This window comes from Tachypleus tridentatus, chromosome 10, assembly GCF_004210375.1.
Source record: "Tachypleus tridentatus isolate NWPU-2018 chromosome 10, ASM421037v1, whole genome shotgun sequence".
In the NCBI taxonomy this organism is placed as follows: domain Eukaryota; kingdom Metazoa; phylum Arthropoda; class Merostomata; order Xiphosura; family Limulidae; genus Tachypleus; species Tachypleus tridentatus.
Genome location: NC_134834.1, coordinates 54,693,723 through 54,815,618, shown reverse-complemented (window position 1 = coordinate 54,815,618; position 121,896 = coordinate 54,693,723). Strand labels below are relative to the sequence as shown.

At 33.0% G+C, this 121,896-nt stretch overlaps 1 protein-coding gene and 1 long non-coding RNA gene across 2 annotated transcripts; both read right to left on the bottom strand.

The window, feature by feature from the left end:
* Positions 1-443: 443 nt before the first annotated feature.
* Positions 444-20,769, bottom strand: LOC143228072 (uncharacterized). The gene is made up of 3 exons (XR_013015172.1): positions 20,632-20,769; positions 6,398-6,495; positions 444-846 (listed from the first exon to the last, which is right to left on the bottom strand). It is a non-coding gene; the product is annotated as an uncharacterized LOC143228072 (long non-coding RNA).
* A 1,768-nt stretch (positions 20,770-22,537) lies between these two features.
* On the bottom strand, positions 22,538-102,009 carry LOC143229305 (serine/threonine-protein kinase 32B-like). Its single transcript, XM_076461444.1, has 12 exons — positions 101,070-102,009; positions 94,475-94,530; positions 75,049-75,213; positions 66,924-67,084; positions 45,461-45,498; positions 45,058-45,147; positions 36,146-36,249; positions 34,497-34,613; positions 33,244-33,369; positions 32,184-32,321; positions 30,821-30,888; positions 22,538-23,796 (listed from the first exon to the last, which is right to left on the bottom strand). Exons 1-12 carry the CDS (start codon positions 101,137-101,139, stop codon positions 23,724-23,726), a joined length of 1,206 nt encoding a protein of 401 aa, XP_076317559.1. The 5' UTR covers positions 101,140-102,009; the 3' UTR covers positions 22,538-23,723.
* Between the last annotated feature and the right edge of the window lie 19,887 nt (positions 102,010-121,896).

Here is a 121,896-nt window from a genome sequence, read left to right as displayed (position 1 = left end):
AGGTGATAATTTCAAATGGAGTATCCACTTGTAAATATTATTAATAACTAGAAGTAATTATTTAAAAAAATACTTCAAGCGTTAACAATGTTATCATCACCCCTTGTAATTAACTTTCTTACAGAAACATGATATTCCTTTAAAATGCTTAAGTAAAAGGTGAAATAGGAATTATCAATCAGTAATAAATAAACAAAAAATATTACAGTTGAAACCTCATTGTACTTATAACTTGCTTTTTTTTCATCAATTCTAATTCATTTGAATGAGTTTAGAATTAATGTAATCATTTTATTTATCCTTTAGGTTACTTCTCTAGCAACTGTTTAAGATGTGGAATCTGCTTAAAACATCATGAGTGAAATCTGAAATAAAAATTAGAATTGTGTCCCTGTCATTTCATTATCATCAGGAATAAGCGCCCTCCATTATCATTTTTGAAAGATACTTTATGCTATATTAAATACAACACCCCAAATACCTAGGCCATCTATGGATAATTTTCCAGTCAGCATTCAAGTCTCATGACATCACAATAAAACAATATATACAAAAGCATGTTGTGCACTGTTTATAAAAATTGCAAGATAGTTTTTTTTTAATCTAAGTATTTTTAAATAACAAATCGTGCAGTATTATAAATACTTATCATGCTGTAAAAACTGTTCTGGAAATCACGTTAGAAAATTAGTCAATATTCACTTACTCACAATCTACTGAAGAAATCTACTAAGGTTTTTTTTAATTGTTGAAATACATTTTAACAGCAGGTACTAGTGGTAAATCCTATAACTCAGTTAATACAGCATCATCTGGTGTGAAAAGGGCCTCAAGTTCAAATCTGAGCTGAATGAAAGAAATAAGAAAAACAGTTCAGATTACCATCCTATAATCTCTTATTAAGTACAAAGCTTACTACTTTTTTGTTTTTACAATATGATCCCAAGTTTAAAAACAAACAAACTAATCTTTATGATATTTTCACCATGATTAATAAAGATACATTTTGTAAATGCTGGTTCAAAATTATATTTTCCTTCAAAACTTGTAAATACAGGATTATAGATATAAAAAGATAATAACTGGATTTACTGTTTATATCATTTTACAGTCAATTTTCATAGGATGGCATAAAAGTGAAGATCAGTTTAAAAACTTCAAATTAAACGTTAATAATTTCCATTTTTCATTTTTTTTTCAGAGTGATAAAACTTGCCCAAGATAGAAGAATATGTCTTCAAAGATTTATTTGAATAAAAATGAATTAATAATCAGTGATCATGAGAAAACCCACTTGTAGAGAAAAATATATATGTAAAAATGGCTGGTTTGGGTTGAGAAAATTTTTTTATGTAGAGGAGCGAACAACGTTTTGCCCTTCTTAGGTCATCATCAGGTTCACAAAGAAAGAAAGAGGTAACTGACCGATAGCTGACCACATGTTTGAAGGGGTTGTGTAACTAAGTGTAGGAATGTAGAAGGCGTGCTTAGATGCTTGATTATATTTATTAATATAGGTATAAGGGTGTTCCTTTGTATTGGTTTATTTTGGGCTTGAGTTGTTATATAAGTAAGGCTTCTTTAATTTTGCATTTGTTTATTTAGTATTTGGGTGTTTTTATGGTTATGTTGTGTTTATTTGATTTGCAGTGTTCGAAAACATGTGAAGGTAACTTTTGTGTTCTGTGAATCTGGTTTCCATTTTTCTACTTGTTTCTCCAATATAGAAGTTGTGGCAGTTATCACGTTGTATTTTATAAATAATGTTGGTGTGGTGTTTGTCAGTGTAGTTTTTACACAGTATAGACCTTAATTTTGTGCCTGGGTTTTGAATAAATTTGGTATTAACTGGAATGTCATATTTTGTTACTAGTTTTTGCCAAATTTTGGTTATTTTTCTGCTGATGTTGGGAATATATGGTATGCAGCAGTATATGGTTTTGTGATTTTTTATTTCATGGGATATATTTACTTTTGTTAGTTGATTTTGCTTTTTGTCTAGGTGTGTGTGTATAATGTTTTCTAGGGTTTGTGGAGGAAACTTATTGATGATGATGAAAAAATAAATTAATAAATGTGCAAGTTTTGGCTATTTTAATCTTGAACATTTTGTTTGATATACTCAATTGTATGATATATTTGAGTTACTTTTCTCTTTGATGGAATGTGTTATGGAAGTATTAAATGATAAATAGTTCACTCACACCCACCCACATATATATACGAGTTATTTAATTTTGTTTTATGTAAATCTGCACAACACTGAGGAATGAACCCTATATCCTAGCACTATAGGCTCTCAAGCATATTATTCATCCTATGGAAGACACACTACTGGTAAATCATCTTCAGAATTTTAACTGATATACACTGTTATAGAATTGCCACTATCAGTGGTATGTCAAATTTAGATACCATATCTGATGTAAATTTTTGTGAAAATGTACAAACTATTGGTAAACCAATTTTCTTTGTTTTCTTTGATACATATATTATTACAGAAATAGCTGAACCACTGATATGTCAGTCATCAGTTGTCTTATTCAATATACATATAGTATAGAATTTGGATGTTTGTAACATGCATTATTCAAATTTCTGTCAAATTTGTTGCACTCTCAGAGAGAAATAGGCCTCACTAAACATTCAAAAGTTTCAGTATTGTCACTATTTAGCTAAATGATTCACAGGGAAAATAGATAAACAGTTGTTGTGTATGATTAAGTCTTGTGACATACTAAAATAGTGTTAAAACTGAATGTACAAGATGTTAATAAAATGTTCAAATGGAGGTTACATTTCATGGACTTTAATTAAATACAAATCTTAATAACATCAAGGGAACTGTTGGCCCACCTAGGCCATCTCATCCACTAAAATAAAATATTATATATTAAAATTTAAAAACTCAAAGCCATAGCTTATCAAATAACATAATCATATTAATTCTGAGATTTGTAGTAAAATTTGGGAATTTTGAAAAATAAGGCTGCAGGACCAGATAATATTTACCCAAGGGTTTTGAAAGATTTTAAGGATTGCATATGTGATCCCTTACTAGTATTACTTGGAAGTCCTTGAATAATGGGCAAATGCCAGTTTGTTTTTTTGTTTGTTTTTGAATTTCGCACAAAGCTACTCGAGGGCTATCTGTGCTAGCCATCCCTAATTTAGCAGTGTAAGACTAGAGGGAAGGCAGCTAGCCATCACCTACCACGGCCAACTTTTGGACTGCTCTTTTACCAACGAATAGTGGGATTGACCGTCACATTATACGCCCCCACGGCTGGGAGGGCGAGCATGTTTAGCGCGACGCGGGCGCAAACCCGCGACCCTCTTATTACGAGTCGCACGCCTTACACGCTTGGCCATGCAGGCAAATGCCAGAAGATTGGAAATTGGTTGTTAATCTTTTTTTTTTATTTTCAAATTATAATTATCCAGATAATTATAAGATTATTAGTCTTAACTTTGCCAGTGGTGGAAGAGATTTAGAAAGTCTGATAAGAAATGCATTGTAAAATCATTTAACAAAGTTTGTTTGTTTTTTTATACTCAGCATGGTTTAACTAATTCACTGTGACTGGAACATGTATTCCCTCAGTGCTCCCACTCACTCACACTGTGATTGGAACATGTATTCCCTCAGTGATCCCACTCACTCACACTGTGACTGACACAAATATTTCTAATTGCTGAAGTTGTTTACGCCTTCCTTTGCTGCATCCAGGTTCATCATCTTGATTATCATTGCCAGATGGGAAGTTAGCATTTTTTTGTCTCATTGCCTCTCAAACATCATTTGAATACCACTTGAATCACTTCACAACCTTTTAAGTTGTCTGGGTTAAGCACATCAAGCATACTTACATAATAATTAGGGTTACTATTTGCAGCTCTAGCAGTGTGGGCATGATCGGCACACAGTTATTGTATATTCTATTTAGGCATCTTGTTGATTACTGAAAGGCTGAGTGTAAAACATTGAGGGAAACTATATGCAAACTTTAAGTGGGAAGCCAATAAATATTTTCCAACTCACTTTACTTCTACATATAATGTGTGACAATTTTGAATGACAAGGGGAACATTTGTTCCAGATGCAGTATGAGGGGGTGAGAGCACTGGAACATATATATATCCCAGCCACAGTGAAAGGGTTATCTAGAGGAAAACATTACATTACTGATGTTCTGACATTTTTTGTAGAGGTAACATTTTATTTGTAAGTGCTGCTGTGTTTCACTACAGTTTATGAGGCATTGAATGTTAATTTCAAAAACTGGTGTTCTGCAACTAGGATAAAAGTACCCTAATCAATATTAACACATTTGCTTCCACCTAATAAATTGAATATAAATAAAATTAAACTTCAAGAGGTGCCAAAGAGTAGTTAGTGTCCCAACTCATATGCCACAAAGAAATTTGACTTTGAAATATAACTGTCTGTGACCCATAGGTGTGCCATGTGACAGTCTCATTAAAAGTCAATTGTCATCCACCAATGGAGCACATGGCAGTGAACATGCTAAAAAGCTCTCTAACCTGCAGAAATGAGACCTCTCTGGTCATTGACAAAATATCACACATTCAAAAACAGTATCAAAGCAAACAATGTAAAAATTGATGTTATTTACTATTTGGTAATAATCTAGATTTCATTAACATGAAGATATCAGTATTGTAATATATTCAAACCAAAATTAACACTATTAAAGTAAAGTTGCTGTATTACTTTGCTTCATATCTTAAACACACATGTTGATGATCTTTTTGTTTCATATATTCTTTGCAATTAAATAAGACCACAATATGGAGTAATGAACAGGGCAAGAATTTTGTTTCATTAAAGTCAATATATATGTATGACAGTATAAGCCGTTATGTAACATTATCTTTGGCTACAGGTCATATTACAGATCATGTATAAAAAGGAATAATTGATAACCTACACAAGTATTAGGAATACTAATAATGACTGACAGCTCAATGAATTGCTTTGTTCTTAATTATATTTTATAACCATTGAATGAATGCAAAGAATAATGGCTTGGAATTTCACTCACTACTCAACATTGTATGCTGTACAGCACTGAACTTTCATGCACTTAGCATGCTAAGAAAGCACTTTGTCTTTTCATTTATATGGTAGAATAAATGTCTTTACCAAAATGAAAAAAGGCAGTGATATAAATGTATTGAAGTTTTATAAAATCTGCTAAAACATAAAAAAAGAAAAGAGAGAGATCTTGATGTTCTTAAACATTAGCAACTCAGTTCATGCTACATTGTATTTTTTTCAGTCTGCATATATATATTTTCTTACTCTTTTACCGAGTTTGACTTGAACATAAAAGTAAATCTCAGTGGACATATTACAAACTTTACTGAAAAAACAATCACAATGAATAAAATAGTATACAATGTATTAATAAATGTTATCACTGCTAAATTAATAAAGTTATTTTATTATGTAGCACCTGATTTCATTTTATGCATATTGGGGCATATTTACATCACCATCAGATACAAGTTCAATAAGTAAATCAAATACTTCGAACCTTGTGAGAAAAAAAAAAGTAACGTTTATTTATACTTTTAAAAATATAAACAACACTAGTGGGGATTTTTTCCTTAGAGGAAAGGTTATTAAAGAAATATACATTGTTAGAATTAACAATTAAATCTACTTACAATACTACTATTTTTAATGCTCTATGATCTAAATGTTATGTCAGTAATACTTAAACTTCTGATTTTCTTCCTTTTTTTAAGGCAGTCAAAATGTTAAATCTTTATGATGAAGGCTTATAAAATTAATTATAATTGTAATTTTGTTTAAAAAATAGCATATTCAAAAAGTAATTAAATAGTTGATAAAATGCAAAGAAAAATCATTTTCCCAAATTGTGAAAATAACTGTAGACTGTATATCCCAAACAGATTTGTAATTTTTTTTAAACAGTTTAACTACAAATTATTTTACATTTTCACTATTTCACCCATCTGTTGCTGTTTATATGTATTATCTAAAAACAGCTCATCAAAAAACACAAATGTATTACTGCATTAAAAGTATGTACAACCAAAGAGTTAATATGTTAATCTCATTGAATATTTAAATGATTGGAAAATTGTAACATTGGGTAAGATCTATTTGAGATAAATATAGTCATATGGTAATATCACATTATATTATAAAGTTGATGAAAAGACAAAACTAGTAGGTGATGACAACACCATTTGTCATAGATATTAGTTACTTTCATGCTTATACATAAAGATTAAGTAAAAGGTTTGCTGATTTTCACCTTAAAAATTAAACAATTGCATCAATGTTACTAGCAGCAATCACAGGACTCAAAGATATACATAACTAACAAAATTGGAGGTTTACCTCTCACAGATGTTTTGTACAGTTTCTTGGTGTACTTCCTGATATTTTATTAATTTCTTCTAAACACTTACTCCCCCCTAAAGTTTGCTGTTCCAATGCTATGAATAAATAAAATCAGATCAAAGCTAAGTTAGTTTCAAAGTACAAAAAACTTAGTCTCTGAACCAATTATCAAGACAAACACCTCAATAATGTAAATAAAACTTCTTAATTTTTTTTTGGCACAATGTTAGCAAAGTTCAATTTATCATATACTAGCCCAATGTCCAAAGCAGGAAAAACATATGAAATGGGACAAAAAACACACCAAAAGAAACTAAATGAACTAGTAGTATCAATACTATGCAATTTAAAGTGAGAAATATATCTTTCATATCATTATACAATAAGACTGTTAGAATTCTATAAACATAGAATTATTTTATAGATTATAATTAAAACATTACTCTGTGTGTTTGTGTGTGTTTTCTTACAGCAAAGTCACATCAGGCTATCTGCTGAGCCCACCAACAGGTATTGAAACCCTGATTTTAGCGTTGTAAATCCGTAGACATACCGCTGTACTAGCGGGGGACAACATTACTCTAAGAGATTCATTAAATAAAAATTAGTAGATGATTTAATGTATTCAAACTGGTTTAATATGGTATTGAAATAAATGACCCATATTTTACATTAATTTAATTATGTTAAGTTTATTACAATTCAATTAAAATAAACTGTTAAAAAACTGCAATATCTAAAAATAAATAAACATTCATTTTATTTTAATTGATCCAAAATATTAACTTAGGAACATTTTAATTTTACGTTCCACAAATAATAACAAACCAAACAAACATGGTTTTGAACTCCATGAATTATATACATCTTATTCACTAATATATTTTTACAGATGGTTTTGTATTCTAGAAAAGACAGATTCAAAATGCTACAAGGTATTTTTTTTATTAACATGAATCAAATCAAAGTGCTTTTCAGACTTATCCTTCACAGTTTCCTGTTCATTACACTCACACCTGCATTTATAGAAACAATGTATTTAATGTCTTTCTTTAAAATTTATCCTTTTGATACTTTTTTTTTAAACTTCTAATTTCTATACAGGAGATTGTTCTTTTCTGCAAATTTGACTGGTAGATCACAAATATATTAGGATATTTCAAAGAAGTTTAACAAAAATAAAATAAACATTCCCCATGTAATATTAATATTGTTAATTAGTGTGTAAGAATTTCTCACCAAACAAAAAAAAAAAAAACACATGAAAGAATGAATATGAAATATAAGCAAACAAAGGTTTTTAACATTTATGTACAAGACATAAAATTTCACAGATAAACAAAACGTTAATGCACTGATTTATCACTTTTAATATTTACATCTGTAAAAAGTTTCATTTGTTTGAGATTAATTTTAACTGTTTCACAATTTTTTGTTTATATCAAGCAAATGTAAAGAAATAACTTACAGTTTTAAGTTGTCTTTGTAAAATGGAGCTATAAAAACACAAATAAAGTATAATTATCTACAATGCATTGAAGGATGGATATTTTTTCTACTATTCAGAAATACAAATGTATATCTTACCTTGTCTATAGTACAAGTTTTATATTTTATCTTGTCAGAAATATAAAATAACATACAAGTTGGAATTATGAACATTGTACATTAACAATTAATCTGCAACTACCTTGTGAATAGTATATATTAACAGTGAATCTAGGACTATCTTGTAAATAGTGTAGATAAACAGTGAATTGGGTTTATAAACAGTGTAGTTATGACTATCTTGGGAATAGTGTACACAAACAATGATTTTGTGACAATTTTGTGAAAAACATAACAAACAGTGAATCTGACTATTGTATGAATAGGGTACATAAACAGAGAATTTGTGAATTTATGATGAGAGAGAAAAACTTTTTAATAAAACTGATTGCATATTTTATTATTAGCATAGTGTTGAGAAAGTTATGTATGTTACCATGTAGACAACATAAGAGAAATTAGTGATTGTCTTCTATCTACTTTTGACAAACAGATAAGACAAGTATGTTAACTTAAGTAATTTTTAGAAAGACAAAATGCTTATAATGTTCAGACTACTGTATATAATATTGAAAGTAATTAAAAAAAAGATTTGTTACTCTACATTTATACCTTAAGTTTCTCTTTAGAAGCTGATTTTTGTGGGTTTTATTACAGGAGGTGCTGCTTGTGCCATCATTTCTTTTACGTTTTCTAATAATATTGACTCACTTAAAATATTTATAATATAATACAATCAATAAATTTCTTTATGCTCTGTATTACAACTTTTATGTAGTTTCTAAAATGGTAAATAATATATAGGAATTTCATATGTACATATGTTGAAGTATTTTACTACACAGTTCCTATAAAATACAATACATAGAATGATGTTAAAAATCTGGTTACAAAAAAGCCAGATATTATAAAATTGACATACAGTATAATTTAAATTTTAGAAAGAATCTATTTTTCAAAGAAACTACGTCACATACCATCCAAAAATGTATATGGATAATAATATTTCTGGAAATACAATTGAATGTACAGACTGCATAAGCTGCTATATTGTTAACATTAGCCAGTAACTGTGGTACATTTAAAATTTCCATCTAATGTTTTGGAATACATGTGTAAAAAACATTTTGATTATTTTCAACAGAGAAGACAACATTAACAGAATAAAAATAAAGAAAGCCCTATTAAAAACACATCAACATAACCCTATTCTTAACAAATGCAAAAATACTCATAGATTACTGTTGGCATAGATTATCATGTGATCCTTTCTTCTGTTAAATTTTGTTAGCCTCAGTTCTTGTATCCCACCTGACGATGCCATGAGAACTTGGTGGAATTAGAGAAATATTTCATGATGTATACTTTTTAGGGTAGTTCTTACTTTTTGATGTAGAATATAGTTTTTATTGTAGCAAAATTTAAAATTAATTTAATTCAATAATGCACCAATTTCAAACAACATAACTCCTAATGAAATAGGTTGCTTTAAACAAGAACTGATACAACTACTTTACCATTTCTGTCAAGTTTCTTGACTCAATTTCTACATAGCATTGATCCACTTCCTATCTGCTACTAAAACTTTTCAGATATTTTGCTCATTTTTAGTAATTTGTGTGTTTTACAAGTTTTTCCAATAAGAAAAAAAAGTTTATTTTCAGTGATAATATTTCTTTCTTACTATCTTCTGTGTGATGCTTGTTTCAAAGCCCTCCTTGCCTTCATCTTTTGTGATATAGCCAAATATTTCCTTAAAATAACCTACAAGAGATAAGACATTTAATGTGCATTACTTGCAGCCTGCAAAACATTAAACATTTGCAGTAGTTTTCATCCCATTCACTTTAATAATTTAATTATTATATCATTTCTATACATGAAATTTAAAGTTGCAGGCATTTTGTGTTAAATTAATAAATCTTGGTCTATTTGAAAACATTTTACACAGTCAGATATATATGTAACTTTAACGAATAAAACTTCACATAAACAATAAATTATAGTAATGGTATAACAGAGTGCAGAGTATGAAACAGTTATGAGAATTTGGAGTAGGACATGGTTTTATAAATTAAAACAAAAGAAAAAACAGAAAAAAAACTGTAGTAAATAAAAAGAAGCTAAGAGGTATTTACAGCAGTCTATGAAATAAATCAAAGCTAATTTATTGCAAAGTAATTTAGTGCAAAGTAAATAGCTAAGTATGCAGAAACACCTGAATGAGTTTTTACAAAGTAAGAAACAGATTTGAAGAAGTTGTGCATGCATATTTTAGACGTAAAAGTTAATAAAACCAATAGCGGTTGTAGTTAGTCTAGTTTTTTTTTTAGGAAATTATATTCTGGTTAAGTGTTGTTTGTGCAGAATATTTTGCAAATAAAAAAACTACAGTTAAAATCAAACCAGTCATCATATGATGGCACAGACATGCAACATCATGTAGTATACTTGTTGCATTAAAAAGTGGAACTAAAAAAAAAAAAAGAACTGGTATGGTGATTATGTATGGAAAAGCCAATATTCAATTTAGACTTCTTACAAGTAGGGCTTACTAAGGATATTTGATATCTAGTGTTTGGTTGAGAAATTTGCAAGAATAGTTTCAGAAAGATAATTGCAAGTGTATTATTTACATACAGATTACAAGGGCTTCTAAAAGAGAGCCTGTTATAGACTTAGAGCTCACTTTTACTTATGGAGTTTCATTGGATCTGTCAAGCTTTCACCAGAGGCAAAGCTGGATATGCAATTTGATTTGCAAACAATCAGTCAAACTGCATAGAAAATTTATAAACTTCATCTTGAGAAAGAAGTAGGAAGTGATCTTTAGAAGTTTAAAAGATAATTTTTTTTTGGGTGGGGGATCAATAGAATAAAGCCATTTGAGCTATATTTAGAAGATAATAATAAAACATAGACTAATCTCCAGTTAAAGCAGTTTTATTTTGTTTAACAGTAGTGGAAGCCAGAAATTTACAAGAGGTTAAAAGAAGATTTCACAATTTTCCAAAAATTGGTGGATGTGCAAGAACAGTCTCTACTAAACAAATGACATCTAGATGTCTAAAGATTATGTTTACTGCAGTAATTGATTGAAAAAAATATTTTTTGACCCATTTTGTTGTTTGCTCTTCCTTCAGCAAAAAAGTTCCAACGTTAGGTTGTAGAGTAATATTCTAAGATCATTCGCTGATGGTATTAATTATGGAAAAGGTTAACCTGACTACCAAAAGTAAAAAAAAAGGACACAAGTAACTTATACACTGTCAGGTTTAGTATAAAATAAAACATTTTTCAAAGAGTAGACTGTTAGTAATTATAAACAAAATCAAGCATGTAAATATACTTTTTTTTTTTCTATTTTACGATAATTTCTGGCCAGCATATATATAAATATATTTGTATGTATATGTGTGTGCGTTTTCTCACAGCAAAGCTACATCGGGCTCTCTGTTGTGTTCACTGAGAGGAATCGAACCCCTTACAAGCTGATTAATTTAAAGGCGAAAGACTAAGTATTGCAAGTTACCAAATAAAGTATTTACACTTAACCATTTCTTTTACAGAAATTGTATAACTATATAGTTTCATTTTAAGCAATTTAGAAACAGTTTACTAATGACATTATAAATCGGAGCGATTCAGACAAAGACTGGAATAATAATTAACTGATAAAAACAATCATAGATATTTTTTTTCGTTTGATATGTTATTGCAATAACCGAACATCCGAAATCAAGTCACACCAAAGCAGTACATTCTTATAATAAATTATAATGTGCCGAAAACCATCGACTCAATATATCAAAACTGACTAAGAAAATTTAATTTAACCTTCAATTAATAAAAAAAGTTATTTTACATATAAAGAAACCTAAACCAGTTAGTTAAATTCAGTAATCCAATACCTATGTAAAATAACCAAAAAAGTTTAATTTTAAGTTTTAAATTACCGCAAATAGTAGCAAGTCCGTAGTAAGTCACATTAACGTATATTTATTTATATCGAAGTATGATATTAATTTGTTTAATGGGATAAATAGAGGGTGCTAATATTCAAAATCTTATTACAGTGGACCAATGATATATCTATTTACTTATCTATAATGACCGAAATACTAAATTTAATAGTGCTTATTTATGTCAGAAGTGTTGATCGAGGCTAATGAAACGTGGCGCCATCAAGTGTGTAACACCACAAACAAAAACTATTAAAATATAAATTTTTCACATTTTGTGCATTCAGGATACAGATAATTAGAAAAATAACTGTGGTGTGTACCACAATCGTTTATTTGTAACAAAACACAAAGTTAACTAAAAGCACTCTCCTTACAATAGGAACATGACCTTCACTAGAACAGTATATGAGCGTTTGATATTATCTTCATTGGTGTAATTTTTAACAAGGCTCTCACAACCTTGCCAGTTGGTTGAGTTACTCTACTAATAATCCGAGGGTCGTGGGTTCGAATCTACGTCGCACCAAACAGGCTTGCCCTTTAAGCCGTGGGGACGCTATAATGTGACGATTTATCCTACTATTCGTTGGTAAAAAGGGTAGTCCAAGAATTGGCAGTGAGTGGTGATTACTAGCTGCCTTCCCTCTAGTCTTACACTGCTAATTTAGGGACGGCTACAGTAGATAGCCCTCGAGTAGCTTGGCGCAAAATTCAAAACAAACCCTCACAGTCAGTTGGGGATATTTTTGTTAAAAACAAAACAATCCGATTTTTCTCAATTTGAACTGAAATTGTTTATGGACATTTTTACTGGCTGAAAAGAAAGCATTTCCCACATTCTTTTAGTGTTGGGCCTGTGAAAAGCAATTTTGTGGGGAGGTGACTTAAATTCAGCGCTTCACGAGTTTAACGATCAAGTACAAGATGCATGGAAGCCTTTACATTACACGTTTAGAACCATTTTCATAGATATTTAGCAGCAAACCTAATACAATATTAGGCCTGTAGTTGCTTTCAAAGTGTTCCTGTCTGCTCATCCTGCTGCTTACTATCGTGATACTTCAATCTTCCCTACTGAATTGTAGGTGAAATATTTCGTGTCTCAGTTCAAAATTAAGCATAAAAAGTTATTAGTTATTTAACTAATAATACTGAGAGTGTGATTTTACTGATATATGCTGAATTTACTCCCAGCGGAGATACCTTAGTACCAGCTGATATGGAGATTTGGGGATGTTGTATTTCAATTACAAATTTATCAATTAATAAACGAAAACATGCCTCGAATTTTTTCAGTAAGATACATCCAAAACTACATTATTTGGGAGTTTCCAGATTGAACTTAGTTTTAATCTTCAGCAAATTGTAGTGTAGAGACATCCTTGGCCCCTGAAGGATGTGTTAATTTAGTTCTAAAAATACAAGAAGGAAGTTAAGAAAAAGCTATTATTGTTTCAATAAAGGGTAACACTTTCGATGTACAAAAATATTAAAGTTTATATCAATAATATTTATTAAATTTTGACACAACTAGTTGCGTATAAATAAAGAGCACAATCAGAATACTGTTCTTGTGCAGCACTTCTCAGAAAAAAAGAAAAAAATATTTGTTTAAAGAAAATTATCATATTTTTACTATTTATTACAATGAGGTATGAATAGTACGATTACTAATTACTAGTATAAAGAGCCACACGTTAGGCGACGTTTCTGAAGTAAGCTCTAGGAGAATGTCACAGATCAACTGATAAATCAATTAAATAAGATACTTAAAAATTGTTAATTTATATAGAGGAATAGAGTTTGTTTGAAGTTATGCATGAAGCTATAAAATGAACTGCCTATGACGGGGATAGAAACAGGCTTCTGGCGTTGCAAGTCCGTAAATATGCCGCTGTGCCACTGGGGAAAAGGCAAAAATGGTCTTCCAGGTTTAGTAATACCATCATCTTTGACACGAGTTCAAAAATTAAAGAGCCCACAATAAATTGATCTCGTTTTACCTGTTTAAAATTAATTAATTTTATTGAATATAATGTAATCTTTTCATGACTTAAAACTCGCCGTGTTGCTGGTAAAACATACTTAAATCACTATGGGAGAATGAAACTGCAGGAAATCTTTCGCTGCCTATAAACAGTGCTCGTTTAATAAACTATCGCATTCACAGAGAAGCACAATACTTGTTATTTTTTATTCCAAGAAAAAAGAAACGAACAATGTTTACAAAGTAATTAAACATATTGGTACAGAATTACTGAAACCAGTTTCACTAATACACATGGTTGTACACTAATTATCTTTCCTTATGTACAACTATCTACATACAACTCTTTTTGCTTTAACAGATGTTTCAGACACGTCAGAAAGGTTGAAAAGTGCTATCTGTGTTACCATGTATCAATGTCAAACCCAAATGTTCTGGTTATGCGTTAATCTGTGTCCGAGAAAATACTAATTACTTTATCAGCAGGTTTTTGTTTTTAAGTTTATCATTTAGGTAGTTTGTGTTAAGGCATTTTCAATGTCTAAAATAAGATATTAAAATTTATTTATTTGTTTTAGAAAACGAATATATGAAAGACATGAGAGTTCACAAATGTTTTTCAAGTGCAAAATGTAAAATTAACTGGCGAGTTAAAAACTGAAGGTTTTCTGGTATATACGTTATCATCAGTTAACTGTTTTGTATAATTAATTCCGACGAGCCTCCGATTTACTGCTACGTACGTTACATATTACTATTTCAAATACCCTGAACTTTTTATTTGAATTTAGAAATTAATTGAATGTCAATATGTATCAAATTTGCGATATTTGGCAACAAGATTGATACACACAGTTTTCCAACAATATTTGTTTTACGAGAACGCAATAGAATATTGTTGAAATATCCAAAAACTCGCGTGATTCCAATAACAAGCAACTAAGGAGAGAGACAGAAAGTTATTATTATTCATTAGCTACAGTTAATGAGCTATAGGCCTAGGAAGCTATAATTGCGATTTCCTACTTTACAGAAAAGTACAGAATTTGAATAGAACGATTACAGATTTTGAACATTAGAAACCGTTTAACTTCAGTGAATTACTTCAGACGTTATTATTTCTACGAGGGCATTAAATATCGTCAGTTATAAGAAATGAACTTGTAAGCAATGTGAGACCAACGGAGCTAGCTAGCTTTAGACAGACGCAACAATATCAACTATGAATTAATCTGCTTATCGTGCATCTGGATCGTTGATAAATTATTCAGTTCTGGACCGGATACAAGAATCATTATTGTATGTAAGTTTGTAAAACTATTTGTTGCTTTATCATAAATTGTATTGTTTGTATATAAGTATATAAAGAAATATATATCCTACAACAGAAAATTGTGTGTACCAATCTTGTTGGCAAATACCATAAATTTGATAAAGATTAACAATTAACTTCTAAATTTAAATTTCCGGTTATTTGAAATAGTAATACATTAACTTAGGTAACATAATAAATCGGATACTGTCCGAAATAAATTATAATATGCAATACACTGAGGAGCAGTCGGGTGTAATAAGGAATTTTGTTTATATAGGCAGTCCACTCTATAGAGACCCATCAGCTCACAATAAAAGCGTACGTTGTTTCTTACTATTTTCAGAGTGATGTGTAAATAAAAGCATAATCGGCATATTATGCGACACAAACATCATAGACGGATCAAGAAAATTCTACCTATTCACGGGTGTCAAGTGAGGTTGTATTACACTGACCACGACATATCAGTGGCTATTAGCTCTTGGCAAAACAGGAAATCAGTACAGTGGTACCTCGGTTCTCGAACTTAATCTGTTCCAGAAAGCTGTTTGAAAACCGAATAAATTTTTCCCATAAGAATTACTGTAAATTAAATTAATCCGTTACAGACCTCCAAAAATTACGCATTATGAAGCATTTTAAGTAAAAATATTGCTTATTTATACCTGTATAATACTTACATGCATAAAGTCAACCACAAAAACTATAAACACACTAAAAAAACAATAAATGAAAATTTAACTGCACTTTACCTGTGCTGAGGAGAGCTGATGGCGTAAGTGAAAGGTGGTGAGGAACGTGGAGAGTAGGAAGGTCATTATTGTTTGTAAGGGGAGTCACCTTCCATAAAAACGTCAGGTAACTCTCCTTCTGGGGTTCTTTCTCTTTTCTGTCTCTTTGCACCGCTACAACCTGCTGGAGACTCACTGGACCTATTTCTCATTAAAAACTTGTCTAATGAGATTTGTTTCTGCTTGCATTTTAAAATGTTTCTGAAGTAAGACACGGCATTGTCATTGAAAAGGTTTATGCTGCGGTTTGCTACAACTTTGTCAAGGTGACATTTTTCCACAAAACTTTGTAACTCTCCCGATTTTCCACACATTTCCTTGATTAGTGGTGAACTAGGAACATTCTCCCTTCCCTCCTCCTCATCTGAAGACACTTCCTCAGTTGCCTTCTGTTGCTGCTCCTTCTGAAGGTCTTGGAGTTCTTCCGTGGTGAGCTCAGTGTTGTGGTCTTCTTCCACCAACTCCTCCACATCATCACAACTCACATTCAAGCCCATACACTTGCCAAGTGAGACAATATCCTCGACAACAGCCTTCAAAAGTCTCTATCTGCTACTGAGTCTGGCCACAATTTCTTCCAGGCTGAGTTCATGGTCCTCAAAGACACTTCCCTCCAGGCTTTGTCTATGATCCTCAAGCAATGGAGGATATTAAAGTGTTTTTTTCCAGAATTCTCTGAGGTTAACTCTGTGTCAGAGGTCACTTCAAAGCACCTTTGAAACAGTGCTTTGATGTAGAGTTTCTTAAAGTTCGATATGACCTGCTGGTCCATGGGCTGAATAAGAGGAGTCGTGTTAGGGGCAAGAGCTTCGCCCTAATGAAACTGTACTCCTCCACCAACCCGTCCTCCAAGCCTGGTTGGTGAGCAGGTGCATTGTCCATTACAAGAAGGGCCTTGAGTGGCAACTGTTTTCCCGTGAGGTAATTCCTTACACTTGGAGCAAACACTTCATGGACCCACTCCATAAAATTTCCTGGTTATCCATGCTTTACTATTAGCCCTCCACATGACATTTAGTTTACTTTTCAGGACATTATTTTTCTTAAAACCCCTCGGGTTCTCAGAATGGTACACAAGCAAAGGCTTAAGTTTTAAGTCCCCACTTGCATTACTACATAACAATAGAGTTAGCCTGACCTTCATTGGCTTGTGTCCTACCAGTGACTTCTCCTCCTTGGTGATGTAGGTCCTCTTTGGCATTTTCTTCCAAAAGAGGCCTGTCTCATCACAGTTGAACACCTGTTGGGGAATAAAACCCTCAGCTTCTACATAGTCCTTAAATTCCTTAACAAATTTATCAGCAGCGTCTTTGTTAGAACTAGCACCCTTCCCATGTCTCACCACACTATGTATGCTACTTCTCTTCCTAAATTTTTCAAACAACCCCTACTAGCCTTAAAGGCATCACTTGTATCAGCACTCGTTCCAGGGGTGTTTTCAGGAGGTCAGCATGCAACTGCTTTGCTTTCTCACAAATGATGGTCTCAGAAATGCTATCACCAGTTAACTGTTTTTCGTTTACCCAAATCAACAACAGTTTTTCTACCTCTTCCATTGTTTGTGATCTTTGTTTCGTAAGCACTGTCACTCCTTTTGCAACATCAGCTCCTTTGATGACCTCTTTATTTTTCATTATGGTGCAGATTGTAGACTTCGCCATACCAAACTGTGTAGCAAGGTCAGACACGCGAACACCACTCTCATACTTCGCTTTGAGACCTTTTTCACCTCTATTGTGGCTCTAACAACTTTTCTTTTTGGTTTGCTGCTTTCATTATCCTTCTTTGACACCATGGTGGCTTATTTAAATCAGAATATCTAGAAAAACAAAAAACGAAAACGTTCACAGCAGATTTTAGTGGGGCTTGGACTGAGCGACAGGTGCGGGTAAAATGTTTTGGGCAAGTTTTGCGTGGGCCGAAAATGGTCGAAGGGTCGTTCGGGTCATCAGTCGGGTTATTTCGGGGGTTCGGGCCACGACAGCTTGGTTCTGGAACCGAGTTTATGTTCGACAACCGAGACATTTTTTTCTCAAACAATATGCTCGAAAACCGAATTATTCGAGAAGGGAGTCATTCGAGAACCGAGGCACTACTGTATAATGTAGGCAATATAGAGGAAGCAGTAGCTATGATACAATCACATCAGTCACCATTGCGGGTGTTTCCTTTATTTCAAGCTGCAAATCTATCAGTTTCGAGTCTATTTATAAGAGGCACTACCAGAAACAGTGTGAAAATGTTTCTCAGATCCACTTGATGATGAATCACCTCACTTCGTTGCCTCTCAATGAACTTATCTATGAAAATTATTCAAGAAATGCAGATGCCATAGTGTGATGTCTTTTCCTGTAGATGTAAATTATACACATAAATGATGAAGCTATGCGTGGGATAATTCTTTCGAGCTTTCAATAGATAAAACTCAGTTCTCTATCAGGTTGACATGAGTGATCAGTGAAGAGTCAGTCAATCCAAAAACTTAACGCCTGTCCTTGAATACAGTCATTCTATGCAGTTCTTTTTTAATATTTCAAGTACCATGTTCACGTGTTCGTTAACTGTACTCTTAAAAGTATGTTACAAAATCTTGATCTCGCTCCAAATACTTGCAGTGACAGCACCTGTATTTCTCCCATGCAGTTTGGACTAAAATTTGAATGATACATCGTAAATGTTAAAGGTACATTGTAATAGGCGTGCTAAGAGACGATTCATTATAATCTTTCTTTCTGGGCAACAAAACAATAAGTTACTATTGTAAGTATTATCAACAGGATCTGCACCATCCCACGTTTCTCCATGACTCATGGTCGCACATACGTGCATTTCGTCACAAGCAGGATTATAACTTCCCTATGATTCACTATACACAATTTTGTGTTCATTGTTTCACTTGTTGCCAAAATATCATGGGCTGGCAGGTGACTCTCTTATCAATGCTTTCATGTCTCTTTCAGTTGGTTTTGGGTGGCAATGACTAGAGGTGGAGGGACAAGGCTTGTTAACAAATGCGTAAAAGTCCTGTAGAGAACATCCCATGTAATCTCAGACTGACTAGACCCCACGTAACCGAGATGACCATCTAACTCTTGTGTAACGTGAATGATCCCTGAGGGGAAAGTTGATCAGTAGTTCTAGGTGCATCAACTTCTAACATTTCTTTTACCCAATCTAGAGCAACAATGGACATTATTAGTAAATGTCTATGGTCCAGAAGAGGACTTATAGGATCTCTAACTACTCTTTGAAACTCCCATTTCTACCCAGTAATGGCGTTTTTCTCTTGGTTTTAAATCTTTCTAAATTTGAAAGTATTTTTAATAAAATAAAGTAAAGTAAAGATTTATCTATAAATATATTGAGTATTTGTTTTGAATAGTCCATGTGCAAAGTACTTTTCATGTTAAATTTTAAAATAATTTTTCCTTATCTCAAAAATATCAAACCTCATTTGTGTAATTACTAAAATCTCTTAAATACAATTCAAACATTTTATTTCACTAAATGTGATAATTTATGTTATTTTATCTTACCAAACTCAAAACGCGATTGGTAAATCTGACCGACACCAAAAAATAAATCGGTGTAGACTACCCTTTTTCTTTGTATAATGACTTCATATTATAATATGAAACCACATTCGTTTATACTAATTAGCTCCAAGTTTGTGTGGAATTTCGAGCATAACTACTCAAGGGCTATCTGCACTAGCCGTCCCTAGTTTAACAGTGTAAGACTAGAGGAAAGGCAGCTAGTCATCACCAGACACCGCCAACTCTTAGACTACTCTTTTACCAACAAATAGTAGGATTGACCGTAACATTATAACGCCCCCACTGCTGAAAGGACGAGCATGTTTTGTGTGACGGGGATTCGAATCCACAACCTTCAGAATACGACTCTAGTGCCCTTTGAACGTTGACTAACTACTATTCGCACTTTGTAAATCACTCTGAGAACTTGCAGTTCAAGTAACGCTGTCGAATTATATTTATTACCCAAGAGTTTCCACAACTAGTACAACCAGCTGTGTGCGTACCTCATGAAATATTTTTATTTAATTATTATTTATTTTACTTAATATAATTTTAATTAACCTAAAATATCATTATATTTACATTTTAGTTGCTTTTATAATTAGATATAAAGAATAAACATGAAAAACAAGAAAATAAAAATCTCACCAATTCTTCTTTTTTCTTGCTTTCGGTTATAGAAGAGAGGGCCCGGCATGGCCAGGTGGGTTAAGGCGTGCGACTCGTAATATGAGGGTCGCTGGTTTGCATCCCGGTCGCACCAAACATGCTCGCCCTTTCAGCCGTGTGGGCGTTATAATGGTACGATCAATCCCACTATTTGTTGGTAAAAGAGTAGCCCAAGAGTTGGCAGTGGGTGGTGATGACTAACTGCCTTCCCTCTAGTCTTACACTGCTAACTTAGGGACGACTAGCGCAGATGGCCCTCGAGTAGCTTTGCGCGAAATTCAAAAACAGCTATAGAAGAGAGTTAACCCTAATTTTTTATGATACGCATGGTATGGCAATTAATAATTTTTATTTAACTAAATAATGCTTCAAACAATATAAATTAATAACATGCATAAAGTAGACAAATTCCCTTACCTCAAAAACATTCTTCTGACTTTCTAATTATACGATAACAATCGTTACCAATTCATCCAAATAGTCTTAAACCTTCGCACACGAACAACATATACGGTTGAGTGAAACTGGCATGTAACAATTCGGTACAGAACGTTATACAACACATCATTTAATAGCTGAAAACGTTGAGTTTCTATTGGTTATAAGCAATATATAATTAAACGTAAGAGTGAACTATTAACAAAAGAGAGGATGTGACAGGTGGGTCTGATTTTCTATTCGATATCTCTGTAACCAAACAAAGTTCAACATTATAATAAATGTAGTTTATCTGTTTGTTTTGAATCTCGCGCAAAGCTATTCGAGGGCTATCGGCGCTACCCGTCCCTGATTTCGCACTGTAAGACTGGAGGGAAGGCAGCTAGTCATCACTACCCACCGCTAACTCTTGGGCTACTCTTTTACCAAGGGATAGGAGATTGACCGTCACTTATAATGCCTCCACGGCTGAAAGGGCGAGCACGTTTGGTGGTTTATCTGGACAATAACGATTTTATGGAGTGTAATTTACATTTAAATTCGTACTTTTCTAAGGGGTGGTGGGTTAAATAGGGATGATGATATGCTAAGAGAAGATGTTTCGCGTGTGTCACACGAGGTGAAATTGAGGTTGTTTTTCTTAATATTGACTTGTATAAACTTAAAAGCTTATAATTATTAAACTATGCATTTTTTAGCTAAGATTTTATGTTATTCGAATTGGTATGACATAAACAAAAAGAAGTTTAATAAAATTTGAATGTAAGACACTAAAACTTTGTGTCGTGCGCAGGAAAAAATATCCGTGTAGAAAGAGAAATCCTGTGACCACAAAACATAAATTTTCCCTTAATACGTACAGTAGTAATATGTGGTATTTGCTGGTTTAGTGATTTGCTTATAATGTGGCAGCCACAAATAATACTACGAAAGCTCAGGGAATGTGACATGCAGTTGAATCTGAAAATCCCGAGTATCTGTGAGTTTGAGAAATGGAGGACAAACACGATATAAAGGGAAAGTGAAAAGTAATGTTAATGATAAAACGCTTAAAGTAGGTTAATGTACTGGATCGCACTTTTACTGGAACCAGAATAGCACTTTTTATGGACTAACATTTGTTTTGAAGAGCTTGTTAAACCATGTTACACACTAAGAGAGCATAAAATTATATCAACTTTGTTTATAATATCATCCTTCTCAGTATATATATATATATATATACTAGACCGAAGAAACTGATGGTCATTTCAATGACAAAATAAAAAGAGTACATATATATATCTTCAAGGTATTACCCAGCCCACCAGTGGAAAAGTCAATGTCCATCTTTAGATGTGTTCTACTTTATATCAATTTTCTCCACGAGAAAGAGAATGTGACATCAAAAGGAACCGACGCAGGAATATCAATAACCAATAAAGACAGAAATTTATCCAAGTTCTATTTTTAGAATTACGTTGTGTATATTATTATTTTTTAATTTAGCTGAGTATTAAATCTTCACGTAATTAATTAACTAAAATGAAAAATACTTAATAAGCTTTAGCTTACCATAAATATATTGATAATCCTTTATATTAACAAGCAGAGGACAAGAGATAGAATAAAAGATGGAGACGATCTCATTTATCTGTAGTCTGTTTGGTATATTTTTAATCTCAGTTATAAATTATAAAATTCGAAAAGAAGTGTAGAAAGCATTATATCAAAAATTATCTTGGTTAATTGTAAAAATATATTATAACTAATAATCACGTAAAGAAAGGTTTCATTTTATATTAATTAAGAAATAACAACAATTTAATTATTTTGATATTACCAAGAATAATTTATTTTCTCAAAATTTTGAATAAACATGAATAAAAGGTAAAACTGAATCACTAGGACAGATACTGTGAATATGTAATAAGGTACTTTCCATTTAAAGAAAAGGAGATATTTAATGAAATCCGCTTAAAGAGTTATTTGTCTGTGTAACAAAGCAAAAAACAATAAAATATTTGGTTGTTTGCTTATAGGAGAAACGTTAAAATATACATATTATAAATGTTTGATTGTATAATAAATGACTTTTTCTCAAAAGTTTACTGCATAAAGATCAGTAATTTGGTTTTCAAAAAGAAATTGTATAATTAATTACTAATAATTACAACAGTAAAATTAGAATTTGGCATTCTACTGTATGAATCGAAATTTGTAGTAATTTCTTATAGTTCCCTAAGGATAACTACTGAATACGGCACTAAGGCTTCTGAGGAAGTTTAACGACAACGATAGTTGACCAAGGCTTAGGGTTCGCATGCTAGGTTTTGGAGTTTATTTCAAGCACATTATAGTCATGAGGCTTTTTTGGTGAATAAGTGAGCATGTTTCAGTTTTCATTTGTTATTATTAACTTGGTTTGTTAAACACAGTAATGAACATTAGTGTAGATAACAATGTCTTTGGTAATCTGGCTATTTTGGTTTTATACAACCGATATTGTGCGTGTCTCAAATTATGTTAGAGAACATTCAACAACGACAAAAGTTGATTTTTTTCAATCTACACACTTGTTCATTTAAAGTTTCTTTAACTATGGCAAAGAAATAAAGACAAATACAACTATATAAATTGTGCAGATAGAAATTCAGTGATGCTATCGTATATATATAATATAAATCATCCTAAACATTAAAATCAAATTTTACATATTTTGTATGACATGCATAACAAATGTATTTCACAAAACACAAACTTGCTCTCACAGCCGTTTCTTTTTACTTGTTTATATATTACCATAACTATAAGATTTAACAAATATTACTCAGTTTTATTGTGACTAATTTAACACCTACGGTCTTTCAATCTCATGTTTTTTTTCTATATTTATTGAAATGATTGAACTGTTTCATTATTTCCAATAACGATTTAGAAAATAAGTAGGAAGTACTTCATTAAGTATGTACACACACACACACACACACACACACACACATATATATATATATATGTTGCTTTTTTTGACACAGCGATTCAACTGCCATCTTTTTGGACGTGCTTTTTGTTAATTACAGCTTCACAATGAGTCAACTCATGGCCTTTTGAAGTTCGGCTTCCCATTCTACTTCACGCTGTTTAAACATCTGTTTTTCGAGTTCTCTGCCACAAACAGAAAAAGAAGTAACCAATCATAATTTAGCAAATATTCCATTAGTAGAAAGTATGCATTTATTTTACGAAACACTAAACAAGAGGAATGTCTAATAAAACTTATAAAGATCTAATATTTTGAATTCTTAACCAGCCAAAACTTTAAATATATTATTTAAATAACTAATTAATTAAATAAAATATTATTTAATTATTCTGCATTTTTCAACCACACATTTAACACTGCGTATGCTAAATACAATACCTGTGTAAATCAGAATACTGAAATAAAAATTACTGTTTGTTTGTTTTTGGAATTTCGCGCAAAGCTACTCGAGGGCCATCTGCGCTAGTCGTCCCTAAGTTAGCAGTGTAAGACTAGAGGGAAGGCAGCTAGTCATCACCACCAACTCTTGGGCTACTCTTTTACCAACGAATAATGGGATTGACCGTCACATTATAACGCCCCCACGGCTGGGAGGGCGAGCATGTTTGGCGCGACGCGGGCACGAACCCGCGACCCTCGGATTATGAGTCGCACGCCTTACGCGCTAGGCCATACCAGGCCGTAAAAAATACTACCTTCCCGAAATGATAGAAATATAAAAATCTTAGTAGGTTTTTCTTTAACTCTATAATTTGTTTCTTATGGGAATAATTACAAATGCAGTAAATAGAAGATTGACTCAAACTAAATCAAGTATTTTTAAATCTTCAAAAACGTTTGAAAGATAAATTCATGCTCTACTATCATTTAACTGGATATAACAAGGCTCACATACTCACTATAGAATCCAAAAATTGAAAAAAAAGCAAATGATAGAAAATCTTTTAGCTTATTACTTATTCAAATAGAAAAGATATTTGCCGTTGATTTTTTCAGAGAAGATTGCACCATTATTCACAACCACCACAACAAAATCAGTATTAAGAATTCCATTCTGTGAACAGAAAAATTTAAGAAGATATTGCAGATACGTCCTAGTAGCTTAGCAGTTCGGTTTGTAGGCTTAAAAAATTATAATACACAACCCTATCTCTGCTCACCAGGGATATTAAAAACCCAGTGTTTAGCGTCGTAAGCCTACAGATCTAACTGCTGAATTATTTGTAATACTGCAAGATATTCTTGTATTTCTTTACGTTAAGTAACAAATTGGAAACTCGTGCAGGATAGATTGTAATACGTAACGCAATAATAGTTAGTCCATTGCGTAACTTTTCGCTTAACAACAACTAACCAACCAGTTCTACATATATTTTTAGTGATTTTAATTGAATACAGCTTGTTTGTTTGTTTTTGGAATTTCGCACAAAGCTACTCGAGGGCTATCTGTGCTAGCACAAAGTCCGAGGGCTAATTTAGCAGTGTAAGACTAGAGGGAAGGCAGCTAGTCATCACCACCCACCGCCAACTCTTGGGCTACTCTTTTACCAACGAAAAGTGGGATTGACCGTCACATTATAACGCCCCCACGGCTGAAAGGGAGAGCATGTTTGGCGCGACGGGGATGCGAACCCGCGACCCTCGGATTACGAGTCGCACGCCTTAACGCGCTAGGCCATGCCAGGCCCTATAACTCTTGGGCCACTTACTCTTTTACCAACGATTAGTGGGAATGATGCAGTTGAAAGAGTGAGCATATTTGGTGAGACGGGAATTCGAACCCACGACCCTAAGATTACGAGTCCAGTGCCCTAACCACCTGGCCTATATTGCATTAGTTACGCCAAAAAATAAGTAGTATTTTAAAATGAATTTATCTTATTGTACTTGATAATGCTTTCCTTCCGTTGAGCCACCAGTTACTCAGTAATAAAAATTTGGTTTTGATACTTTTGGTGAGCATAGTACAGACAACCCATCGTGCAGCTTTGTGCTTGATAAGAAATAAACAATGACTTCGTATTGACACAAAAATGACCTCAGAAAACTTAGTTTGTTGCACTCGGTAATGGCACCGTATTTTCTTTTTCCAGCCTAGTAATAATGAAATAAATATTAGGCGCTCTATAATGTTTTAGTTGATGATGGTGTTATTTGTGTTGGGTCAGACGATTAGCAAAAGCAACGTTTGAAGAAGTTTTCTCTTAGTTGTCGCTGAGGGTGTTTTTTTTTTTTTTTGTTATTTCAGCGTCGTTATTACAATAATGTTTTCAGAACGTCATATTATTGAAGATGTTCATAGTGAAGTATGGAATCTAATGTAACTTTATTAAATTTAACTTTGTTAAAGTTTATTATGATGGTATCATTTTTTACTAGAGAAACACACACGAGTTGTATTCAATGTATTGTTCATGAAGTTATATTTTGTTTTCATAAGCTAAGTTTTATTCTCTGATACGTTTAATAAAAATGTATTTAATACATATTGTTGTGATCATTTTTATTATTAAGGGGCTCTTTGGGACTGTTAGCTGAATAGAATAATGAAATGTTAAGTCCACTTGATGCTAACAAAAACGCCTCATATCCTCAATTCAAATTACAAGGTTAGTGTAAATAACGTTCACTAGTAGGCCTAACTTCACAATGGATGCTGAACATGGTTACTTCCTTAAATCATTTACTTTCATTTTCCTGCTCATTCTGTCGTATCTCTATTTCTTTATGAAACCACAAACTTATTCGTAACACTGAACTAAATAATTGATTAACTGGCTGACAGGAACAAATAAATTAACTAAATCATGTAGTAATTAGTCAACTGAGTAACAGACTCATTAATTCAGTAAGTCATTCTAACAGACTCATGAACTAATCGCTTTTTAAATATATAGCTTAAATTAGTTTTCAAGCTTTGGAGAATGTTTCAGACATTAATTCCACGTCTATCACAATACCTCATACGTCTTTCCAACTAAATAACAACAACAGATTCTAGAACAGGTCTAGATTTAAAATAAAAGCTAAAATATTGCTTTCTCTCTTCGTATTACAAAGTTCCCTGAACAGTCACATTACATTAGATAAACAAGGACGCATTAACTTCAATTTCAATAATTATCAACAAAGTTACTTTTTAAAATCAATAACATTAATATTTATAAATATAAGGATTACAATAATTAAATCATTAATTAAGCATGTGAAACAGGCACAATCATAATTTTTATTCATGAAATATATTCTTTTTTCACTCATTTATTATTCATAAACTGTCTGCTCACCAAACTTTTTGGTGGTTTTCTTTTTTAGGGATTATTATAAAATATAGAATGACTTATTGTTCATTATATTTTCTTGTTACTGGGGTACATTTCTTCAGGTAGATTGTCAATGGAATGTACTGGTGATACATGGAAAACAATCACGATAGAAGTCTCTGGTTCTTCAACAGATTGAATTTCTTTGGGAAAAATCTTCTCTAAAGCCAACCAGTTAAGCCATTCTTCCACTGATATACTTTCTAAAACAACCACGGTAGATGAAATATGATTTGGACCAAATGTCTTTCTGGCGTGTACTCTATTGCACTTTAGGTTGGTTGTTTTTTTTGTGTGTTTCTTTGTTGTCACTGGTGAAGTAATTATTATGCATTACATGGTGACGAACTGTGTATACATTTGAGACAAGTCTAACTTCACATAAGTGCTTCTGTTTGATACCTGTTATCAGTAAGCACTATTCCTGAATATAAATCACCCACTCATCATTTGTGTGGAGAATTTTCCCCACAGTGAGGTAACTCTGAATTTTATTTTAGCTGGAGCTTTATGACCATTTGTTATTTACATCAACTGATACCCGTGTCTATCATTATCGGAAGCAATTTTCCAGTTTTCGTTGTCAGATCAGGTAAAACATTTGGAGCTGTAGAATCAGTGTCAATCAATATTTTTATGTGGCTCCCTCTTAAAGAATTTGTAAATCAGTTGACTAGTTTATTTTAAAATGCGCTCCTTATATCAGTTGTGGGAGATGCAGATGAAATATTATTTATTCTCTTACAGGTACAATCTCCTTTTTTTTTTTTTATAAACGACTGGTTCATCACAGTCTTGGACGTGACGTCCATGTTTCCCACATGTATAGCAGTATCCTCCTTCTGTCACTCTTTTGGACCATATTCTATTTCCTATAGCTTTCGTTGGCAATTTCTGGCAATATGTCATTTTGCATTGATATTCAAACATCTTCTGTCCTATTGTTTACTTCTTCCATCCTAAGTTAATAATTTTATAATTACAGTGGTGAAAAACTTTATAGCATCATTCCATTTTTTACACTTTTCTTTAGAATCATCGTTTGTTTAAGGCTCTAATACATATAAGTGAAATGTGTTTCATGGATGATGCAGTACTGTCTTATTATTGCATAAGAAAATCGCGTCAGCCGTTTCGTTGCGATAGATATAGGTTCTTATTGAGAGTCAGTTTAGAAGACGTTATGCATCAGCCATTTTGTGGCTACAAATAAAAGTTCTCGCTGAGAGTCAGTTTAGAAGCCTTTAAGCTGCTATGTATGTATGTGTGTGTTGCTAACACGGTCAAGAGTTGCGAGTTTACTCCATGAAAACAATTAGTCATTGTTCCTTTGAGCAGGAACTTTTAATTTGTAAATTGCTAGAAGAACTAAATATAATCAGTCTACTGTGAGGCTGATGCAAAGATATAGAGAGTCTGACTGCGTGGAGCAGCGAAGGAAAGGGGTAGAAAGAACACTGACACAGCAGCTGACAATCGTGTTTTGAAAAGCATGAGTCTGCAAAATCGTCAACTGTCGTCATGGCAGGAAACATCAGGAGTGACAGTCACCATGTACACTGTTTGGTCTCACTTATATTTAACTGGACTCCAAGAAAGATCGCAAAAAAAGAAACCTTTCCTTACCAACAAGATGAGGCTTAACTTGGCTAAAGAACATGCGGACACGACTGAAGCAACATGGAACAAAGTGGTCTTCTTAAACAAACCAAAGCTCAACCTGAATGAGTCTGAAGGAAGCACTATGTTGGACGTTGATGTGAAGAAGATTTTCATCCAGTTTGTTAAAATGTAGCCATGAAACACCTGCAGAGTCAGGTGATGTGGGGATGTATCTTTGGCAAGGGTGTAAGGCGCTTGCAGTTTGTGAAGGACACTGTAAATGATCCTCAAGTCTTAGTTAAAGCTGACAACTAGGGATCATTTCAGTAAAGGATGGATCTGCTTCATGGCACAGGACTAGAAAGTTTAGTAATATTCACACAATCTATGCAGCAAACGTGAAATAGAAAAACATTCATTTTACGTGTATTGAAAAGGCATTTTAGATTTCAGTTCTTTAACTCAAGTAAAGGACTCTTTGAAGGGAGAGGATTAAGACATTACGCTGGCTGAGTAACAGTCCAGGTCTCAGCTTTATTGAAAACTGTTGGAAGGTATTGGGTAATATAGTGCAAGAGAAGAATCGGAAAAGCATCTTGGAACTGGAAGGAGCCCTAATCCTCACGTGGCATCATTAACTTATCACTGTCTATATTCACTCTCTCGTGTACTCTATGCCACGACTATGTCAAACAGTTATCAAGATCAGAGAGGGTACAGCCAAATATTAAAACATGTAACAGAGTCTATGACCACTTTTTCTCAATTATATTAGTGACGTTGTTTTTAAATTTAGATTTTCTTACTGAGAAAATTTTGCGAAGTATTTGTTGATCATCTGCTATAATACAATTATTAGGGTTGGTTTGTTGCTTAACATGCATAAATATGTTTGGATGACTGAAATATGAGTCAGCTTACACAATTCGATGTCCATAACTATTATAGACTAGTTATGACACTTTCACAAATCACAGTATTGTGAAAAAATTATAAGAACCAAGAAAATGTGGGAAATATTGGGTAATGCAATCATTTGTTTACCCCTCTGTAATTGTCTGAACTTTTCTAGATCTCTGTCAGAGTGAGTATATATTTATATGCCATTTTATTTGAAAACCCACAGCTCCAGAATTATACTTTTAGTTGTTCATTTACGACTTTAGTTGAATGTAGTTCTACTGTCAACTGAAGAGCTACCCATAAAGATCGATGTGTTCTATTTGATCTGATTTACATATAATCATCAACAAATCATTTATCCCTTTACATGAATCACCTGAATAAGATAACAGGGTAAACCTTTTCTCATCTTTAGAAGGCAGCTAGTCAGCACCATCCATTATAAATCCTTGAGCTACTTATTAAGTAACGAATAGAGGGATGGACCATAACATTATAATACCCTCACGGTTGAAAGGGCAAGGATATTTGGGGAAGGGCATTCGAGCCCGCGACCTGCAGGTTGATAAAGTTAGTGGCCTAACTACTAGTCTACTAGTCTTTGGAAATGATGTATGGTTATTTAGTTTTATAAAGATAATCACCTGTTTGGAAGCTACTCATGATACAGGCTCGCGATTAGACGTGCGAATCTAGGTCACAACAAATTTCATATGCAAATATAAGCCTTGAATTTAAAGTTTTATGTATTGTTTAACCTCCATTCCCAAAATCCTAGATTCAAAGTTGTTGCAGGTAAGAGAGTTTGACACATCTGGATCACATTTAAGAGCACTGGAATATAAAAATTATTATCTGGGTAGCGTGAAATGAAGCCAGTAATAAAACTGAATACTAATTTCAGAGTAATTAAACAATTCAATCTTGATATTAAGAAAAACATAAGTACAGTACTGTTTTAAAGTATTAAAATCTATTGAAATAGATATGTATTTAAATGTATTTCCGCTTCATTTAGTCGATAAAAAGTTCAAAACTTTTAAGACAACTCTATATGAACACAACATGTACATAAAGGTATCATTAATATCACTTCAAGATAAAAGCGATTTAAAAGTTAGCAGGTCAGTGTAAAAACTATACCATTACACTATTCTTTATATTCCTCATATAAATATAAACGTAACAAAGGACTGTTATAAACTTGATAACAGTTCAAGAAAATTATACGTAATAAGAGAAAGGTTTATTAACAAAAAGGCTTTTTAAATTAAAAATGACTCAAATATAATTAGGCGTAAGAAAACTAAAATCTTACTTTTCTCTGTTGTACACAATAAACTGGTCTTGGATAGAAGAAAGAGAGACACGAAACGGACCAGCTTCCTAAAGAAATAAAACATTGGAAATAAACATATTTTATAGATATTTTGATTTCTTGTACCTTTGTTAGAAACATATAGGAATTTTATGGCGAAAACTGTTTTTTGTTCTAACATGAAGAATGGGTTCTCGTCTACTCAAATTTCTATATGCAAGGAACATAAGATGAGATAATTAAACTCGTTGTTGGTTTACGTTAGTCCCAGTAAACGCAAAAGATCAAAGATCAAGTTGAATAACATTAATTAGCAGACTGTTTCGGTAGTGTAATTATAGGTCGAAGTACAATATCAGATGTTTTTGTTATATGTATATTTTTAGCTCAGAAAAAAAAAGAAATACATCAAACTCCATGCAATCAGAATTTAATAATACAATAACTATGCTAGAATATGTGGTCGCAAACTCATTATAAAATAATTGTCTTTATCGTTTCTATAATATTAAGTATACGTATCAAATTGGAGTTTCCATAGTATTTTCTAGAAGAAAAAATACTTTTACTTCGTATTTAGAAATTTTATTAAACTACATACCGAGTTACAGGAAACAAACCGCCCACTTATTGAAAATCACCTCAGTTACTTTAGTACTACACAAAATGTTTTTAACTTGCCTTTTGAAAGAGTTTAACTTCTGTGACCATCACTGAGCTGAATTTTCATCAGCATTTCATTTTCAGTTCGACCTTTCAGTGGTAGAACGGAATGTCTGCGGACTTACAATGCTAGAATATGGATTTCGATACCCGTGATTGGCAGGGCACAAATGGCGCATTGTGTAGCTTTGTGCTTAATTACAAACAAACAAATGTTCAGTTCGTGAAAAATTAACGTTTAAGGCGTATCAAAATCGTTTTCTTTTCATTACCTAGTAGATGAACAGCGTAGCACTGATAACGTTCCTATATTCCATATAAGTTACACCAGTACTTGCCTTGCTCTTGTTGTGAGATTTGATTGCAACTCTCTATTCACTATTCACTCTTTTTTATAAAACGTAGAAAGTAAGAAAATGTGCATTTTTAATGTGATAATTCTACTTAAAATATTGGATCGTAACTTCATGTTCTCGAGATTATTAAAACCACGTGTAAATTTTAAGCAAATTAACCTAACAATGACCTTCCTCTTCTCTTATGATCTATAACGATTTTGTTTACTGATTCAGCATTCTTAATAAATTCTTTATTAGCAAAGATTTTGAGAAAGCATTTGATCTGTTTTTCCTTAGTTATATAACGTTAACAACGTTACGTAGTTTAAAACATTAAGCTGCTTACTATTTCACTGCTTTACCTCATCACTGAACGAACTACCCTCCGGATCTCTCCGTGAGCTCCGCTTAGAAAGACGTTTCTTTTTCTTATGAAGAGGTTTCGATTCGATAATCATCTCTTCTAGTTCAAACGTGGGGTCGCAGTTCAGTTGATCTTTCTTATAGAAAATATGATCAAGCATTAAATTTTTTTTTCTAAATTCAGCATCGTTTCAAATACATTTAACAGAATTCTTCACAATGAAATATAAAGTTCTTCGTGCTTTATGCTTTGTATGTTTGTTAGAGATTTATCTCACTATTGACTGTAATTTAATTAAGACTTACTATAATACTAAATCTACAGCTATTTATTAATTATTTTTAGTGGCAGTCTCCTCCTCTTCCCGCAAAGACTTTTTCAGTTACATTTCACTTAAAAGTTTACAATTCGTAAAGAACAAGTAAAATTAGTTCATAAATACATTCCAATTATAAACGCATTTACAAATCATTAATGTTATTTTGGGTTGTTAAGTCCATGAAGTGACTCCCGGTGAGTCAGTGGTTGGCTATAGAGATTGTAACATTGTGTTTCAGGACTTGATTTCTGCAGTGGGCAAAGTGCATATAACCCATTGTGTACCTTATATTTACACAAAATAAATAAATAATCCACAATAGATGCTTCAATTAAAAATCGTTAATTATTACTTATAAACTTAAAAACTTAATATTATCCACGGTTACTACTTTCTTTCATTGTATCAGTTTTTTTTACTCTTGGTTTTTATCATTGGTACAAATAAACATCCAATAAAAAAGGAGGCCCCCTTATAATTCAAAAAATTGAGTTTGGATACCACGTTGCGCTTACTAACACTATTGTTACTACTAATAATAATATTATGCCACTCTTTCGGAGAACTGAGTATTTTAAGTAACAAGAACAGTTTTAAGTAACAAAATATCATGCAAATTTTATTTTTAAGGATTAATTCTAAGTATTATTGTTCAGTTCCCTTTTATCTACTTCTTTTCTAACTTGGAGAAAACAATCATTAGAAAATTTGGAACTTCGACAAAAGTATCAATACTTACTGAAGGTATAAATGTAGGTGTAACTTTCTTTTCATAGATAGCACTAAAATCGACTGCAGCTAGATAACTGTGTTTTTTAATATGTTCTAACGTATTAATTCGGTTGAAGTTATCCACAGTCAAAAGCTAAAAACAAAAAAATAACATGAAATAAATTTTCATTTAAGTTCATTGAGATAAACAAGTAAGGAAAAACACAAAATTATTAGTTGTGAAACATCTTCATAGCAACATTTTTTATCATTTTAGAATTTAATGGAAATGCCCCAAGCTTCAACACTTTTTAAAGGTGGTTTCCAGGTTTTATTTCACTACCACTTTTCCAGTGAGAAGCCACTCACTGAAACACATAAAACTCATTTTACCCGTCAATAGTTTGTACTATTTATTGCTATGATAATCAAAGTAATCATGGTTGGAATCATTAGATTTTCTCTTTGTCATTTGCAATGTTTTGTCATTGTTGTAATCAGTTTTATTTTCAGGTAATTGGGTTTGGTTAAAATAATAAACTCGTTATTCACTTTGTCAAATCTGCTATTATAATCTATCTTTCTTTAAGCACTATTGTCGTTATATTCCACAATTATATAAAATTCCTCACTATTTTTGCTATATATCACATTAACTTTTACACCTTAATTATAAGTATTGTAGACATTCTCCTGTATACATTATGTTGTGCAACGCCATATACAAATGGTATTATATTTAAAACTTTGTAAGTATTTATATAATCTGTTAATGAATTTTATCGCCCCACATTTCAGTGATAACATAACTTTAGCCTAGACTTTGTTAAAGTGGTTTATAAAACAGGTGTCTTAACTTATAAATAGATATGTACATCGTCTTCAGTCACAAATACCTAACATAAATGTCTCAAAAACTATCTATTACATATTCGCGGATCATAATGTACATATAAGTATTTACTAAGATTTTTTTAGTTCGCGTCAGTTATTAATCGCATTAAGCCAATGTCCTCCTACCCAACTACCACTAAGTTTGAAAATATTTGATTAAATTTTCAGATTTTTAATCGCTGGCCTAGCATATTTGAAAACCCTTTTCATTAGCAACAACGCCATCCAATATATCGTTTCACACGAGAATATATTTTCGTATGCTTGGACTGATATTGCTTACAGTTCCATTGACTGTGGTTTTACAAGACAGTAGGTAGGTATTTGTGGCTAAAAAAGTATTTTATTTCTTGTTTATTTCACTGAATGGTTAAAAGTGTAACCTGCCTTTCTTATCAGGTCTTCCATTCCTTCACTGACTGGACAAGGAAACTGAAGTTCCATGAAGAGGAACAAACTGTGGATCTGCTCCAGAGATGTATTAGAGTGAATATCGTATGGTCGCTAAGGAACAGCAACAAAGATACGTTAGGCTGTGGTATCAGTAATTCTTTGTACAGTTAAGATGTTCAACTCTTTTTTTTTTTCGTATCCCATAAATAAGCACGTGCGGTAATAAGTTTAAGTAATTTAAAATAGATTTTCGGAAGATATACAGGAATACATCAAAGTTTTAAAATTCACGATGTTAAAAAACACAAGAAATCATTTCAGTACGATATTTTATAACACCAGCTCTTTCGAAAAAGGGATCTTTCTTCTTTAGGGCAAACTGTTTGCCCTTGGAAAGAAATTTCCACTTTTCGAAAGAGCTTGGGTTATGGAATATCATATTTTTTGAGTTTTACAATGCTTTATTGAAGAAAGCAATATTCACTTTATTATATTACTTTATATTGTTACTGATAAATAGGTGTTGATATAGAAATATTCTAACAATGAGTTTTCCACAAAAAACAACAACTTCTCTACCACTAATTTCAACGAGATAGTTTGACATATCGATTTGTATTAAATATTATTCCTTGTTCTTGTGGTAAGATACCATTTATAATATGGGATTAATTAATATTAATTATATATTCCCTAATGAAAGCTAACTTAAAACAAGACATTCCTGAAAGAGGAATTTCTTCAATTAATCAGAATAAAGTGGACATTTCGATTAAAATATAGTTTGTTATGGACTTTAGTAAGAATGAAAAGGATCTCTATACTTTATAATTTAGCTGTGAATTTATTTATAGAATAGTCTTTATCTAGTGGTATGTAAAAAAGATTGTGTGTTCTGAATATTTTTAATACTTATCACTTCTTGCTATTCTATTTCAAGTGATGTTTATTATATATATATATGTATATATACTGTATGTAAAGTATCTAATTTTTAAAATATAATTACAAGTACATGGAGTACTTAACTTAAATTAAAAGCAGTTTATTAGATTGCAAAAAATATTTTTTCTTGCTCGGTTTTCTTGTAACTTATTGATATTTTATTATTCAACTGCAGAAAGCTTTATTGTCGTGCAATGAACGTTTTTATTGTTTTTTACATCTTATTAACAGACATACCTGTCCAACGAACTGTTATTCAGCACTTTAAGGGAGGTACGAAAAGTAGGCTTGGCAGAAATGAGACAAGTAAAAAAATAATGTTTGAATATTTATTACTTTCATCCTTAATATTTAACCCTAAATGTACATTATATAAGTTTAAGGGACCATGTTTACTATTTTGGTCGATTTTTGCGATGAACGAATCACAATTGTAGAAGGAACAAGTATGTTAGCAGATAAAATAGCGTGCATTATAATAATTTTACTTGGTTTTTCTGCCTTTCTGTGTTCAGCTCTAACTGCACAATATTTTACCTCTCTATCTTATATTCCAAGGTTGTCTTACGTACGCTCTTTCTAGCTATCTTCAAAGCAGTTTTATAGTGTTTCTTGCTATATTTTTCCTACATATGTTTATGAGTCTTTTCTTACTTCAACACGAATCAAGAGAATGTAATCTTCAGAATAGCACTTACCGTTCCATATAACATCTCGTAACAACATACTCCCAGTGACCACCAATCTGCTGGAAATGTGTAGCCCGGGCACTTGTCTAATGCACAATCGAATACTTCGGGCGCTGCAAGACATGATGGAAACATGTAACTCAACTTGTTGGTTGTTCAAGTTGTTAATAAATTAACGAGTTGTGCCAGCGCATTGTTCTTCCAACATAACATTTTTCCAATTAATTAAAGCATTCTTTTGCCATTTGATTCAGAATGTCAACCACACACAAAAACGGTCTGCCAAGTTTTTAAGGCTTGGCAGCTCTGTAAACATTATCAAAATTGCACATGAAAAAAAAACTGTTGCTCAGTGATAAAATATTATGATTATTCCTTTAACAACTTTTTCCGGATAGCTGTTTATTTAAATGAAGATTTCAGAAACTCTTTATATTTGTTAAAACACGTCGATGATGTTTTCTGTGATTTCAACTCTGAAAAACTTATTAAAACCACAATAACGGCATACATCCCAACATTCACTTTACAACTGAGAATGAAAAACATTCTCTATGAACTTTTTAATCGTTTACACCATAAGAAAACAATCAGAATTTGATACCCAAGTCCATTAAAGGTAATAAACTCAGAATATTACCTTAAATGGAAATATTCTCATTCCATATAACAGAAATTATGAGCTTTGAAATATAGTATTCAAACAGTATTTAATATACGCTCTGCAATCAATTTAGACGATAAACTACAAAAATCGTCTGGCATCTCTCGTGATGAAAAAAATATAACTGGGGGAGAAGAATAATGGAAACAGCCAAACAAGAAAATCAAAATACACGAAACAAATCTAAAAGTTGAATACAATTCAGCTTTATCACCGCTACAATTACTTTAAACTAACAGCTTACAAGAAAACCTAAATAGATTTTATAAACTACTCATGAAAAACACAATATCGAAATAAGTACATTAATCTTATGACGAATAGGAATTAAAATAAAACACTTTATGACTAACAATTACCAAACTGAAATTAAAAATAACCGAGTCGAGTACAAAACCAAACACAAATCTTGCAAACACTTGTATATCGGAGAATCTGGGAAAGGAATAAGCAAAAGACTTAACGGACATCTTCAAGGACCCTCACACGTTTTCGAAGACCTCAAATGAGCCAAACACATGATCGTTAACAAAGAATGAAAACTGAAGCGTTATATATTAATAAAGTCATCAAAGTTAAATAAATATCCTGAAATTTACCTTTATCAGTATTAATATTTAATCCACCTTACTTTACTAAAAATCTAATGTAACGTCACTCACAAACTTTTTCTTCATCATCACTTATTTGTAACTTCTCTCAAGTTTGTTTGTTTTGAAATTTGCACAAAGCTAAACGAGGGCTATCTGCGCTAGCCGTCCCTAATTCAGCAGTGTAAGACTAAGGGGAAGGCAGGTAGTCATCACCACCCACCGCTAACTGTTGGGCAACTCTTTTACCAACCTATAGTGAGATTAACCGTCACCTTATAACGCTCCTACGGCTGAAAGGACGAACAAGTTTGGCGTGACGGGGATTTGAATCCACGCCCCTCGGATTACGAGTGTGGTGCCTTAACCACTTGGCCATGCTCTGAAGTTTGAACTGTTCTATTGAACGTTACTGTTATCCGATGATGATTGTATATTATGTGTGGAAACATTATAATCATTAAAATAAGAATGCCTCAGGTATAAATAGTTCTGTTATTCTATGTTTTAATTGATCGATTAATTAATAGGTTCCTCCTAAATAGTATTTACTTGTGTTGTATTGATCGTTTTCATAACCTGTGCTTTTTTTTTTTTCTAATAACACTGCACAACAAAGATTTTGCTTCTTGAACACTGTTGGGTGTTCCTTATAGTTTTTGGCTGCTGATCACGAAAATCACATCCAAGTTTGCCTATCACGTACCGTTTCATCGAAATCTTCAGTTTCACTAGGACATTGCAACAATGGAAAAACGATATCATGGCAATTGGAATCCGTCAATGCTTGCTGACTACTGTTGGACACTGCAACGTGATGCACCGGACATTGAATACAAATGTAAATCAGGAGCAAAACACTTTTATGTTGAACTTAATAGCGTATTAGAAACATAAACGTAATTAAATACGTTATTGTCGGTAAACAGTTAACTGTCTATTTCTCAGAGTTCCTACGTGATGAAGCAAAACCAAAACTATATTTGTGCATACCCAACAGGTACCTGTCACAATCAGCAAAAACTTTTCAGGAAGCAAAACATTTCGAAAAAATTGTTGTGCAGTGTAATCCGTGCAATGAGATTACTAAGCACATCAGAGTACGCAACACAGCGAGGAAACTCATTATTTATCGTCGTTTTTTAAATGTAAGAAAGTGACCAAAAGTTCTTTATACTTATTTAAATTACATCTGTCTGGAAAGAAATTTTTTTCCATCGCCTTTCACTAACAAATGATGTTCTCACATGAGGTAATAAATAAGATTAACTTGATTGTGGATCCTCTTACGTCAGTTTGTACGTTTAAAAACTGATATCAAGTATTTTGGTAAAAAAATCTGTATTTATTTATTTTTTATTTTCGTACCAGTTAGTTTTATTATCAGAGTCACCGACAGCAAAGGAAGGTTTAAATAGCATTAATGTCTTTTGAATTTCCATTGTAAGTAAAGCATGTTTAACATAAAGACGACGTTTCGTTTGTGCGAGTAAGCGCAGAATCACAAGATGTGTACAAGTAGTAATTTGTACAATCTAAAGCCTACAACCTAACTTGGCTCAGTAGTTAGTGTGAAGGCTGTAAAACTGATGGTACATGGTTAACGTCCCATTGCCAGAAAAACGCGCTCAGCCCTTCGGGGCCATGGGTGCCCTATAAGACTGACGGTAAATTCTGACTATACAGTCAAACAAGAATAGTCTAAGAGTTGGCGGTGGGTGTATTGACTAGATGCGCTCCCTTTAATCTGTCAGTCAAACAAAAGAAGCGGATTGCCAGATAGTCTTTGTGTAGCTTTGCTCGACAATTCAAAAATGAAATCTCATTTTACTTTCACTGGAGAATAAAAAGATATACTTGTAGAGACATTTTGTCATTAGTGTGATAACTAGCGCATGTCTTATCTCTAGTTGTACGATTGCGTGATGTTATATAGTAATTGGAAGCGTACTACAAAGAGGTTATGGTTGAAAAGCTATTACAGAATCGTTTAACTGGCACCACACATTGATCCAGCAGAGAATGATGCAATTTACGTTGTATCCGTTTTATTATGTAAGAACACCATACGAGTATTACCATCACGCGTAATGCTCCGTCTGCTGGTGTATTTTCTTTCTCTGGGTTATTTTGCCTATTAAATACATCAAGAATAAAACGTAGATATTAAAAGGAATACAGAAAAAGCAACATCAGTGGCAAAAGGCAGGATAATTCAAGCTGTACAGTACAGTACGACAACGATGTTCACGCACACGTTCACTTGTCGTGACAACCTCAAGTGTAGATAGAGTAAGTTCTGAATGTGCAGAATTAGAAGTATACAACTGACGGTGAATACTTGCTCTATGGTGAAATTAACCTTAAGAAAAATCTTGTTACGGTACACGTATCATAAAGAAAGAAACCGGGGACAATATGGATTGCTGAACATTGGATTCTTGAAGGATATTAATGCAAAAACGGGTTTGTTGATGATTTCTTCAGATAAATGTGGTATTAGTTTGAATGATGTTGAAATTATAAAATACAGCGATGTTAAAGAAGACAAAGAAAGAAGATTCTGTGAAACATGTTCTGCTTGACGAAAGCTTGGATTTATCAATAGATGTTCAAGTAGAAGGTTGGGGTAACAATAGATGATAAAGAAGTTTTACCTTTGGTGAACTCTGTTTTGATGACCCTCCCCCCAGCTGTATGTTTGTGGACTTTCAACGCCAGAAGCCGGATTTCGATACTCGTAGTAATCAGAGTACAGATAGCCCATTGTGTAACTTTGTGCTTAACTACAAAGAAATAAACCGTTGTGCTATTGTACAAGCTTGGAGAAAGGTGTAGAGTGTTTAACAGAGGGGGGATGACAAGAGTAAGATGTAAGATAAGAGCTGAATAAGTGAAGCTTATAGTTTATAGGATTAAGAGAGCTGTTCCAAAATTAGGAAATTAATCAAAATTAAGAAGGATAAAAGTTGGAGACGTAGAGTATAAAGCCTTCACATTGATATTTTACAAAAGGAAATACCAGTGATGTTATGAATGAGTCATTTAACTAAGTTAGAAAGTCTACCATAAAACAAGGGAAAATTTTGTATTTCATGAAGCCATTATATACAAATGCACATACCAACAATACATTTCAGTCCTATCTTGACTCCACTTAGAAAATATGTTTATAATTATGATCATTCACATTAAGCTATAAAAATTAACCCAGTTAGTTTAAGTAATGTTTATGGCTAGGTAAACTTTAAAATCTTTGGTCAAAGAAAGGGTTATAATATTTTAGCCCTTCTTGTAAGCGATTATAGTTACTAATCCAGGCAATAAAGACATATCAATTTCTTTACTGGATAAAGGGAAATTTTAAATATTTGGATTGCGTATGAAAAATATTCAGTAAGAGTGATCAGTGTAAGTACAACTTGGAATGGAATACTACTAAGAAAGATAAGTTCAATAGGATTTCTGTTTTCTAGCCATGGTTCCATAGTTTCACTTATCTTCTTACTCGTAGTTCCTCCAAACGTTCTTTATACAGCTTTTGATTTTTTCATTTGGTGGTTCATCCCCAAGTAATTCCATACATAACTCTATGAAATCATGCAGCTGGCTTTATCTGGAAACACTTGCCAGAGTGATGACAGTGACCACGACCATCTCATTTAGAACTGTATAAATAGGCATAATTCGTTCAGGTGTTTTCATCTGGTGACACTCCTCAGTGCGATGTGGTTACAGGCACTTGTTACTGTCTACAGCTCTGATTACGACGTCACTACCATTGCTGTGGAAGAACATCTGAAGGATAAAGAAAATATTTTTTTATCTCAATCTCTGGTGATGCTAATGATAGCAGCATCATTGCTAATGAATCTATGTTGAGCTCCCTCTCAGTTGTTATATTGATTGTGCAATTTTAGACTCTTCTTGTTCCCCATCTTTATCTTCTCTAAATTGTGCAATCTTATTTTATCATCCTTGTCAATGTTATGAATTGACCCACAGAACAAGGTACTTGTCTGATAGTTTGAATAAAAGTGAGTAAAGTCAAAATAAATAGTTCTTTCTTCGATAAGGAAATGGAGAGGTAGCAATAGGTATTTAAATATGGCATAAGTTTCAAGTTCAGTATTCAGCATGTGACAAACATATGTGATTGAATATTACAGTAGGGGCTCTGAAACCACTCAGTACTCGAGACAGTCACACTGTATACCAAAATAAGAAACAAATAACAAAAAAGTACAGTACTCATTCTCCACAATAACAAATAAACTAACTAGCATGAATGAAGAGAGAAGGATATTATAACAGTGGGTAAAACACATAAAATGATTCAACTAACAATGGGCAAGATGCATGCATATATATATAAACACAATATAATAGTTATCCAGCATCATATTATAATAGTTATCCAATGTGTTTCGTAGTACTACTGTGGTCATTCTTCTGAAGAATCTAATTTTTCGGCTTTTTTTCATCGATTTTTTTCATATCAACTAAGCAAGTGTTTGCAACATTTTCCTCTACATTATCTGAAGTTGCTTTTATGTACATCCTCAAGCAGAGAGATCCTCGACTTCTGCTTATAAACTGTTCATGCACTTTCACACTTAATGGAATTCACTTCGACAGCTACCAAGGCAAAAAGATATAGTTCAATATAACTATACTTGAAAAGCCTTTAAAATGTAGACATATATTAAGATACAATCCCTCACTCACTACACTGAAGCTGTAGTGATATTTGTAGTGACAAAAGATATTTTTCATAACGTATTTTGTGTTGTAAAGCAGCTTTTGACAGTTCTTGCGATATAACATAGTACATGATAACAATCGTGGTTCATAACCATTCACAGTATTCACGTGAGTATTCGGGAGTGTACACAGTAGGAGATGATTCTCACTAAATTCCAGCCAAACGTCAACAAGCTCTGAGAGCAGCCGATGAATTGTCAGCTGACTGACCACCAGTCATAAGCTTAAATCTTACAAACTTTACAACTATTTAGTTTAAATTTTGCCCATTCAAACAAATTATTGAACTGAAAATAACACGGTAAAGTAGGTGTTTTCACTGCTACTAGTATACGACACAAAAATGTATCTTTCATCCTTCGATCTATTTCTATATATTTCTTTTGGAGCTCCAAAGCAATACATACATTGCTCATCTAATTTGTAAGCCACAGAGAACGAGTACGTATCAGCAAATGGGCACGCTTCAACCTACTTGACAAAATAATCAGAAGAGACTCGCGACCCTCGGATTATGAGTCGAGTGCCTTAACCCATTGGCTATGCCAGGCCTAGGAAACGAAAGAAGTGATTAGTATTATTTAGCCTTCTAGATGAAAAAGTACTATACATTTAGATTATACTTTAATGTTTTACTTGGTGTGTATAATATTGTTCAGAATGAAATCGTTAATAAAGTTAAATCATTGTCTTTATCGAATCTAATCAACTGAAGTGTACATTTACACAAACTATCGATAAACCTTTAATAACTGTATTTTTACTGTAGCTTAAAGGGACTTTTACGATCTTTCAGAGGAGAGTTCTGCATGTATGGGTTTGTTCTACTGTGGTTAAATAATTATAAAAGTATAAATGTGTTTGAATACCTTGATGTTTGTTTGTTTTTCACGCAAAGCTACACGAGGGCTATCTGCGCTAGCCGTCCCTAATTTAGCAGTGTAAGACTAGAAGGAAGGCAGCTAGTCATCATCACCCACCGCCAACTCTTGGGCTACTCTTTTACCACCAAATAGTGGGATTGACCAAAACATTATAACGCCCCCACGGCAGAAACGGAGAGCATGTCTGGTACGATGGGGATTCGAATCCGCGACCCTCAGATTACGAGTCGAACACTTTAACCCACCTGGCCAAGTCGGTCGAATGCCTTGAATGCAATAATTTAAAGTTGACTGTCTTTAGAGAAAATGTTGTATTTACTTTTTTGTGCGTAAAAATAATTAGGTATCTATAAACGTGGTTTATTACATTTAGTTTGAACATTTATTTTACATTCTAATAAATCACTGGTAACTTTCTGACATACTTTGCGACTTTATTGGCCTTGTCAGCTTATCAATAATATTTTCTACAGTTTAGTAGTAAAGTGTGTGCGATATTATTTGATAAAAAAGCTTACCTAATTTAAAATCCATCATTCTTTAACAGCCTAAAATGGGTTTTCAGTAAGAATAAGAAGGTAACAGTAATTATTTTGTAGCTTGTTCGTTAAATTCCTTTTGGTCAATACCAGAACTTACCAGACCCTCTTAAGCCAATAAAGAAATAAATTGTTTAATTCTTTAGTATAGATATATATAACCAAACACTTGAAGAACACACTTCTTTTATAAGATTTAAAATTGTCCTTAATATACCTCTAGTACTTTGTTACTGCAACAATATTGTATATACTGGTTGACGTTTAACACTTCAAAGCTTTCATTGTTGCAATAACAAGGTACTGGTGATAGACTGAGAACAATTTTGGATTTCAGAGGTGTGTTTTTCAGATGTTTAGTAAAATAATGAACACTTAGTAAATTGTATTACAACTTTCCAAATAATTTATATAGATGGCAAAAAATCATTAATCAAAAGTCTTGACATTATATAGGTCAAATATACTATTTGGTTTTGAAATACTTTTAAGTTAAACGAACCATTTAATTTATTATTTGTTTCTAAAAATTAGACGCCATGTCTGGCATTACAAGATTCAAGACTGGCTGAAATGGCCTTGTTTAAGGCACGTAACCGCGTTGCTCTAGTTAACAAGGGAAATTATTAACTTTACAAACAAGCCAGAGTCAAGACCTTTTATTTTAAGGCACTGCACGTAATGAGCCGATAAATGGACTGGGAAGAGTTGTCCCCGTTCTAGTGAAGATATAAGCATTCATGCTTGTTAGACTGTGGATGCTATAAAATCGAACACAAAAATGTTGGTTTTGTTGCTCTCTGAGCTGCTGTGTATTTCGCCATCATACTTTTTATTTTGAACCCAAGTTTAATAAACAGATACACACACAGATATATATACTTCTATAAACAGAAAATACTTTATAGCTGTACATATACTACGTATATAAAATATAATGCTGAATGGAAGATCACAAGTGCCTTTGATATTATAACATAAATGTGTTTAACTGGAGAGAAAAACCAGAAACCTGCAAGGTGATATTTCTGATAGCTGTCATATATTTTACCTTTCTAATTAATAATATCGTTCTTTAAGACAGTATCATCTGTTACTTGAACAAAAACAGTATATTAATAACATTAGCTATATTAATTACTGGTTTGACTTTTAGTTCTGAACTTTATTCAGAAGTTCATATTAATAATGATGCTTTAGTACTCAAAAATACATATCGTTATTTTCCAATGCTCAGTAGATTTCTTAATACCTGTTAATTCCTGTCAAGACAGTCATAATCAGTTTATATGTACACACACATGAATTATTGACGCATCACTGACATAAGCGCTTGCTAGTTACTGTAGCATCTTATCACAGTTAACCTTCTCTCTCAGAAATGTTGTTTTACATTCCAATCAAATCATGTAATATCTAAATCCACAAGTCTATTCGTTTTAAGTTTCGTAATCTTCAAATGTTAGAAGTTTGGGCTTACCCATGTAAGGTTTTGTTCCTGACATTGAAGTTGCCAATTCTCCATCCTTTAAGATTGTAGCAATATTGAAATCAGTTATGTGTACGTGCCCTACGGGAAAAAAAATGCCTTTAAAGTATTATTTATCGTATCTAACACTGTCAAAAGAAGAACGTTACATTTAGTTATAATGATAACTAAAAATATATTTTCGATATTACTGAAGTTAAAAGGACGTCATCTTCCCCTGGATCCCCTATTAATTTAAATATTTATTAACTAATAAATATTCCTCAAAATTACCGCCTTTCTATTCGGTTTCTTTAATTTCCTAGACGACTGTCCTTTTCTAGTTTCATTACGAGGTGGTTGGTTAGCTTCAGAAAACAACAACGACAATAAAAATTGAAAAAAAATCACTCACCCGTTTCATCCAGTAAAATATTGTCGGGCTTGATATCCCTAAAAATAAGTGTTAGGATAAGATATAAATAGAACACGACAGCAATAATATTGTTCCATTGTATATTTTATCATTTACCAAGTGAAGACGAAATATTTCGTTTCGCTACTAGATCTAACATTCTGGTAAATATATTCACAGCTTAATTGCTTCTATTTTGCTATTTCTCTTATTAATACTTAATGATATAAAATATCTAAAGTGGTCACATATTAAAGTTGTTTTTTCTTTGCTTAGAAAAATTTGTACCAAATCTTTTGACTTACTACCGGTGCTTAGCAGGCAACCTACAGAAAGTTGTGGCATTTCCGCGAAAAATAACATTAACTTAAGCTTTTTTTTTTTTCCTTAACAAATTTCATTGACTACTTGTATATGTTATTGCTCTTTAAGAGCTGAAGAAGTTTCATGTCCTTAGATGTACTTTCTTAAATATTTTGCTCGAACATTCGTTCCAAAACATCTTATATTTTCTCAATAAATTTTATAACATATGCGTGCAAGTAAAAAGAAAGGCCATTTCTCATTTCAATCCATGTTATAAAAAATCCACATTGTTGATGCACAGATATTTTATTTCCACACAAATTTTTCATGAGAAAAAGTTCATGTGAAACAGATGTGATTTATGAAATAATTTCAATTGAATGAATTATATTATATCAGGCATCTGTACTTTCCATGCTATGCATCTACATTTATACGCTACTTTAACTCAAGAAATTCATTTTCTCCTTTGATAACCTACCCTCGTGAAAACGGAAAAGAATAGAATGCCCTTATTCCCATCTTCCCTCATCAACTTTATGAATTTCTTATGTGTTATACTGCTGTTTCTCGAGGCACAAGTAAGTCATGGATAAGACCCTAGGGAAGACTGCCGTAAAGGTAACGGAGGGAAGCGATTTTTTTCCTTTTCGTAATAACCTCTTAGCTTCACGAGCAATATATTGTGGCAGAACAGGAAGTTGACTTTTGCTGTTATTGTCTTTCTCAGTAACGTTATCATCAAAAGAATTCGACTATCGATGGCGACTGAACTGTGAGAGAAGTATCACAGTTCATTGATACTTTTATTGCAACTCCGTCAGTTTTCAACGTAAACGTACAAAATCTTAAGAAGTAATGACGAGTCAGTTAATACAAACGTTATAAATTCACCAACATGTTCTAAAAGAAAGGTTGAAGTCACTGAATATGAACGTAAGCATGATAGAAACGTGTTTTTTGTTTGTTTTTTCGAGAAATCTTAATCCATTTTTGTAACTTTTTATCAGGAAATATATTTTATAGGAAAAACTGTCCAGAGGCTCTGGTATTAATATAGAAATATAGAGGTTATATCTGAATAATTAAGTTAAACATCACAAGTTTGAATCTACTTTGAATCTACAAACAAGGTTAAATTATTCACAACAATCCCGGTATAGTTTACTAGTAAAACGTGCAGGTGTTTTAAAAATAATCTAAATCACACAGTCGATTATTTCACTAAATTAACATAATTCGTTATATTTCAATTTTCCCCACACATACAGTGGTACAGCGGTACGTCTGCAAACTTACAACGCGGGAAAGGGGTTACGATACTCGTGGTAGGCAGAGCCTCTTGTGTAGCTTTGTGCTTAACTACAAACTAATTCACGGTTGTAGTCCACCGTCATCGAGTCGATGCTGTTTCTATTTGGTCCATACTCAAATTGTGCCCGGCATGATCACGTGGTTAGGGCTCTTAAATCCTCGTTGAACCAAACATGTTCGTCATTTCAGCTTTGAGAGAGGCGTCATTATATGTCAGTCAATCCCACTATTCATTGGTAATAGAGTAGCCAAAGAGCAGTGCGTGGTGATGACTTGCTACCTTCTTTCTAATCTTACACTACTAAATTAGGGACGGCTAGCGCAGATAGCCCTCTTGTAGCTTTGCACGAAATAGAATAAAAAGAAATAAGTTTTTCTCAAAAAATGAAAACTGTAGACGTTTCTCCACATTTCTTTTCGGATTCAAAATCAGAGTCGTGTAAAATAACATTTCTGATTAATCCATTGTCTTCCACAAGTCACTGCTGTAAAACATATGCGGTTTACCAAATTTTTTAATCACAAATCTTAGGACTGCTGGTTTTATTGCTTCGTTGGGTTTCTGTATAGAAACCATAACTTTTAAGTTTTTTTTCTTTTTTTTAATGGTTGTACGAAAGTTTGATTAACTTCCCTAATCAAGCTTTATGACGTTTGTAGCTTCACAAATAAAGTTATCTGACACAGAATGTAATTTGAAACTGTTGGAGTTTGTGTTGGTTCCAGTGAGATTTCGTTTTAGACGTGGCTTTTCTGAAAATATTTAAGTTTATTTTTTCTCCCTGGACCATTGTCTGTTTCACAATCATGAAATTCTTGACGATTACTTTCTCAACCAATGTTACTCTTTCTTTTGTAATCACATTTTTATTTACATTAAGACTTTTTTCAACATTCACCGAACTGTAAGATAATAACAAAGCTAGTATTGGCAAGTAGTCCAGCGAACTAATACTTTTCTTATCTATTTTCTTAAAGCTTCAACACACTGTTCAAATAATGATTTACTCGCTTCCAAATGGCATAATTAGCTTCTTTTTTTCTGCAAGCAACTCTTATTTTACGCTGCTAGTCACAGTAGATTTAGTCTTTTCTAATCATGCAGCGTCATCCAATCTGCCAGTGGAGACAGTATTTCTAGTAAAAATTTCAACTCTTTTGTATAAACTTTGCACTTATTGAATAATAGGATTTCCAAGTAAAAAATGTTTTTTCCTGTTTTCTCAAAAACAATAACAGAATAAAACGAGCACACATTAGAATTGAAATGAACTTTTTTTTTCTCTTTTAAATCGTCAATTTCATAACCAAGTTTTAATTTATATTCAACAGTTCTGGGTTTTAAATGTAAGTTCTGTGTATACTAAAGAAGATTCTCATCGGCACCAATGACATTTGGTTTAAAAAATAATGTAGTTTACACTAAGCTCTGAATATGTATCATGGCTTCTAATTTAAATAACCTCTGAAATATTTCAGTAAGGGTTCAGGGCAAAAAAGTTGGGTTTTGCTTCATATACATGAAAGTGTTACCACATCTACAATAAACAACAACAGAGTGACCAAACTTTCGTTGCCCGCAACGTTTCATTTTAATGATAAATGTATTCTGGAAACCTGCATTATATTGAATGCAGACTCCACTACGGTTACCAACACTGAAATTAAACTGCCTTTTAGATACTACATACAGTCTTGGTACGATGTTTCATATTGCATGCTATAATAAAAAATACAGAAGTAAAAATGCATTATGAGAAGTTACACAGAATAAATAACTAGGAAACGCAAGAGTAATGAAAGGCTGAAATCGTGATAGTTAAAAAACATAAAAAAACACAAAATTAAAAACTGAACTGTAGAATAAAAGTTGAAATATTCATCAACTGATAGGAAATATTTAAACTGAGTTAAAACAATGTTATTTTAACAGCAATCATATATTTCAAAGTAAGAATTCGAAGTTTAATTAAATCTCAAAATTTTAAGCTTAAAACAAAGCTTTCTCATAAACAGCATTTATAGTTTGTTTTCTATGTACCAACAAATAAAGATTTTGAGGTGATCACACCCTTGAACACCCTACATCTCATAGACAATGAGAAAACATCACTGTTTGAGAAACAATCCAGAAACCTTCATACTTTGTTCTTGAATTTCTTCAGATTGTTCAAATTGTCTTATGCGTCAACCTGTCAAGATTGTTTGAAATTGACTCATTACGCTGATATTAACTAGTAAACAGGCTTTACAAATCAGAAAGGCTCGCCATGGTCAGGTGGTGAAGGCACTCGACTTAAACATGCTCGCCTTTTCAGCTGAGGGGCCTTATAATGTGACGGTCAATCCAACTATTCGTTGGTAAAAAATAGACAGAGTTGGCGGTGGTAGTGATGACTAGCTGCTTTCCTTCTAGTCTTACGCTGCTAAATAGGGGACAGCTATCGCAGATAGCCCTCAAGTAGCTTTGTGCGAAATTTAAAAAACAAAACAGAAAAATAAGGTTTAAGTCAGTTTTGACCTCCGACATTCCCTATATTTCATAGTATTTACGTACAAATTTTGAATGAGACTGGCCCAACAGGCAGGGTCAGAGGAGTTACGGTGCAAACAAACACACTTTTCGTCTTTGTATATATATAGGTAAACTACATCCAGTACACATACATGTAGATATCACATTGAATTCGATCGTTAAACTTTCAAGATGCTCAAAATGCCACACATCCGTATAAGTATTGTTTTATAACAGGCTATTGATTGATATTGTTAATTAAGTTTGAAGGGTCTCATGAACTAAACCATTTCGCTATTGTAAAGTGCTTGATAAAGATTCGTATAAATTCCACAAAAAAATTGCCCAGTGATGGTAATAATCCTGCCCCTAATGCCAAAGTATTCAATATGACTCTTGTTAGTCATGATTAACATTACATTTACAGAAAACCCATTTACTGCAGCTAACAGAGTAACAATTAATTACCCCCCGATCGACTCCCGCATAAGAAATAATCATAGCGCTTAAACTCAGATTGAATAAGGAGCTATTTTATTCAAACAAACTGTCAATGCAGGTCGAGACATCTGAATAAACGAACACTAACCCGTTTGGCTTTTTCAAAGAATATAATATAGAATATCTTGGTTTCTGTTTGACTCACTCGACTGCAGTATTGTCGAGTATCAAAATTGTGAGTGTAGTTTGTCCGATTTATAATAAATTAAATGTTGTTTTTATTATTCTCTCATTAAATAACAGTTTGTTTGTTACCTAAGAACGATTGACAAACAGCTAAGTAAACATAAATACCAACAGAAGAGAAAAATGAAAGATGAAAATGACTTACTCAGGTAGACAAATCTTATTTTCTCCTAATAAATATTATAATACTTACTATTTTGTGCTATTTAATTATTTTCAGTTAGTACGCACTAGCTAGATAACTTAAAATCAATGACCATAATTGAGAAGAAATTCTTTATAACTTAAGAGACAGATAAAAAAAGAATTAAAGTAGAAGAAAATCTGCTTCGAACAGCGAACTATCATAGTTTAACATCTTGTTCTTGATAGCTCTGATTTACAGGCACTGCAGAATGAGCGCTGAGGAATTGTCTTTTGATTCTATTCATTTCTAATTTTGTATGAAAAAAAACCGATAAAAACGACTGAGTACTAGTGATAGAGCCGGTACCCGTCATATGGTCGTATTTGATAAATTTTTTCACCATCACTGCCGAGGAGGTTTCCTGACTACTTCCTAGAGTGAAGAACGATCAATCGGCAATTATTTAATGTTTATTTTTTAAGCTAGAACAATATATTATTAAGCTGAGTAGAAACGAAATCCTGCTATCAGTCTTGCCGTTTCCCCTATTGCGATGCGAGGTAAATATTAAATGTATTAGTTTCTACAAATGACTAAGTTTTTTTAAATCCAAGGTTTGCAGGAAACCTGTTTAAACTACAGAAAAGATAGGACAGAAGAAAAAACTACAACGATAAAATTGTATTAGAGACATAACTTCACGATAACGTTAACATGTGGAAACGGAGTTTATAAATTGGTTGTTGTCAAGAGGCATGAGTTTACATAACCAAACTTCCCATTCTCAAGTTTCCGGTGGACCAATGTTAAGTATAAGGGTTTATAACGTTTAAAACTTGGTTTTGATACCTGCAGTGAGCACAGTATAGATAGCTCATTGTGTAGGTTTGTGCTTAATAACCTATTCTCCAAAATGTTTTTCTCTTGAGATGTCGAGAAGTACATACATGGAATGTTTACCATTTACACACGGTCGATGAAGAAGCTAACTCAAGAATAGATAAATATACATATATATTTGTTAAAATAGAAATGCATTCACGTTTAGACATGCTCCCAAGTGGCTCAGTAATAAATCTGAGAGCTTACAACGTTAAATAAAAGTCCACTATGTAACTTTGCGTTTAACGACAAACAAACATATAAATATAGGGGTTATATTTTAAAGAAGAAACAAACTCGTAATATATGAAGGTAAAGTCTCTCTATAAACTTCATATCAATATCTAAGCTGTTGTCCAATGTAGATTTCTGTTTATATTTTATATGCAGAGCAATCAACAGAAATAACAAATGTTAAGACACTCCAACAAATTGTATACCATAATGAAAAAAATGTTACCTTATGAGCTCAAATCTGTTTCAAGAGTTCAATGAACTGTTATTCACTGCTGACCGCCAGTTTCATGATGTGTCATTTTTAGGTACATATTATGACATTCATACCTTTTAGCTTTACGTTTGTTGATAGTTTACAGTTCCCTTGATGAATATTGCCTGGGGCCCTGGCATGGCCTAGCGCGTAAAGGCGTGCGACTCGTAACCCGGGGTCGCGGGTTCGCGCCAGCGTCGTGCCAAACAGGCTCGCCCTCCCAGCCGTGGGGCGTTATAATGTGACGGTCAATCCCACTATTCGTTGGTAAAGGAGTAGCCCAAGAATTGGCGGTGGGTGATGATGACTAGCTGCCTTCCCTCTAGTCTTACACTGCTAAATTAGGGACGGCTAGCACAGATAGCCCTCGAGTAGCTTTGTGCGAAATTCAAAAACAACAAACAAACAATATTCCCTGACAGTCGTCAGAGACCAAAGAATTCAATAAAAAATAAAATATAAAAACACGCCACTTGTTAAAATGGGGACCTCTGGCGTCTTGAATTTTACTCATTCTAATAGTGGCAGATGAAAGAATAATGTGGAACTGACTTAAATTCTTTCATACACACAAAAAAAACAACAAGTTTTTTAGCCTTGTTGAAAAATTGGTTGCAACGTCGCTTGAGATAAAATATAATAATCTTCACGCTGGTTTTACTGCTTTTTTCTTTTCTGGTACCAATGTGATAATTTAAAAAATAAATCTTCATAATTCCAACTATCTTGTTGTCAACTGCACTTTTGTACAATTTTATCTGAACAATTTTTGTATCTATTTTAAGGTTTGTAAAACCAATCACATAAATTTTAAAACTAAACGAAAAACTGAAGACAATTTCATGCTGAAAAAATGCTAGAACAAAGTACTGTTTTCAGTTTTACTTTTTACTTATTTTTAATTGTTCCTGCACACTACTAACGTTCTAGCTGAAAATTTATATAAAAAAAGTTAATCTACGTAAGCGAACGCTTGAAGTCCTCTTTGATTAAAAGTACGGCAACCATACAAGTACACTACGGAATTTGCCGATTCACTAATATGTGGAGAGAATGAAAGATAAGGTTTAGATTAACACCAGACTGTGTGTGTTAAAAGGATACAATGTATTTTCAATTAGAGACACGTTATTGAAACGAATATACAGTGGAAAGAATTATTATTCATATATATAAAGTTAGCAAAACGAAATGCTTGTTTCGTACCTCAATTCGGGAAAACAACGTAAAATCCGTTTCTGCAATTAAATTCGAATTATTTTTTTCCATAAAAAAAGAGAATACGGTTTTAGAATTTCGCGCAAAGCTACACGAGGGCTATCTGTGCTAGCCGTCCCTAACTTAGCAGTGTAAGAGTAGAGGGAAGGCAGCTAGTCATCACCAATCACCACCAACTCTTAGACTACTCTTTTACCATCGAATAGTGGGATTGACCGTCACATTATAACACCCCCACGGCTGAAAGGGTGAGTATGTTTGGTGCGACGGGGATGCGAACCCGCGACCCTCAGATTACGAGTCGCACGCCTTAAACTACCTGGCCATGCCGGGCCTAAAGAAAATACAATCTTCTAAATGATCAACGATTGAACAGTTTCGTTGTGACATCTGAGAAATCGTGGTAATTACCTCTATCAACCCATAACTACGGGCACAGGAAAACTCTACTCTGGCGAATTACTAGACTACAAAAATAACGTCTTATTTAATCGTCACTATAGATTAAGAACAGAAGCATATCATTCGTCAAATTCACTAGAAAAGACATAATCATAGTAAGAGAGCAGTAATGTTAAAGTATTAGTTTGTAAGGACATTTATGATTTTCATTTACAAATATAAATATATGCATGAATGTAATATATGCAGTTAAAAATATTAGAAAAACTAGACTGATTTATAAGCTGAAACAGATAGATCATCCATAATGGAAATGTCTGATGGTAGGAACCAGTTTGTGGTTTTATTTACAATTGCTATAAAAGTAGTACCTTAAAGATAGTTGATACAGAGTGAATTTTTAGTTAGAGTAATTGTAAAATTGTATAAGACAATAAACTGTGGAATGTGTTTTTATTGTTATAGCAAAGCCACGTCGGACTATCTCCTGTGTCCACCGATGAGAATCGACCCCTGATTTTCGCGTTGTAAATCCGAAGACTTACCACTGTCCACAGAGGGGTGTAAATTTGGAACACGAAAAGCTTAAAGTCCTACTAAGTAAAGTTTTTATGTAAGCAGTTCTAAGATATTATATTTTAAAATCTACGATAACTTTGAGTAACTTTGGAAATTTCAGAAGCGAGAAGGGAAGGAGAATCGCATCCAAAGGATGTTGCCTCACACTCATTGGCTGCCTCAGGAGAGAGAGGAGGATAGTGGGTGATGTCATTAAAGATGACGAAGTCATAGTTACAATTTTTGTAACCAGCTGACGTCTTACTAGGCTGTTGTGACAAGCAGCCATTATGTCATAGTTTAACTAAGTGTCACCAAAGGGCGCAACTATGAAGGGCTGAAATTAAAGTTCAATACTAGAGAGGCAACTATAATAGACGATTACATAAGAGTACTACAAAGTAAAAAAACATATTTCTAGGCCGTCTTGACTCATACAATACATCCCTAGTCATGCCGATAATTAAATATTAATTAATTAGTTAAATCATCCTTAAAATAATGTATAAGACTAATTCATTAAATAGTTTATAATCAATTCAATTACATCCTTTATAATTAAATCACTCTAAAAAGGGTGCTTAACACTAATTAATTTGTTAATCCTAAAAGGACAGTGAATGTTAATTCATTTGTTAATTAATTAATAATTAAATCACCCTACCACAAGGTATAGAACATGTTTCTAGTCAACCATGACTCATGCAATACATTCACTGTTTCAAAAACATTACATTTGCTATGACAAGCACCTAGGAACAGAGAAGTGTTGAAGTTTGGCTTAAATGTTACTGAACACAAACAAAACTTTAAATTTGATGCCTATTTAGTGGCTTTAAATAACAAAGAATGATAGCTGCAAATATTTATAAGTTTTATTTGTATGATGTAAAGCGAATAGCCAATAGAATGTGCTAAGTTTTCCTATTTTATGTATTAATTGTTTAAAGAAGAATATGTGACGACCCCCTAGGTTAGTGACAGACTCTTCTTTCTCGCTCTTGATGACATTTTGAGATAATTAGTTTATCATCATGTGCTCACAGTATAAATGACCACATGATCATCTTTGACACAAGTACAAGATCATACATGTTAGTATTTCATTATTAAATGTATTGTAAAAGTGGATATTAATTATTACAGTAACCGATGTTTTTTGTTACAAACACTGAACTGTTATCAAATCACTTGGTGCTTGGATTAGCTAGCCAGTTATTGCAAAATAGACTTTGTCATTCCTACCCTACAGTTTTCTATTTGTGTACATTTTCTTAACCAGGATAGTCTGTAACCTTGAATATCAAACAGTTTGGACTGTCATGCTTTACTTAGATTTCTTCACACTATGCTCTAATTTTATATTGCAAAACAATACTTACTTCGCAAATCACATAGTGTTGCTCAACTCAGGACTGACCTTTCTGAAATATCTCACGGCCCTACACTGTAAATGTGACCACATGACACCCTCCAAACAATCTTGTCTTGACGTCAGTGCCAACACTGTTTATATGTGACCTTTACAGTTTTTAAATTTCTGTTTACAGATTGTATGCTTGGGATTTGTTGTTAGTGTCTTAATTTAGACAGTCTCAAAGTTCTGTCATTGTAAATTATAGTAATCAGTAATAACTATCTCATTCGCCAATCAGTGGCGCAGCGGTATGCTTGCGGACTCAGATCGCTAGAACCAGGTTTCAGTACCTATAATGGGTACAGACAGATAGTCCCTTGTGTAGTTTTGTGGTTAATTCCAAACAACAACCCAACAAACAAACTGTCTCATTCATATAATATTTATAATTTATGAAATATAGAAAGAAGGTTTGTAATACATACTTTAAATATCAGATAAAAATTATTCAAATTGTAAGACAGATGATACCGGCATTTCTTTACGTGCGTAAAAGATTGCAAGTAAAAGTAACAGACAAATACCAAGATAACAGAAGTTTCCTCTTTTATAGACCTACAAACAATCTAAACACACGATAATGTTCTTAAGAAACTGGTGTTTCTTTACACGGTCAAGGCCCGGCATGGCCTGGCGTAAGGCGTGTGACTCGTAATCCGAGGGTCGCGGGTTCGCGCCCGCGTCGCGCTAAACATGCTCGCCCTCCCAGCCGTGGGGGTGTATAATGTGACGGTCAATCCCACTATTCGTTGGTAAAGAGTAGCCCAAGAGTTGGCGGTGGGTGGTGATGACTAGCTGCCTTCCCTCTAGTCTTACACTGCTAAATTAGGGACGGCTAGCACAGATAGCCCTCGAGTAGCTTTGTGCGAAATTCCCAAACAAAACTTTACACGGTCAAATGATTACACCTTCAAGATATTATGAATATATAGCTGCCTTTGTGTTTTATATTTAAACAACAAATATAGGAGTTCTAGATCGAAACTTAGTACAATGGACAGTTTATTTGGATTTTAAACATACTGTATTTATGAAACGTAAAAGAAAAAGTATGTATTATTTTTTATCATAAACAACTTGAAAGATACTGAAATAGGATTTCGGGGATGCTTATTCATTTGAGCGCGTAAGGCGTGCGACTCGTAATCCGAGGGTCGCGGGTTCGCGCCCGCGCCGCGCTAAACATGCTCGCCCTCCCAGCCGTGGGGGCGTTATAAAGTTACGGTCAATCCCACTATTCGTTGATACAAGAGTAGCCCAAGAGTTGGCGGTGGGTGGTGATGACTAGCTGCCTTCCCTCTAGTCTTACACTGCTAAATTAGGGACGGCTAGCACAGATAGCCCTCGAGTAGCTTTGTGCGAAATTCCAAAACAAACAAACAAGGCTTATTCATTTTATTTAAAATATCAAAATACTTGTTATTTTTGTGCCGTTCCCTGTCTACAAACAGATTTGTTTTACTCACACCATCGTATGAGTAAATATTTAAACGTTCCATAATATTTGAGTATATGTGTAGCACTGTACAAGTCTTCGTTTACATATTGTAGGTCAATTTTAAACTGTAAATAAAGCATATGGTTGATTTACTTTTAAATGTTTTGTATAATTTCTAAAATAAAGACAACTTGGATTAATTACAGTTTATTATTATGGTAACCCATATTTTTGTTACAAACATTGAATTGTCATCAAAAGTGTAATCACTTTGTCGTTAAACTAGCCAACTCTGTAATATTTCAAAATATATTTGTTCGTTCTAGACATATGGATATGGATGTATACCCTCCATCCCCCCTTCATTTTAGGTGGGGGGTATGGTGCATACAATCATCCCCCCTTACAGTTTGGTCTGTTCAATTGTTTTATTGCATCACAAGCCTACAAATTGTGTGTTTGTTCTTGTGATTCTCGTGTTCTTACCAATCGAATTACATAAATAGGCCAAGATGTAGGCATTTTCAGTAGCCGAAATGTACATCTTTAATATAGGCGTGCTTCTAAGCTTTTCGATCTAAGAGATAGTTCGTAAGTATGAATGAGTAGGCCTAAGTACACATGCAAGTATCGTGGCAACAAGATTACTCTGTGACTGCAAGTTTACAGCTTTCAGGTCCACGTAATCGGAGATTACCAATTTGCAAATTGAACAGTCCACATAAGTGGTTGCAAAAATCATCCCTCCCATCGGGTGTAAAAATCTACGCCCCTGTTATTTAAATATATTACACTAAATAATACTTTTGACAATTTATTACATCATTGAAAATTTTAAACACTTGGTTGATTATTAAAAAGAGTTCCTTTTAATTAACATTTTGTCATTTTATAACAGGAAATTTAAATAACCGATGAATTAGCGTTACGCCTCCTTTTTATGACGATTTAATTATAAATTAATCAATGAATTAATTATAAATGTTTTAATTAATTAGTGTTAAGCATTCTTTTTAGGACGAATTAATTAAATAATAAAATAGTCTTAAGCGTCCTTTTTATGACGATTTAATTATATATGATTTAAATAATTGTCGAATTAGCGTTTAATTACATTCTTGTTGAGACGCGTATTGTACGAGTCTTAGCTGGATAGAAACGTTTTCTCTACTTGTGGTACTATTAAGTAATCATCCATTTCGGCCGCCTGTCAGTTCACCATAAGGTTAGTTTTGCTTTTTTGGTAACGTACACTTGAACTATGACATAAAGGCCACCTGTCACGATGACCTAGCACTATGTTTCTAGTGGAAGAATGGTTTCGTCATCTTTGATGACATCACCTTCTCCTGAGGCAGCCAATCGACGTGAAGCATCAATCTTTAGATTCCATACTCCCTCCCTCCCTACATACCTTCATATTGTTATATAACAAGGGGCTATTTTTTCAACGCGCTTATTTTAAACCATGACAATAATTTTCTGTAATGTACTATGTTACAGATAAAGTAATTTGAACTCTTTATCTCAAACTATTGACGTTTCGTATTCGTAACAAGAATTTTTCTGTTCTAAGTTTTTTTTTGTGTGTAAAATTTTCTGAACGGTATCAAATTCATACATGGACTGAAAGCTGGAATGTCAGAGATGCTTAGAGTAAAAGAATAGCTATTTATAATTTTAAAATACCGACAAAGAACAAAAAAAAACAAACAGTTGTCATCATTTTCCATGAGAAAGATGTCGTCTACTCTTTAAACTATATAGTAGGAGTGATGGTCAATTTTATAACACACCCACAGCTGAAAATGCAGTGTGTTTCTTGTGACATCAAGTATGAGGAACCCTGGAACTCCGATTCACATGCCAATAAGATAACCTCTTCGATCGCGCCCAGTCCATTTTCCACAAGAATACAACTCACCAAATTCCAACCATATTTATAATAAGACAAAGTTTCTGACTATTTTTTTACAATAACAGTGCTCTTCCTGCTTTATTATATTTAAATAAACAAATATATATATACATATATATACACATATTATTTTATTGCTGTCCTTTCCTCATCCACAAGTAAAGACAACATATTTTATTGTAATCAAAAGGCAAGGTTTATTCGATATGATGAATGGATGATTTTGGTTTGTTTCAAAATTTTCGCTCAAGGTTACTAAGGGCTATCTGCAAATAACCTTCCATAGTGACGAGTTAGAGGGAAGACAACTAGTCAACAGCATTCATCGTCAACTCTTATTTAAGCTACCCTTATCTGATTGAATAATTGTAGTTCCTCGTCAGTTATACTTCGCGTCCACAGCCTTGAAGTGTGGAGAATGTTTTTATTGTAACAGGACGCGAAGTTGGAATTCTCAGTTAGCGCACAAACTAACAATGCCTGAAACCTCATTCTAATGCCATGTTTTAATTTGATCACTGCATTATTTTTTGAATGAAACAGATAAACGGTTTAGTTAAACAGCAACAACAAACTTCAACATTTTCTGTAACAAAATGAAACACCTCAAAATATTTGATTAAATGGTTGTGTTTTTAAACGCATTAAATTTTTGTAAAGAACGCAAGTTCACATCAACGCCTTGGGTAATCTGTTTTGTTTTTAACAAAAAGTATTTTATCGAGAAACGATTCACCAAGAACCCAATTAACTCTGTTATCTTTTTCAATTATTTGATACTTTTCTTAAAATAGGACTAAAGACTAAATAGCCAATTCCAATTAAGTTTGGGATGCTGAATCTGAGATTATCCAATCATTATGCATCACGTATTACTTTTAAAATGTTAATCACCAATAACTGTTCAAGTGGTTCATTGTATAAATAGTTACTTTAATTATTTATTTGTTGGAAGTTCTTCCGTTTGAGCGAAAAGAGAGGGAGTAATCGTTCCTTATTAAGCTGGTAAAAAACAAAACAAAAACGCGTTATATCAAGACCTGAAACGTCTGTAATAAGAATAAAAGTTAAATTTTCTTTGAGAAATATTATACAGAGAATTCACTATTATTTAAAGATTGGTCTGCAAATGAACAGCAAACATCAATGTTAACGAAGACTTTCATAGTATCATTCGCCTGATTGTTTTTGAATTTCGCGCAAAGCTATACGAGAGCTTTCTGCGTCTGTATGTTTTCTTATACCAAAGTCACATTAGGCTACCTGCTAAGCCCACCGAGGGGAATCAAATATCTGATTTTAGCATTGTAAATCCGTAGACTTACCGCTGTACTAACGGGGGGCCACGAGGGTTATCTGTGCTAGCCGTCCCTAATATTGCAGTATAAGACTAGAGGGAAGGCAGCTAGTCATTATCACCCACCGCCAAATCTTGGGCTACTCTTTTATCAACGAATAGTGGAATGACCGTCAAATTATAACGCCCCCACGGCTGAAAGAGCGAGCATGTTTGGCGTGGCGACTATTCGAACCTTAGATTACGAGTCGAGCATTCGTCTCATACGTTACTGAAGAAAAAGTAAATTAAAAAAAAATGCGTTCTTTTAAGGTATTCTGTTGTTCTGAGATTTCATTGGCTAGTTCTTTTCAGATCTCAGATAATGCATAAGCGACACCAGTTTGTCACTGTCTGTTTACTACTTACCTTTAATTTTCTTCCAAATTTCACAACTAAATTCTCTTTCAAAAGGCATATTGTAATTTCTTATTTAATATGTTCAAACACTAAAATTTTCTTACACAGCTTACTTACATTTACTTTACATGATTTACAAAAATCATCCCTCCCATCGGGTGTAAAAATCTACGCCCCTGTTATTCAAATATATTACACTAAATAATACTTTTGACAATTTATTACATCATTGAAAATTTTAAACACTTGGTTGATTATTAAAAAGAGTTCCTTTTAATTAACATTTTGTCATTTTAAAACAGGAAATTTAAATAACCGATGAATTAGCGTTACGCCTCCTTTTTATGACGATTTAATTATAAATTAATCAATAAATTAATTATAAATGTTTTAATTAATTAGTGTTAAGCATTCTTTTTAGGACGAATTAATTAAATAATAAAATAGTCTTAAGCGTCCTTTTTATGACGATTTAATTATATATGATTTAAGTAATTGTCGAATTAGTGTTTAATTACATTCTTGTTGAGACGCGTATTGTACGAGTCTTAGCTGGATAGAAACGTTTTCTCTACTTGTGGTACTATTAAGTAATCATCCATTTCGGCCGCCTGTCAGTTCACCATAAGGTTAGTTTTGCTTTTTTGGTAACGTACACTTGAACTATGACATAAAGGCCACCTGTCACGATGACCTAGCACTATGTTTCTAGTGGAAGAATGGTTTCGTCATCTTTGATGACATCACCTTCTCCTGAGGCAACCAATCGACGTGAAGCATCAATCTTTAGATTCCATACTCCCTCCCTCCCTACATACCTTCATATTGTTATATAACAAGGGGCTATTTTTTCAACGCGCTTATTTTAAACCATGACAATAATTTTCTGTAATGTACTATGTTACAGATAAAGTAATTTGAACTCTTTATCTCAAACTATTGAAGTTTCGTATTCGTAAGAAGAATTTTTCTGTTCTAAGTTTTTTTTGTGTGTAAAATTTTCTGAACGGTATCAAATTCATACATGGACTGAAAGCTGGAACGTCAGAGATGCTTAGAGTAAAAGAATAGCTATTTATAATTTTAAAATACTGACAAAGAACAAAAAAAAACAGTTGTCATCATTTTCCATGAGAAAGATGTCGTCTACTCTTTAAACTATATAGTAGGAGTGATGGTCAATTTTATAACACACCCACAGCTGAAAATGCAGTGTGTTTCTTGTGACATCAAGTATGTGGAACCCTGGAACTCCGATTCACATGCCAATAAGATAACCTCTTCGATCGCGCCCAGTCCATTTTCCACAAGAATACAACTCACCAAATTCCAACCATATTTATAATAAGACAAAGTTTCTGACTATTTTCTTACAATAACAGTGCTCTTCCTGCTTTATTATATTTAAATAAACAAATATATATATACATATATATACACATATTATTTTATTGCTGTCCTTCCCTCATCCACAAGTAAAGACAACATATTTTATTGTAATCAAAAGACAAGGTTTATTCGATATGATGAATGGATGATTTTGGTTTGTTTCAAAATTTTCGCTCAAGGTTACTAAGGACTATCTGCAAATAACCTTCCATAGTGACGAGTTAGAGGGAAGACAACTAGTCAACAGCATTCATCGTCAACTCTTATTTAAGCTACCCTTATCTGATTGAATAATTGTAGTTCCTCGTCAGTTATACTTCGCGTCCACAGCCTTGAAGTGTGGAGAATGTTTTTACTATAACAGAACGCGAAGTTGGAATTCTCAGTTAGCGCACAAACTAACAATGCCTAAAACCTCATTCTAATACCATGTTTTAATTTGATCACTGCATTATTTTTTGAATGAAACAGATAAACGGTTTAGTTAAACAGCAACAACAAACTTCAACATTTTCTGTAACAAAATGAAACACCTCAAAATATTTGATTAAATGGTTGTGTTTTTAAACGCATTAAATTCTTGTAAAGAACGCAAGTTCACATCAACGCCTTGGGTAATCTGTTTTGTTTTTAACAAAAAGTATTTTATCGAGAAACGATTCACCAAGAACCCAATTAACTCTGTTATCTTTTTCAATTATTTGATACTTTTCTTAAAATAGGACTAAAGACTAAATAGCCAATTCCAATTAAGTTTGGGATGCTGAATCTGAGATTATCCAATCATTATGCATCACGTATTACTTTTAAAATGTTAATCACCAATAACTGTTCAAGTGGTTCATTGTATAAATAGTTACTTTAATTATTTATTTGTTGGAAGTTCTTCCGTTTGAGCGAAAAGAGAGGGAGTAATCGTTCCTTATTAAGCTGGTAAAAAACAAAACAAAAACGCGTTATATCAAGACCTGAAACGTCTGTAATAAGAATAAAAGTTAAATTTTCTTTGAGAAATATTATACAGAGAATTCACTATTATTTAAAGATTGGTCTGCAAATGAACAGCAAACATCAATGTTAACGAAGACTTTCATAGTATCATTCGCCTGATTGTTTTTGAATTTCGCGCAAAGCTATACGAGAGCTTTCTGCGTCTGTATGTTTTCTTATACCAAAGTCACATTAGGCTACCTGCTAAGCCCACCGAGGGGAATCAAATATCTGATTTTAGCATTGTAAATCCGTAGACTTACCGCTGTACTAACGGGGGGCCACGAGGGTTATCTGTGCTAGCCGTCCCTAATATTGCAGTATAAGACTAGAGGGAAGGCAGCTAGTCATTATCACCCACCGCCAAATCTTGGGCTACTCTTTTATCAACGAATAGTGGAATGACCGTCAAATTATAACGCCCCCACGGCTGAAAGAGCGAGCATGTTTGGCGTGGCGACTATTCGAACCTTAGATTACGAGTCGAGCATTCGTCTCATACGTTACTGAAGAAAAAGTAAATTAAAAAAAAATGCGTTCTTTTAAGGTATTCTGTTGTTCTGAGATTTCATTGGCTAGTTCTTTTCAGATCTCAGATAATGCATAAGCGACACCAGTTTGTCACTGTCTGTTTACTACTTACCTTTAATTTTCTTCCAAATTTCACAACTAAATTCTCTTTCAAAAGGCATATTGTAATTTCTTATTTAATATGCTCAAACACTAAAATTTTCTTACACAGCTTACTTACATTTACTTCAAAAACGGGCCCGGCATTGCTAAGTGTGTCAAGGCGTTCGACTCCTAATTCGAGGGTCGCGGGTTTGAATCTCAGTCGCACCAAACATGCTCGCCCTTTAAGCCGTGGGGGCGTTATAATTTTCGGTCAATCCCACTATTCGTTGGTAAAAGAGAAGCCCAAGAGTTGGCAGTGGGTGGCGATGACTATCTGCCTTCCCTCTAGTCTTACACTGCTAAATTAGGGACGGCTAGCGCAGGTAGCCCTCGAGTAGTTTTGGGCAAAATTCAAAACAAAAAAACACTTCAAAAACGTCATGTTTTTAAATCACGCTCACACCTACGCCTTATTTTGTTTTTAGCATTATTCCGTTGTTACAACTGTCAGTTGAATAACGATGTTTATAATACGAACGAAATATTTCGTTTGACATATTTTTAGGAATACTTACTAGCATGAACTGACATGGCTTAGTAGTTAGCGTGACAGTAAGTGAAGCCGAGTAAAAATAGTTGGCGTCCTCTTTTGGAGTCGTGAAAATAGAAGGGACAGGAAAATCCTGTTATTTGATTGCAATAGCCCGAGAGTTACTGATTGGTGTTACTGACCCGTAGGCCTATATCTAAACTATCTCTTCAAACTCAGTTCAAAAGTAGACATTTCGCAGCTTTGAGTTATTATCCAAATAAAACCAAGCCTAACCAAGAGGTAGTGTTCAAATAACGTGCCTCGTTATCTATTATTGAAATTACTGAAAATTGTCAATAATTGCATCAAAATAATTATAGGAATATAATTATTAACGTTGTCTTAGGTTAAAATCTTCTCGACTCGTCACGCTTTAGGTATATTACAATTGTCGTGTTTTAACACATTTCGGTAGCATCAAAATCAGTATTACAGCATTTGGATATGGAGAAGTGCGAACAACGCGCACGTTGAATCACGTATTGAGAAGATTATTAAAATTGTTAATTTAAAAAAAGGAAATGCGATCTCCAATAAATAACAGAAACCAGGTAGGTAGCTTAAAGTGAAAATGTAATCGCAAAAAGTAAACAGGCTTAAGGCTTGAGACATAGTGTTGACATTATTTATTCAAGTTACAAATCCCTATATTGACTTTCCTCAGTTTTACACTTGTTAGACAAGGAACCAAAATTAGATATGTGCACAAATAAGCAATTTAAATATTTCTTACAGAGCAAATATGAACACAATTTTCGTTGTTCTCAATTTAAAGCGTAAACATTTTTACGGAATATTTCATAATATTTCGTTTGGATATAATTCTCGTGTCCCTACGTGTTATGTGTGTAGATAACCACTGACTGCCGCAAATACACACACACACACACATATATACATATATATAAACAAACAGGAAAATGTTAAAACTGTTTATAAATTCTATAAAATTTGTGAAGTACACAAGTGTGTAACTTAGGTTAAATTTTCAATGCACAATAATTTGTCATTTTACACATTAAAGCTATCGCTTCTTACGCTTTCTATAGTACTCAACTATTAATAATCCCAGCTGCCTCATTTCCTACATAGCAACATTTTAAAGTTTTTTAATTTTAAATTTTATTTGTTACTGTTTTAAATTTATATTATGGAATAATCTTGTGAAGACTTAGAGCGTCTACTATTAAAGCAGGTGATAACGGCCAAAAGTGAGCACTGTAAAAACTGAATGAACACGTATATATATGTAATATTAATACCCAACAGTCAAACAAAATAAAACAAAATCAAAAGGAAGGACTGCGATAAAAACAGCAAATCCAAACCTGTGACTAATGGTAGTTTGTTATGAACAAAAACAAACCCAAATAAAAATCAAAAACGCTGACCGATCGAAAGGATATACATGTAAATTAAGGCAATCACACTTAAGGATCCCCAGGGTACAAGCTATAATGTGATTGGTTGCTGGCTATGTCGCACTTTTCTATTACATTATTCAATCTTTATGCAGATAAGTGTGATTGCCTTAACTTATATACATATCCTTTCGATTGGTGCAGCGTTTTTGATTTTTGTCTGGACTTGTTTTAGTTTATAATAAATTGTATATATTTATTCACTATTTAAAGTTCTTTCTAAGGCAGAAAATGAACAATTAGCAACCAAAGCATTAACTTAAGATTGAATTGACGTTTGAAGTTCAATAATAATTTCTTTGCTGAAATTTAGTGAAAAGGAATTGGGATTCGTGTATATAAATACTGAATCTATCATTTGAAAGTTTTATAGAAGAAAGGGTAAATTGTAGGCAGGTTGATTGCTTTGTTTCTTTCATCTGATCTAATCCATTTACAAAAGCTCCTCTTCCACTGATAAGAAGGAAAGCTATTAAGTCTGAAAATATGTCTTTATAAACATCAGTTTTCCGTAGCATGTTTAAATAACAGGGTTACATTATCTCTACTAAACTCAAAAGTTATAACAGTTACGATAAAGTCTATAAGTCAATATTTCTTAATGTTTTCTGCCTTCAATCTCGAAGAAACGCAGTTTAAAACTTACATTTCAAAAGTATGGTTTGTTAATAGATCAGCAATGAGAAACAAAACTATAAACTGCTAATAAACGTTTGAACCTACATAGGCAATAGCTATTTACAAAATAACTTTTTAGAAATGTTGTTATTTTAGGAATGACACATTACAATGAAATAAGCATTAAAAACAGTTTTAATAAAATGACAAGTGGAGAACACTCGTACCGTTTTTGGTCGGTATCTGTGAACAAGTTGTGAACTTTCAACGAATTAACAGCGAAAGTATGTGGCTGTTGTTTGTTTCTTTTCATTTAATTTAATTAATACCTCCTATATCCCCAGGTGGAACAGCGGTGAGTCTATGGACTTACAACATAAAATCTTAGGTTCGATTACCATCAGTGGATACAGTATATATCATAACGTGGTTTTACTCTAAAAAACAAACAAGTATCTCCTAGTGATATACTACAGAAATTAGAACACTTCGTAAATCTTTTAAAATGTACCTTTTACTTAAGTTTTTCAGCATTGTAATTAATAAGTGACGTCGTGTAAGTTTATAATTTCGGGTAATTCAAATTTCTTGTGTTCTATTTAAAAACTTAAAACTATTCACATATGTCAGAAGATGCTACATCATATGGATATCCTTATTTTAATGAATAATTATTTAAAGCTTTTAATGAATATCCTTTTAAACGTTCATTTGTGAATAAAACTGTCGATTACTGGTTTGTTGAAAATAAATTCTACTTTTTCTCCATGTTACAGGTATATGAATATTTTCATACAGGAGTGTTAAGCCAATGAAGAAATAAGTAACTCATGGGTATAAAGCATTATTTAAAAATTTGTAACTACTAACCTGTGAAGAATATACTTAGACTGCAAATAGTCTAACGCCATGGCCACCTCACATAGATACAAACATACTCTGGCTTCATCAAAGTTGCCTTCCTGATGTATATGGTAGCGCAGGTCACCTCCTAACAAAAGATCTACCACCATGAACATGTCCTCTTCGTCCTAGAACCAACAAAAGATAGGTACATTGTACGTAAATTAAATAATAAGTAGACCAGAACGAGAGGCGCATACTGAAAAAGTGAAACACTTTCTTAAAAAAAAACAACAACACGATTTCGGCCTTTACTTAAAAAAAATAACAGTTTTAGCTATAATTTATCAAGAACTTCCTCTAAGGTCAGAAAAAATCTGCTTAAAACAGTAAGTAAAAATTCACGAAACATTCAGCTGATTGTTAAATACTATATATTTATAAAAATATTCTGACTATGCTTATAGATAATGACCTATTATCGCATCTATTCGAATAAATATCATACGTTTCATAGACTCAAGGACAATATTAATGAACACTTTACCCTGATGTCGCTGATAGATAAATATTAGCCTCCTACTTTTTCCTAATTCTGATTTTCAAATTAATTTGAAAAGGAAAACTAGTTTCTAAGTACGGGGATAAATAAAACAAATAAAACGAGTGGCAAATGTTTAAGCTTTCTATCGCAAAACATTTAATTTGTTTTTATATAGAATATATATATTTATTCTGAGAAAAATTTCCTCTTAAGGCATTATACATTTGTTTTAGAGTATAATCCCCACTTGAGAATGAAACAGGAAATACAGATATTTGTCTTTTTTTCTCAATCTCTCAGGATGCATAAAACACTTCTTCTCATAATGTGAGTTATTTTAGTTCAGGAAGCTTATTAAAACATTCAGAAATACTACACTTCCTATCTTTACTAATAATATAATATAACATAATTTAACATTCATACTTCAGAGTAATAAGAAATATACTAGATCACTGAATGAAAAACAAAACCGGCTACTATAATCTTTCATCACCAGTTCAGATGTGTCAGTGATAAAAATCTACGAATTTATCAGTTTTGAAAACCTAAAATCGATAAACATCCAATAACTTCATACATGCAATAAAAATATATAATGCAGATGTATTATTAAATTAAACTTTCTTCACAAAAGCCAATAGTACAACCATTAAAAAAATTATCATGTTTTACGTGTTCGTACGAGTGTGATAATATAACATTCCAGTAAAGTAGTATAAACATTGAGCCAGTAATTCAATACTTTAAGACACAGAGAAGAAGTAAGCAGATAAGCTGTTATTTGAGCTCATCTTAATTTTTACTTTAATCGTTGGTAAAAGGATGTTAAGATTCTTTTCCAAAATTTGAAATTAGACTGTTTTTATTTAACCGTTAATTTTATAATGTGTCTACGTATTTACTTTCTTACTGTTTTAATTTCATTATAGTTGATGAATGACGTTTCACAAATAAAACACACTGAAATGTTGAAGAGAACCACGTTAGTGCAGTGTTTTAAAGTAGCACTTAACATTAACAATAAAGGAAGTTCAATAAGATATACATAAAGAGAGTTAATACACACCAATGTTTCGTAAATTCAAACGTTTTATTAATTGTAAATGATAAAACATGACGAGAATGGAGCAAGACATAGATTGGTCTTGAGAGGTTTTATTTCTCAGATTGGTTGATTGGAGACTTATATATCTTTTTCACTACAGAAACTGTAGGTGTTCCTGAGAGTTCTCCCCTTTGCTCCGAGCTAAACTTTATAATATCTGAATTAACTCTCGAAAATTCCTCTTTTTTTACCTACAATGTCTTTACTAATTCTCTGTTCTATCCTTTCTATTGTCACCTTTATATTCAGTCCACTTAATACTTTGTTTATAGTATTTTATTGTGATGAAAGCAAAACAGGTATAGAGACCCATTCCTCATTTCAAATTAACAGTTTAATGTATGAACTCATTATAGTATATAGTTCTATATAGTTCACAATAAGGTAAATATAAAACTGTAAAACAATTGAGCCATTCAAGCGTAAACTACAAAAAAATAGGAACACACACACACGTATATATATATATATTGCTATGAAGTTTGTGAAATTTCGCACTTGAAGTTCTGCTGAATTGGTTTGTTTTGTTTTGTTATGAATCTCGCGCAAAGCTACACGAGAGCTATCTGCGCTAGCCGTCCCTAATTTAGCAGTGCAAGGCTAGGGGAAAGCATCTAGTCATCACAACCAACCGCCAAATCTTGGGCTACTCTTTTACTAACGAATAGTGGGATTGACCGTCACAAATAACGCTTTCATTGCTGAAAGGACGAGCATGTTTGGTGTGACGGGGATTCGAACCCGCGACCCTAGGAAAAAAGTCGAGTGCCTTAACCACTTGGTTATGCCGGGCCTACTCTGATGATTAGTTCATGATGGGTAGGTTAGTCTCCAAAGCAGCTGATGCCTTTTACTTTCAGGAAATGTTTTTCTCGTGATACTTTTAGCTTTAATTAGATCCTTTTTCATTCTTGCAAGCTTTGATCAGGTCTGGTGAAGCTCTCATGATTGGTCTATTTCACTGGGACCTTATGTCAGTGTAGTTGTAAGTAAATAGAAATGTTTAAACTTGCAAGAGTTGAGCTTCGTCAATTTTGTAGGATATGCAGTAGCTGTTGTACTTTTCTGTAAGATCTTCTGGATATTTTATGTCATACCAATGTAGCACGTTATTTTTTTAACATCATTTTGCATTGCACCCTTTAATAAAAACTGCAATTTTTATTTTCTCTCAGATTGTAAGTAGAGTACCTTAAACCCCAGGCTATGCTGGGCCTCGTAAGTTAATAAACAACAATTTACATATGATCTCTTTATTGTCTAATATGTGTATCTACACATTCCTCAGATAATACTACAAAACAAGTTGATATATGACATAAAATTTACGAATTTTGCCACAAAGATTCACAGACGATAGCACCACGTTTTTCATTTATTTTTTATGCTTTTAAAGGTGGCAAACAAACCATTAGAGCAGCCATAGCATTGTTATGGAGTCCCAGAGGGCACGAGTCTCAAAAAAAAGAAGAAAAACATTTTTATTTATTCCTGGCCCCCTTAGCTCATTACACAGCCTTGTACACACATGTATAGGTACGTAATTTAGTAAGCCGGGTATGGCCAGAAGTTAATGGCGTTCTACTTGTGATCTGAGGGTCGCGGGTTTGAATCCCTGATACATTCAACATGCTCGCTCTTTCAGCGGTGGGGGCGTTATAATGTGACGTCAGTCTCACCATTCGTTGGTAAAAGAGAAGTTCAAGAGTTGGCGGTGGGTGGTGATGACTAGTTGCCTTTTTTCTAGTCTTACACTGCTAAATTAGTGACGGCTAGCGCAGATAGCCCTCCTGTAGCTTTGTTCGCATTTAAACAAACAAACAAACGTGTACAAATGAAAAAGACAAGACAGTAGAACTTAAATTCTGATCATAGAATCAAACTATTCTTAACAACTCAGTCCTTTCAAATTTTAAGGTAACACAACACTCAAAGCTTTTAACACGTATAAGCTTTTAAAAATCAATAACAGAAAGTTCGAATTTTTTTATTAGAATTTTAACCAAGATTTGCTCAACCACATAAAAAATGAAGACTACATTCAAGTTTTCATTAAATAAAAACAATTTACAGCTTTCAGTAACATTATTAGGCTAAAATAAAAGACTGTTCTATACAGTTTTCTTCTTATGTACATCACTTATTATGTTGTAGACAACGTGGAAAAAATTATCTGAACAAGCATTAAGCTGAGCTTGACAGTTTTCTCTTTGGTTAGAGTTAACTTCCAATATTAAAGCTCTATTTTAACTTCCATTTTGACCTTTTCAACTACACTGTCGTTCGATCCCACACTGAATTCGTAACATTTCAGTTCTTTCTAGTGGTTTCAGATAATTGGCTCATCCAGCCGATTTTAGGAAATCATCAATAATATATTACTGAAACTTATTAAGAAGATTGTGGTGCTAACTATGGCATCTAGAAGCATAAAAATTACCATTTGAATTTAAATCATTACTTCATAATTAAGAAATTTGTTTATGCTTTTTCTTTTTATGTTCACTTGTAAAGAAACAGTGTAAATTTGGTTATGTGTAATTGGAATAACAGATATGTCATATAAAGAAAAATTGTAGTGTAATTGTTATGGTTACTGTGCATGCGCATTACAAAACCGCAAACCTGAAAATAATTTGTTTGTTTTTGAATTTCGCGGAAAGCTACACGAGGGCTATCTGTGCTAGTCGTCCCTAATTTTGCAGTGTAAGGCTAGAGGGAAGGCAGTTAGTCATCACCATCCACCGCCAACTCTTGGGCTACTTTTTTACCAACGAATAGTGGGATTAACCGTAACATTATAACGCCCCCACGGCTGAAAGGGCGAGCATGTTTGGTGCGACGCGGATTCGAACCTATTAACCCATCTGGTCGTGCCGAGACCCTTGAAAAGAAAGTGGTAATTTTACATCTGTCGAAAAATACTTTATCTTTTGTGTCAAGTGACACCTAACGTCTGAAAGATGAATCTTTGGAAATCTTGACTTGTAAATTTCTTTACAGTTGTCGGTAATTCAAAATAAAATGAATTAATGAGTTAATGAATACTAAAGTTATACTTTGTGCAAGTCACCCTATCATAAAATTATTTTCCAAACATTTATATTTCCCCCTTTCTCAAGTGCATAACGATCACATATAATTTATTAAGATGATCTTTATTAATAGTTTGATGATTTAAATGTGAATTTTTATAAAATACACAGTTGAAAATTCTTCAATTCTATGTTTATTTGTGCAGTTATTTCAGATGCAGTATTTTCTACTAAAAGTATTCTGACTACGAACAAAACCAATTCGAGAAAAAGTCTGTAGGTGAAGAATGTTAGTTTCTACATACTACTTCTGATGAAACGCATACTTCGATAGGTCATTTCCAGATTCCTACTGTTTAAATTGGCTAATGATTAACTTCAAGAAAGCACAACGTACTTGAAAAAGTACTGGAGATCAAACGCATTTTTCCTAGAAAATAAATTGCATTTCTAAAACTTTAAATATTATGTTTCTATTTTGCTTTGTTGTATGACTCAGTGATAGGATTTGTTTGTTTGTTTTTTGAATTTCGCGCAAAGCTACACGAGGGATATCTGCGATAGTCCTCCCTAATTTAGCAGTGTAAGACTAGAGGGAAGGCAGTTAGCTGTCACCACCAATCGCTAACTCTTGGGCTATTCTTTTGCCAACGAATAGTGAGATTAACTGTCACATTATAACGCCCCCACGGCTGGGAGGGCGAGCATATTTGGCGCGACTCGGGCGCGAACCCGCGACCCTCAGATTCCGAAGCGCACGCCTTAACGCGCTAGGCCATACCAGGCCATTTTAAAATATGAAAAATAGACATGATGAATCAGGTGATAGCTTAAGTTTAATAAATCCAAATATGTAGCAGTATCATAATTAGCCTGTAAGATAATAAGTGAAAATAAGGAGCATATTATATTTTAGTTTGCCCTTTCTTAATAGGTAAAGTAAATCAATATCACATGATCAATCTGTTTTGTATATGCTAATACAGCTGGATTGGGGTATAACAAAGTGAACAGTTGGTAGACTTGACAATTACACAAATTATGCACTAGTTAGTCAGGAAACCCAAAGGGACCGATATACAGAGAGTTCTTCCGTCACAAGAAAAGCTACTTCCGCCAAGTAATTGATTACTTCTTCGGGGAAAATGCGAATGAACAGACTTATAAAGTGTACAAAACATTAGAATGCTCGTGTTCCAATGGAATAATGTTTTTAACAACGGTCAAGTTTCACATTAAGCCGTATTGTGAAAAGAGCATTGAAAAATCTTTCATAAGTACATAGATATTTACAAAGTTAGTGGTGCTTTGAGCTCAAACTGTGCACTAAATAGTAAATGGTTGCAAGCGCGTGATGTGGCCTGAGTGCCATTTTCTACACTGTTGTAGAATAAAATATGAAGAATTCCATTCAAGGCACTTGACTCTACGTTTGTTGTTCTGATAATGTAAGCTACAGGAAATGGTGTGAAAGCGTTCTAGTGACAGAGTTTGTGTTATCTGACTTTTTAATAAAGGTGAATAACATCCAGTGTAGCTTTATGTCCGTTCCATCCTGACAAACAAAAGTTCTCTATTCATATAGTTAATACAAACTACAATGCTAATGTACTGCACAAACCGATTTAGAAAAACCCGATAAACACTTCACACGTCTACCTTAGCTAGTTGAATCACCGGATCTCAATCCCATTAAGCATCTTCGAGATAAACCTTAACATCACATTGTTGAAAGCAATGAAATCAAACTATGAACACAAAAATACAGATGTATTTCACTATTTGTTTTCCTGAAATGCCTGATGTATTTCACTGTTTGCTTTCCTGAAATGCCTGATGTATTTCACTGTTTGCTTTCCTGAAATGCCTGCTCTCAATTCAATTTTTGTCTGTTGTTTCTCTTTGATCTCATTTTTGCTGATCCCTCACTTGTCACAATGACAAACTGCCTTGTCTCTGATTACCGCATCAAGCTCATCTGCAGGTATTCCAAAAGCGGTTAACGTCCATCTAGATACTCTACGACATCCTTAAAATCCCAGTCACGTGACATAATACTTACTTCCCTGGCAAGCTCAATCCTCAAATCCTCCTCCTATTTCACAGCGACATGTAGCGGAAGCTACACTATTTTCAATCGATAAGTGCCGTTAGCCTCCTACTGAGGCCTGCTTATTCACGATAGAGCTTAGAGGGAACCTAGGACGTGATGTCCTGTTAAGACTCTTTTTCTAATAATAAAATCTGCTCTTAAAAACTCTTAGGAAAACTGGGAAACGCTAGTTGGCAAAGTGGATCAGTACGAAAATAGATAAAGTGATAACAAAGAAAAGAAGTATTACACATACAAACGAAATATAAAGAACGATTGATGTATCAATTTGTTTTATAACCAGCGAAATAAATGTTTCGTATATATTATTGCCTAAAGAAATGTAGGTTCATATGACATCATGAGTCAAAAGCATAGTAACGTAAAATATGCAGTTTCAGTTTCATTCTCAAATTGAAATTTTATTGTAGTAATTCTAAGGATAACGTCATTAAAATCCAAAACTGTTAAATCTCTAAAACAATTAATGAAATATCTAGGTTACTTTAAGCTATTTTTTAGTCAAGTGACGAAAAGAAAATTCAAATTTTCAAGTTATTTTTAAACTTCAGAATTTCCGTAAAGGATGTGTGTGTATGTGTTTTCTTATAGTAAAGCCACACCTGGCTATCTGCTGTGTCCGTTGAGGGGAATCGAACCTCTGGTTTTAGCCTTGTAAATCCAAAAACTTACCGCTGTCCTAGCGGGAGACCTCAGTAAAAGGGGTAAACAAAAACCTATTTTTTACAGCCATTAATAGTTTCGATACCGTTAAATAAACCTAGTTTGTACAATGATTTCGTTGTAGTGAAATCTATAAAAGAAATCATTAATATATTTTTATACTTCTCCAAGAACTTGGATATGCTTTTATTTTTACCCTGAACAATGAACCTTACTATCACATATACGTTTGTACTTTTCTAGTTAAGTATAAAGCTACATAATGGACTATCTGTGTTCTACCCACCACGAGTATTGAAACTTGGTTTCTAGCGTTGTAAGTTAGCATACGTACCATAGTGCCATTGAGGGAAAGGCACATAAATATGCGCCAGATTTTCATGTGGACTTTTTATTTTTGTTAATAACCCCACTAATAGCTTCGGGTTTACTTTGAACTCAACACTGAGTTGCTAATTTTAAATTACTATAGCTACGATGGAGTGAACATTTATAACAAGCACTCAAGCAAAGAATTAATTTACCCCATAGAATTAATACCTTGATTCAAGCTAAAGAAGGAAATAATTGTTTTGTTGTAATATATTAAACTACACTTTTTACAGAAAGTGTACAAACAACTTTTACTAACACTCACATATATTCTTGTATTAGCAATTAAGCTTTACATTTTGTCCATAAGGTCTTACTTGGAAGGTAAACCATAAATTCACCAAGAACGGATGTTCTAAGCTAGAAAGTATTTCGATCTCTTGTAGAACGTTTCTGAACGCATCTTTTGTTATACATTGATTTTTGCTCATGTACTTCATAGCGTACATCGTTTTACTGTCCTTCTTCTGAACAATGCAAACCTGCGTGGAAAGAAGAAATGTATTTATACAGATATCGAAAAACAAGTTCAAATTTAAAATCTCATTCGAAAACAACATTCACAGACTAAAGATAGCAAAAATATCCTGCACTATAACACAAATAATGAAATTCATTGTTTCAAGTTTTTATTAAAAATCAATAGAAAAACTTGGATAATATTGTTTTAACATAAAAATAATGTATTCCACAATATACCAAAGCTTATTGAGAGGCTTACTAGAAAATATCCATACGCTGAGAACAAAGAAATCTACTAACAGTCATAAAATTATCATATAAAGCAACACTAGAATTTATGTTTTCTTAAAACAGAACAAATGCATTATGATTTCTTTTTGTAAATATATACATGTTGTTTTAAGTAATTAACTTAACGGTAGGAGAATAGAGCGTTAGGTTTAACAATTTTCGAAAATGAAAGAGCACGAAGATAATAATTTTGAAATCGATAAACGTTTTTGTTAGTTACAGGCAGTTTCTTTTTAGTTCTTCTATTTAACTAAATTGACTTTTTCGTCAATCTCAATTTTTTGCATGTGATGATCGTGCGTAAAAAGTTGGTTCGTTTTTGAATTTCATGCTAGCCGTGCCTAGCTTGGCAGTATAAAACTGCACGGAAGGCGACAAGTTATCATCACCCACCGCCACCTCTTCGAACACTCTTTTACCAATAAATAGTGGGATTGACCGTCACTTATAAAGCCCCCATGGCTGAAAGGGCGAACATGTTTGGTGTGATGAGAATTCGAACCAGCTACATTCAGATTACGGGTCAAGCGCCCTAACTACCTGGATATACAGGCCTACCTAAAAAATATATATATAAAAATTCACTTCAAAAATACACTTTTATTCTAAATACACACACAAAATTACTTAAAAAGTTAATCTTACTTTGTCACACATATTTTATTACTTTATACATGTCTGAATCTCAAAATATTAAACTGATCCATATTGGTAGGACGTTTATGTCATTAGGCAGTTCTTAACTCACTCAGATTTATGCGTAATTCCAACTCATGCACTGCACTACACGCAATAAATCTGTGGTGTTTTGGGCAAATTTATTATCCAAGCAACATTACAACACAGTCATAATTCTTACTTGAAATGTAATATTTTGGTAAACAGCATGTGGATACTTCTTTATTATTTAAAAGTGGAATTACAGTTTTCAATCTGAGTATCTCCATCTAGGCTGAACGACTAGGTCAGAGATCCTTAAGGTTTACGTACAGTCATAAGTGTCACTTTGTTTTAACGTGCTCAGTACTAAAAGTGTAAAGCTTGTCCTCCCACATTGTTGGGCCTGTCTCAGTCAAAATATGTACGTAAATACTATGTACTATGGTGAAAGTCGGAGACAGAAATTGAATTTAACCTTCTTTCTGTTTTGTAAAGCGTGTTGATTAGTTACTACCAGCCTAATGAGTCAATCTCAAACAATCTTGGCAGGTTGACGCATGAAAAATTCGAATATTTTAAAGGCTTTCAAGATCAAATTATGAAAGCTGTTGGATTATTTATTAAACAACCATGTTTTTCACATGGTCAATGAGATGTAGGGTGTTCAAGGATGGGATCGCCTCAAAATTTTTATTTCTTGGTAGATAAAAAAAACAAACTGTAAATGTTGCTAATGAAGAAGCTTTGTTACACGTTTAAAATTTTGAGATAAAGAAACTTCGAATTATCACACTGAAATATATTATTGCTGTTAAACGTACATTGTTTTAATTAAGTTTAAACATACCCCATCAGTTGACGGGTATTTCAGTTCGTAAACTATAAGTTTAAAAGTACTACACTTAGGAAAGTACTGTAAGATGTATTAAGATATAAATAAATTTTAAAACATAAAATTTTGACGTATCTTGTTGTATCTTATATGTGAGAATTCGGGTTCATTTCTCCTTGTTTTTTTCTTTACTTTTTCATGCAAACTGCAAGTCTCTCATGGCTAAATTGGCTAACCAAAACTAATGGTCCTGACATTTTATTTGAATGTAAATTTAAGATTACTTCCAAGCAAAGTAATAAAAATTCAGATTTGTTAAAACAGAAATAAGAAAGCTGAAGACTTGTTTAACATCACGTGCTGAATTCTATGATATAGAAACTGATAGAAAACAAGAGATCCTCAATAGCCGCGGAACTTGAAATTGTTTCAGGCAGGGTTAGAGTAAATTAGTTTATGAGACTTTCGTTTTTCATTATTCTCCTTTTTATTAAATATATCTATGTGCACCATAAATACCAAATGTGGAGCGCGTGTATACCTGATTCGAGTTTATTACTCATCAGGATCTTTTCCAGTCTACCCTCAAACTGAAATCTTTGACACAAATGCGTGGCAAAATATATCACTCAAAAGGGTTTGACCTCCTGAGTCGAAAACTGTAATAAGATCTCAAATCGGTAAACAGATGATGGAGCTATAAGTTAAATGTTTGTACTTAATTTGTTTGTTTGTAATTAAACACAAAGCTACACAATGGGCTATCTGCCTACAACGTAGAGGGGAAGGGGAGATTTGTACTTGAAAAACAAAGAGCTGTTCTATGATCCGCTATGTCGCTGTTAAATGTTTGGTCAACGTTTCAGAAGTCTTATACTCATGCAGTTGTTGTTGTTTTGAATTAAGCACAAAACTACTCAATGGGCTATCTGTGCTCTGCCTACCACGGGTATCGAAACCCGGTTTTCAGCGTTGTAAGTCCACAGACATACAGCTGAGCCACTGGAGGGCTGCACTCATGCCTTCGTTTTCTTCAACTTTTAGTAGAAAAATGTTTTCTTTCTTAGTTATGACAACCATTTTTACAAACATAGATAACTTAATGGTGTTTGCTTGCTAGTCGTTAGGTTTTTGTTATTCACCTTAATGGAGACCTCAATAGAAAAATAAACTAACAGGTAGGTTAAGTAAACCTGAAATCACAGTTGAACCTCAACAGAAAGGACGTTTCTTTACTTCTATTTCTAATCCTTTATCGTATTGGATAGTTAATGAGTTGTTTTTTTCTTTTCGTTCAAAGTATTACATACAAAAGAAATTACAGTTATTGGTTTTACAACAATTCTTTGAAATACTTAGTGTTAGATATATATGACTGCTTCCTTTTTAAGCATAGCACGAGTGTTAAATTTAGTTTTTTTTAGAAACAATAGTTTATCCTAGGTTTGTTGTATTATTACGTCATGTTATTTTGAACCAGAGTTATTACGTCATAATATCCTGTAGTGTATAGGAAGTTCTAAACCTTGGTTAGGCTTCAACATTTAGTTAAGTTAGATAAAGTTAGTTAGATAACAGATAGATAAAGACCTGAAAGTGAGGCGACTAAGCTTCTCTCGGTCTCTTTAGTGTTTCCTAGCATACTTACAATATGATGAAAAAATAATTGGTATTTAAAGCTTAGGCGTGTGCGTTTTCTTATGGCAAAACCACATTCGGCCTAGGCATATGTTTTGACAAAATTCGTTTTTTGATCAGTTTGTTTGTTTGTTTTGAATTTCGCGCAAAACTACTCGAGGGCTATCTGCGCTAGCCGTCCCTAATTTAGTAGTGTAAGGCTAGAGGGAAGGCAGCTAGTCATCACCACCCACCGTCAACTCTTGGGCTACTCTTTTACCAATGAATAGTGGGATTGACTATCACATTATAACGCCCCCACGTTAAGGCGAGCATGTTTGGTGCGACCGGGATCCGAACCCGCGACTCTCGGATTACTAGTCGGACGCCTTAACACACTTGGCCATGCCGTCCTTTTTGATCAGTAAATTTACACGTATGTAAGTGACTGCATTTCCAATACACGTTTAAGCTTCGTGTGAAGTTGTAAATAAACTTCTGTTATATAATATTCTACAATAGGTGTTTTGTGAACACAGACTTATGCTTGTACGTCACCCGAACACCATCGAGAGTGCAACTAGGGTGATCCAAGTGGATGGGACGAATCCTACTTTTCGCCGCCATGTTTTCTAGCAGTGAAATAGGGGCGCTATATGATATTACAGTTCAACTGTGTTTAAAATATCACAAAATCGTATCCTCGTGTTTTCTATGTCACTCATATTTTCTCTACAATTTAGACACTGATGCTGACTCTATGAAGGTGTTTCAGAATCTATTTCTCGATCCTTTGTCAAAGAGGTAAATAAACTGGTTTGTGTTGCTAGTTCTCTTTTGACTCTCTTTTCTAATATGCTTATTTTTATTACAGGGAAGGTTTGCTTGTCATTTTACTACTCTACAAAGCTGTACAAGGTTATCTTCGCTAGCCACCTCTAATTTAGCAGTGTAAGGCTAAAGAGAAGGCAGCTAGTCATATCATCACCACTCACTCCCAACTCTTGGGCTACTCTTTTGTCAACGAATATTGGAATTAACCACCACATTATAATCCCCCACAACTGAAAGGAAGAGCATGTTTAGTGTGACGGGGATTCGAACCCGAAACCCTCGCTTTACAAGTCGAGCGCACTAACCACCTGCTGACCATGCCAGGCTTTACAGGGGAAATCTGCTAGTGAATTGAGACAGTGTAACAGTAAGCAACGTTACTAAATGATACACAGAAGTAGTTTCTAATGATGTTCAAACCCTGACAAAGAGAGCCATTTTACTCCGAATTTGAATTCAAGTATTACTGACTGAATTGAAAAGACATTTGCAGTAGGCATTGTGGATGATTCAGATATATTCGAATGACTAAGACAGATTTTTTCAAATAACACATAAATGAAAAATAAACCACACCAAATATACTCTGAAGTTAGCATTACAACTCCCATAAAGAATGGACGGTATAATAAAATCAAATATGTCTATATGAAACATTCCTATTTTTAGGTTAATAAAACATGGAAATTTTGATACAAAGAACAAAAAAGCAACAATACAAATGTATACACTCTTTGATAGATTGTTTAGTCAGAGTATTCATGACGAAACTTTGTAGAATGGACAGCAACTGCCTGTTGTGGAGACACAAGTGTAGAGGGCGACGTTTTGAAAGTCTTCCGCCTTTCGGTCGTCCAATTTCCAAAGATTTCTTAAGTTTGAAATTTCAAAATCCTAATTGCTTTTCATCACAAATGTATACAGTCTTCAACCTATGCAATATACAGTTAAAGTACGAGTTTACTTTATTATTTATTTCCCTATTTATCTATCTATTCATTTTTCCCTCGTCAATGAAGTATGTATCCATTCCCTACACTTTTTGTATGTATTTTTGTCTTTCGAATTAATTTAACCTCTAAACAGTTGAATGTAATTCAATTCGGTCGCCCAATTACCAAAGATTTCTTAAGTTTAAAAATCCGAAATCCTAATTGCTTTTCATCACGTATGAAAGAAATAAAATACAAAACATTCTGAATAATAATATTAAACATCTTCAAAAAATAAAAAATAAATCAACATTTGGAAACTTGTTTTTAATTTTTGATATGCATTATTCATGGCATAATTCCGGAAACTACTTGGATGAAAACGATGTAATCCTAAGTAACCTTTTCCACACAACTTGATCAACACTGTTCTGTTACAGAGTTGCGCAGACTCACTGTTACTTTTAAGGTCACCCGTAGCATTAACAGGAAGTTGGCTCGAAACACGAGCGAGTTCTCTCATGTATGCAGTTTTGTTCATAATTTACGTGTTTTTTTGTGAGGAAGTTGAATTACACACATATACACAACGTGTTGTTCAATCACCAACTCTATTAGTTATATTAAAGTGCACTCAAAAACGTTACCTTAAGAACAATCTTTCACCATGTTAATTATGAAATAATACTTCACTTTTTCGCTTATCTTACTAGTAAATACTAACAGATTTATAAGCAATTGCCTACGCATGAAAATATACATAAACGTAAAGACAAACGTGTGTGTAGATATTTGTTTGTTTTTTGTAGTTGTTTATTAATATGTTTGTTGTGAACCCAGTAACATCGGATTTATTAGCACGGGGAGTGGGGCTTGCTGGCACTGAAGCAACACTAAAATATACTCGTACGTTAGTCTTCCCTAGAATTACATGTTAAAGAAACTGCGATGTAACCTCACAAGCCTGAAGTAAATGCTATTGATTCCAACATCTTTAGTTAGTATAGTCACGCGGTTAAGGAACATCCCTCCTCATCCGAGCGTCCCGGGTTCGAACCCCCGTCACACCAATTATACTCGCCCTTTCTGCCGTGGAGGCGTTATAATGTAACCGGCAATCCTACTATTCCTTGATAAAAGAGTAGCCCAAGAGTTGGCGGTGAGTGGTGATGACTAGTCGCCTTCCCTCTAGTCATATACTGCTAAATTAGGGACGGCTAGCGTAGATAGCCCCCGTGTAGCTTCGCGCGAAATTCTAAAACAGACAAACAAGCGCTTAGCATGAAATATTTTGTTTGACCGCCCTAGTAATGTAAACAACAGTGAATTTTGTAAAAAAAAAAATTCGTGTTTTCAGAAATTCGTTTTTTAATCTGTCTGATCGATGAATTTGATCTTTATAAGCACAATCTTTGAGGTCTTAAAAAGTATTTTGTTCTGTGCTTATAAGAACACGATTACAAGGTACAATGCTTTTAATTTTAATTCATAAAAAATCAGCATTTCTTTCCAAATTTATTTATTTATTCCTCTATCATCCAATCGAAGATCGTATTGCAGGATACCTTTAGCCTTTTAAAATGATTCTTAAATTAATTGACACATTTATTTCAATTGTGTGCATATAAAGTATCAGATTTGGACGAACGTCTAGCTGGATCCCGACAAATTTACAGTTGTACTTATGCACTTGTTTTGTACTAATAAGTTTACGATACTAAATATTGGTTTATTTATTATACATGCCCGACATGTCCAGACAGTTACGGTGTTCAACTCTCAATCTGAGAGCCCGGGTTTAAATCCTTATTCCACCAAATACGCTGGCCCTTTCATCCGAGGGGGAGATAGCATTATAAAGTAGCGTTAGTAAAAGAGTAACCCAAGAGATAATGGTGGATAGTGATGACTAGCTTGCTTTCCTTGCTAAATTAGAGACGGCTAGCGTAGGTAATGCTTGTGTAGCTTTGCGTGAAATTCACAACAAACTAAATCTTATTTTAGCAGATAAATATTTTTAATTATTCATAATTTAGATACAAGTTTATTTCTTAATGTAAGTTGCTAGTAAAAACTGGAGTGTTACAACTTATTTACGCAATTGCAAAAATGTGTTCTAAATTTATAATCACGTGAAGCAAGAATGGTTGGTATAAGCTTAAATTAATTGTGAATTTCCTTCTTCGCTAAAATAGGTGATTTGAGTGCAGACAACAAGGAATGTTTAAACAGCTTAGAAGTCTTACCTACTAAGAAAATACTAAACAAAGTCTACTATCTGATACCGCTTGATCAGTTTATCGTGGGAATGACTTTTAAGTGATTAAAACTTTAACGTTTCGACTTATACAAGTAGACCTTTTACAAGCAGTGTATAATTAACAACATTTCAAAGTTCAAAGTGATCATGATTTTCATTCACGAACTTGGTGAAATCATCGTTTTATCATTAAGCAAGATAGTGCTTAGTGTTTGGGGAAGGGCCGGAAGAAAATGGCTCCCATTCAATCTATCTTTTCCTACAATGCATACAAATAACTGCTAAAGTCGAGTTATAGCCTTATTTGTGCATCTCATTACCGTTATCGAGTGTTTCATAGTTTGTGAGACACCCAACATCATTGAAATGTGTTGTTAAAGAGAAGAATTAGGAAATAGCTATAGAGCCATCTTTCTTTCTTCTTCTATCAAACTAATCAGAAAAATGAGTGAATATTTTGTTATGGTTTTAGTACGACAGAAAAGTATTTTAAGAGCACTTAGGAACAGGCTATCACTAAGCACGATAGTATTTAATAGGTAGAGATGGGTTGAGAAGAAATGGCCTCTGAATTCTTTCTATTATTCATGTTTCAGAAATAACAGTTTAATTTGTGGTCGCTAGACGACAGGACAAATTGTTTCTAAGTAACGAATGTTTTTGACTTTTCATTGCACAAACATGATATTTGCCAAAAATATTTCGGCAAAATAAATGAAGAATAATCTAAGTTAATATTCAAGATATCAAGGAAATAAAGTATTCAGCCAACTGACAGATCTTGAACAGGGAAATTATTGTGGTCATCCCGATATTATTAATGGCAATCATTATGTGAATATAGATATGTTCTTAGTGATTTCTAACCTTATTTGTGTCAATCATTGTACCATAGAAATCAATTACTCTGGAATGGTGCATCTTTCTGGAAGATTTAGCCTTAAAGAACATTTGTCTAAAGATTATGTTATGCCAAAAGGCTTGGTGGGATATATGGTCTTCAGTCATAATGCTACTGACTGTACTGTTGTAAGCTCTATATGTAGTAGTAACCATGGTGTTGCTATTTGTCCACATTGGCTCTCTACTTGTGCCGTTCACCATGATATGAAACTGTCCTCCTCTTTTCCTTTGGATCCAGTAGTTCTCATGGAATCCAAGCAAGTGGGGATTGTTCAAGATACAGCCGAACATAGTTACATGATCAATATTTCTCCAAACAGAATGGAGAAGGTGACCTTTCACAACCAGTCATTGCCTTGGATGTTGCTTAGCCGAATGTGTCAACACCAATTTGGGGGACTGTTTACAGCCCGTAAAGTGGCTATGTTGCAGTTGAAAAGCCAGTTGGATAGGAAGTTGCTGGAGGTTCTTACAATGGTTACTGCACCTTCTGACTGTTCCAACATAGAATCTCTAGTTGTGTCCAATAGCTCTTCGCCCTCTTCCACGTCGGTACTGTCTGTGCTTTTGGACTGTTCTGATGTATTCCCTTTCCTCTTGATGTTAAAAAGTAAGCTGCTTTGACCACATCCATCACCAGTGTACTAGCTATGATAATGTGACCAGCAAAGTTGAAAGTATCAATGCCTCAGTCTTGTCAGAAATCTCATATTCCTTTGGTTGCATTACCTCTTCATCTTTATTTTTTACCCGCTGGGCTGATGTAATGATTGTATAACTTCCCAGTATTACTCTTTTAGGGACGTTGATGTTACCCACTAACATTCTCCTTTCAGTGTCAGAAGATTGTCATGTCTTCATCACTAATGCATGATGTATACTTTAAGATTGAAAAATTATTCATGTGTTATTTTTTATTCTTCGTTTAACTGTGGATTTAGATGTGTAAAATTAAATTTTCTAGCTTATATAATTATGTTTAGCAGCATCATATAATGTCTAGGTTTGATCCTCATGTACTATTTCTTCAAGAAACACATTTTGTTTTGTTTATACGATCATTTCAGATTTGTTTCTCATTTTCAGGTGTCAGTATACTGATCATTTGGGAGATTTCGCAGTAGTAGGATTAGTTTTATTTTTTACCAGTGTTTCCTTGGTACAATTATCCAGTCTCACAATTATGCTAAAAGCAGGGTTGGTTTTATGGATGTAGTTATCAATAGCCACATAGTACATCTACGCACCTGATAAGCACTTTGAAGAACTTAGATCTATATTCGTTATCAGCTTATGATCTTATATTAGGGAAGATTTCAATTATGCCTGCGGTGGATGCCAATGGGTCTCAGAGTTTATCCAATTTATTGGATAGCTATAATTTTCATGGTGCTTGGCATCATCTATATGGTCCTGCTTTCCCTGTGACATAGTTTTATCATGGAGTTTCTCATCTGTGAAGATTCTTCTTCACCAGAAAATTATTACCAGTTTGTATAAGGTAAAGTTTTCCAAGTAGAAATTTTGTCGTAAAATATCTCTGTTCATTGTGGTTTTTCCTTATTTTTATGATTTTAGTCGTAAACTTCGTGGTTCTGAAGTCTGGAGGTAGCAGAGTTTATAGCACATTCATCCAACTATTCAGGATAATCTTTTTTCTATTATTCTAGATTACTGTCATTGTAGTGTAATAGACAGCCAGTGGTGAAATGATCTCAAAACTTCTTTTTAAGAAAACCTTATTAGAATATAAAATGTACTTAGAGCATGCAAGTCGCGTCTTGTTCTGCAAACAGAACACACTAGCAAATCTGTTCTGCAGCAGTAGTGTAGACACTATGGTGCTTCTGGATAGTGGGTGTCTCAAGATTGGGATTGACAGTAATTATGCAATCTTGTTTTATTCAGCAGTCATTCATTCTAAAATTGTATCTCTCCAATCAGATGTAGTTTTCATTCTTCAACAATCTCACACCACATTGATATGATAACTAATGGAAAAAAGTTCAGCAGAAATACCTGATATTCTTGGTGATAATCATTCCTATTTCTAGTCACTCTTCATACCATTGGATATACAAGCTTCCCTGTGAGATGATGCCACTTGGTTCCTACACCCTCTCGATGAGACTTTATTCTCCCAGCTCAATGCACCTTTTACAGTTGATAAGTGTGAGTGTGCTCTCTATCTCTTCCGTAAGAGCAAATATTCTGGTCCTGATGGACTCACTGTGAAGTTCTATTGTACAGCATGGAAAGTTTTAGGTCATTCTTTTGTTAGAATCTTCAACAGTTGTCTGCTTCGAGATTGCCTCCTCTCTGGTTCATCAGAGGGTTTAGTTTGTTTACTTTGTAAAGACGCAAGCAGTTCATAAGACCTATCTGCATGGTGACTAATATTTGCTTAATGTCGACTATAAAACTGTTGCCAGAGTTCCTATCTCCACTTGTGCAAAGACCTTGCTTCTCTAACCTACACAAACGCGTGGTGTTCCAAGTCGAATTTTCAATGCAATCTGATGTTATTGAGGGATTCTTTCATTTCTACCATTGAAATCATCCTGCTATCTTCTTAGTCCACGACCAATGTAAAGCCTTTCAGTATGAATATCACATGTTCCTATGTAGCACATTTTCAGGAGATACGGGTTTCCAAGTCTCTTCATTACTTGTGTTCAGTCTCTGTATAAAGGGAAAACCAGCAAGATTTTTGCCCATGGTATTCAACATCCTCTTTTCTTATTCTCCAAGGTAGGAATCAAGGTTGAGCATTGTCTCTGCTTTTGTACATTCTTCTAAATGAATGTTTAATATCATTTACCACTCATTGCAGATATCTTTGGTATTCCACTGCCAGGAAATAAGAGACTTAGCATCAAGTCCATCAGCCATGCAGACGATGTTATTTTTTTTCTTTCCGCTCAGGTTTCCCTGGGTAAATTATTGGATGTCGTTAATTGATGGGTCAGTAAAAGAAATTTTCAGATATATATTAGCCTGCACTGGTCAAACCAAACTGTGAAGTGTTTACGTATTTGATTTCTGCGTATGTCTGACAATTACCACATTAGCCTGTCTCTTATGGAGGGTACTCTTAAGGATTCTTCTCAGTACATTTCTCTTAGTGAAGCCATTGTATATCAGCAAATCATGTCACTCCTATGGTTCCTGGGAGCCATTTCTATATATCCCACTATAAGACTGAATAGTATTATTCATTTTAAACGCTTTTATTCAAACCTGAACTCATGAAAATGACAGAAATTCAACACTTAATTGTAGAAAAACTTATTATTGAAAATATTTTGCTACTTAGTGATGAGTCAATAGTATTCAGCATCCTCTTTTCTTATTCTCTAAGGTATACATCAAGGATGAGCATTGTCTCTGCTTTTGTACATTCTTCTAACTGAATGTTTACTATCATTTATCACTCATTCTGCAGATATTTTTGGTATTCCACTGCCAGGAAATAGGATACTTAGCATCAAGTCCATTGTAGTAATTTTTGTATGGTTCTGTGTGTTCATTCCTACCTTGTTTCTGTACTTTTTGGAAATGTCATTCTTACATTATACTTAACATTGCTACTTAGCGTTAATTACTTTTTAACGACTACAGTGATGGACTGATATACAATGATTTATCAAACTTTCTCATAAAACTGATGACAATCAGAACATTGCCTGGACTATTTTGCCATAATTTGGTTTTAGTTTTCATTAGGTATGATGGAAAAGCCTCAACGATACATCCAAGTGGAAAATTCAAAATTAATTGTAAAAAAACTTATTATTGAAAATATTTTGCTACTTAGTGATTTCTGTTTGTTTTTGTCTGTTCATTCCTACCTTGTTTCTGTACTTTTTGGATTTGTCATTCTTACATTATACTTAATTTTATAAAATTTCTTTATTGCTTGCAATACTATACTGTTGCTATCCAGAACAAAGTGATGGTAATAAATGGTAGAAATCTAAATATATAGTCGATTTGGTTTGTTTGTTACTAAGTGTAAAGCTACACAATGGATTACCTCTGTTTTGTCTACTGCAAATATTGAAACTCAGGTTTTAGTGTTATGAGCCATCAGACCCGCCAAGCCACAGGGACACAAACATTTAGCAAAAACAAGGTTTAAAAATCTGTTATTATTTAAAACGACATTGCTACCAAGAAAATAATTGAAAACTGTTGCAAAAACCTTTTATAATAAAACAAAACAATAAATTCGAATTAGAAAGTTATTATTATTCGTGACGTTTCGACGCTTGTAGGCCAATCAGAACATTGCCTAGACTATTTTGTTATAATTTGGTTTTAGTTTTCATCAGGTATGATGGAAAAGCCTCAGCGATACATCAAAGTGGTTTGAACATGTGCGGTACATTAAATGAGCACAGAGTGCCAGTTACCAGTTCAGCAAAACTAGAGAAAAATAAGAAAAATGGGCCAGCGAAAAATTAATTGTTGGCGTTTTAGCAAGAAATCGAATCCAGGATTTCAGCATACCACCGGGGAACAGCAACATGTCATTGCTGCTGTTCTGCATTATTATTTATCAAATTCAAAAACCAACAAAATCTACTATTGGAAACATATATATATATATATAGGTAGATATACTGAGATATATTAATGTATCATAAACTATTTATTTAATTAGCAATTTATTGTATCATATATGTGCCTTATTTTCAAAATTTTAATTCTAAGATCTATTTGTATTACTATGAAAAATGCGAAAGTTTGTGGTCATAGTTTCTGAGAATCAGAAAACGTAAATTACTTTTTAACGACTACAGTGATGGACTTAACAATGATGGACTTATACACAATGATTTATTAAACTTTCTCATAAAACTTATACATCCAGATTGCTTCTGAATAAATAAATACGAGAAACTACACCTGAACCCTTCGAGTACGGATGTAATAATGATGACAATTAATCTTCTTTGTTCAATAATTCCTAAGTTATTCAAGTCGTAAGTACAGCTAACTAGATCATGAGTGAAAAATGTGAATGCTGAATTTTAAACATTGTCTATATATACTTTACCAATTTTCATTAAAACATTATCTATATATACTTTACCAAATTTCACTAAAACATTGTCTATATATACTTTGGCCTGGCATGGGCAAGCACGTAACGCGTGCGACTCGTAATCCGAGGGTCACGGGTTCGCGCCCGCGTCGCGCCTAACGTTCTCGCCCTCCCAGTCGTGGGGGCGTTATAATGTTACGGTCAATCCCACTATTCGTTGGTAAAAGAGTAGCCCAAGAGTTGGCGGTGGGTGGTGATAACTAGCTGCCTTCCCTCTAGTCTTACACTGCTAAATTAGGGACGGCTCGGTGCAGTGGGCTAACAACCTGCTCACTTAAATACTTGTTGAAGAATCCGCAAGCGATTGCGGCCTTATGTTCCTAGATGGAATGTAATGGTGTTAACTAACTAACTATAACTATATATACTTTACCAAATTTCATTAAAACATTATCTATATATACTTTACCAAATTTCATTAAAGCATTATCTATATATACATTACAAAATTTCATTCTGGTTTCTTAAGTCAAATTACTTCCCCAAAAAACAAAAAAAAATCAACAGAAGAGTTTTTGTTCGTTTTTTTAGTTTATTGTAACAGCTCAGCTCACTTGCGGCCCGGCATGGCTAAGTAATTAAGGCGTTCGATTCGTAATCTGAGGGTCGCGGGTTTGAATCCCAAACATACTCGTCCTTTCAGCCGTGGGTGTGATTTTATGTGACGATCAATCCCACTATTCGTTGATAAAAGAATAGCTCAAAAGTTGGCTGTGGGTGGTGATGACTAATTGCCTTCCCTCTAGTCTTACATTGCTAAATTAGGGACGGCTAGCGCAGATAGCCCTCGTGTAGCTTTGCGCGAAATTCAAAAACAAACAAACAAACAATTAAAACTTTACTTAGAGACAGCGGTAAGTTCAATAACTTACATCTCTGAAATCGTGGGTTCGATTCTCTATAGCGAAAACAGCAGGTAACCTACTGTGACTTTATTATGAAACACTTACGTGTTCCTGTTAAGCATTTGAATAACGAAATCTTTACATTCAGCTAGACAAAAAGACGATTAAAAATAAAAAGCGAACTTTACACTAGATTCAGACGAAAAATAATAAACAGTACAGAAGGGTAAACGCTTCACAGTGTATTATAATTATTTACCTCTATATCAACGAACGCTCTTTGTTATAGAATCTTATTCGCCGTCTTAATTTTTGGTTCGAAGAACATTTTCGCAACAAGATGAACATACCATTCCCAGAAAAGATTGTGTTATTAGGTTCGACACTTGTTTGTAACCAGTGGAACTTTCAGTTGGAGGTGCATTTTTGCTTATTAACGTCTATGTGCACGTTAATCGATTAGTTGAGCCTAATACAAGCTTTCAATGTACACTGTGTGCACATTAATCGATTAGTTAAACCAAATGTAATGTTCCGATGAACAAAGCCTAGCACCATTATTTGCGTGCTCTTTGTATTGATTAATAAACTTAAGTTCCTTGTTATAATGCCGATTGATTTGTTAAATTTACAAGTGTTTGTCGAAGTCAACAATTATATCAACGACTTTATTAGCAACGTTTACAGAAGATCAAACCTCTCTGAACACGATTTAAAAGTCAATAAGCAGACCCCAGGACACGGTCTGTAGACTTCCAATCACATTGCTTGCAAGAGATGAGAAGCCTAATTATATTATGTGCTTGAAGAACGGCGAGTATAGTGAAAGGACAAAATAGGGCATATTCTAATAATCCCTCTTACGGCTAGATAATTGCCTGCAGAATCAATTCATGAGATATTTAAATTTCAACGTTAGAGCAATTTTCATGTATTCTTTGAGGTTTCGAACTTTTGTTTCAATAGAAAACAAAAATTGAAATATTTACAAACATACTAACTTACAACTCTGTGCATTACATTTGTCCATCTTGTAGTTTAACTTTAATTCGCACAAACATGTTTAAAAGGTACATTTATATGTAATCATGAATAAGTTCCATTTGAACGATAACTGGTCCAGATTGTTCTCATTTAAGCAACTAAAATACTAATGAGTTTATTGAATAGATAAATTTCGGGATCTATGAATCGCTAACAACTTTATTTAACTCCAATTTATGTCCGAAAAATCAGGCAAGATAATACAAGATTCTACTTATGAAAATATTATTTTATCCTACAGTTAAAAATACTGAATAAAAAGCATTAATCACTGCTAAAACACAGGGATTTCAAATTAGAGTAGAGTAAGAAGAATTGTACAAATCAATGAATACCAAGTACAGATCCCCCGCTAGTACAGCGATAAGTTTACGGATTTACAATGCTAAAATCAGCGGTTCGATTTCCCTAAGTAATTTCAGCAGATAGCCCGATGTTGCTTTGCTATTAAAAAACACACACCTATTATAGCGTGAACATAACTTAAAAATTCTAGTTGATTCATTGTTTTTTAACGTTTATACCACAGTAAAACAATGTGAGGCAGAATATCTTCTTTTTTTCAATACTGGAATTTCTATTATAATCGGAAAATACGAATAGTAGTTAACTGAAACATAGTTGGCCCAAAAGAATTATTTCATATCTGTAGAAAAGAGTTAATCTTGGAATATACAAGATAATTTTACTTCATTATTAAGAACCCCATAAGAAATAAAACATGAGTTCTGACAAAACATAATTGTACACTTATTTCCGTACAACTCACAAAAAACATATAAGGTAATTAGTTCGCGTTAAAATATTCGTTACTTAATAACTAGAAAAACATATTATAATAATGAAGTCAATTGAACCATACCACTTATTTTAGAACAGTGTCTTACGAAGGGGAAAAATGTAATATTTTAATAGAACACATTAGAAAATACTTAAAGTTCATCCGGCATATAACAGCTCGTGCTACCAAATTCTAACAACAAAAACATTAACTCCAGTATAAAATATGATACCATTTTAGCCATAAGCATTGGAAAACTGTTTATTATGATAATGAAGAATAAATCCATTTGAAAATAAGAACTATTGGGGTAGTTTTGTGTGCAAAAACTAAAATTTCTTACGCACTTGTTATTAAAGATCCTTAATCAATTTGTAAGGGATTCAAAACTTAGAGAGAGAGGTTATTCACTGCTCTGAAGATTAATGTAACTTAGCGACTGGTGGAAGTTGACTCTCCTTGAAATCTCCTTGCCTCTACATAGATGTAATTATAACAGTTCAACAAAGACAGACAAAGAAAGCAGCTTGAGAATAATGAACTCAAGAGAACTTATATCGAGAGTTTCTTTCTGTGTTATAAATTAATTTCAGTCCTCTTGGGAATGAAGACAAAGACTGACTGCTATAACATATAATTCTAGTTCATCAAAGACGTTCTTATTAACAGTGGCATCTTGGAATCTACATTAGATGTGCGGCAAACATTTGTAACATTCAATGTAGTTTCGAACACAGCTAGTGCTAGATAGGTGAGACAAAATATATCACTATTCAGAAAAAGAAGTTTTATGTTATTACCAAGACTTGATTAGGCCTTACCTATCATAAAAGGCGTTCTCGCATTTAACCAAATAATTATTCTAAAAATCGAACAAGAAACGTTTCACTGGTTCCGAAAAGGTGGACAAATAATAAAATGTTGGTCACTATCGTCAGATGGAAAAACAGATTCAGAGAAACAATGACAAGTGCTGTTTTAGTCATTCTTGTTTCGTCTGGAGATGTCTACCTGTCTTCAGAAAAATGAGTGTTCTTTAATCGTCATTAATCCAGGGTAATTGTCATACTGAAAACCAGAACTACCAACATAGTGCTATGATGTTGTCGTGATACTTGATTAAAATTACACTTTTTTTGTATAGTTGAGATCTTGTAACTTTGTACAGTATGAGTGTTTCAGAAAAAGTGATGAACATAAGATAAACCTGCAGTGTTTCTTATCCAATTTTTAGCAAAAAAGCTAAACGCCAGAGTTCTTTTAATTACAACATGAGCTGTTCTTAGTATTTATATAGATATCAAATCCCGTTTCAAAATATTTATCACTCGGAGTTAATATATAGGAAGAAGAAATATTTAGAACATCCCTTTAGCCTACATTTATTTTTTTCTTGTCTGTCACATTTCTCGCTACTTAAAGTAAGAGATATATAGACAGACCACTTGTACCACCCTTGCTTTTATCTTCCTACCTGTGAATTTTTCCACCAGTAAAAAGTGTCATCTTATTTTTCCAAACAGTTATGACTTGTAATATGTGGACTCTGAGACTACCTGTAGTTGAACTACTTTTAATTAAACTAACTTTATGGAAAAACGAAGTTATTTTAACACAGTAATTAGTAAAATAAAAAATAGGTTTTAGTAGTGTATTGTATGTTCATTGAATTTCGTTCCACAACAACGTATCCTTATAATAAGCCTCGCATTTCGGTTTTCAAACCACATGTTCACTAAATTTTTAAAGTTACTGTTGCATACAAATACCTATAACACTTGAATATTATATGTTATACAGTTATTGTTTTAAAGATTGGTTATTTAATATTGACTTCGCCACTTTTAAGTTTATATGTTTGATATCTTCATGTGATTATTTTTATAAGTATTCAAAGAGTATTCTAACTAAAACTTTGGATACTGCAGTTTATGAGTTTTGATATTATTCGCTATTTTCAACCAGAATTATATCATATCCGACAACATAGAGAAAACGGATGGATCAGAAATTTAATGTTAGGCATAGCTATTCCTACTTCAGAAGTTGGCGGTGGGTGGTGATGACTAGCTGCCTTTCCTCTAGTCTTACACTGCTAAATTAGGGACGGCTAGCACAGATAGCCCTCGAGTAGCTTTGTGCGAAATTCAAAAACAAAAAAACAAATTCCTACTTCAGAACTGTTGAATGGAAAAACATTTGTATGAAACGTCTAACAACTTACTCCCTAAAACTACCCGAATAAAGATATAATCATACACTAAGTGTGGAAGGGTAAACGCCAGCAGTTTCTACGTCAGAGGGGAGAACTTGAGATGTAATATTTCATTCACGCGATGAAACCAATTGCTGTATAATGCTACTTAAATTTAAAACAAAATTATTCATCATATTTAAAATCTTATTTATACATACAAAGCGCAACCAGTCAGCGACACATATCGTCTACATATCATTTTTTACAAATAGCTGAATTGACGGTCACTTTTATAACGCAGCTACAGATATGTTTGCGAGCGAGTATAGCGGCATATCGTGAGGTCCAGCCGTGAACCTTCCAGTCCATAGTATAACATGTCAAATAAGATTTTGTTGGCAGTGAAATAATATAAATTTAGTTGATGTGTTATTTATTATGTAACCTTCTTACTGGAAATCCATCTTGTGTAGATAAAGAAAGAAATGTTCGAATTTATCACTCACTCTATTGTTCTACCTCATCAACATTGTCAGTTTTGCGTTATAATGCGGCGGTCAATCCCACCATTCGATTACAGTAGTCCGTGAATTAGCGATGGGATAGTGTCAAGTCACCTGCATTCCCTCTAGTCACTCACCTCTAACTTAGGGACACCAGTTTGTTTCGTTGTGTAAATGAGGTGTAATTTATGTTACATTTGTTAACTGCGAAACATTTCTTTTCGGCTCATTGAGTACCACAATGATTAACAGTTCCTCCTGACTACTTTAAAGCACATAATACAGATAGATACCTTGACAATCGTTTCTTTAATAACCGTGCTTTAAATAATAGATACAGTAAGGTTCAACATTAAGCCTAAATTCTTTTTTGTTTTTCGCTACGAATAACCTAATATTAATATTGTCAAATATGTCATTAAGTATAATTTTATAAAACGCTTTATGTTTTTATTTTATTAATTTTACTTACTTTTCCAAAGCTTCCTTTTCCTATGGCTCTAAGAATCAGAAAATCTTCAAAATTCACTGAAACAGGAAAAATATTTATCTTTTTAGAAAATAATATCCAAAATCGGTACTTTCTAAAGAAGTTTTACATCTTTCTTTTAAACTTTGTCTTGAACCATCTCGAATCTATTAGTAATGAAGTTTATATAAAACCACTGTTCAAGAAATTAGAAAAACAAAATCGGTGTTTTCATAATTTCAATTCAGCTAAACAATATGCGTTGAGTCATTGTGTGATAAGTGAATTTGAACATCTTATAGATTTCTCCATCCGAAACGTAGAGATAATTTGTGCAGTTAACTGTAAGAGAATTATGTTCACTTAAACACGTATATTTGATATTATATGTCTTTTTAATGTGCGTGTACTATCTATTTGTTTGTTTTTGAATTTTGCACAAAGCTACACGAGGGGTATCTGCCCTAGCCGTTTCTAATTTAGCAGTGTAAGACAAGAGGGAAGGCAGCTAGTCATCACTACCCACTGCCAACTCATGGGTTACTCTTTCACCAACGAATAGTAGGATTGACCGTCACATTTAATACCCCCACGGCTGAAATGGCGAGAATATTTGGTGTGAAGGGGATTTGAACCCCCTTATTGTCTGGAAGCTTTATTTTACAAACTGCTTTTGTTTATTTAAGTTACGCAGAATCAAAGTAATTGAACATTTATGTCACTTTTGCGCAAAAATAAAGGACTGTCATTATTCGAGAAAAGTAGTCCATATCATTTTAAATAAAAATCTCAACGTTTACCAAACATATTCATTTCAATCAAACTTCTTCTTATTTTAACATCCAAATTTAAGTATGTATGTTACACGCCACAATATTTTCTGTGTCGAATTCATTTAAATATATGGTACTAATATATTATTAATTCTTTGATTTTTTTTAAACTAATGAAATCATATGTGTGCTATTTGACCTTAAGATGTTTTCACAAAAATTCATGAAATAAAGATATAAATTAGCAACAAATAAAACAATAATTTCCACCAACACTTATATTATCAACCTGTTTGTAATTATTAAATGTGAAGAAGTATTATAAAAAACAGATATTAATAAAATATTTTAATTACAGAGAGTTTAAAAGAAGGCAGTTAAATTCGTACATTAATTACTTGTTTGTTTATTTTAAATTGAGCACAAAGCTACACAATGGACTTGCTGTACTCTGCTCACCACTGGTATCGAAACCTGGTTGCTAGCTTGCAAGTCTGAATACATACCAGTGTGCCACTGTGTGTTGATGAATAAACATACTAAGAACTCCATGCTTTTCCCAAATCGTATCAACAGATATACATGATTAAAGTTCTTAAATAAAAAATATGTAGTGAATCCGATATTTTATTTAATTTAAGATTTATAGATAATATAAAACTGTTATTATTATTATTTAATTTCACGAACGTTACGATTAATATTTATTTATTGACAGATATAAACTTTCAAATTGCAAAATGCTTGGATATTCTATAACAGCTTTTACCAAGCTAGCAAAAAACTAAACTTAATTGGATTTTAAAGAAAAGTCTGAAATAACATATAAATATGACAATCCTGACATGTTACGTAACAGGCTCAGAAATGATTTTTTTTAAGATTTGATATAAAAGTTATAATCTCTTCAGCTAACTTATTTGTAATATGAGCATTTAAGTTTTCTACCAATAAAACCAAAATTACGACCTATTTCATTTATCGTTGTTGTAAGTACTCTATCACGAAGTTATTGAATGTTATTTTTGAAATGATAAAAGGGACACATTTGTTGAATAATTCCTTAAACTACACTTTTACACGACTCTTAAACATTTCCAAGTTACCACTTATAAGTTGTATATGATTAAAATAACAAAAATTATGATTACAAAATCATAATTCGTATTAGATATTGACCAAAATGTTTGGATATTTTGTCTGTAATAAATAATATCATTACTATTATGATGACATATCAATATACTTAACGCTGTTAAACTGAGAAATGAATGTTATATTATATAATTTGTATAATAGTACATGTTCCACGGACGTCATGAACGATTTATTAAAATAGCAAATAGTTTTAACAGATATCTGTAGAAATATGTCTACAACAAAATTTAACATCTAATTATTATAATCTGCAATCTCATATCAGTTCATATTAAACATTTAGTATTTAGTTAATCCTCCTCGTATCATAATAACTTTCTCAAGGTAACGTTGCATGCTGTTGATGAGGTTATTGATGTAATTCACCTTGGGTTTACCCTAGCTTGTTGCTAAAAGGCGCTACGGTTTAAAGCTGTGGTCAACAATTTTCTAACTCAGTTTTGTCCAGTTCTGTTCTGATTGTATCTGGAGACTTCACTAGCTATGAAATATTGTAACGTTCTCCTGGTCGAGATAGTCCTGCATAATATGCGCACTATGATCAATGACATTGTTATCCTGGAACACAAAGTTATTGTCGAATCTTGTCCTAGCATATGGAAGAAATATCATCTCCATGTGACGCTTGCAGGGGGCGCTATTGACTTTTAACTGATAGATATGAAGAAAGTTTTACACTGCACCACCTTCTTTGTGTTCCTTGTGGGAAAGGCAGTATTTCCTCATCTGTTCTTTAGACAAACAAAAAAGACGAATCCTACCATTAGCTTTAACAAGCCAGAAACTGAAAAGATGACATATCGCTACTATCCTAACAGTAAGTTGGCATGTTGTCTTGTCCAAGTAACATAATGATGGCAGTGAATTCTGGTTAATATTGGTTTGCAGGTAGCATTTTTTACAAAATAACCTTGTTTGGCCAGCCTCCTATTCACTGTTCTTCTGGATATCCTGGAACGAGTGTGTTCATGCCATTCCTGTCATAGGGTGTTACAGGATTTCTTTCAATTTTGACGTGTTAAGCTGATCAAAACATAGCCATCTCGTGTAGCAGATGTCAGAGCCTACTATCAGACTCTCCTTTAATAACGTTTCCTGTAGTCCGATGACGTTTCACGATTCTGGATACTGTAGGCTACCCTACTGTTCTGACAATGTTCGTTTGCTGCATACTATTTCTGAACAGTTGAACAATTTGACTCCCTATAACCCTTGACACGTGATGAGGCATGACTCTACATCACGTTCAGAGAAAAATTTTAAACAAAGCGTTGGTCTGTTTCGAAAAAGATTATGCAAAAAGTATACCCTTTTATACCAGTCAGGTGTCTATATGGGTTTTAATTAAAAAATACCAAAAACTACTTATACAGATCAGAATAACAACTTGTACATGTTTCATCGATTATTTGCCACCTATTTTGTTACTATTCAGGTATTACATTGAATACCCCATATATAACAATATAATAATAATGCTCTATTATAAACAATAACATCAATACAGAATAATATGGAAACATTTTGGCCGAGACTGTAGTTTCACAAATTATTCTGAAATGCTTTACAACAACACATAAAAAGCCCTATGTAAATTTTATGTTTATAATTCGTAGCTAGCTGTAATAATTTAGAGGAAATAATTTATTACACATAGATTGATGCAAAATAGCTAGTAATTTTACTCCATTCAAACATTTATACTTAGAATTTACCATAAAGTAAGAGATGTTCTTTTATTTGTTTGTAAAGTATGAATATTTAAGCTAAATTTTATTACATCAACAATTAAATATTTAGTTTATTTATCAGCGGGTCACGAGTTCGAATCCCCGACCCAAAAGAAAAGCTCACCCTTTCAGCCGTAAGAGCACTATAATGTAATGGTTAATCCCGCTATTTGCTGGTACAAGACCAGCCCAAGTTTAACATGAAGGATACTGATAAGTACCAATAGACTGTGTGGGTCCTACTTTCTATTAATATCCTTAAATTGTCATTTAACCTTTCTGTATCAATGTTAAATGTTTTAGGTATTTGTAGCAGAATGAAGTTATTATATTTAATGTAATAAAATACGTTCCACATTATGTAATACAATGTTCGTAGATTAAGGCTTCACAATTATAATATAATTAATTAATACTCAATCATTAATGTATCTGTGATTGTAGTGTTTGCCTTAAAAATATAGCTCATTGAAAAATAGGAACTTCATTTAATTTTATATTTGAAATAAAATATAAAAATTAAAATATTTTTCTTTTCCCAGTATTTTTGTACTAATGGAAATAAAGTTAAAAATACAAATATAACTGTCACATTTAACAAAATCAGCATTTTATTCGACTATTTCTAATATACTGAAACATTTCCAAACGGTATGAAAGGAAATGTTACGATAATTCAATAAATTCACATTTGTCTCACTTTGTTACTTAAATAGATTAACTTTCAAATAGGGAGTTAAACGTTTTTTCTTATTGAAATTTATAAATATTTCAGTTTAGAAGGTAAATAATATTTTTAACTGAGAAAAGGAAGCGTACCATATAAACTGTTTGAGTTTTAATGTAGACATGTAACAAATATTTAGAAAATACAAGTTAAAGTTAATTAAATTCCAGTTAGATAGTTAGTTGAAATAAGTAACATTTTATAACTCAATAAGTTGTGTCAATGATAAAGTTAAACAACCCACAACTCTAATACGGTGTTAATGAATAAATACGCGTGAAAAATTAAAACTTTATAACAAGTATATTTATAAATATCGTACAAAAGTTTTGTTAACTACAACGTACAAAGAAAATAGAGGCACTAAAAGCGACATCTTTTTTTACCTTTTTTGATGGTATTTTAAACCTTTTTCAAACAACATTCCCAAAACTAAAAGCGTTACGCATAAAATCCAGAAAAATAAAACTACGACACTGTTGTTTGTAAGTGTTACAAGTAAATGAAAAACATTTATTTTGACAACTTACTTCCAAGAGATACTTCTTGCCCATAACTGGATGCAGATAGTCAAAGGATGTATTTTACCTTTTATATATATATATATTGTAATTTGTATCTCGGTTGTATTTATCTATCCTTTATTCGCTAAACTTTTTGTTTTCAGAGCTGATATTCGAAAAGTTGTTTTGAAATATGACCTGAGGTGTACAAAATTAAGAAATGAACTGTTTGTTGAATAATATAGATTTCTTCCTTAGCTTTTCAACACTAATGTAATATTTATGTACGTATTTACTACAATACCTCAAAAGTAGTATTAATTTGAATATATTAATATTTAGAAAAGAGAGTGGAATCTACGTGTCTTAGAAGGTAAAGAAATTCCACATAACTAGGCCGAAAAAAGTACCATATAACAAACAGGTATTTGTATCTGAGATACAAATTACAATATGGTAAAGTTAAAATGTGACATAATAAGAGAGGTATTTATGGGAAAAGATACCCATACTGTTCTGAAAATACATGGTCTGTCAATTTTACTCTTAATTCGCAAGACTCGTATTTGTTAACTTATATGAAATGAAATACAAGAAACGTTTAAAAAATGAAAACCAATAGAAATTTGATCATATAAAACACAAGTGAAGTTTTCAGATAACGAAAATTATAACATGGACAAAATACGGGTATACTAAGACGAAATAGTTATAAGTGGAAAATTAAATTGCTACAAGAAACGGTAAAGTTTTTGTTGCAGAGACTAAAGACTCTCCTTTACAAATTCATCTCTGACGCTATTAAAATTTGTACCCACAAGTTTTTACAATTTTTCATTTATAACTATTTAAAACAATAAATAGAAAAAAGAAATATTATGTATCTAATTTTGTGTCTGGTGTTGTGTAGTCAAAGTTTTATTTTTGAATTTCGCACAAAGCTACTCGAGGGCTATCTGTGCTAGCCGTCCCTAATTTAGCAGTGTAAGACTAAAGGGAAGGCAGCTAGTTATCACCACCCACCACCAACTCTTGGGCTATTCTTTTACCAACGAATAGTGAGATTGACCGTCACATTATAACGCCCCCACGGCTGAAAAGGCGAGCATGTTTGGTGCCACGGGGATGCGAACCCGCGACCCTCAGTCGCACGCCTTAACCCACCTGGCCATGTCTGGCCACATTTCTTCGTTTCGCTCGATCAAATAAACCTTTGGGCCCCACGCTTTTAATTTGTCTTCTAGACTTCTGATGTCTGTACATCTTTATGAAGACCAGTTATCTAACTTAATATAGGTTAAGCTATGGATTTCTAGTGTGGTGTTATTTTATCATATTTACTGACAAAGGTTTCATTTTGTATAATATAAAATATTCTGTTAATTACCAGAAACTATAGCTTCACTGTCATCAAATATTTTGTTAACAGGCCAAACAAGATTATAAACTTACATGAGGTACTCCATACTTAAAGAAATCGCTGCTGATTAATATACAGAATGCTTTAATAGTTGGCAAAACTGACGATTACTCTTGGCCATTAAAATTAAAACCTTGCTAGTTTATAATATCTAGTCTGGATTATTGTCACCATTAATAATAGAAAACATTGTACTATTCTGAAATAAACAGATGTCAAAGTGACGTACTACAGTTTGAACGTACAGTGTAACTTCAAGTTCCTTAATATATATGGATTACCCTTACCTTCTCTGTCTTCTGTAGTTCGATGTGCATCTTTATGTTTCTTCTTGTTTGTGGACTGTCCACTACCCATCTCTTTATTGACCTCAAATGAAATTACCCTAGAATATCTACAACAAACTCGTAGTATTAAGTGGGTACATGCTAAGTCACAGTGAAGGACGAAAGTTCCTATTTAACCGTTTCTTGAAGAACAGGAAAGACTTTTCTAGGTCGTCTTGCGGTTTTAGCGTATTTACTCAACAAATGACTCTAGCGGACTTTGACAGTATAAATTTCAATACATAACAAATGAAATACAACATTTTCATTCATCTTTCTTAAATATAATTTCCTTTCAAAACATAAGTTATTTAATCTCGTTCATCAAAGCACGCAATTTCGTTTTGTTTTATGGAGAGTAAAATCGATAACGTCTTGTATAGTGTTAGTTGTATTAAACCATAACACATGCTTACTGTTGTCCGGTTTCATAGCAACGTCTTTTGTCCATAAACACATTATTTAAGTTTAACCATTACACCTGTTTCTCCGAAATAAATGCATTACGTCTTAAGTTTCATAGCTCGTTTTAGGTTAGATTTAAAATCATTATATCTACTCTCCTGTAACGTAATGTTCAAAGAGCCCACAGTAACTTAACTTGCAAAACTATTTTCACCTTTAAAGTTACTAAAGTCTATATATACGTATAATCACAAGTTTCGCTTATGTCCCCAGTGACATAAAAATTCTAAAAACCAATCCAGGAACAGTTTTCTATCAAACATTACCGTCTGTCTGTCTGTCCGAGTTTTAACTGTTGTTGCCACACAATTTCATAAATCTCATCCTTGTCACCTTGCATGAAATGACCAAAACAACACGTTATTCTCATCCGTAAAGTTCGAGAGTCTGTTCGAAAAAGAGAGATCACGAATGCTCACCCCACTTCCTTCAGTTCCGTTGTCTTTATGAGAAGTAAATGGAGCATGCTTCCCGCTTCTCAGAGTTTCTAACATCCTGGACATCAATATCAGTGAGATATGAACTGCAAAATCAGACAAAAGGACGTTACGTTATACTTTAGAAAGAAACAAGAAAAATATTAATTTTGATGTAATGTTTTTTGTTTTTATAAACAAAAATATTTTATTAGCAGTTTCTTTGCAGATAAAAACCATGTTAATGTAAACTCGATATTCTTTATGACAGTAATGCCCCAAACACACAAATTAATTTGTTAGAAACAGTCGGAGTATTTGTCGTTATGCTGTATTTTTATAACTAATGACAAACATTTGCTGAATCTTGTCATAAAGGTAGCATGTGTCAACACAAACATTATATCAAGTCCTTACGTTAGCACGATGATGTCGTTAGAACTTTTCATTATCTAACGATCTTTTTAAATAATCTTTCACATGGAATTGAACCATTTTGCTTTAATTTTATTTATCATGCTAAAATTGGATTATTTTCTCATTCAATTGTTAAGATTTAATATCATTTACAACAGAGGCTTACACTATCTGAGGTATCGCTGTAATTCTTTACAAGGGATAGAAAACTATAATATCAACTCTGTTATTGTACAGATAACCTTAAGTGTATTGTGTTAATTTAAGTCGTACATCCTTCACGTTTTGAAACTTTTGAAACGCTTCGCTATACCATATATATGGATTAGCGCCAGTAATTTTCCAACAAATAATAATAATTTAGTTTTCAAAATTTTGAATAGATTTTTAAATATATATATATATACACATGAACGGATCGCAATATCATATTCACAATACAAATATGAAAATAAAAATGTTATTCTTTACCAATCTACGCGAATTGAATTAACATATTTGCTTACTCCTGATTTTGGTAGGGCATTTACTTGATCTGAAACTTTAAAATATCTAATTTTAATTATTATGATAGTTAGAATCTATCTTTCTGTGTGTAGTTATTTGTCTTTCTTTACACCTTGCTATCAGTCTGTGCAACTAAAGTAACTACGTGCACATATGATGACAGTGATGTGTTTTGACTAGTCTTTAAACTCTCCATGTCTTGATGTTAAATAACGTTTCAGCCTAGCTCATAGACAATGCAAATAAGACAGCTTTACATCCTTGAAGGGATGATGAATCTTCTTTGAAGGAAACAACTCTGTATGTGTTAGGTTGCAAATAACCTAATATAAGTATCTTTTGTAAAGTCGGAGATCTTGTGTGTTCGGATTTATTGGTTAAACAAAGAAAGAGTCCAGATAGAACTTGTATGTCATTTCCTTTGTTCTAAAGATACGCAGGGAGATGAAAATATTGTCATATTAAAGAAGAAACATTCTTTGTTTTAACTTTCCAAAACGTTTGTTTGACTGAAATCAGAACATGAATACAATAGGTAATAAATTGGTTGTTTTTTATGTCTATAATTTACATTAAATTAAAACGTTAAGTACTCATCAAACAAACCAAATAACATCAACTGATTTAATTTAATAGAACAAATTGTTGTGAGTGAAAAACAATAAACTCCTCTCTCTACAGTAATATAAGCTACAAACATCAGTGTATTTAAAAATATAAAATTCCAATAATCTATATTTATCACAATTTTTTATCTTCTAAGCCAATTAATTATGTTTATTTTCAAATTGTAAATGGTAAAACAAACCTGATCATTTTAATTGAAGTTAAAACAAGCACATTCGTAACAATGTGTCTGAGAGAAATAATTTTATTTTTAGTTTCTTAATTAAAATATGCAAAGGTATATCTGCGCACTTGTGTTAAGCAATTTGTGTTGTGTTTGTCTGTTATTAAGCACAAAGGTACACAAGGGGTTATCTGTACTGTACAGCGAGTATCGAAACACAATTGTTAGTGTTATAAGCCCTCAGTCTTACCGTGAGCCACAAGAGGCCGCAATCTGTCAAAAAAAAATTCAAATAAACTTGTTTTTTCTACCTGTACACTGAAAAAGTGTTGGTACACCCACTTCATGAAACGTAAGTTATCAGAAGTAGAAGAGAAAGTAGTACTTGCGTTTAGAATGAAACGAACAGATAAACTGTAAGTTATGTTTATACATTATTCATGTAGTTATGAAACGATGCACAGGAATCACAGTGATTTGATTTATCGTCTTGTTTCGACGATACGGGGTAAAGTGTTCTAGCTCGTAAGAATTGATTTATGCTAAAATGTTTGAAACGTTCGTTGCACCTGCGTTATTTTGCTTTCTTTAGTATATATATTCTTAGTAATCATAAGTGGTATAGTACAATAACTGGTGGATCTAGTCCTGTTATTGCAAGTAACAGCAATTATCATTTGATTGCTTTCAGAAAGTTACTATAACATTATCAGATGAGAAGTACTGTCGTAAATTTACTAGAGCGTTCTCACTGGGTAATTACTATAAGGAATTAGCTACATCATCCTCTGAATAGACGAACATTACTTTTCAAAATTGGCTATAGCATTCGTTTCTCCAGTGTTAGTTTTATCAATGTAATACACACTTTTCGTGAAAACTAATGTACTATAGTTTAAATCCTTTTTTACAGCGTCTACGTCCATATCATCTTTAAAAAAAAACTTTATGTAATTCAGTCATTTCACAAAATGAACTGCAATTGTTTTCATTGCTTAAGTCATTAATTTTATTGTAATCGTTCTTGAACCATGATTGACACGTTTTGAATCCTTATCTGATTTTATCTTAATTATCTGTATAGATGATGACGTCATCTGGTAGTTCAATGGTAATTATGAGAGCTTATTTGTTAAAAATCAGGTTTCGACACCTGCAGTTAACAGAACACATATAAATTGTGCAGCTTTCTGTTTAATAACCAAACAAAAATGAATGCTACCTTCCTGTTTTTCTTTTACTCTAGTTACTACACTCATTCGAACCCAATCTGTTATTATCACAAGTATACACAAACGCATCACCGTTCTAATCATACAGCAAAATATTATTATTGATAAATATTACGAATGCACGAGCTTTTGCACATCGCAACTCAAAGGACTTGTTTAAGTTGTTTGGTGCTAAGAGTAAAGCTACACCTACACCAAATAGTTCTGTTTTAACCCACTACGAATATATCAGAGTTATAATTGAGCCCATTACACAACACACAGAATATCTGGCTAGTAGCTTTCATTTTTTTTTCCAGACAACAAAATCCTTCAGTATAAACCATCTTTCAGTATAAATAAAGTTGGTAGAAAGAATACTTTGTTTCATGGTGACGAGAAACCCTCTTGAAGTAAAAATGTATTCTCAAAACAGGTGGTATGGGTATCAAAACGTAACTTGAAGATCACTCAAGAAGATCGAAACGTTGCTGTTCTGTACTTTGCTTTAATTAAAGTTTTAATACCCATACCAGCCGTCTTGAGAGTACGTTGTTTATTTGTTTGATTGATTGTTTTTTTTTTTCAATTTCGTGCAAAACTGCACAAAGGCTATCTGCACTAGCCATCCCTAATTTAGCAGTGAAAGACGAAAGGAAAGACAGCTAGTCATTACCATCCACCGCTAACTCTTGGGCTACTCATTTACTGACGAAGAATGGGATTGATCATAACATTATAACGCCCTACGATTGAAATGGTGAGCATGTCTGGTGGAACGGAGATTCGAACCCGCGCTTCTTAGATTACAAGTCAAACACCCTAACTACTTGGTCATGCCAGGCCGAAAGAGCACGTAATCCTCGTAGCGAAACGTTATTTATCTTTACATAAAAACGTTTCACTTAGACATGGTCAAGACAAAAGTAAATGTTTAGACATGACTATAAAAACATATGATGTACGAAAATTCTTACGTCTAAAATAACTTTATTATAACTCATGATTTCGATGCAAATTATAGGGACGATTTATATCTGATTTTCGTTATATTTATTTTACCTATTCTGAAAATGTTAAAACCCATTCCGTTATTTTAAATCTAATCTGCAAAATAAGAGTCAAATGAATTAAAATGTTCCTCCTAAACATTCTTTCAAAATACTGCCATTATTATAATCAAATAAATAATCAACATTGTTGTACGTTGGTAAGGAAAATGAATAAGTTTAAGTGTGATAAAGTAATAAGTATTACATATTACAGAACGTTTTCACTTTAAATGAACATTTAGTATCCGATGTTCAGTGGTTTAATCATTTATTCCCTATTTGTTTACAGTTAGTTTAACGTTAAATTGTGTCTGTTTCGTTCATGAACCCAAATATTACAACACTTCTTTTCACACAGAAGTACCCCGCTGGTACAGCGGAAAGTCTACGGATTTACAACGCTAAAATCAGGGGTTCGATTCTACTCAGTAGACTCAGCAGATTGCTCAATGTGGCTTTGCAATCAGAAAACACACCCTAACAGAGAAATCCTCTACGTATATGTTTCGTCGTTGAAAAAACTGGTAATTTCACCTTTCTGTATCTTGAAAGAATATATCTGTATTTAGATATTATAAATAAGATTGTTCTAAATTTCTATTCAGCTATTCTATTGTAGTTAGTAGCGTGGTCGTAAATAGGTTGAAATATACATCATTCCTCTAGCTTGACACTGTGGTCGTTCGACACGCTATTGGATCAAAATTATTAGCTTGAATTGCTGCTTCGCCATTTCTTTTGGATAATTCAAGAAGGTATTAAATAATAATGATCTATGGTGTTGAAATAAGTAAGTATTAAACAGTCCTTATCATAGTTCCGTTGTGTCATAAATATTGATAAAAATTACGCTTCACCAACTTAATTCAGCTTATATTGTAACTGTTCTTGTAAAGCGGTTGACTGATAAAAAAAGCGTTTGATCCATTGTTGTATCTATCATATACCAGCTGGTCTGAAAACTCTGGTACTGGCAGTAAAGCCTCAGCATTGGATATAGCAATCATAATATATATCTGTGTGTGTATGCGTTAAAGATTTCATTTTTTTTCACCAAAGTTAAAATTGAAAAGATAATATGTGACGTAGAAACCTAAAGTATTCTTTGAATGGTCATGTCCTCCATATGGACTGCAGGTTTGCTTATTCAAGGTTCATCAACACAGCTGAAGAAAGAAATACCATGAGGCCTCTTATAATGGTGAAGTGTATATAATTTCTATGTAGTTTTGAACCCGTTTTAAAACGGACTCGAAAACCCATATATATGTTATGAATGTCGTGTTATACACTAACTTCACTTAGCTCTTATTAATGACTTAGCATATGACTGTTCTATACCGATTTGACGTGCTTTATCTGTTTCTTTTCCTCATTGTTCTCCTAAAGTGAGTTCATACTGATTTCAATAAGTGACACAGAAACTTGTACAAGTAAGTATCAGTTGGAGGATTGATATCCCTTCAATATGTGACCAGATGTGGTTTAGAATTAACTTACCAGATTGTGAATCTGAGAATTTAAGATATGAATTCTGTTGCCTTAAAATTGTATCCATGGGCACGTCAATAGTTTATCAACCTTTATTTATTCCAGAGGATGTAGTCTCAAGCAGACTGGCTGATAGAGTCACATTACTTGTGATTTTATGGAAATTAATTGACTGCCTCAGGCGACAAGAGGACAAAGCATAGTTTGAAACCACGTTACTTTTACTCCACAGTTCTAAATCACGAGATCTATAATGCCATACTTCCACAAAGTGGTGCTGGGATAGATAGTTTTAGATGTTCTACTAGGATAAGCTAGTTCCATATTATGTTACTGGGGGTGGATATTTCCAGATTGTGCAATTAGGTGGATGAAATATTTAGGGACGCGAGCATATGTTTGCTATGTAGTTAGCAAATCATCCACCTGAGGGTCTAATCATGAATGTCAAGTATTGTCATGTTTAACACACAAACTATTTCCTCAACAGTTTTGAACACGGTATTAATTTGTGATTTGTATAAACTTTGTAGCTTAACATCAATGATAATGACAAAAAATTAAAATATTTAAAAATTAATATTTTATATTTTACACCTTGAATAACTGTATAGTGTACTTCAAGGTTTATACATACATTAATTTAACCTATAGCCTATGGACAGTGTCGTGTTGGTTTATAAATATGTTTGCTCGAACTCTAGATGATAAATAGACAGCAGGACTATATATATATATATATATTCATTTTATATATAGTCCTGTTTTTCTTCTGAATGTATAAAGATTAATATTTAATTCATTACATTTTGGCTAATTCTATAGCACATTTCATAATTATCCTTATGCTAGTTAATTTACAATCTACCTAGCCGAATGTTTTCTATTTCAATTTAGATTGTATATCCAAATGGAAATAGGCAGTACGATTGTTTGTTTGTTTGTTTTTGAATTTCGCACAAAGCTACTCGAGGGCTATCTGTGCTAGCCGTCCCTAATTTAGCAGTGTAAGACTAGAGGTAAGGCACCTAGTCATCACCACCCTCCGCCGATTCTTGGGCTACTCTTTTACCAACGAATAGTGGGATTGACCGTAACATTATAACGCCGCCACGGCTGAAAGGGCGAGCATGGTTGGCGCGACGGGGATGCGAACCCACGACCCTCAGATTACGAGTCGCACGCCTTAACACGCTTGGCCATGCCGGGCCTGGGCAGTACGAATATGTATTCAATTTTTAATAACAAACAAAAATGTTTGACTAAGAAAAGTCGCCAGTGACACAGCGGAATGTCTGCGGATTATCAGTGCTAAAAACTGGGTTTCGATACATGTGGTGGGCAGAGGACTAATAGCTCATTGTGCAGCTTTGTGCTTAATTCCAAACAAGCAAACAGTGTTTCATCACTTCAAGGTTTAAATATATACAGTTTGATTTAAAACATATTCACTAAAAGAGTTAATTTTTCGTATTAACAATAACTTCAAACTCCTGATATTTATGCCATCTATCATGCTTATATCCATAAATAAATATAACTTACCATTCATGTAGTCCTTAAATGGACTTTGCAGTAAAACTTTATATGCAAAATACTTCCAACTTTAGATACTTTGTTTTTAATCATATAAACTAAAACTAGTGCAGTACGTCCAAATGGAAAAATAGACGGAAGAATTGTAGTCACTTTATTATGACGTATACAATTCTGTTTTATTCTTATGTCTACTTTTACCTACAGGCTTTTAAAATTTTTCTCTAACTAAATACAGTGACACTGTTATTATAATTTGTCAAACGATTTTTATATGAATAACTTTACACTTTACAAATTCAATCACTTATGTGATTTTTAAAATATTTTAAAAGTAGGATATCACTACTTCTATAATTTTATCTATTTTCGTAACATCCAGTTATAATATCACTACTTCTATAATTTTATCTATTGTGGTAACATCCAGTTAGGATATCACTACTTCTATAATTTTATCTATTGTCGTAACATCCAGTTATAATATCACTACTTCTATAATTTTATTTATTGTCGTAACATCCAGTTATAATATCACTACTTCTATAATTTTATCTATTGTCGTAACATCAAGTTAGGATATCACTACTTCTATAATTTTATCTCTTGTAGTAACATCCAGTTAGAATATCACTACTTCTATAATTTTATCTATTGTCGTAACATCAAGTTAGGATATCACTGCTTCTATAATTTTATCTCTTGTTGTAACATCCAGTTAGGATATCACTACTTCTATAATTTTATCTATTGTCGCAACATCAAGTTAGGATATCACTACTTCTATAAATTTATCTTTTGTCGTAACATGCAGTTAGGATATCACTATTTCTATAATTTTATGTCTTGTTGTAAGAGCTGGATAAGATGTCACTACTTCTATAATTTTATGTTTTGTCGTAACATCTGGATAGGATATCACTACTTCTATAATTTTATGTCTTGTCGTAACACCTGGATAGGATATCATTACTTTTATGATTTTATGTCTTGTCGTAACACCTGGATAGGATATCACTACTTCTATAATTTTATGTCTTGTCGTAACGCCTGGATAAGATATCACTACTTCTGTAATTTTCTGTAGATAATCCACTTTGAAGAAATAAGCTTTAGATTTCTCAGACAGTTGGTAACTATAACATAACAAACTCATTCTATGCCTATAAAATTGACAAAATATTGTAATATATTTAGTATTAACCTATTTGATATCAAATACTTTGTTTAAAAAATGCAGAAATATCACTGATTTGTTTGACACACGATTCACACTGTAAAGGTCAACTGAGAGCCAATGTATGATACAAATTAATAAAGTTCAACACCTATTCCAGGAATAGATTCGGAAAATACTTAGAAACAGAGAATATTTTTAAACATTAACCGTAAAGGAAAAACAAGAAAACAAAAGCGAACAAATGACAAAACTCGTATTTAGAAGTAAATTAATTTTGGGATCTTTACTAGGCCCTTCAGCTTCTATATTCTATATTCAAAACCTAGTGTTTGCTTGACTAAAGAAAACATATAAATTCAGTGGTTGAATATAGGGTTGAAAGTAAAACACAGACTTAAAATATTTTGTTTATTTTAAGGAAATTAAGTATGGGATTGAAAGATTTGATGTTAAGATATTTGAATGTCGGACCAAAGAATTTACTTTAAGACAGTCAAGTGTAGAATTAAAAGTTTAATCTTAAAAGTCAGCTAGTGGTCGAAAATATTTACTTTTAAAATTGCAGTAATAACAGTGTTTCTATAACAATTATAACGGGTAACGTGAGTGCACTGTAACAGGTAATAAGAATTATAATGGGTAAATTGAGTGTACTGTAACATGTAGTAACTAGAACAAGTAAAATGAGTGTTCTGTAAGAGGTAGTAACAATTAGAACGAGTAAAGTGAGTGTTCTGTAAGAGGTAGTAACAATTGGAACGAGTAAAGTGAGTGTACTGTAACAGGTATTAACAAAAGACAAAGGTGGGAAGGGGATTCATTATGATGCTGCATTTTAGTCAGACTAAATATTGGTGTTTTATACCACAATGTTAAAATGATTTAAGTTTGTGATTATTCCAATAATACATATTCCATAGTAAGGGTGTTTCAGTAGTTCGCCCATTGCTGTTTCTAAGTGATAGAATAGAAGGAAAGCAGCCAATCAACACGATGAACTGCAACACTTAGATTATTCTAATCGAATAGTGAACTTTGACTGTCACTTCTACAAAGCAAGTAATTAATTATGCAAACTCCAAAGAATGTCATCTCACGCTGATTGTTTGATATGGTCACATAATCTGTGACATCATGTGCACAATTGACTATCTCGAGTAATAAGAGGGTGTTTTCCCATGGTTTAAAGCATGGATGTTATGTGGTTTTTGACTCCATAGTTCCAGATCACGTGACTTAAGGCGTTATAGTTCCGCAGAGTGGTGTTAGAGAGCAAACAGTTCCAAAATGTCTTAATGGGGGCTAAATAATTTCATGCTGTGTTATAATGGGCGGATCTAATATGTACTATTAAAGGACTATGAGATCACCTATGGGCGTGAACAAATGTTCATCGTATAGTTCGCCAACAAACCACCAGAGAAACTGAAAATGTAGTATTATGTTAGATAAAATATTCTATTCCATTCTGTATAGTTCTTAGCCTGAAATCAAATGGTTCAGAACCACTTTCTGACCACCAATCAAAGAACCCTCAACCAGCTATTATGAATAGCATTACTGTAAACAATAGTTTAGTTGAAATATTTACAGTCTACGTCTAACTATATCAAATTTGATTGGACATGTTAAGGTCTAAGGTACGCTCAGGCCATTTATATAGTAGCAATGGATGGATAACTTAAAGGAGTGTAATACCGTTAATTAGAATTAACTAAAGTAACAGTAACATTACTTATATAAAACAAACTTTTCCAATATATTATTACTGAGTTACTTTAGTTAATTCTAATTAACGGTATTACACTCCTTAAAGTTATCCATCCATTGCTACTATATAAATGGCCTGAGCGTACCTTAGACCTTAACATGTCCAACTGGGAATTTGAGATTCTTGAGTTCGAGACGTGGAACTACTTAATATATTTCAACTGAACGCGCATTGTAAGAATTACAGTCAATGTCGCTATTCAATTATTAACAGCTGGTTGAGGGGTTCTTTTGATTGGTGGTCCGCATTTAAAAATAGGAACAGCTGGTTCTGAACCATTTGATTTCTCATCTGGATGTTTAGTTCATTGTATATATAAAATGTATTTCAGGTGAAGACAATTGCTACAATTTATATATATTGTATATATAAGAAAAAGATCAAGTTCTCAAACCTTTAACATTTTTTGGTAAAGACTCTATTACGAATAAAATGTACTGGAAGCAATTTTACTTTATGTCATACAGTTTACAGTCGGTATCAATAAATTGGTCTTTAGTGGCATCAAATTGATTATTGTTATAATAAATCAGTCTTTTCTAGTAGCAGACTTATAGATATTACAATAAATCAGTCTTTTCTAGTAGCAGACTTATAGATATTACAATAAATCAGTCTTTTCTAGTAGCAGACTTATAGATATTACAATAAATCAGTCTTTGTTGGTGTCAAATTGACTAATGTTATAATAAATCAGTCTTTATTGGTATCAACCTGATTAATGTTTAATCAGGTTTGTAATGATTAATTACAGTCGGTATCAATAAATTGGTCTTTAGTGGCATCAAATTGATTATTGTTATAATAAATCAGTCTTTTCTAGTAGCAGACTTATAGATATTACAATAAATCAGTCTTTTCTAGTAGCAGACTTATAGATATTACAATAAATCAGTCTTTTCTAGTAGCAGACTTATAGATATTACAATAAATCAGTCTTTGTTGGTGTCAAATTGACTAATGTTATAATAAATCAGTCTTTATTGGTATCAACCTGATTAATGTTTAATCAGGTTTGTAATGATTAATTACAGTCGGTATCAATAAATTGGTCTTTAGTGGCATCAAATTGATTATTGTTATAATAAATCAGTCTTTTCTAGTAGCAGACTTATAGATATTACAATAAATCAGTCTTTGTTGGTGTCAAATTGACTAATGTTATAATAAATCAGTCTTTATTGGTATCAACCTGATTAATGTTACAATAAATCAGTCTTCGTTAACATTAAGCTGATTAATGTCAACACAGTGAATGTCGAGAAAACAGTTTAAGTAGTCACCAGGTAATTTGAAAAATATACATAAAATATGTTTTATAATATTGTTACATATATTTAAAGAAATAGGATTAAAAGGACAATATTCTCCTTATAGGTGTTTAGTGTCTATTTGTTTACAAATTTATCTCATTTTTGTCATATGTACAAGGCTGTGTTTCTGAATGTGCCATGTTGTAAATAAATGAATGTTTGTAATTAGGTATATTTTTCTACTTTTTTTTTAGGTCCGGCATAACCAGTTGGCTGGGGCACTTGATTGGTAATCTGTAAATAATGGGGTCGAATCACTATACCCCATACATGCTTGCTCTTTCAGTGGAGGTGGCGTTATAATACCATATTATAATCCCACTATTCTTTCGTTAAAAGAGTAGCTCAACAGTAGGCGGTGAGCGCTAATGGATAGCTGCCTTCCTTCTAGTCTTTCACTGCTAAATTAGGGACGACCATTACAGATAGCCCTAGAGTTGCGCGAAATTCGAACCAAACTTTTTCTTTATCTTATTGGTTGTAATATTTCAAATACTTATATATATATATATTTGTATTTATTTATTATTCATGTTGATTCAGTGTATTAATTTAGGACTCACTTAAATCTAAGTTATGAGAACCTTGTGTGATACTATTGCTTTTACGGTTGAAATTATTGTTAACAGCGAAGGTACCCATGGATGAATGAGTACAATTTAAACCTTGAAGGTTTTAATTTCTCGGAAGTAATAGTTGATTTTAATATTGCTTTTTAAATTAGTTTATTTTTAACAAAGAAGCACTTCTTAACTGTAAAACTTCTTCTTAAACCAGCACATGTATCATAAATCATAATTAAACCTTTTGTTGTTGTTTCACACGATCCAACAGTCGTTCTATTATTTTTGGATAAGGTGAAATTCCTTGAAATTAAATGAACGAATAATGACAGTATCAGTTTTAATAAGAGCGGTCATTCGCTGAAGTTAACATTAATATACTTTTTATTCATTAACAGCTACTTACCAATATTAAGCAATGTTTAAGAAAAACAGTAAAGAAAATTTATGGCTGGATTAATTAAAGGTCGTACTGGGAAGGATTAATAATATTATATATATATAGTTCCTAATTGAAACATATAGCTGAGCATTTCATTTTAATTTTTTTCAAAGATGTTTCTGTACAAAACAACTACGAAACAGGCAGGGTAAAAACTTTAGATTTTTGTTGTTATTTGAACACATTCGTTATTTTATGGCTACTAAACATAATATGTTATCCTATCTTTATATTATTTTTTCTTTACAGGAGTAAAAACGTCACCCGCATCAGTCAATTTCAATAGGTTGTAAAGCTAAACAAGTCGCCCTTGAACAAGAGTCTATATGTAGAACCTAACTCAAGCAATCTGAGGCACTAACAGCCAGTGGAGATGAAAGCTTATCTGTTTATTAGTTGAGTGGACTTAGAGTGCTCTCGTCTCATAACGTTGAAGTACAATATTACCCTGACGGATACTGCCAAAGATAGCAAACCATGCTGCAGTTGTCTGAGCTCTCAAGCTTCTAAAGATCCTTGATTATTAACATAAAACATTTTAATATAGAACGTATGAAAAATTAACTTTTTCCAGCAAAAAAAAAAATGTCCCTATTGAATTATATTATGGCCTCAAGAGGCATTGTAATGATACAGATATGGCTTATTCATTAAACAATGTAGTTACATATGGTATCACAGTTACAAACAAAAACTGATTTTACAATTTATTTTTGAAAATCAATAAGTTAAGTAGTTGGATATATGACAATAGGAATTTGTATTTTGCGATCTGAATCTCATTTATAAATATTTTTTTCTGGCTTGATCAGGTGATTAAGGTGCTTGACTCCCAATATGAGAGTCGCGAGTTCGTGTCCCCGTCCCACCAAAGATGCTCACACTTTGAGCTGTGGGGGTGTTATAATATGACGGTAAATCCCACTATTCGTTAATAAAAGAGTAGTCCAAGAGACGGTGGGTGGTGATGACTAGCTGCCTTTCCTCTAGTTTTCTCTGCTAAATTAGGGACGGATAACACAGGTAGTTCTCGTAAAGCTTTGCGCAAAAAGACAACAACAAACAATTCATAATTTTAAGTTACTGGATAAATAAAAGACAATTAGCATACCCCGCCTACTGTACAAGGGCTTTGTCTGTCTTTTTAAAACTAATAAACGGGATTGAATGTTGCTTGTATAATGTCCCCAAGATATAATCAAACCGTCAATAATTAAACCCATCTTATCATAATTTTTCAATACAGTACGGAAAAAAATCTCCCACAGTATCTAGTTAATTTGATGTTATTGTGTCTCGAAAGTATTGTCCTCAGTACTTTCAAAAATGGTTTCAATTAGTACTATTCCTTTTCTTTTCAGTATTTTTCTTCTTTATTAACTTCAAATACATGGAATTAGGTCGAACTTATATTTCAATTTGAATCTCGACTTCTATTCAGTTTCTATATAATTATGTTTACAGCGAATTAGTTGACTGGCCAATTATTATTATTTCAATCTCTTGTTGTAACTAGTTTATTTCAGTTTTACTTTGTCATTAAGTCGCGGCATAATATTATTTTCGTTTATGCTTTCAATTCTTTGTGATGATTTTGTGTCTGTTTTCGTCTTGTTCTTCTTATATTTGTAGTTAATTCATACGTGCCTTTTTCTTGAGTCGTGAATCTCTATCTTATTTATATTTAATCTTTAAACTAAGCCTTTCATTTACTGTGCTTATTTAAGTTATGTTTTTCATTTTGCTGTCTCATATTTATTCATGTAATATTTATTTATTTTACATACATTTAACTCCTACCATACCTGTTTTCTTGTTTCACACTGCGCGCACCTGAATTAATTTTCTTTGCTTATTACCTGATTTTTACCCTATATTTTGTGTTATATATTGCTCCACTTAAGTGCTTATCTGATTTTGTTGACCTTATGTTACATTAATAAAGTTTAAGACTTAAATTCTAGTTTTGCATCAGTTTATTATCTTCCAATATGGCTATTCGTGTATAGAGTTTAATTCTAATGTGTTTTTTGGCATTTGGATCCTATGTTGTTGATAATTTTTTTATTGTTTGTTCCATAAGAATTTGCATAGTATCTTGTATTTTGTTAGAGACAATTATGGAGACAACATTTGATTTTAAAATATTGAAAGCTCGGACTTAGAGATGTCCAAAATTTTTATTCAGATATATTTCAAAATATTTTTAAAATTTATTTATACTTTGTTAATATACATGCAAAAAAATTATGAGTAGTCATGAACATGCTTTAAACATTATTTCAGACAGTAGTAAAAGAAGGAGTTGTAAAGTGTGTCAGACATGCACTCTTTAAAATGAAAAAAAAACAACAAAAACGTGCTGATAAAGACAGTTTAATCTAGGGGGTTTGGGGGAAATGTAATAATGTAATTTACAATTGCTGTATAAGTCAAATATTTAAAACTGGGGAAGACCCAACATCCTGGTTTCAACCAGGGATATAACAGTGGTTATTCCAGAGATCTTGAACTCACCTGGTCAGGCTTTTTAATTGCATCGTCCTTGCGAAGTAATTGATATGTAAATAAAAAGATGGTGAGGATGGTTTTGTCAAGTTCATATGAATAGGGAGATAGATTTTCTTCATTGGGTAATGAGAGTTACCACTAATGAAGGTCGTCTGTGATTGGAGGATAACTAATAAGACGACGGCCTGACATGAGAGGGTACTGCAGATAGACGTTATGTTTTCCATCAAGTACAAAAGTGCTTCCTTTCTTATCTCAGCCCATCAAAACTTCAAAATTAAAAATATATGAACAGCCCAGCCTAAATAATTAAGTTTTTATTTTTTATTATGATTTCGCGCACATGATTTTTTCAGATAACCTCTCCTAACTTTGAATGATAGGAAGCTAGTCGTCAGTACTGACTATCAACATATTGGGCTGTTTCTGTGTGGAGTTAAATGACGAAATTTGACTTGTAACCAATCCACCGCAGTGAGCGTTTTTTGGGATTTAGAGGATGCGAGCTCTAGATCCGCAAATCTATAATCCGACAGCGAACGTTTGGGCCACAGTTATATATAAATAAGGCTTCTGGTGAACAAATGATTAAGAATGCAAAATTTTTTTTAATATAAAAAATAACCCTAAAGTACTAAATAATTAAAGAGCGGAACAGTGCAAAAAATCGTTAAAAACTAGTTCAAAATCATCAAGACAACATAGAAAATTCCCAGTTCGAAAGTATGGAATATTTTTGCACTATTTGAAAAAGTAAACCAAGATCGTCAAAAAATATAAAATGATCAGTTTCTACATATTAAATTAGGATAACCCAATCAACCTAATAGCTATAATTTATATTAACTTAATTAGCTAAGTTTTGACTACTTCTTTATTTCATTACCCTAAAATATCTTTCAGACCATAATTTTTTTACGTTTCTAAGTGCGCATCATTATTAATATCATCAGATGACCATGTAATTATCGGGGCATCTGTGTGACATGTCGCTAGAGGGCACAACACGTGTATCGACCTCAATCATTGGGAATACGATAGCATTCACAAAGTAACAACAGAGAGCGCATTACTAGAGGTATATGCTAGACACGTTAACAGTCGGAAATGATGTCATAGTTTACCAAGTTGAACAAAAAACCATTATAAGATCATCGTACACGTCTCAACATGTAATCAGTGACTACAAGATTCAAGTATGCTATACAGTCGGGTTGTGTATATAACACTAATTCATTACCTTTATAGTCATACTAGCCATACTATTTTTACATTTCATGACATTTTTATATCTAAATCACTCAATATCCTGAAAAGACACTTATTTAAATCTCTAAAGAATTTAATATAAAAATTTACTGTTTAACTGGGTTGTCTTTATGCTATCCGTCTTAACTAGTTACTAAGAGTAATGTTTCTATAAATGGAGGATTTTAAGCTCATTGTCTCAATGTGTCAACAGTTACTAGGTTCAGTTATATTTAAAACTATTATGGATTTAACATGAGGAAAAATTCTTGTACAATATTTCTGTTTAATACTTTTGTTCGCCTAATCCAAGTAACACTTTCGTTTCTACAAACTAGAAATTCTATTTCCATACATTTCATTTAGACGTATTAGTTTTACAAATGAATAAATCAAGTAATAATTTCAAAAATATTTAGCAATATCAATCATTTTTCACCTAAAAATTATACAACCATACCTGTAATCTTTGAGGTACTGTAAACATCATTGTGTATACATTTAATCGATTAGCTTTCATACAGATTATGTCCAGTCCAACTCGGCATTTAAGATTTTATAAATGATAGTGAACATTTCTTGTACTTTAAAGCAAAAACATGTATTATATACTCCACCATTTATCGTTAAACAAAGGTCGTCACGTGGCCAGTCTTTCCTTGAAACACACACACACACACATTAACTTAAGTTACAAAAACAAAGCAACCATACTTTACAACAATCAACATAGAATAATTTCTCAATATTTCAAATGTATGAGATCAATTATATACTTGAATGGTAACTGTGGCCATAAGTTTAGTGTAATAATGATTTTATATATCTCACGTTAGAATGTTTCGAATATAACACATATTTTGAAACAGTGTTCTTATATATTAGACCACGTTTTCACGTGCTATATGTTGAGGCTATTACAGCCACAAGCTTAGTTTAGCTAATAACATGGTAGCAGTGTTGTGTTAAACCGGACTCGAATCTAGGTTATAAGACTCTGGACACCGGAGTGGTCAGAAATAAATTTCTTTTCACCTTACATACGGTGGAAGTTGGGTAGATAAGCCCAAAAGAAAAACAATACACCTATATATACACATGCATACACTCATATATGTACACACCTTTTGGTTTAGGAGCTCGTGTAAATCGCACGTGAGATAAAAATCTGAGTTCCGTTTAGGAAAAACAGAAAGATGAACAGGTGGCAGCAAGCGAAAACCTACGGAAAGCCACAGTAACCACGAAGTAAGTCTCTTCTAGTTTTTATACATAACTGAGAACCAGTATGCGGGAGTCTGTTGATCCGATATCCATAATTTTGATGTGGGAGGAAAACAGAAATACCTCAAGAAAAAAAACAAACTTTTATTATCTGGGGGCCAAACATTTTATGTGGGTAGTGCCTGAACTGTGGTGCTGAAATGAAAAAATAGAAACCTATATGATTAGAACACTAGTGGTTACATAGGTTGTAAGGAGACACGTGAGTGCATCATAATGTTATGGATGTGGCTAGGGGGGGATTGCATGGTTAGCGTGTTTCTGTTACTTGCTGTATGGTAGTATCTTTTCGCAAGATTAATCATCCTTGTTTTAATTTTAAGAACTCGGTAAAGGTGTGTAGAGGGATAAATTAATAGCCATTTGTTGGACATATTACACATGATCATGTTTCCCTATTCTAAAATAGGATTGTTGGTTGATCTAAAGACAGTCGTAATGGTATTTTGAGCACATTTGTTTATGCCTGCAATCCGATATGTGTAAGTGAGCTTGCTTGATTGTTTTAGAGATGTAAAATTGGTTGGTCTGCAAGGTTAGACTGCAGTTAAAGGTAATACTTAGGAATTTAATTGTTTTTGCGAATTAGATATTTGAGCCTAGAAGTGTTATAGAAATATTTGAGGGTTTTTTTTTTACAAATCTTTATCCTGTAACAGAGATAGAAAGAGACTGCCAGGGTTTTAACCGCGTTTAGGGCAACGCGCCATCTATTGCATCAGGACGCAACACGATCTAATGGAATCTGAACTTTATTTGCAAGAGTCAGGAACGGATATGCTCCATATATCTGTTGTCGTCATCAGCGTATTGTGATGCATAAGTATATTCAAGTTCAGGAAAGATGACGTCATTAGCAATTATGATGTATAATAGCGGATTGATTAGTGATCATAAGGGAAATCCTGCTCTAAGTTTGAAAGGGTTAGAAAAACATTTCTTTGTTCTAACTATGACAATTCTATTTTTAACAAAACTAGCAAACCAACAGATAATAATTTGTAGGATATTTACGTGGTAAATCTTGTATAGTAAATCATTATGCTATACAGTGTCGAAAGCTTTTCTAAAGTCAAGAAACGTCGCATGTATTACGTGTTTTCGATTAAAACCTTAAAAAACTGCTTCATGAAGGCGGACTAAGTGGTTGGCAATTTGAGTTGGGAAAACTCATGTATGTTAGTGATATTTCTTGTCCTCTAGACACAACAGCAAGCAGTTTCAGAGTATTTACTCTAGAAACTTACAATATTTAGTAAGCTGATAAGGCGGTTATTATTAGGGTTGGGTAGTTCAGTTTGTGATTTAGGAATGACGGTTATAATAGCTGATTTCAGACATTAAAGGTAGTCTCGTGTATTTAGTAATATATTATAAGCTGCTGTGAGTCAGTAAGTGTACTTAAGAGGGAAGTTTCTCAGAACTACTATTGATATTTTGTCTTCTCCGTGAGCAGAGTTTTTAAATTGGCACATCTGACATGGCGGAAAATCTCCTTTCGATCACAGTCAGTATTGTTGATACGGTTCCATCATGTTAGAAAACTGGGACTAAATAGATGACAATTGATAGATATGGAGTTGTTTACTGTTGTTTGGTGAACCTTTATTGAAGACGGGAAAGTCAGGTGTTTCTGCCACATGTTCGGCAAAAATATGTGATTTGTCATTATCAGTATAAACTATTTTATCAGTTCATTTAGTCATCGGCGTCTCTAGTAAGTTCAGTTTGCTACACACAGTTTCGAATATTTTTTTTTCCAAAACATAGACCCATATATTGATTTATTGTTGTTTGATGATTCCTTGACAAGACATACGCTTGTAAACTATATAAATTCTTACCTAGAATTGAAATGACCAAGGAATAACATGGACAAAAGCTGTATTAATGATAATCGAGTATTTTGTAAACTAAGACAATAGAAGTGTATATTGAAATGGCTGAAAGGACGAGCATATTTTATGAGATGGGGGGATTGGAACTGGCGACCCTCAAATTAGGAGTTGACCGCTATAACCATCAAGCCATACCAGACTGTATGAAATAGAATTTCTTATTTACAGAAACGAAAGTGTTACTTGGATTAGACAAACAAAAGTATTTTAAAATATTATTATGTTAAATCAATAATAGTTTTAAATGTAAATGAATCTAGTAATTGTTGACACGTTGAGACAATGAGCTCACTATTCTCCACTTATAGAAACATTATTCTTAGTAACCAGTTATATGGATAGCAGGAAGACAAATTTGTGATATGGTAAGCTTTTATGTTGAATTATTTGGAGATTTAAATAAGTGTCTTTTTCAGGATGATAGGCTAGGAAATGTAAAACAGTATGGTTAAATATAGAACTGATGAATTAGTGTTATATACATAAACCGACTGTATAACATAATTAAGTTTAGTCATTAGTTATATGTTGAGATATGTATGATGATCTCATCCAAGAACAAGCGATATGATGCCTTTTCGTGGTAGTCATCGTCTCCCAAATGTCTGAGGTCAATCAATGTACAAGTATCGCCTTCTGGTTGCGTATCACGCAGGTAACCCGATAATTATTAACCATACAGAAGACATTATG

Coding starts and splice junctions, on each gene's coding strand:
- LOC143229305 (XM_076461444.1), bottom strand. CDS start 101,139: ATGGGTAGTGGACAGTCCACAAACAAGAAGAAACATAAAGATGCACAT. Junction 94,531..101,069: donor AACTACAGAAGACAGAGAAG/GTAAGGGTAATC, acceptor TTCCTGTTTCAG/TGAATTTTGAAGATTTTCTG. Junction 45,148..45,460: donor TATTTTACTGGATGAAACGG/GTGAGTGATTTT, acceptor TTTTTCCCGTAG/GGCACGTACACATAACTGAT.